This window comes from Pinus tabuliformis, chromosome 5_1, assembly GCF_031772625.1.
Source record: "Pinus tabuliformis cultivar Carrire ecotype Pingquan chromosome 5_1, CPIR1, whole genome shotgun sequence".
Taxonomy (NCBI): Eukaryota; Viridiplantae; Streptophyta; class Pinopsida; order Pinales; family Pinaceae; genus Pinus; species Pinus tabuliformis.
The window spans coordinates 169,561,774-169,705,952 of record NC_142305.1 but is presented as its reverse complement, the minus strand read 5'-3'; the positions used below and the strand labels follow the sequence as shown (position 1 = coordinate 169,705,952).

At 40.6% G+C, this 144,179-nt stretch overlaps 1 pseudogene; it reads left to right on the top strand.

Moving 5' to 3' along the window:
• Window positions 1-53,437: 53,437 nt before the first annotated feature.
• Window positions 53,438-140,123, top strand: LOC149163966 (sucrose synthase 4 pseudogene; annotated as a pseudogene).
• Window positions 140,124-144,179: the final 4,056 nt, after the last annotated feature.

Genomic DNA, 144,179 nt, shown 5'->3' with positions numbered 1-144,179 from the left:
ATGAAGCATTAATGGGCATTTAGTAAGAGATAATTGCATTTATGTGTGAAAAGCCATTTACCGTGATATGATATCTTCTTACGTGCATCCAAATAAAATTCCTTTTATCACCTTTACAAGTTATCATCATTATTTCATTTTACATCCATCTGATAGCTGTTGTTCTTCACTTTCAGGGAAAATCTACAGAGAAAATCATTAAAAACCATGGTGAAGAAAGGAAAGGCAGTTGTCTCTGAGAAGTCAGAAATGACTCCTCTGTTTACGGATACTACATGCAAAAGAGAGGGAGGAACCTCTACATGGGAGGTCATGTATAATATACTAGAGGAAGAGAAACCAAGGATTCTAGAAATGAAGATTGCAGCTGACCGACATGATTCCTCAGACGCTTCCATGTTAGATATGGCATGCTCATTTTTGCACCACATTGTCGCACGCCCGAAGATAATCCCTTATACCGACATGGTTAAATGGGTTATTGATGAAGCTAACATGTCAGACAGAGAATTCAAGACAAGAAGCCAAGAGGTTATGGGATCTTTTACCCTATAAAACCTACGGCTTATGTACCACCTACCAGAGCCATAAGTCATCTACAACGGGTAGTTCATTGAGAAGTTTTCCAAAGAGAACGACGACCCAGCAGACTGCACCTGGGCCTAGTCAAATAATGAGGACAAAATCATGAAACACAAAAACGATAACTACACTACATCGTCTATTTGTCCCCCTCATAGTTTTGCAGCAGCCATGCTATGTAAACTATTTGGCAAACCTGATAGTACTAAATTCTCCCTAGAGTGGTTGTCGTTAATAGATGTAGCCATTAACACAACTGTAATGAATTGGGCACAAATTTTTTCTGGATATTTAGCAAAAACAATAATCCAGTATAGAAGGAAAAGAAGTGTTGCTTTGAGGGTTTACCCTCCATTTTTTATGAGCGCCTATGTAATGGATGCAATTTGTTTTGGTTTGAAATTCCCTATCATGGAATGGAAGTGGATTGTTCAAAATCCACTTCTCATTCACATATACCATAAGGACATGTGGGAATCCAACTTTCAACGATATTTTTTCAAGATTTGTCATGGAGTTATGCTTCCTATTCACAAGCAGCTGAATAACTGAGATGCCCCCAGTTTTTCCCAAGAAGCTGAAGTAGATATCCTCCCAGTGGCCAGATGGTTTGGGGAGGAAACATTTACATATATCATGGTATTTGGCAGAATCACCTCCGCCCATGTCCTCCCATACTATGTTCTAGACAAATTGACGGCCGGAGAGGTAGCCTATCAAACAGCTAGTGAGGGAGGGATGAGTAAGACAATAAAGGAATAAAAAAGGCCATCTGGCCTACATTACAGTGTGGGGAATTTGCATTACACAACCTAGGGCATGCATTTAAAGAAGTAGAGAACATGTTATCTCTACAGTTACCTAAATTCCTTGGAAGGCAATATGACCTATTCGGTACTGCTGAAAATTTCACCACTTTAGTGAAAATAAAAGTATTCAGTAATGAGGAAGACGCCTTTGATGACATATTTTTGCAGAAAAACACCTTCACAGAAGTGAAGCATATGGTACAATTTCTTTTTGACTATGAAAATCTGGAAAATTTTTATAGCTACCGAGAAAGGAGGTTATCAAAGGCCCCATTAGACCAATTATTGATTGAACCAATAAGGGAGCCTACTGCCAGTGTAAGTATAGAAGGTGACTCCAAAGAAAATTCTAAAACTGATTCTGAAGTAGAATCCCAAGAGAAATCTACCATGGAATCATAGAAGTCATCAGAGAATGGGAAAAGCAGAAGCATGGAGTCAGTAAAGGATACAGCACAATCTACACAGAAGATAGCTGAAGAAACTTCTGTCAGCAAGCAGGTTAAAATCCATGCCACCTCCACACAGCCAATAAAACCCCTGGTAATTAATTTATAGGAAGAATGGGACAATTTTAATAAAAGGTTCAACATAGAGAAACAAACGCTAGAGTCACAAACTCCACAACAAAAAACAACTCAGGAAATTATAGCAGAAGAGACTGTAAATACTCAAGAGGTAGAACACATCCCTATTACCCCCACCTATGAAATAGTTTTGAGAATAGAAGAGATTCCGCCTCTAGATGTGTTTTATAGCCCACAACATAAGGCCATGGTTAAAAGACAAAGGGATAAAAGGAAGTTGGACTCTACAGCTATTACTACCCCTGAAAATGAACCAATGGATGTTCTCCAAAAAGACTCACCCATCGACCCGTCCGCCAATCTTACTAGACTCTCACAATTTGTAGGTGCGTGCACTACAGCCACCATGGACACAGAAATAGAGGTACAAGTGCTGCTTAGAGAAAAAGAAGATAAAATTATGTTGCTTGGGAAACAATTACAACAAGTAAAATCTGACCAACAGAGAGAGATACAATTATCTAAGCTACAACGGGAATTCAAGAAGATGCAAATAGAACATTGAACTAGCTTAGCCGAGAAGGAAGCACAAATATTGATAATAACTAATCTAATCAAAGATGATCCACAAATTGATCGATTTGTTACCAAAGAACTCGGTCTTAACTCCCAAATGATGCACTAGAAATGATTATTGTGCCAGAAGATTTCACAATGGAATTCTTATTTTGAAACAAGCAACAAATTGACAAGTCAATTCATGGAAATGAGACTTGAATATGATGAGATCTTTAAAAGGGTCTCCAATTTCATAACCTGGCAGAATACAGAAGATGGGAGAAAAGCTGACTTGCCTAAACTAGAAGAGTCACATAAATAAATCGTATTTGCGAGCTGATATTCTCGGCTTAAAGAAGCAGAAAAGGCAACAACAGATGTGGCAACAACAACAAATAGCGTCATATAAAATGTCAATGAAAATTTACATAGTGCCAACCTTGTGGCATAATCCATTCCAGGTTTTCTTCCTAATCAAAAACAACTTCAACTATAGTGGAAACATGCAACAGAATAAAAAGTAGAAGTAATAAGCCAAATGACCAGGTTAAACTGGGAAGCATATTGGCGACATTGGGTAAAACCTTACAGCGAATGGATGACCCTGCAGTGCCTAACCACTTCTACGAAGAAAATCGTGCCATCACTTACCAATGTTGTATTCACTGGATAGCTAAAATCTTAAGTCGGCTAACCAACACAGCTCAAGCCCATTATGGACATTTGTGATCTGAAGGATCAAATGCAAGATATCTAGTCACCATGTTTATTTCTATTCTGATTTTATTTTTGCATAATTTGAGGCAGGTTGTTTAAAACTCCTCAACTATTTTTATAATAAACTATTTTTAGTTTTATAGTTTAAGTATTTAAATCCCTCTCATGCATTTAGAGAGGGGTCTAGAAATTTTATCAGAAACAGTCTTCAAAACATGCACTTTTGTCCCTTTGAGGAAGCTCTGGTGAATTAATGGAACATGATTTATTTTTATCTTATTTAGCATCTTCTACTTAAATTGCACTTTTGAACTCTTAGATGGTGTTGAATGGACTGAAGATAGATCAATATTGCTGAAGCAGATGAGTAGGACGTATTATAAATGGTACTTTTATCTCGTAATCATTTTTACTTATGTATGAAGCCATGATTTCTTTTTGAATGGTTTATGTATGAAATTATTAATCTTGATTTCCATTATTGCACTTCTGTATGATGATGATCTATATTTTATGCTGAATACATGAATAATTCCTTATGTGATACATCTTTCACAATCGTTTCGGCTAACTTTTTATATGAAACGATTATTGTTAAAATGAATTCATTTCTCATTGCAATTGAATGATTTTTATTATCAATTGCTTTCAGAAATTATTGTAGATCACATACATCAAGTAGAAGCATGGAGTCGGTAAAGGATACAACCCAATCTACATAGAAGATAGCTGAAGAAACTTCAGTCAGCAAGCAGGTTAAAATCCATGCCACCTCCACACAGCCAATAAAACCCCTGGGAATTGATTTAGAGGAAGAATGGGACAATTTTAATAAAAGGTTCAACACAGAGGAACAAACGCCAGAGTTGCAAACTCCACAACTAAAAACAACTCAGGAAATTACAGCAGAAGAGATTGTAAATACTCAAGAGGTAGAACACATCCCTGTTACCCCCACCTCTGAAATAGTTTTGAGAATAGAATAGATTGCACCTATAGATTTGTTTTATAGCCCACAACATAAGGCCATCATTAAAATAAAAAGGAATAAAAGGAAGTTGGACTCTACAACTACTACCACCCCTGAAAATGAACCAATGGATGCTCTCTAGAAAGACTCACCCATCGACCCATCTGCCAATCTTACTAGACTCTCATAGTTCTTAGGTGCCTATGCTACAGCAACCAAGGAAAAAGCAACGAAGGTACACATGTTGCTTATAGACAAAGAAGATAAAATTATGTCGCTTGAGAAACAATTACAACAACAAAAATCTAACCAGCAGGAAGAGATACAGTTAGCTAAGCTACAATGAGAATTCATGCAGATGTAAATAGAACATCGAACTAGCTTAGCCGAGAAGGAAGCACAAATACAAGCAATAACTGATCTGCACAAAGATGATCCAAAAATTGATCAATTTGTTATCAATGCACTCGGTCTTAACTCCGAGCTGATGCACCAGAAAGAATTATTGTGCCAGAAGATTTTGCAATGGAATTCTTATTGCGAAACAAGCAATAAATTGACAAGTCAAGTCGTGAAAATGAGACTTGAATATGATGAGATCTTTAAAAGGGTCTCCGATTTAATCACCTGGCAGAATATAGAAGATGGGAGAAAAGCCGACTTGCCTAAACTAGAAGAGTTGCATAAAGAAATCTTATTTGCAAGGTGGAATTCTTGGCTTAAAGAAGCAGAAAAGGAAACAACAGACACGGAAACAACAACAAACAATGTCATAGAAAATTTCAATGAAAATTTATATAGTGCCAACCTTGTGGTAGAATCCATTCTAGGTTTTCTTCCTAATGCGAAACAGCTTGAACTATAGTGGAAACAGGTAACAGAAGAAAAAGTAGAAGTAATAAGGCAAATGAACAGGTTAAACTGGGAAGCATATTGGTGAAATTTTGTAAAAACTCATAGCTAATGGATGACCCTGCGATGCCTAACCACTTCTACGAAGAAAACGCTGCCAGCACTGACCGATGTTGTATTCTCTAGATAGTTGAAGGCTAAAGTTGGCCAAACAACACAGGTCAAGCCCATGATCGACATTTTCGATCTAAAAGATCAAATGCAGGATAGCTAGTCACCATGTTTATTTCTATTTTGATTTTATTTTTGCATAATTTGAGGTAGGTCGTTTAAACCTCCTCAAATATTTTTGTAATAATCTATTTTTAGTTTTGTAGTTGAAGTATTTAAAACACTCTCATGCATTTAGAGAGGGGTCCAAATTTTTTATTAGAAACAGTCTTCAAAACATGCACTTTTGTCCCTTTGAGGAAGTTCTGGTGAAATTAATGGAACGGGGTTTATTTTTATATGTTTTAGCATCTTCTACTGAAATTTCACTTTTGTACTCTTAAATGGTGTTGAATGGACTAAAGATAGATCAATATTGTTGAAGCACATGAGTAGGACGTATTATAAATGGTACTTTTATCTCGTAATCCTTTTTACTTATGTATTATGCCATGATTTCTTTTTGAATTGTTTATGTATGAAATTCTTAATCTTGATTTCCATTATTTCACTTCTGTATGATGATGATCTATATTTTATGCTGAATAAATGAATAATTCCTTATGCGATATATCTTTCACAATCATTTCAGCTAACCTTTTATATGAAATGATTATTGTTAAAACGAATTCATTTCTCATTGCAATTGAATGATCTTTATTATCAATTGCTTTCAAACATTATTGTAGATCGCATACATCAATTTAATCCAAGGTATAGTTGTAATTATATAGTGTTTAAATTAGGATGAAATGCATGTGATTTTTAGTTTAGATTAGATTACTTCTAGCTCAAACATTACTTCAAAACATCACATATCACCCCATTAGCACAATCATTAAATAGATTGGGAAACTGGTCCCATTATCCCCAGTTGGAGCCACTACTCCAAACAAAAAAGGAGTTGCCAACCAAGGTCCGAACCAGGTGGTTTTCGCCCATGTTGAAGCAATGATTTTCAAGGACTTCAACCTTTTGGCACTAGAAGGAGGGCCTGACTGTGAATGGCAAGTAAATCCAAATTAACAGACCATTCTAAGAGTAAAACTCCCTCACCATCACCTCCAACTTTTTGAAATCCTTCCGAATCCCTTGATCCTAAGCGAGAAGTTGCAAAAAAAATTATATAACCCGTTGTTGAAATCCCAAACAAGCGAGATCATTCTTCCTCTACTAAAGTCCCTGAAGTACAATCTTTGATTCATAAATTATAGGGGATTTTGTTATGTCAATAAGAATCTAAGTTATCCCAAGATAGTGCTACCTCTCAATTCATCCCATCTCATCGGTTAAGTAGAGCATAGAGCGAAAAGTTCAGAATTCCTTTGTTCGAATTTCCTCTAACAAGCCATAAGAAATCTAAGAAAATTCCATTTGAATCTCACAGTTAGATTCTATCATCATCTTCATTCACTCCATATATACCTTCACAAGATCAATCATCCACCTCGCCACTCAAGATTGTGATTCACACAGGTACAGGAGCTACATCTTCCTCTACCTAATCACCTTCAACCACTACTACACCTTCCCCTACCCACATACCCGCAATGGCACAAAATCCTCCAAGGCCATGGAAAAACCCAGGGGCTGTTAGGATGGATGGGCCTTTACATCAATTACCAACACACTCAGAGAAATGGTTGCCCAAATTCAATCCTAATAATGGCCTATTAGCTGAGGAACATATAAATAATTTCATGTTGTCCACTAACTTGAATGAAGCAGTGGAACAAGATGCAATTGTAAGATTATTCCCATATACTTTACAAGGAGCAGCAGGATCATGGTACTTTTCGTTACCATCAGGTTCTATTAATAGTTGGGATGCTTTTCAAGAGCAATTTTTAACTAAATTTAGAGATGATAGATCTACAACTACCCTAATCAATGATCTCTCCAACTTGAAAGCTGAACCGAAAGAGACCATTAAGGACTTCAACTCTCACTTCAATAAATTATTGAATAAGATACCAATGGAATCTAAGCCTAGCGATGAGGTCCAAAATGAGTGGTATATTTTTTCTCTACCATCAAACACTACTATCTTCATTGATAAAACTTCCAAACCAACTTTGGCTGAAAATATGAAAGAGGCAATAGCTGTGGAGAAACGCATTCTAGCTGTGGAAAAGAAAGACAAATTAGAAGAATAGAAATATAAGAAAGTAACCTTTAGGGATGACTCTAAGAAGAAACCACCAAAAGATCCTTTTGATCTTGAAGGGTTACAGAAAGTCCTCAAGACCATGTCTAATGAAATGGTTGATATTAAAAAACAGGTAGCAGAGACTTCCTCTAAGAAACCTTTTAGACCATTTAAAAGGAATTCCCCTACTGATCCTAAACCTCCAAATGCTATATCAAATGTTGAATCAGATGGAGAGGAGGATGAAGTTTCAACAAATGAAGAACAAACGAATGATGAAGAAGTGGAAGAATTACAAGGAATGTGGGATTTTATACTTCCCAATGAAGAAACTCAAGAAGCATTACCTGTCGCTACCTGAAGTAAAAACCCTATTGAATTGTCACAAACAAATCCAAAACAAAAGGCTTCAATGCCACCCCCTAGGGACAAAGCAATAGGTAAGAAATATGTACCAAAATCCACTCAAACTACACCTACTCAATTGCATCCTTCTCCTTCATCTAAAACTTTGATAGTTTCTAATGAAATGGAATATAATATTATTGATGATATGAAGAAAACTAGGGAAAACATCACGTTTAATGAGCTTAGTAAATGGAAGCATCAACAGAAGTTACTTCTTAAATAACTTAAAGCAGTACCTACTATGTTGCTTCATGCTGTCGTGATCTCACAAGTTGCCTAAGAAATGGGAAGACCCCCTAGCACTTCTTTGAATAGGATTGATCCAACCGATATCGCTCTAATTGGGGGAAGATCAAAATCCCACACTTCACCATTTCTCCTTACTTTTGAAGTATTTAATAAAAACTTACACAAATATTTAGTTGATTTGGAGCTTCATCTAACATCTTACCCATAACATTTTTTGCAAAGATGAATGTTCAACCTTAGAAATCACTCTCAAGTTGAGGTTGTTGGGGAACTTAACCAAGTAACCATCAGACTTTCATCAAACCCTAAATTTTGCCAAGTCATTGACATAACTGTAGCTGACATTCTCGAGTTCTATGGCTTAATCCTTAGTAGAGACTGGTCAAAAAAACTTCATGGTTATTTTGCAACTGACTGGTCTCACAGGTGGCTTCCCTATAATGGCAATCCAAATCAAATAAGGGTTGATTGCGAGAAATATCAAAATTACACATAACAGAATTAGAAGGAGAAAATGAACCAGTCGTGTATAGAAACAATATCGTCGATAACTATTCTGTAGAATCATTTCTAGGGAATTTCAATGCTCACACTTCACCTTTCTTAAAAAAATCTGTTGTATCTCAAGTTGAATTTTTTTCCCAAATGGACACTTCTAAATGTGTAAATTTTGTGGATAAACCTGTAGTTAGATATTTATTTTGGAAATTATTTTTTGATGGATCTAAATCCAATGATGGAGTAGGAGCAAGTTACATCTTAGTCAACCCAAAGGGGGAAAAACTATGTGAGCATGCAAACTTGAATTTGATTACACAAACAACACCACTGAATATCAAGCACTAGTTCAAGGTTTGTATAAGGCAATTGGCCTTAACGTTAAATACCTCCAAGTATTCGGAGATTCAAAGATTGTCATAAAACAGGTGAGAAATACTATACATTGCTTGTCAGGACATTTGAAACACTATCAGTTATTAGTCCAGGACCTAACTTTTCACTTTACAGCATTTAATATTTCCCCTATTCCAAGAATCCAGAATGCTAGTGTCTATCTTCTAGCCAATGTCTCTTCCAAGCTTATCCCACACAAGGATTATAGCCCAGATCGATTTTGCATTGAATTAATTTTTAGGCCTTCTAATCTTGATAATAACACCAACTGGATAGTCTTTAATAACGATCCAGATATCATAAGCTTCCTAACCTCAGAAGGCTCTTATGATGATAAAATAGTTGATGAAGACCAGCATGATAACCAACTTAAACAAGAAACAATCATTAATGTTATACCAAAATCTGTAGTTATGTTGGAATATTTATATGACCTCAAGGATAGATTTAAATGATCCACCAATTCAAAAATTCAGAGTTCAACTCTGAGGTTTGAATTGATCAATCTTGGGACTGATCTAAAACCTCAAAATATTAATTTAGGTCTCGGATTTACGTCAGATAAAAAAGCAGCTTTTATAGGTTTGTTGAAAAGATACAAGAATGTCTTTGCATGGAACTATGAATATCTTAAGACATACAATACCTCTATTATTCAACATACTATTCACATGATATATGACGAAAGACCTATTCAACAGAAATTGAGGATGATCCATCCTAATTTAGAAAGTCAAATTAAATCTGAGTTGAATAAATTGCTGAAAGCCAAAATTATTTTTCCTGTCGGACATTCCCGGTGGGTTTCCAACCTTGTCCCAATCAGAAAAAAGAACAACAATATTCATATATGTATAGATTTACGCAACCTCAATAAAGCTTTCCAAAAGGACAATTTCCCATTACCCCCTATGTCTTTCGTGGATGGATTCTCAGGTTATAATCAAATCTTAGTACATCCAGATGAACAACTAAAAACTACATTCAGAACAAAATGGGGCACTTATGCTTATCAGAAGATGCCATTTGGACTAATCAATGCCGGTTCCACTTTCCAGAGAGATATGGATATAGCCTTCAAAGGTTTAGTAAACAAATCATTAGTAATCTACCTGGATGATATAACGGTATACTCCAGAAAACACAGTAATCATCAAAGAGAATTAAAGTAGATCTTTGAATGTTGCCAAAGGTATGGAATTTCTCTTAACCCCAAGAAGTATTTTTTCACATTAAGTGAAGGAAATCTTCTTGGATTCATTATGTCAAAAGTAGGAATTCATATTGACCCTGATAGAATTAGAGAAATTTTGGAAATACCATTACTGCATAACAAAAAATCAATGCAATCTTTCCTAGGTCAAATAAATTTTGTTTAAATATTTGTCCCTGACTTCTCAAGAATTGTTTTACCTCTTCAATCCATGATGAAGAAAAATTCTTTGTTTAAATGGGAACATTTGGAACATAAAGCTTTTAGCTTGATAAAGCAAGCAATCATAAATGCCCCATCTTTAGCAACGTTGATTTTTTCGAATAATTTCATTTTATATACTTTCGCTTCTGAGAAATTATATGTAACCATATTGACACAAGTAAATCAAGAAAAATTTGAAGCCCCAATCTCTTTCTTTAGCTCCAATTTGCAGGGAGCTAAATTAAATTACTCAGATGTTGAAAAACAAGATTTTGTTGTTTTCACATCAATAAAACACTTCAGACATTTTCTCCTCAAAACCCACACTAAAGTAATAGTACCATTCTCAACAATGAGAAATATTTTAATACAAAGGGATGTAGGTGAAAAGAGAGCAAATTGGGTGACAACCCTGCAAGAATATGACATAAATTAAACCAGCGAAAATTGTAAAAGGTCAAGGTTTTTACAGGATGTTGGCAGGAACATCGAATCTATCAAAATTGCAGCGTTCAGGTGACGATGTACAAACCTATGAGGAAAGCCTTAACAACACAGAATAAAGGTATGTTGATATCATATTTTACTTGAAAAATGTATATGCCCCAACCCAATTAAAATTACACAAAGAAAAGCACCTTGGGATTAAAAGCTAGGCAATATCAAATTGTCAAAGATGTGCTGTTTAGAATAAATTATGATTATGTTTTACTTAGATGTCTTGAAGAATTTGAGGTAGATAAGGTGTTGCAAGAACTTCATGATGGACTAGCTAGTGGTCACTTTGGAGGAGATACTACAACACATAAAATCCTACATGTCGGCTATTATTGGCCAACGTTGTTCAAAGATGCACAAAGTTATGTAAGGAAATGTAAGATTTGTCAAACAACTACTAGAAGATAGAGGAAACTCGCGTTACCATTACTACTAGTCAACATTGACCAACAATTTGAACAATGGGTATTGGACGTAATAGGTGAGATTGTTCCTCATTCTTCTAAATAACATAGGTATATCCTTACAACCCCTAATTATTTCACCAAATGGGTAGAAGCAATTCCACTCAAGGTAGCCAATTCAGAAAACATTATTGAATTTATAGTTCAATTTATCATCACCAGGTTTTGCCTACCATCTGCTTTGATGTTTGATAATGCATCTTATTTTTCAGGGAATGCTATGACAGAGTTTTCTCTTAAAAGAGGTTTTACGCTTAATTATTATACCAATTACTATCCGCAAGGAAATGGGTTAGCTGAATCCACAAAAACAGGATTATTAAATGAACTGTTGACCAAAACCAAAAGAACTAGCATAAGTCTTTAGTGTTTTCCCTATGGGGAAATCGAATAACTCAGAAAGCCTCCATTGGCACTTCTCCTTTTAATTTGTTTTATGGGAAAGAAATAGTCTTGCCAACAAACGTAGCTATTCCCGACTTAGGATTAGTTAAATTCATTGAAGAAACTCCTTTCTCATCTATGCAGGTTAGACAATTACAAATTCTTAAGCTCGAAGAGGAAAGAGAAAAAGCTAGGACCACACATGCACATCATCACTAGTTAGTCAAAGCCTCCTTTGATTCAAATTCTGTAACTTCAAAGTCTTTTCAACTTGGAGAGCTAGTATTGAAATGGGATAAATCCCATGAAGAGAAAGGTAATCATACCAAGTTCCAACGAATCTGGCTTGGCCCATTTCAGATTGTGGAACAAATAGGCCTATCAACTTTTCTGTTACAAGATTTATCAGGTAAGAGAGAATCTCTGCCTATTAATGGGCAAGTTCTAAAGAAATACTTTCCATAGAAGATTATCTCTTTTGTTCACTGTATATTATTGCATTTAGATAAATTTTCTTTTAGAAAGAATAATACAAATTGAAAAGCATTTACTTTGGTTTTACAAAAGATAGTCTCTTTTTTATTTTTACTTTTTGCTTGTGTAAGTAAATATTGTTATGAAAGTAATCTTCACATATGAAATATATAGTTAAGTTTTATCACTCTTAAACTGCCTATTTTCTGCCTAAATTATCTGATTTTTTATGAAACTTAGCTTTAAGAAAGAAATTTTTCCTTTACATCAGTCAAGAAAAGTATCAATAACAAAGCAAAGTCCCTCTGCAGAAAAGCATCTTTAAAACTCTACAATTGTCATCCAGAAGCTCTTAAAGAGCCAATGATTCTCCCCAATTAATCAGCTTTCATTTTTAGAGTGTAATTCTAAAATATACTTAAACTTAAAGGATAGAGGTCTCATCAAGATTCGGCTTACCATGATCAGAAGATTATAACTAACTGACATTACAAATATTGCATATCAAAACAGGGTAATAGCTTAAGATTATATTAATCAAAAGACAAGGGGTCTCATCACGAGCCAAATTTTTCAGTTAAGTTACAAATCAAGTGAATGGCATTGTCAATGTTGGTCACCATACCAAGGCATTGTCCTTTAAGAGATAAAAGATGAAGAGTTGAAGGAATAATGAATTACTTCAGAAAATAAAGAAAGCAATAAGTATAATTACAAGCTTATCTTTAAGATTGCATTCTGATTTAAGTGGGATACTAAATCATTGATGGTTAAGAGGTAACCCTATCGAGGCTATGAACGCCTACTAGCAGCAGAGGCTCTACCTATGACAACTAAGTATACCAAAAACTGACCTGACGAGAGACTCCTTGCTTTTATCTTTAAAAACCAAGTAAAGATTGATGTAGACAAAGTGACTTTTTCTGAGAAAAGAATAATCGAAAGAATGGTAGTTAAGTAGATGTTGTTTTATTAATAAAGAGTAGTATTACTTACCTTATATTCCATGTAACTTATTTTATTTTCAAAACTATCTTTATTTTGAAAGTTTTAGAAATTTCAAAAAACTATCAAAGATAATTGGTTCTTCCAAGTGAATCGCCAATTTTTGTGATATTCAACAACCCCTCCATTTATTAGTGATAGTAGTTAATATTACCTTAATAAATGGGGACCCTTTAAAAATCCATCCAAAAAACAAAACTTAGCATTTAGGCAATTCTTTTATTTTTGGAATAAAGCAAGATATCAATCAACCCCCCCCCCCCCCCAACCCCTTTTTTCTAGATAAGTACTAAATGCTTACCTTCCCACATAAAACATGATTAAGCACCATCAAAAGACCTTTATAACCCTCCAAATCAGGTAAAATGATTGAAAAAGGACTCTATGCTCGAAACTATCATAATTCTGACATAAACTAGGTCCTTAAGCTTTTTCTTCAGAAATATTAGTCTCGCATGGCATGTCGCCACTCATAAAGGAACTTCCTTAAAAAGGTTATTTCGAAACATGCCAGATTTGAAATTGTGATGCCGTTATAACCTTTATCGCATTGCATTTCGGGCATTCAAGCTTACCACTAGCCAATATTGCGAGATGCGATCAAGACTTGGACACACTCCTTAAATATATCATAAGAAAATGTTTTAGGTCTGCCACTCATTAAAAAGGATCTTTTACATATAAAAACCTAGCAAGTAGATACTTCTTGAAATGATTAACGAGCGGCTCGCATCTTGCATCTCGCAGAAACACAACAGGAGGTAAGAAAGGCGAAAAGGAATAATGCGATATTGTCATCTATGATATTGCTTTGCAAATCACACAATCGCCATCATCGCAGTTCAAAGGCTCCCCACCCTAGAATATTTCTTCCTGTTTTATTATGCAGACATTTCTAAGCATTAAAGCTAAGTGATAATGAAGCATTAGTGGGCATTTACTAAGAGATAACTGCATTTATGTGTGAAAAGCCATTTAGCGTTTTATGATATCTTCTTACATGCATTCGAATAAAATTCCTTTTATCACCTTTACAAGTTATATGCATTATTTCATTTTACGTTCATCCGATAGCTATTGTTCTTCAATTTCAGGGAAAATCCGCAGAGAAAATTGTTGAAAACAATGGTGAAGAAAGGCAAGGCAGTCATCTCTGAGAAGTCAAAAATGACACCTTTGTTTACAAATACTACATGCAACGGAGAGGGAGGAATCTCTACATGGGAGGCCATGTATAATATACTAGAGGAAGAACAACCAAGGATTCTAGAAATGAATATTACAGTTGATGGATGTGATTCCTCAGACGCTTCCATGTTAGAGACGGCATGCTCATTTTTGCACTGCATAGCCACGCGCCTGAAGATAATCCCTTATACCGACATGGTTAAATGGGTTATTGATGAAGCTGACATCTCAGACAGAGAATTCAAGACAAGAAGCCAAGAGGTTATGGGATCTTTTACCCTAGAAAACCTACGGCCTATGTACCACCTACCAGAGCCACAAGTCATCTACAAGAGGAAGTTCGTTGAGAAGTTTGCCAAAGAGAATGACGACCCAGCAGATGTTATAGACATTTTTGTGCCTTACAGCATGAAGCATGAAATGTCCATAATCTAAGGGATCCAAAGTCCCTAAACATGTTGTTCCTACCCCTAGAGGAACAAGGTCAGCAAACCACAGCATTGAATATCAGTTCTCCACCTGAAAACACTAAAAAACAAGCAAATTCTGGATCATGTCAACTGCTCCACTGAGCATCTGCGCTGAATGTCAACTGCTCCACTCTGTACCTACGCTGAATGTCAACTGCAAAGAAGGCCACCTACGCTGAGCGTACTTGGACAAGTGGCACAGTCATTCCTCAAGGTGTCAATGCCCAGGAAGCTTCCAAAATGACACTTGGATCAAGGAATTTGCCTAGTGATGAGTAAGACGGTCTAGATCTCCAAGTGGAAGCAAGAACCTCCAAGTGGACTCAAGAACTGAAGAATAACTGAAGTGAGAGAGGACACTAGTCAGCTTCATGCCAGCCTCAAGCTGACTCATCCTTTCTCCAAAACTCCTATATATAGAGCTCTCTCATGAGGTCTAAGGGGGCTGGAATCTTGTGAATGTAAGGAAGTGCTGTTGGTTTGAGTTTAGAGCTATTGGGTGATTTTCTTTGAAGGAGGTGAAGAGGAGATTTCTTTCTGCTGGGAGGTGCTACCGGATTGGGCCTCTTATGGTTGTAACACTTTCTGAACTTTACTTCTTCCATTAATAAAGCATTTGAGGTTCTTCTATATGCATGTGTCTCAATGGTGTATTGTTATACTTGTGTATTTGATTTATTCTAATCCTTGAATCAATTATGAATGTATGCTTCTTGTAGTTTCCCTCTCTTGCCTTTTTGCAGGATCTTTGTGTAGCTGGGCCAGTGAAAGAGCAAGGAGCTGGGAGCAAGCAGCAAGGAGAGAAGATTGGATCAATCATTAGCGAAAGACATCGGTTAGTGGATCTCTTTCTCCCCTATTTTACTTTCATAAAGAAGAAATCTTAGATAGCTTTGCTTCAGTTGTTGCTGAGGTACTATCACCCTTAGAGTGGGATAGGGTCATTCAGTATTGGATACTTTTCCCAACAACAGCAGACTTCACCCAGGCTTGGTCAAATAATGAGGACAAAATCAAGAAAGAAAAAAATGATAACTACACTACGTCGTCTATTTGTCCCCCTCATAGTTTTGTAGCAGCCATGCTATGTAGACTATTTAGCAAACCTGATAGTACTAAATTCTCCCTAGAGTGGTTGTCGTTAATAGATGCAGCCGGTAATGCAACTGTAATGAGTTGGGCACAAATTTTTTCTGAAAATTTAGCAAAAACAATAATCGAGTATAGAAGGAAAAGAAGTGTTGCTTCGAAGGTTTAACCTCCATTTTTTATGAGCGCCTATGTAATGGGTGAAATTTGTCTTGGTTTGTAATTCCCTATCATGGGATGGGAGTGGACTGTTCAAAATCCACTTCCCATTCACATATAACATAAGGACATGTGGGAATCCAACTTTCAACCACATTTTTTCAAGATTTGTCATGGAGTTATGCTCCCTATTCACAAGCGACTATATAACCGAGATGCCCCCAATTTTTCCCAATAAGCTGAAGTAGATATCCTCCCGGTGGATAGATGGTTTGGGGAGGAGGCATTTACATATATCATGGTATTTCGTAGCCCCAACTCCCCCCATGTCCTCCCATACTATGTTCCAGACAAATTGATGGCTAAAGAGATAGTCTATCAAACAGCTAGTGAGGGAGGGATGAGCAAGACATTAAATGAATAAAAAAATGCCATATTTTCGGCCGGATAAATCATTCTTGTGGACAAGACCGATCTCCCTAGTATCAACTAATATCTAGCGACAAGCAGAATAAGCAAATCTACCTTTCTCTAAATATTGCGATTTATAAATAAAAACCAAGAGGTGTTTTAGACCCTACCTTAAGTCCAACGCTAGTTTGTGGTAGCCACACTTCGACCGTCCCAATGAGTTTCCTTTTAAGAATCTGCAAACACAAACAAGCACACATCAAATAACACCTGCATATCTAATATAATAAATCATATTCATCATGGTGATCAAGGAATCCATGAAATAAACCATAAAAGACAGCTTATTGAGAAAAATAAACTTGATTGTATTAACTTTGAACAAAGAAGAACTTTACAACTTTTGGTGCCTTGATCTTGTACAAGCTCCTCCCAGGGTCCAAGCAAGAATCTCCTCTACTTTGACAAGCCTCACACTCTTCCCAATGAGATCAAAAGGTATGTAATCTCTCCTCTCAAGCTCAATTAGGAAGTCTAAATTCCAACAAAATTTACCCTAAAAAATATTCAGCTTTCAACCTCCTCAGTAACCAGCCCAATGCCTCATTTTATAGTGCAAAGGAAGGAGGTTACAGGTCCACCTATGAAGGGATAGAGTCCTCCTTCAAAGGGATAAGCTCCTCACATCAAGGGGTTAGCTCCTTTAGGTATGGGATGCATGCACCTTAAAGGAGCGAACTTTCCACCTCAAGATTCCCTCTAGAAGCTTCCATAAATAACCCAAAGTGAGTTTTTAATAATGTACTTGCACCTTTTTTACTTTTACAGGGGTCTGCACCCATTACACAGAAACAGAGCGGTCAGGTACGCAGGGGACATGACCAGTGGGTGCGGGACCACAGGTAATGCTAAGAGAAAGTGTGGAACCAGAGTTTTAGAGTTTTTTAAGGGATTTCTCTTATCTTTCAAGGCTTGACATGAAGGTCTGAGGTTTAAGACTTGCAAAGGAGGAAAGTATGAGTGGTGATAGACTCACACTGATTGCAGAATGTCATGGTGACAATATTTTGTGCAACAGATTGCCCCCTAAAGTGCGAAGTCTATAATAGATGAGGATTTCATTTGTCATCTAAGAAGAGTGAAGTACTTTATCATTTCAAAGATCATCCTGTGGACAGCCTGGTTGGAACCTCTAAAAACATTCAATACAAAATATATATATGTAAACATATCATTGCTGAGGTAGGCATTCCCATACTCAGATCAAAACTGACTAGAAAACTAACTAAACTGCTCTGATATAGGAATGATCTTGTAATACATCACAAGTATAGACATATTTAGACACAGTATGGGCACAGCCATATGTTTATAAATAGTCCACTATATAATGAATAACAAAATTCCTCGTAGACTGGATGGTGGAAACTAGATCCAGGGTCTTGATTTCTACTTCTCGAAATAGTACGATTCTATCCATGAGAATGAATGTGTTGAAGTTGAACATGGTAGAAACCACTTGATTACCAGTCAATGATGTGAAATGTTAACAAGTGTGAGAGAAACCACCAGTAATGTCAATGGCTCTCAAAGTACTCAGTACAATCCATGAAATGTGAATAGATGAGCTGATGTCGAACATGTCATAGAATCCTTTGATCGAAGGTCAATGATGCAACCTGTCGTCGAAGGCGAGAAACCTGCCATTGAGGCATGCAGATTCCAAGGTACTGACAATTTCTAGATCATCTTTCTAGATAATGAGCTGAAGTCGATAGAAAGCGATCCGTCGTAGGTAGGCCCACAACACGATATCATAGATCAAGTTTGAAGAAATATATTTGGCAAGGACTAACTCAGGGATGGTCAAGATGGATGACATATATTTTGTAGATGAATGGTTTATTTGAATTGACCTCTTGAACACATAACGACACTGCAGATGGTTTGGTGACAATTGACCCAAAGCTAATACCCAGAGACCGGCTGAAGACTTTCAATATGGTTTGATTAACTATTAGGCAAAGGATTTCCCAACCTAGGTGAACAAAAAGTGTTGTGTTCAAGAGTGGTTGAATGCTTTTCTAAGACACAAAGTATAACAAACAAGTTCATTTTTCTCTCTTTTCCCCCACCCTTTCTGGCAAGTACCTCTTTATTTTTGACAAGCTTGAGGAGGATAACATTTGCTTGCTTATAAGCTCACCCTTTGGATGAGTCCAACTTATTTTAAAATTCGAACCCTAAGAAGGAGTGGTTTGTTCCTGTTTGAAATTGAACAGGTCCTTTAATGTTAAATTTAATGAGTCCAGTATAGGAGAAACTCGGCGTTTTTCAATTTTAGGGAGTCAGAAGAAAAACTTAAGAAAACTCCATGGTTGTCCTTTTTCATAAATTTGTGTCTCCCAAGCCCGAAAAAGTATAAAATAATACTTGAGAGAACCGCTTGACCATTATGATCAAGGAGTACTTTTCATAATTAGTGTCTCTGATCTGAAAAAGTAAAAAAGCAATCAATGACACGTCATTTTATAACCAATATCGAACTTGAAACAACAAAAGCCCGACAATATTTTCATGTTTATACAATCAGAAAAGAGCTGTAAGTGGACCATCCTTTTAATTCTGTTTTAACGAGCTTAAAAATAAAAACTCGACAATCTTTTCATATTTTACGAGTCAAAAATGAGCTTAAAGAGGACTCCAATGTTTTTTTTGAAAATGATCAATTTTCCCCGAAAAATCCGATATTCTTCACAAAAACTCAAACATTACTCATACCTGTTTAAAATAAATAAAAATGCATCAAAAAGTTACCTTTTTAAAGTGAAAAATAAACAAATTAAAAATTCATTTATTCAAAAAAGCTTATAAAAAGGGCTTTTGTAAATTCATTTTTACTGTTTGACTTCAAAGTGAGAAAAGAGAGCTTTTGGGTAAGAAACTTCCTGTGAAGATTGCGGAAAATCCGTCCGTTGGAAACGAAAACCGTCACCTCTAGGTAATCCACATCACTTTAATCTTGCATTTCAACCATTTGAATTCTGTTTTTAGGCTTTGATTTTGATTTTTTAGAGAAAAATTAGTTGAAAAGACCGCTCGCGGGGGTCTGCAGGTGCCACATGCGAAACCTGCGGACCCTGACTTTTTCCTACAAAGGAAAGAGCCAGGGGCCCGCACTTGCTGCTTGGGCAGAGTGCAGACCTACGCACTGTCCCTAACTAGCGGGTGCGGACCCAGCGAAATAGGTATTAAAACTTGCAAATTTTTCATTTCCGCCCAAAAATTCTTGAATTAAAATGCTCTAATCTGCCTTTTTTACAATGTAGGATATACATAATGCTCATTTGGTGGGAACAGGAGCACGAAGATGTGGACCTTGTCGCAATTAATCATCAACCCTCAATAGATGCATTGAGGGCATGCAAGCTATTTAAATTTTGGGCCATACCTGGCATGAGGGCCCAAGTAGACTTTTTGCAGTGGCTGGTGGACAGATGGAATATACAGGACCAGTGTTTCATTATTGGTGGCCACCGGCTCGAAATGGAGCTAGAGGAAATTTACTTCTTGACTGGTTTGCCCAAGAGAGGTGAATGATTATCTCTATTCGGGACTAGGCCAGGTGGCCAGTCTGTCGATAGTCTCTGACTAGAGTTTTGTAATGACCAAACAAAGGACAAAGGGATTGATATCAAAACCATCTCCCGTCCTGAACTCAAAGTGATTGCATTTACTGTCACCAGACTCTGCGGAAGCGCAACACTGCATGTAGCTACCAGATCCCAAATGCGAATGGCAGTAGACTGTTATCGAGGCACCATCTTCAACTGGTGCGAAGTTGTGTTGGCGAATGTAAAAGGCCAACTAACTAGAGCAAAGAACGGACAACTAAAAAACTTTGGATATGGTTTCCTAGTTGTGAGCTTTGGTCTAGAGAGGGTCCCGATGTTGGTCCCACAACATCTTTCCGTTGAAGTTGGACTTCCCCGAGAGCCTAAGCTGATGCGTTGGGTTACAGTTATGGCCCGTCATCCTGAGGAGGGTTCAGAGGTTGTTTGATTTCCTCCTGAGTATTTTCGTTGGTTGGAGAACCAACTTTTCGTGATTCAGGATTTCCCTTATGATGGGATGGATTATCATGGTGATCTAGACATGACTCTTCCACTAGGGGAGCAGTGGGATGACTCAGGTAAAATCATTCTCAACATTTTCTAAGTTTTTTTTTTTTTTTTTTTTTATTTATTTATTTATTTTTTTTTTTTTATTTATTTATTTTTTAAATCGTCCAAACCTGATAGTAAAAAGTTTCAAATGCAGATGTGGGTCCACGGTGACCTGCCACTCTTCGGCCCTATGAGAGGAGACACCCAGCTGCAGTAGTACTGGCCCCATGGGACAAATCTACAGAGACCCTGACCGAATTGGAAAATCATCTAGAGCGTTTGACAGTAGATATTCCAGAGACTAGCATAGATGACATTCCCCTTAGGTTACAGCGCTATGTGATTGGGGTCCCAGGACCTTTCAGGAGGTTGCTTTGTAGGGTGGCCCGAGCAGTGGTTTCTTATCGTGATCATCACCAGTGATAGGATGATCGCCTTTTGTAGACTCATATGACATTTTTGCTTTTTTGTGCTATCATTTTTGCCAATCATAAGGTGCTTTTCAACCTATGATCGAAGATGGTGTATATTTTCCACACTTCTATGCTATGCTATATCACTATTACTGGCTATCTTGTAAAACATGTTATGGAATGTTTTTAAATTTACTGTTTGATTATTGCAAATGTCTATTTAACATTCGAGAAGCAATTGCATCTACTAATGTATTTAAATATTTTGGAATACGCTGATATTCAATATAGTCAAATTCGCGTTCCAAGAGATGAACTCTCAAAAATAATCTTAATAGCACTGGATTTCTAATGGCATAAACTCTATTAAGCTGCAATACAATGAGTTCAGAATCTAACCTAACAATCAAACTACGAATCCCGAATGAGATGGATTCAGATAATAACTCAATCACTGCACTATACTCTACAATGTTGTTTGTTGTTTGATCGAGGCTTACCCCATGCATAGATATCAACTCATCAGAGGGTGAATAGATAACCCAAGTTGCGGAAGAAATGTTCCATGTATTACGACAAGCACCTTCAGCGAAACCAATGTATGTTTGAAGAGACGTCGACATCTGCAATATCAAGAGAAAAATCAAGATAAGCAAGAATAATGATAAAAATCACTCTCTAAACTAAGCACACTTTTCTAATCTAAAACACACTAGTTAGAAAGAAACTAATCTAACTAAAATCTCCACACCCAGATTTAAGCATAATATCTCTTCAGATAAAGACCATTTCTGGGTTTACCTAAAGAGACACCATCAAAATCTACCAATTCATAGGCCCCTTTTTCCAGCTTTCACTTAACAATAAAAGGACCATGCCACATAGGTACAAATTTTCCAGCGCCTAGCTTATCGTTTGCTTGATCGTATAGTAAGACTAGGTCTCCTTCCGGAAAATTACGAGGTGTAACATTTCAATCGTACTGAGCTTTAATTCGTTTGGCATGAGTTTCGATTGCTAATGCAGCATCACGGCGATTCTCATCTAGTTGAGCTAAGTACAACAAACGTTTCTCCTCGTCAGAAGTGGCTGGGAGTAACTCTATGGCTATTTTCAATGACGGGATTTTGTATTCAATGGGTAACACAACTTCCAAACCGTAAACCAGTTGAAAAGTAGTGAAACCAGTTGATGTTTTTACTAAGGTTTGATACGCCCAAAGCACTAAAAATAACATGTTATGCCAATTCGACCTATGAATACCAATGATTCGTCGGATCATAATGACTAGAACTTTGTTGATAGCTTCAACCAAACCATTAGCCTGTGGGTAATATGGAGTAGAACTATTGTGACGTAGGCCAAGTTGATCTATTAGTTCATTCATCATGATGTTTCAAAAATGACTCCTATGATCAGTGATAATCACTTGAGGAACATCGAATCTAGTAATTATATGATTGAAAATGAAAATTGCAGCAGTTTTTCCGTCTGCCGAAAATGTAGGCATCACCTCAACCCACATAGTAAAATGATCTACCGCAAGGATGAGATACGCATACCCCCCGGCCGAGTGAGGGTTACATGTAATAAAGTTGATACCCCACTTTGCAAAAGGGCCAACGACAATTATAGGGTGGAGAGGAGTAGGTGGAGCATGCATCTTTCGATCAAAAATTTGACAATTGTGGCATTTTCGGACCGCGCAAATACAATCTTTAAATAAAGACAGCCAGAAATAAACAGCGTGCAATATCTTTTGGGCTGTGGCATACTCAGACATATGACTTCCACATGCTCCAGAGTGACAGTCATTTAGAACCTTTTCAGCTTCCTCATGAGTTAAACAACGTCGGAAAACAGAATCCGCCTCACAACGATAGAGTGTATCTCCAATAATTTTGTATTGTTAGGATTGGAATCGTATTTCCCGTCGCTGAGATCGTGAAATTTCAGGCCGAAAAGATTGGGTTTGGAGATAAACTATGATATCTCCATACCATGGATCAAGAGTACTGATAAGAAACAAGGATTCGTCTGCAATGGGCTCTTGCGCCATAGTTTCAGTATCAGCACCCGGGAAGTCACACATTAGTTCCGCAAATACCAAAGATTTCTTTGACTTGGATTTTTCAAATTCCAAGTCAAATTCCTGTAGGATAACAATCCATTTTGAATACTTGCCCCCTAGCAACTGTTTGGTCAAAATATAGATCATAGGGTTACAGTCAGAAATTATGGTAGTTTTGCATAGTAAGATGTAATGACGAAACCAAGGCCAATTTCTCTACATGCGAATATTTAAGCTCAGTAAAATTCAAAGTTCGACTAAGATATTAAATCACATGTTCACTATTGAATTCATTTTCCTGAACTAAAACCATCCCAATGGTGGAATGAGAGGCGGCGAGGTACAAGAAGTAATCCTAGTTGTAGTTGGGAGGATGCAATAACAGTGCATGGGTCAACACGTGTTTAAGTACATCAAAATATTTGTCAGCTATCTCATCCCAAAAGAATGGAGTATTCTATTTCAACAACCTGGTAAAACCCTTTGTTATCTCGGCATAGTTAGGAATGAAACGATGTAAAATGTTTGCTTTCCCTTGCAAACTTTGGAGTTGGCAAAGAGTCGAAGGAGGAGGCAATTTGACAATACCTTCAACCTTCGAAGGATTGACACGAATGCTGGCTTTTGAAACAATGAATCCCAGTAAACGACCCGTTTCTATACAGAAAACACATTTGTGTGGGTTCAACCTAATTTGATAATGCCTACATCTCGTAAAGATTGCTCGTAAATGAATGAGATGATTGGCTCTACGTAATGAATGGGCAGGTAAATCATCGAGATAAGGTTGCACAATGTGCTTGATGTCATGAAACGCGTAAGACATAGCTCTTTTAAAAGTTGCACCGACATTCTTCAACCCAAAAGGTAATTTGCAATAAGCAAATGTGCCCCATGGGAAAATGAAATCCATTTTTGGTTGATCGACAGGGAGAATGTTAATTTGATTGTAACCGGAAAAACCATCCATAAAGGAGAATATTTCACTGCCGACACAATCATCAATGATTTGATTGATATAGGGAGTTGGGTAATTGTCTTTAGGACAAGCTCGATTAATATCCCTATAATCGATACATATTCTTATCGTTCCTCGCTTTTTGTTAATAGGAACAATATTCGATACCAAATCTATTAAGGGAATTGGATAAATGAAACCTACTTTAACTAATTTCTCAATTTCAACTTTAATTGCAGCAGTTTTCGCGGATGTATCTGACGCAAAAATTGCCGGACAGGTTTAGCATCCGGGTAAGTTTTGATTTCATGAACAACAATTGCCGAATCAATTCCTGGAATTTCTTCATATGACCAGGAAAACACATCACAGAATTCTTGAAAAAGGGCCTTATAAGTTTGGAGTTCATTTTTTGTACAGGAAGCACCTATATGAATGTTTTCAACAATTCCAGGTTTAACTGAAATGTCAATAGGAACCGTTTGAGAGATATTTCCCAAATTTAAGTTAGAATTAGGATGTCGCAATGGATTTTGTGGTTCTTTGACATAATCAGTAGTAAAAATAGATGAAAAATCATTTTCAAAATGATCAAGCTCAGGTAAAAACGAAGATCGATGATGAAGATCTTCCCATGGTAAATCATCAACAGAAAAAACTTCTCGAATCTGCTCATCAGTATGAACAAGCTCGGAAAATGTTGTTGAATATGAGGTTGATATTGAAAGTGATTCTCCATGGACCACATTCATTAGATCAATTTCGGTTGAAGAAGGGTCGGAAAACGACTGTACAGCCTGATACACAATTTCATAGGGACTCAAAGGCATCGCATCACCAAATGAATCCACCTCAAACTCGGAAGGTATGATCCAAGGATCATCATAAACAATGGTGTTTGATGAAATCATATGAATGGTTGTAGTAGAAGGCGATACGTTAGGAGGAGGAAAGGTAAAAGTTCCTAGTAAACCAAAATATTTAATCAATCCTACCCCAGCATCCTTATAAGGGATAGTTGTTTTACCGACATGCTAGATACTTTCAGAAGAGGTTGGGTCGGATGAAAAGTAAGTTAGCTGGTCTATAGTTACGATCTTTCCATTATGAGGAAACTTTATAAGCCAAAAGACCGATGAAACAACAGCAGTCATAGCGTAAGACCAACTACGACCCAAGAGAAGGTTGTAATCTAGAGGGGCATCAGCCACTTCCACATCTAGATTAACGGTTTTTCCTTCAACCCTTGTAGGTAAATCTTGTAGAATGCCAAAAGGATGGAACCCACGGCCGTCAAAAGCCTTTAGAATCGTCAGGGATTGATTGAGTGTAGGAGAACCAAGCAATCTCCAACACTGGATCGACATAATACACGTAGAAGCTCCCTCATCAATTACAGTCCTAAAGCAAGGTCTGTTTCTCACTAACACTGGAATCTGGAAAGCCATTTGATGAGGTAGGAAAGGTGTACTATTTTCTAAATCGAAGATTATAAGGTTCGATTCCTGAATATCAACAGCTCCTATAGCCAACAATAGCAATTTACGTTGTGTTGGGCATGATTGCAGCACCTCCAAAGCCGACATCGCTGAAGGGGAAATGGCTAAATCTTCAACAATGTTATAATTCTGAGCAGCTCTCGCATGCGGATTGAAAGATGACTTTCGAAGTATACCTTTAGCAGGTGGTTTTGATTACTAAGTCTGGATTAGGTTTTTCGATCTGTAGCGGATTGGAACCAGAAGGAGTTGAAGTTGATGGGTTTGAATTAGAAGATTTTGCTTCCTTACCACCAACAGGACTTTTACTGCCATAATCTTACGATCGCGTCGCAATCCTAACATGATACATCATCATTATGGGTTCTTCTGAGGCATTTGAGGAAGAACCGATCATCTTACTATCTTGACTAGGAAAAGGATCCTTCAAGATAGCAGGTGTTTGAGAACCTTTGATGATTTCCGTAACCTCAATGCGATGAGGGTAGTCTCTTGTAAAATGCTCTTCATCACAAATGAGACAAGGATAACGAGGTTTACATTTCTCATCAGTAGATTCAGTTTTATCTAATTTCTCTTTCGAATTTTGTTTATTTTTCTTCTTCCCTTTCTTTTTACCGCCAGATTTTGATTTGGCCGTAGATGATTCTACGACATGAATATCGGCAGGAATTTTAGCGGAAGAGTCTCCTGTCGAGGAATCTGGTAAAGTTATAATAGGAGAAGAATTCTTTGAAGATTTTTTCTTACTTTTGGTGTTAACTAAACCAATCATACCATCAGCGGCATGAGACCCTGAAGGAGCTGCAGTTATTTGATTTTGTTTCAGAAGGTCAGGGATTTTTTCGTGTAAAGTACCTAACTGCATATAAATGAGGTCAAGGTACTGAGCTTGAGAAATTACTTGCTATTCAGTAACAACTCTTGCCTTAGCTACATCCTCAGTGATTTTAGGTAATAATCATTTGAAAAACCATTCTGCTAAAATTTGATCCGGAATAAAAACTTTCACTAAACGTCGTCAACGTCGCCATTCATGAATATGATCTGAAATATATGTGGATGTTGATTGTTTTAATGAAGTTAATAATTCCATGCCATTGTCATATCTGACAGGCAACTAAAAATGAGTTAAGAACGAAGTGTCTAACTGACTAAAATTATAAAAAGAGGCTCGCGATAACTCGATGTACCACTTGGCCACAAGACCAATCAGAGTGCGTTGAAAAATACGTAAGCGAATTGAATCATCTATGATGGAATTAGATGCACACCAGAGGTGATAATTCATCACATGGTTTGACAGATCCTCTCCTGATTTACCTTCAAAATTTGGGATATCACTGGGCAACTTATTTGGCATTGGCGACCAAAATGAAAGATAATTAATCGGATCATTCGTAAGGTGCGACAAATCAGGCAAGCCCAAAGTTGCTATAAATGGTAACTGATGATTAGGGTCACGAAAACCCTGGGTCATAAGACCAGCCCCAGGAGGAGGATATCCAGGATAGCTTGCAATTGGAATTGCATTTGGGATATTATATCCTCCTGGAAAACCCGGATTAACCGGACCGTACTGGGGTTGTTGAGGTTGCTGATAAGTATATCTAGGGTATGGTTGATACTGGTAAACTGGGCTTTGCACAGTAGGACTAAATTGGTATTGTCCCTGGTACAGTTGATAAGTGAATTGCGGTTGACTTGTGACAACCGTACTTGGACCAGGTTGTCCTACAGGCATCTGAACTGAAGTATAAATTGTGGATCCAGAATGAGGTAAAGATGCTTGAGGAGTTGATGTAGGAACAGTAGAATCCAAAGCTGTCGATACTCCAGAAGTAGGTGGGGTAGATTGAACAGAGGCTGCAGTAGTTGCAGTAGTCATTTGAGGCGGAGTTCGAGGCGAACTAGGCCTAGACTGATGAGCTACACCAGGTGCAGAAGTTTGAAAAGTAGGCTGGACAGGTTGCTGGGTTGAACCAGAAACCAAAGGGTGTCCACATTGAGATGACAACTGCACATTAGGTTGTAAAATCTGTTGAAATTGAGATGGATCCCACACCATGTTCCTTCCGGGGTATGGACCCATAGAAGGTTGAGCATAGGGCTAATAATTCAAAGGTACATTTCGAGCTCCTTGAACAAATGATTGACCTGAAGGTGGTTGGAAACCTTGGGTTGGGTACTAACCTTGAGGTTGATAACCTTGAGGCACGTACTGAAACTGAGGTTGACCTTGAGGCATATATTGATACTGGGGTTGACCTTGAGGTATTTACTGAGTCTGAGGTTGACCTTGAGGAATGTACTGTCCCGAAGGAATGTACTGTCCTTGAGGTTGCCCCCCAGGCGGTAACTGACTACCTTGAGGTTGCCCCCCAGGTGATAATTGAGTACCTTGAGGTCGCCCCCCAGGCGGTAACCGACTACCTTGAGGTTGCAGATTTGGAATAGTACCAAACAGCATAAGAATTTCTTCTACACTCAACGGTTTAGTTCCATTATTACCAGGTGATATCCCATGTTCAATGGGTTGAGGAGATGCTCCTAAAAAAGTACCAGTGAGTGACTGGTACCCAGAAGGAACAGAAGGACCGCCATATAAAAATGTTTTCAGTGATTGGGAAAACATGGATGACTGTCTCGACATATTCAAAGGAGGATAATAACCTCTAGGTGTTGGGTGAAAAGGAATTCGAGGTGGTGAAAAACTAAGACCCGAACTTTCTAAAAAGTTGGTCAATGAAAGATACCAAGCATCCCTCCTAGGTGGACTGTAGAAAATTGATTCACGCTCCCTAAGTTCTAAAGTTGGTTGATTTTCAGGGATAGTTCAATAGAAATGAGTCCCGAAGGAAGATTTTGGGTAATGATCCTTCCTACCCTGGGTGAACCAAGACCACTGGAAGTTGGAGAAGCAAATCCTGACGATGGAGTAGCAACAGGTTCAGTTTCAGGCTCAGAAATTTCAGGTTCTTCAGCTAATTCACTAGTAGAAGATATACTACCAATAACTTCGGAAAATGAAATTGGTTCATAAATATACTTTGTTGCTTGAACTTGATAATCAGGGTGAACGACTAAAGAAGATTCTCTTTCTTCTGGTGACCCAACTCTACTGTCACTAGGAGTTACAAGAGCTTGTAGCCGTTCAAGCTGGCTTGGTGAATACTCGGGAGGTTGCCCCTGAAGTCTACAGGATTGTCTCGGTAATTCAGCCACAATTAAATATTTTAATTACTTCACACGCAAACAAAGAAAAATCTCAATAAAACCACCTAAAGTCTCTAAAGAACCAAACAATTTGAATCACATTCCTAAAAAATCTAGGAGTTCAAGCCACACACAAACAGTAACTTTCCGTACCAAAAACACTAGTTGGTGATGAAATCCAACATCTCAGAATTCAATACAGAAAGGGTGGTTGGAACAGTTACCCCGACAACCTGCTTAATGAAACAGACTGGCACAAGTTTCTTCACTAAACCGTCTCGAGTGAAGAGAACCCCCCAGAGAGTCCAAGTGAGTCTAGTCAATGTCTGCTCCAGGTACAGTGGGATCTTCCCTCCACCGTCACCTTAGGAAAGAATCCTATAGATTATGGTCACTATGGTTACCAATAGAAACAAATATACCTGGGAGAACAGTCTACGATCTGATACACACGCAAGGGTAGAGTAACAAAGCTCAATCCCCTTGAAGGCTCCTTGACATAATCCAAGGTTTACCAACAAGTGACCCCAGGCTCCTCGACAATGGTTAATCCGAGGTTTACCATTTTTAATACGTGTATATCTGCTATCATTCCCAATGAGGAAGGATTGATTACCCCACTAGTTCAGATATGATCTCGTGCTTGACTCCTTTAAGAGGAGCTTCCCAGAGCATAGATGTAACAATTGGAATTTATCTCCTACCATAAGATATATCTTCTTGTTTGTTTTAACTATCTTGGAGAGTTAATTACTCCCTACTCCAAGATACTAGCCTAAGCGATGTTGGTGATAAGAGCCCTAGAAATAAAAAGATTGCTAGATCAATTTTACTTTAAGCATTATTTTTATAGGTTGTTTCTTAAGTCAAAAGGTATGGAGATAAAACTTTATGGTATGGAGACTCGACTCCAAAACACTAAAAATGCACCTAAGATGATAAACAATTCTTTTTCTTCAATGAATTTCTAGCTAAAGAAAGAGTTGAGAATGCAATTATTTGAAAATCAAATATTTTCTTCAACATATAAATGAAAAGAAAATATTTTGTCTTTTTCAATAAACTCATAACAAGACTACTAATTATGCTCACGAAAATATCCTTTTCTTTTTCAACACTAAAAAACTACAGAAAACAATTTATTTCAAAAGAGATTCTAAAATTTCTAGAAACACTCAAAACTATGAAAAACTATGCTTGAGATCTAAAAATTTCTAAAAACCTAATTGAAGTAAAAGCTTTAAAAATTTCTTTTTGAGGACATTTTACTTAGTTATTCAGCAAACTAAGGACTAATTTGTTCATAATAACAAATTAATCAAGAAACACCCAGCTATGTTTTCTTTTTTAAAAAATAAATTCAAAACTTTCCAAACAAGTTCTTTCAAAGCTTTGCAAAGAGAAAACGAGATCTATTTCTCACCAAAGGTAGATTTCACAAATCAGTCAGACTCATCAAGAAGACCAAAAAGACCAAGGTAATATGAGGTTTCTTATGCTTCTAATCTATGAGTTACTACAAAGACCAAGCGAAAATCAAACCAGGCACACAAAACTTCTAGAAAATCACCTAAAATCAAAATGCCAATGGAACTCACTTACAAGAAGTTTCTGACAGGACACATGCAGATCTAGGCAGAGGCTAAAAAATGTAAACAAATCCTAAGCTTATCTGGATGAAAAGATTTTAGTTTTTTCAAAAATTTGACAAGGTCCGCAGGCCTCCGGTATAACCGGATGCGGTACCGCTCTGTGTAGTAAAGCAACAGTGTGGGGATGTCCGTACTGTGTTACAAATAGAACATGCAGTCCTCTTTCCAAAACGTGAAAAAAAAAACAATTCAGAATCTAAAAAACTACCCAATCCCACACACATCAAGAAAAAACCAGAAACAGAGAAAAAGTTTCTCAATTCAAAGTAAAAGTAAAGGCAAAAACCAAAATTCAAATCCCCAGTGGAGTCGCCATTTTGTCGGCCAGATAAATCATTCTTGTAGACAAGACCGATCTCCCTAGTATCAACAGATATCTAGTGACAAGTAGAACAAGCAAATCTACCTTTCTCTAAATATTGCGATTTATAAATAAAAACCAAGAGGTGTTTTAGACCCTACCTTAAGTCCAACGCTAGTTTGTGGCAGCCACGCTTCGACCATCCGAATGAGTTTCCTTTTAAGAACCTGCAAACAAAAACAAGCACACATCAAATAACACATGCATATCTAATATAATAAATCATATTCATCATGGTGATCAAGGAATCCATGAAATAAACCATAAAAGACAGCTTATTGAGAAAAATAAACTTGATTGTATTAACTTTGAACAAAGAAGAACTTTACAACCTTTGGTGCCTTGATGTTGTACAAGCTCCTCCCAGGGTCCAAGCAAGAATCTCCTCTACTTTGATAAGCCTCACACTCTTCCCAATGAGATTGAAAGGTATGTAATCTCTCCTCTCAAGCTCAATTAGGAAGTCTAAATTCCAACAGGATTTACCCTCAAAAATATTCAACTTTCAACCTCCTCAGTAACTAGCCCAATGCCTCATTTCATAGTGCAAAGGAAGGAGGTTATAGGTCCACCTATGAAGGGATAGAGTCCTCCTTCAAAGGGATAAGCTCCTCACATCAAGGGGTTAGCTCCTTTAGGTATGGGATGCATGCACCTTAAAGGAGCGAACTTGTCACCTCAAGATTCCCTCTAGAAGCTGTTATCACTCAGGTTGTCCTTAAGCTCCAGAAAGGATACGGCCAAGGTAACCACAAACCAACTTTGGACTGCAGGTTCTAGCCCACCTGCAGTCAGAGAGGGCTCTCTCTTTTTGATTTAGCTTCGTTGATGACGATTTTAGGCTAGCTATTAGTTTCAAGGGTTTGGTTTGTATTTTTGGTGGGAAGGATGGTGCCTTCAAGTAGAGAAGCAAGACATAGTCTGGTAAGTTTTCAAACCATTGGGCGTGGAGTCAAAGAACAGGACTGCTGATGTGTTTTCTTGGTCACAAGATAAACATGGAGCAAGGTAACTGCATATGAAACAATCTTTAAAGCTAAAGAATGGGGTGAAAACTGAGGCATGAGAGGCAATTAAGAATCTCTCAAACATGTTCAGCAGAGGGAAGTTGAATGAACCTTGACCAGGAGCAATTAAGAATTCCTAGCTAACAGTCGTTAATATGTGAAAAAGGTTAAACATGAGCCAAAAGGAATTCATATTCATCCCTAAATCAAGAGGAAAACATTAAGAAACCACAGAACTTGAGCATAGAGTGCGAGCATGCAAATTCTAAGCCAATCTTTCTTTCTGTGATTTGAGCATATATAAGATGAAAATAACAGAGATGAGGAACACTTATTGATTCATACAGCAGCGCAAGAATTCCACATTCACATCTTCAACCATCAAACACGGCGCAGACCATTGTCCTCCAGACCTTTGAGCAGTCTTTGATTATAGAAAAGTTTCAGATATACAGTGCGAGTCTCCTTTGAGGCACATTAGCCGACCAACCCTTTCAACAATGCAGAGGGCGGTATTTATACAAAAATTGGATACAAAAATATCTAGACAAGAAGTTAATAGCTAATAACTTTTCTGCCAACTCTCAAGGAGTGGTTGATGAAGAGTAAATGCTGAAATAAATACATATGTAACAGTTGTTCTTTTGTGCCAGGGAATATTGACTTTTGATTATGCTTAAGTCGGCTGCATTGTACTTTCAAAAATCCGCGCTCCTAGGCTTATCGTTCCATCATCATTTCTTTGCGACCGCTTCAGCCGGTTCATCTTGCTCTTTAACTGCTCTGTCGGTGCCCTCTTACTTTAACCTGTGCTTGATGATGACCTGTAGCTGACTGTGATGTAAAAATAAACAAAAGGGAACAACTGACGCTTACCTGGGCAAGACCGCCAACATTGCCCGCCACCAGTTCTCAGAAGGTAACTGATGCCTTTGTATTTTGACCAGTGTTTCATCGGCCTCTGTGTATTTGTAGTAGCTGGGCGGCATCTCAAACAGATGATTGATCTCATGTTCTAGGTAAAATAAGCTCTCCAGCTTGTCGTAAAGTGTCTGCCCTGTAGGTGGTCCTGTCTCTGTTGCAGAACTTGATGCAGCAGTAAGCTGATTAGTGACAAAAGTATTGAGTCTGGTAGTATATTGGTCACATGTCAATAATCTCCCAGCACTGGTCAGCAGGCTCGGCAATCCTCTAATTTGTAACGCAGCAATCTTCACGTCAAAATTGTCGAGATCCCTTTGTATATCCCGACACCTCGCCTCCAGAGTTTGCACAAAGCCTCTCAGTGTGAGCACACTCTTTGCTGTCAGTATGGCATCTGTTCTGTTCATGATACTGAGTGCTGCCAGCTCTTCCCTAGTCTGATGATTCAGAAAATTGATCATTTTGTTGGCCTGATCAGGCATATTACCTAATGCTGCCTTGGCTCTCTGGATTTCATGTTTAGCACGGCCAACAAGTTCTACCTGCTCATATATTGCCTGTATTGACCTCCATTGGCCAGCGATTGACTGATTTATTTTGGCCCACAGGAGTTTCTTTATTTCAGCAAAGGCCTTGTCTAATGACAGCTCTTTCTCCAATGATTTGATTCTATCCTTTAGGGCCTTGATTTCTCTTGATTGCTCACCCACTGTCATTTTGGACTTGTCATACTTTGTTTCTACTTCAGCCAATTTTTCTCTGGCTTGTCTGATCTCTATTGCCTGAAGCTCTACCTCCTTGATAGCTCTTTTCAATTCATCCATGCTCATGCTGGCCTCAGGCACTGTTGTTGTTGTTGCTGTGGCTTCTGTAGCTATTGTGGTTATTGAAATAATTGGAGGGGTGGCCATTGCTTGTGCTGAAGGAATGGCAACACCAGTTGGAAGTGTTTGAGGTGCCTGGGAGGCCGACCCTCCCTCCTTGCTTTGTAGTGCTCTTTCCAAATCTCCCTCTAACTCAATTACTTTCTGATTTAATTTCATTATTAAATCCCATTGATCCTCAGCTTCTTTTTCCTTTTGCAGTTCACCCGTTTGAGGATGCTCAGTAGGTAGCAGCCTCAACCTTTTCTTCAGTGCTGCAATGTCATCATCTTTCTTTTTCATTAGGGTCCTGACAGCCTTAGGATCTTTTGGGTCATGACCCAAGTCAATAATGATCTCCTCCAACGTTTTGATTCTATTATCCTTAGCTGTGGAGGACAATCTTTCAAAATCCAGCTGAGTATTGGTATTCTTCAAAGATTCACCTAACTCATGGGCCAATGTGGCCTTTTCTGCAAGGGTAGCATAAAGCATTTCAGTTGTCTGCTTGTGTAGCTCTATTTGGTCCATAGGGTGGATATCTTTGGACAGGACCTCTAGCCTTGTCTTAACAAAATCTGCAGCTGACTGTGGCTGCTGAATCTTGGGCTTGAAGTGGGTCAAAAACATCTTTTCTTGCTTTATATCATATGCTGCCATTAGCCTTTCCTGTTTGGCAGGTGTTGCCTTTAGGAATTGTTCATAAAGTTGTACTCTTAGTAGCTCATTTTGAGCTTTGATCTCTTTAAAGCTGGTCTTGGTGCTGACTGGCTTCTTGCCCCTTTGTGTGGAGGAAGATACCTCCATGCCACGTTGTACATCTTGCTCTTGTCGTGCCTGCTGCTCTTGCTGAAAAGAGGTTGTTGGTGTATGCAGGCTTTCTTCCCTTCTCGGGCTCTCTATAACTTCTTCACTGATGTCCTCCTCAACCGGGGAGCCAACCCTTTGCCTCTTAAATTCAGTCTGCTGTGTAGACCCACTAGCAGGTGTAGAGTCTTGCCGGTCTCACTTTCTGCCTCTTTCTTCATTTAGAGGAGTTTGCAAAGGTGGCACTTGTAGTGTTTCTGTTTGCTGTGGGGGGGCTTGCACTTGAGTCTCCCCTGTTGAGGTAATCGGCTGCTCCCTGACCGTTTGCTCTATCTCCATTGGTTCCTTCCCTTTGGCTGTACCTGTTGCTGAAGTAGATGGCCCTTGGGCCGCTTTTGAAGCTGCAGCTGTAGATGTGCCCTCTTCAATTTGGTAGGGTAGCTTGAAATTTACCTGGTCATCAGAATCTAAGTCAAGAGTCTTTTCAAGGTCTTTAGCAGTTTGTTCCAAAATTTCCTCTTGAGTTAATTCTTCAATTAAAGTTCCATGTGCCCATGCATCCTGATTGGCATATTTTTCAATTTCTGGCTTTTTGGAGTGGTCATAGGGTGTTAGCCTATATTTGACCCTTCTGGCATTAATAAAACCAAGCGGGTCATAAGGGGCCCACCAGAAACTCTTTTTTAACTTGAAATGATCACTGAGTACCAGGTCAGCCTCTTGCCAACCATCCTTCTTATTCATGATGAAGGGGCCTAGGCGGTCTCTGAATTTTAGTTGCGCCCTTTTCTTAGTGCTGTGGAAGTGAGTCAAATCTGAATTAATAAGCTGCCTGTAGTATTCTAATGCAAACAGCCTCATTGGCACATACCTTGGAAGCTTGTAAGGACACAGCTCACAGCCATACATTCTGATGACACTATGGTTTTCATATAGGTACCAATCACCTAATTTGAAATTCTTAGACAGCTGCAAGATCTTTTGCATTTCATAGGTTATTCTGGGAGGAGGAACTTTCATCAAGAGGCAAGACACAGGATAGACAAACTGGTCAATGAACTCACAGTATGAATAAGGGGAGTTTTGAACTTGGTGGAAAATTGCTGACCAGAAGATGACAAACCTCTTCTCTCCCTTAGCATCCAACTTCTTGATGGGGCATTGGAGGATTTCAGACTGATAGAACATGAATAGATGATAGATATAGGAGGAATATTTGAAGATTCCCTGCCTATCTAGTCTAGTGAGCTGGTCATGGATTCTATCTGATATGAACCTAGCATAATTATACTTGATAGCAAGAAGCTGTCCTTGGCTGAAAGAAGATAATATAACGAGCACTGTCTCATCTACAAGTTCAGTTGATGTGAAGCCCAACACATAGGTTATCATATCTATCAGTAACTTGCCCACCTCATTAAAATGGTCATAAGGGAATGGAGGTGGGTCCTTGGGTTGGCAATCTGCCTTCATAAATGTCTCAGCAATCATTTCCATCTTGGTACCCAGTAACCACGAGGCCTCTTGCAGTAAAGTATTTACGGAGAAGGGCAATAAAATGTGATTTGTTCCGAAATTCAGCATCTGGTTGATGGAGTCAGGAGTAGTGTAGAAAAGTATGCTTCCAGATGAAGACTTAACGGCCCTTTGGCTTGGTTCATAATTTGCAGCACAGAGATGAATAATCTCAGGAAAAACATTCACAGAAGGGAGGAAGTAATGAGGCAGATTGGACTCCCATATATGATACTTGTCAGATTTATCCAAGAAGTTGTTCCTCAGTTGGCAATAGGTGCGTAGATGATTTCTTTTGGCAACGAAGTCTTGGATGAGATAATCTGTATCGGCCAAGGGCATGGACTCCAATTCTTTACTTGGTGGGTTTACGGGAGTGACACTCGGAGTAGATGGAGCAGCCATTATGCAATTCTTTGAAGGTTTAAGCTGAAAAGGGCTCACACCACAACTGGCGAACGGATTTGCTATGCAGTAACCAGCAGGAGTAGGCAAACTACACTCAAATGCCATAGTGGCTGGATAGCTTAAAAGCTTATGCTGTAAGGGACCTACTTTGCAGAGTTTTTATGTCGATTTCCCTTTTTCAGCGAACTTCTCTGAAGTTAGAAGCTATGAAGAATCAATGCAGAGGAACAATGGGTAATTATGGTTTCAGTGGGGGCTATAAACAGCGAAAATAGGGTAAAGCGGGGCAACGTGGGACCGTTGTGGGATTTCTTGCTAGGGGCTGAGTTTAAACAAGATTTTGCCAGTAAAAATTGCAGATGGGCACCAGGTTTCTGAGATGTTTCTGGTGAAAAAGGGTTTACAGTGGGTTTAATGGAGTCTCAGGTGCAGCAAGGACACCAATTGGGTATTATACAAGTTTCACAGTTATGCGCAGTGGATAAACATGAAGAACAGGTGTGAAAAGAGGAGGATATGGCGAATACCTGGTTTAAAACAGTGCCAAAGAGGACGAACTGGTGCGCCGGTAGACTATAAACCCGAATTGGAGACCGCAGCAGCTGGCTTAGTCACTTTGAAGCTTTGAGAGTGAGCAGGTGAATGAAAGAGGGGAGCCGAGCATTCAAATGAGGCGATAAAATGAAAGGTAACGGTTGTTAGCATGCTCTTTTTATGCAAAAATATGACATTTGGGCGATTTGGCGCTCTTTGGGGATGACACGCTTTTCCCGGATGATGCCAGCATGACGTCATCGCTGGGTCCCGGTGTATAGATGGATGACGTGGCACTGACATCACGTAGGGGAGGGCGGTAAGCAGTTTCTAGGCGCACCCCTTATAAACACAAGTGGTTTTGGGAGGAGGGGCTCCGCCACACTCCAGAGCCTGACGCGTGGCGGGAGTACGGCGGCAAAACCACCGAACTCCCGGACGCTAAAGCTCTGGCATTTTGTGTACAGAAAAGCCCGCCCACCGTAGATCTGGGTCGAGCCAGATCTAACGGCTGGCGGGACTTTTAATGTGGCGGAGGGTTAGGGCGGAGACCCGCCCGTCATTAAATTTTAATTAAAATGAATGGCAGGGGGGGTTTAACATTAATGAAGGGTTTATGTGTTATATGCCGGCGGGAGGTTTAAAAACTTTGGGAAAGTGGGTTTTTGGGGCTCAGATTTATGAGGGTTAATACGCCAAGATGTTTAATAAACACATTTGAACATTTCAGAATGGGGTTTAACTGCGAGGGGTAAATGGTAAGGGTTCTTAGTCCTAACCAGAGGTTAGACTAATCCTGGGGAAAGAACGCAGAAGGGTTGACTATAGCCCCAGATGGGCTAATATCTCCCTTGACCATAATACTTAGCTATAGTGCTAAAAGGGGGGATATTCAATATATCTTTTTGGGAATTTGCATCAAATGTTATAATAGTAGGGGAAGGGGAACACTTAGGGAATTAAATAATAAGGTTAGAAGTCAATATGAAGTGGGGATGTGCAAGAGGAACAGAGAACTAAGTTTAAGGAGTAAACTCAGGTTTAGAAGCAGATGAAAGTGAGAGATGATTTTACACAAGAAATGTGGCTTCTTTCAAAGAAGAAGGTCAAAACCTGTCATGCCTTGCTTAAGGGAGAAAGGTAAGAAGGTTTGTTTAGGCAGATCCTAAAGCCTTCAAGGGGATATTAGTAAGAAAACTTTTGAAAGGAATGAGGGGAGTTAGACATGCTTCCCAATTTCTGCCATTGAACCACTGCTTTGCTACCTTTGCCACTGATGTGATGAGTCTGCTTTGTAAAGGCAGAGTTGAAGATGACCTTATTTCTGCAACCCCAAGCTACCTACCCTTTTACACTGCCTAGCATTTTTTGTTACTTCAGGAAGGGTGCACTTAGGCTTGCAAACTCTAATCTCTTTTTCTTTTGAACTGCCTTCCTATCTAGAAACTACCCTTATTTCTGCCAGGGGATCAGCTTAAACTGTTGAGCTCCCAAAATTCTCTACCTAGCCACACATCTGCCAAGTTTGAACTGTTTGGACAGATTTATTCTCTATATTCTAAAGCAAAAATTTAAACCTAGGGAAACCAAGCTTGGGCTGTTTGGCCTTCCCTTAATTGAGGAATCATTCAAAAATGGAACTTTTGCAGTTTGAAAAAGATGAACATTTTTGGCACTTCCACTGTCAATCATGAAATATGAAACCTGTTGCAAAAGGAGGCTAACAGAAGCTTCTAGAAATAACCCAAAGTGAGTTTTTAAGAATGTACTTGCGCCTTTTTGACTTTTACAGGGGTCCACACCCATTACATAGAAACAGAGCGGTCAAGTACGCAGGGGCCATGACCAGTGGGTGCGGGACCACAGGTAATGCTAAGAGAAAGTATGGAACCAAAGTTTTAGAGCTTTTTAAGGGCTTTCTCATATCGTTCAAGGCTTGACATGAAGAGCTGAGGTTTAAGACTTGCAAAGGAGGAAAGTATGAGTGGTGATAGACTCACACTGATTGCAGAATGTCATGGTGATAATATTTTGTGCCACACATCTTGCCTACATTCCATTTATAGTGTGGATAATTTTCATTACACAACATAGGGCATGCATTTAAAGAAGAAGAGGACATGTTATCTCTACAATTACCTAAATTCCCTGGAAGGCAATATGACCTATTTGGCACTGTCGAAAATTTCACCACTTTGGTGAAAATAAAAGTATTCAGTAATGAGTAAGATGCCTTTGATGACATATTTTTGTAGAAAAACACGTTCACATAGGTGAAGCATATGGCACAATTGCTTTTTGACTGTGAATATCTGGAAAAAGTTTACAGCTACAAAAAAAGGAGGTTATCAAAGGCCCCATTAGACCAATTATTGATTGAAGCAATAAGGGAGCCTAGTCCCAATGTAAGTATAGAAGGTGACTCCAAAGAAAATTCTAAAACTGATTCTGAAGCAGAATCCTAAGAGAAATCTACTAGGGAATCAGAGAATTCATCACAAAATGGGAAAATCAGAAGCATGGAGTCGGTAAAGGATACAACCCAATCTACACAAAAGATAGCTGGAGAGACTTCAGTCAGCAAGTAGCTTTATCCATGCCAATTCCACACAGCCAATAAAACCCCTGGTAATTTATTTAGAGGAAGAATGAGACAATTTTAATAAAAGGTTCAACACAGAGGAACAAATGCCAGAGTTGTAAACTATGCAACAGAAAACAACTCAAGAAATTACAACAAAAGAGACTGTAAATACTCAAGAGGTAGAAAACATCCCTGTTACCCCCACCTCTAAAATAGTTTTGAGAATAGAAGAGATTTCCCTCTAGATGTTTTTTATATCCCACAACATAAGGCCATGGTTAAAAGACAAAGAAATAAAATGAAGTTGGACTCTACAACTGCTACTACCCCTGAAAATGAACCAATGGATGTTCTGTGGAAAGACACATCCATCAACCCGTCTTCCAATCTTACTAGACTCTCACAGTTTGTAGGTGCTTGCGCTACAACGACCATTGACACAAAAATAGAGGTACAAGTGTTGCTTAGAGAAAAAGAAGATAAAATTATGTCGCTTGAGCAACAATTACAACAAGCAAAATCTGACCAATAGGAAGAGATACATTTAGCTAAGCTACAATGGGAATTCAAGAAGATGCAAATAGAACATCAAAATAGCTTAGCCGAGAAGGAAGCACAAATATAGATAATAACTAATCTACACAAAGATGATCCAAAAATTGATCAGTTTGTTACCGAAGCACTCGGTCTTAACTCCGAACTGATGCACCAGAAATAATTATTGTGCTAGAAGATTTCACAATGGAATTATTATTGTGAAGCAAGCGACAAATTGACAAGTCAAGTCATGGAAATGAGACTTGAATATGATGAGATCTTTAAAAAGGTCTCCGATTTCATCACCTGGCAGAATACAGAAGATGGGAGAAAAGTCGACTTGCCTAAACTAGAAGAGTCGCATAAAGAAATCTTATTTGCGAGCTAGGATTCTCGGCTTAAAGAAGCATAAAAGTCAACAGCAAATGTGGCAACAGCAACAAACAATGTCATATAAAATGTCAATGAAAATTTACATAGTGCCAACCTTGTGGCATAATCCATTCCAGGTTTTCTTCCTAATGCGAAACAGCTTGAACTATAGTGGAAACAGGCAACAGAAGAAAAAGTAGAAGTAATAAGGCAAATGACCAGGTTAAACTTGGAAGCATATTGGCAACATTTGGTAAAACCTTACAGCCAATGGATGACACTACAATGCCTAACCACTTCTACAAAGAAAATGGCACTAGCACTGACCAATGTTGTATTCACTGGATAGTTGAAATTGGAAGTCGGCCAACCAACACAGATCAAGCCCATGATGGACATTTGTGATCTGAAAGATCAAATGCAGGATAGCTAGTCACCATGTTTATTTCTATTTTGATTTTATTTTTTCATAATTTGAGGCAGGTCGTTTAAAACTCCTCAACTATTTTTGTAATAATCTATTTTTAGTTTTATAATTTAAGTGCTTAGACCCCTCTCATGGGTCTAGAAATTTTATTAGAAACAGTCTTCAAAACATGCACTTTTGTCCCTTTGAGGAAGCTCTGGTGAATTAATGTAACATGATTTATTTTTATCTAATTTAGCATCTTCTACTGAAATTGCACTTTTGTACTCTTAGATGGTGTTGAATGGACTAAATATAGATCAATATTGCTGAAGCAGATGAGTAGAACGTACTATAAATGGTACTTTTATCTCATAATCCTTTTTACTTATGTATTAAGCAATGATTTCTTTTCAAATTGTTTATGTATGAAAGTCTGAATCTTGATTTCCATTATTGCGCTTATGTATGATGATGATCTATATTTTATGCTGAATACATGAATAATTGCTTATGCGATATATCTTTCACAATTGTTTCGGCTAACTTTTTTATACGAAATAATTATTGTTAAAACGAATTCATTTCTCATCGCAATTGAATGATCTTTATTATCAATTGCTTTCAAACATTATTGTAGATCTCATACATCAATTTAATCCTGGGTATAGTTATAATTAGATAGTGTTTAAATTAAGATAAAATGCATGTGATTGTTAGTTTAGATTAGATTACTTCTAGCTCAAAAATTACTTCAAAACATCACATATCACCCCATTAGCACAATCATTAAATAGATTGGGAAACTAGTCGCATTATCCCCAGTCACAGCCACTACTCCAAACGGAAAAGGAGTTTCCAACCAAGGTCCAGACCGGGTGGTTTTCCCCCATGTTGAAGCAGTGATTTTCAAGGCCTTCAGATCCATAAACTTGGTAGGGAATAAGTCTTGGTATTCACGGAGCAATTTAGTGACCTTATCCACTGTCGCAACATACTAGTAGTCTTCAATCTTCATCAATTTGGGTTCTTCCTCCGTACCAATGTTCACTTGTTTCGTTTTCAATGGCGCGGTTACATCAGGGTTCTCAATCCGCGATGCTTGAACCTCATGGTAGCCTTCTATTTCTGGAATTTTAATCTTCCGTGGATCCTCGTCCTCTTCTTCAGTAGTTACATTATAACATTCTAGCATGCGACTCAGCTAAGTATCCAACTCAGGTTGAATCAGATCTAAAGGATCCTGCGGTATCCTAAAGATTGCTGCTTTTACTTCTTGTAGCACTTCATCAATACTCTCGAACCTATCCTCAAAACTGAATGTCATCATGAATCCTTCACGCAAGATATCCCATTCACCTATTCCATGGTGGAGCTCTATTTCTATATACCAATTCATTGGGATAACATCCAAGGTATGACAGAACAGGTGCACCCACTCAGGTTGGGGCTTTTCTCCATAAGCCTCCGTCCATTTGGCCAGATGCACACATGGATCGTTATGCCCATCATACTTATCTGTCAGTCGCACCTTAGGCTTCCTAATCGTGTTCTCATCATCCTCCTACATTCACGCCAATCATCAATTCTTCCCTTGTGCATACCCCACCATCTTGCTGGCATCGCGTGCAGTGCCCTGTCCAAGGCCTAGAAGCGGTACTTTTCTAGTACCTCCCTTTCAAATGCATCCAAAAATATATCTACCTCATTCAAACCATCATAAGTAGGTAGATTTATTACCTCTAACAACACACAGCACATCGACCGGGTCATCATGTTGCAATTCAGCATAGTTACCTCCTGTAACCGATTCTGCCAGCATTCTCTATTTTTGTCAGAATCCAAAGTACAGGAACTCTCACAATCCCACGTAATCCATCCATCTACAACAGGATTCACCCAATCTTGGTGTCACATTGTTATCTTATAGATACAGTCCAGGTCGTCATCACTCTCAAAATCATGGATAGGTTCAGTTTAGAGTGATCCTTCAGCAGGATCAAGGGGTACTATTACGTGCAGTGATTTCTTCTCAAATATCATCTTCTACTTCTTCAAATTGATTACCCTGTTCATATCAATAGCCCATTCAATTCTCAAGAGCACGAGATAGGGATTGTTTCCACCCACTATCTCTATTACTTCAAAATCAGCCAGCGTTCTTGCTCCCTCAATATCCACAGTCACCCCCCATAGCCGCCCCATGGGGATGATTTTCTACTGATTCGCCATCCTTAGCTAAACCAGAGACCATTGCAATGCAGGTCTCCCCATTTGCTCCCAAGTTTGTTTTGGTAGGAAATTCACATCTGACCCCATGTCCAAGATGACCTGATCCATTTCATATTCTCCTATTTATGCGGTCAGTCTCATCTCCCATCCCACCCTTGTTTTATGCTTGCCAATCTTTTGTATTACACGTGGCTCACTTTGCACGGTTACAATGCATTTATTGATGAGTTCTTGTAACCCTTTCATAGCCTTACTGTCGCATAGTAACTTCATACAAGTTTCCAAGAAAGTCATGAGCATAAAGGGGTCCATCTTCAGCTCAGGCTTATCCTTGCTTCCTAAGGTGGAGGCCTCAGTGAAGCTCTTCCTAGCTTCCATGAATGCTTCACGAGCATGCTCCAAATCGAACTCAGCCTCCTTTTTTGGGGCTTTGCAAACCCATGTACTGTCTTTTGGATGTTTCCCCTTGTCATATCCTATCGCGATTCCACTGCTAAGCACTATATTTATGTTTGGATCTTCCTCATGCGGCTTAGACCTCATCATCTGTAGGTTTTGAGTCGGTGGAGATGGTAGCACCCTTTTGTCATGTATCCTAGCTATCAGCGTAGGACATTCTTCCATTTCATGATCAAACATTGTGCAATACTTTCACGAGGAACTCGTTGAATTAGTGCAATCGTGGGCATAGTGTCCTTGTCCTCCATAATTGTAGCAAATCAAATGTCCTCGACCTCTACCAGGTCCTCCTCCACCTCAGCCTCTTCGGCACCCCTGAAATCCTGTCCGCGCCATTCCTGTGTTCTGGTGAAGGGGTCGTGTTTCGGCATGAACCCTATAGGCATGAGTTCTATCCATCATCAGTTCATAACTTCTTTAAGTATGCTCATCATGTCCTACTGACCTGCAAAAGTTGTAGAACAACTATTGTGGTGCTTGTACATACTTCTATAGCAAGTGATAGTTATCTGTGGCATGTTTTCTGGCTACCTAACAGATAGCGAGCCATAATCTAGGCCCCGCGCTAGGTCCTGCTTGAGCTTCTGGTCTTAAAGGCATCAATCCTCCTCCTACAATGTAATTTGTAAAGACCGAGCAATGGTCTTTGTCATGACCCTAACTCTTGCATTTCAAGCACCATATCTCCTCACATACCTTTGGTTGAATCATTCTATCCTACTTCAAACTTTGTATTTCAAGGCACAGATTCTTCAGCTCCTCATGGATTTGCTAAACTCCTAGATTAGGATCTTGCATCGGAGTTTCATATAGTCTCATGGAAATCTCCAAGGCCTCTACTTGAGTTGTTATCTTCTGCTGCGACAACACACTCCTTAAGTTTGGTAGTAGAGAAGCCACAAACCACTCATGATGCTATCCATCTGTCAAATTCATGTTGGCTTCACGGATGTTGAGAGGTAAAAAGGGTATTTTTAACCTCTATGTACCCTACATTAATTGTCAATGCAATTACAATTTTTTATCTCAAGAGTGTACTCAGTCTGAGGCGGTCACTTGTTCAAGAGTAATGTCTGCAGTATAGTGCTTACAAAAGTAACTGAATGTTGGAAACAAACTCTAATTGTAATGGCAAGAAACTTAAATGCTTTGTAACTTAAATCATTCACTCAAGAAACTACAGCAACCATCAGTCAACGATGTAGTAATGATAACTCTTTCCCCTGTAAACTGATGTAAATGTAAATCAATCACAGTCAATACCTCCAATCTGAGAACTTAGACAGCAGTAGTCAATGTTCGCTACAGTTGTAGATCTTTCTATTCACACCAAAGAAAATGTTGGAAATGACAATTCAATTTGCAGAAAAGGAACAAAAACTAATCTATTGAAAAGATTGAACAATAAAGCTTAATCTACAGAACTGATTTAAGCAGAAATCTTAACTGAAAGGAATTGAACAACACTCTTCAACTAATAAAGGAATTGAACAGCAATCTAAGAAAGGAACAAAAAACCGAAGTAAATCTACAGAAATTAAACAGCAAACTTAATTAAGTGTAAACACACAGCGGCTATAGAATCAGTAATCTTATTCTAGCATGCGGGACATTAACCATAGATATAAAGGAACGGCAACTGCAATTATAATGGAACAGCGATCAAATGAACAACAATTGCAATTGTAAGTGAACTGTGGTTAAATGAACAGCAATCGTAACTGTAAATGAACAACAATCGCAATTGTAAGTGAACCATGGTTAAATGAACAACAGTCATAACTGTAAATGAACAACAATATCAATCTGTAAATGAACAACATAATCCAAATTAGACAGTGCAAGGTTATATCAGAATGAACAGCATAACATTTTCGGTTGTAAATAACAATTTTGCTATCCAACTACGATTTCGATATAACAGAGCAAGTCAATGAAATGTTTCAAAGAAAAAAATTAATGAGTAAAGTGAATTAAAGAAATGCAAAATAAATCAAACCATACATGGTTGTAATCATAAAATAATGTTACAAGAAGCAAGTGATCCACTAGGTCCGAGCCCTTAGACACCAGGGAAGCACTGCTACGGTTACTCCAGGATCAGAGAATGGAATAGCAACTGAGTTATATATTAATCATAAATGGCAAAGTTACAACTATCGCTCTTTAAAGAGAGTCGATGATCAAAGTTAAGATTACAACAATAAATCTACAAATTGACAATAATATTCGCCCCCTGGGCTAGCAGCGTTGTCCCTTTTTATAATGACCAGGTGGAAGTATAAAAAATATAGATAAGTCTTGAAGCAGCGATACCTCAAGATCAAACGATCCTGAGGGATTTTCCATATCTTTGATCTCCAACTTATCATTTTGTCTTCCTGCGCTGATGTCGTGTTTCCTCTTCCTTTTCTTGGACCATGCACTCCAATCTTGATCTCCTCGTCTGGATACAGCTTCCTATCAAAGGGACAATAGTTGCTTCTACTTTGTCTTTTCCTCCTGAATAGTGATTTTCCATTTTCTTCACTTTCTGTATAGAAAAAGACAATAATTAGTCATTTTGCATCAATCACAAATCTTCTTAATTCTATCATAATTCTTCAACATATTACCATCTTAGAATGTAAAGAAGTTATGATTTAAAGGAAAAGATAAAGAAATAAATGGTAAATACATACCTTTTCCAATACTCAACAATGGATTGTACATTTCAGCCTTTGATCTAGTTCCCAAGGCATCTCTCCTGGTTGCATCGCGATCTCTTTGAATCCCACAATTGACTGTGCCTCAGATCTAGGCCTACTAAATTCCCTATTTAATGTTGGTTGGATGTCTGCAACTCCAGCATTCGGGTTATCGTTAGAGTACTTAATATACTAGGTTAGCGCGTGATCTGGCAGAGCATTAAAAGTGCCACCTTCTTTCTATGATCATTTGTAACACCTTGAGCTTCCCATACAGCTCTCACAACAAACCATAATTGCTCCGGGTCCTCATTTCCCAAGCCTTTGAACAAATGCAACTTCACTGTATTTTCCATATTGCACTTTGGTGGAGGTGGAGGTGGTACGGGTGAAGTTGGAGGTGAGGTGGTGAAGTTGGAGGGGGTGTGGGTAGAGTTGTTATTCGCGGGAATCCTTGTCTTATTAACTATATAGCACCTCATGGAGAAACAATTGTTATCCCTTCTTCATTACTTCGCAGAGGTGAAACCAAAGGGCTATATTCTGGACCCTTTTTTCCTTCGTTTCTGTTTTTCCGCTCCGTGTAGTCCCAAACATGAAGGTAGTTGCATGACCCATTTTTCACACAACAACATTTTAATCCAAGTATTCAAATATTTTATGTACTTACCTCATGGTCCTTTGAAAAAGCATTGCTCCGCTCGCTATACCTGACTGAGGTGTCAACCGCGAATTCAGTCACAAATCATCTTATGACATGAGTGAGCTAATGATTGAAAACATGGGCGATCTTATCCTCTGATGCTTCCAACCTTCGAACTAGCTCTGAGGTCCACACAATAGGACCATCAAGTCTCCACCTTCCTTGGTTATCTGCTAGCTTCACAATCCACTCGTATAGCTCAATAGGGAAGGAGTAGAAAAAGATATCGTCGATCTCTATATACATGTATCTGCCCAACCACTGTTCCTTTGTCAGTCGTGGGTTTCTATTCTCCTACGTCAAAAATTCATGGATCTTCCTATCCAACCAATCTATAATCTCCTTCTTAGTTGGATTCCACTGATACGACATCGCACATCTCTTACGCAGATTTCGGTCCCGACAATGGAACCATTTTTTGGCTTGAGGGGACCTGACTGATGAGCCCCAAAAATGGATAATTATTTGGGCTCATTCAACCTCCTAATTCAACTTAATCCACCATTCTCATTAGTTTATTGCATGTTTTTTATTATATTTATGCTAATAGAGTGAATTGGGTTAGTCATTATGCCAACAAGTCTAATGGGTGCTTTGTGTAGCCTCTTTGGTCAACTTGGAGACAAAATTGAAGGTTTTAATGAGCACTTGGCAGCCAAATTCGTGGGAGAACAAGGGAGAGGATTTGTAGGAAGGTGTCCCCTTCATTTATGGGCCCTTACCTCGAATTCTCCACCATCAGATCGAAGTTCAAGGGCCACCAAATCAATTAGCACAAGGGCAGCCAAGCAAGTCAAGTAGGACTGCTGTTAACTACAAGTTTTGGGCAGCCGAGTCCCTAAAGTTTAGGAGGACTGTTGGGTCCTCAATTTGTATAAATAAGAAGGCTTAGGGCCTCATTTTGGTTAGCTAGTGGTTAGTCATTTTGTAGCCAATGGTTAGTCATTTTGTAGGCAGAAGTTAGCTAGTTTGTAGTTTGATTTTTATGCAGTAGATTAGCTTTGCTTTCAGCACATTTTCAAGTTTCCATTGTGGACAGTTTTGATGTAACTCTTCTTTTCTAGCTCAATAAAGATGAATCCAACTTTGCACCAGCTCTAAATCTCTCTTAGGAGGTTTTAGCTCTTGGGGTTGGGCCCATCTCAAGTGCCTAGTACCTCCTTTGTTTACTTTCATGTGTCTTTGTTGCATTCTTAGAGTAAAATCTGCTATTTAGATTTAAAACTTGTTGTGTTACTTAGGTTGCTTTTGATGATTAAAGTAGATTTTCATGTTCAGATTGATTTGGATAGATTAATAACATAAAGGATCCTTGGAAAAAGGGGCTCAAGCACCTCTGATCTTACCTCTCCCTCAGTGGGATCGTGAGTTGGGACAAAGGTGACCTTGCTGCCCACAAAAACATTGTTTTGCTTCACCATGCAAGTATTAGTGTTGGATTCTTAGTTGTCAAACTTGATATCAGTTTTGACTGCATGCTTAGGGTTATGATTGCTTAGTTGCATAGTTAGTTCATCTGATTTTGTGCAAATAAACTTCTGTTCCATTTCTTTTGCTATTATCTAGGTCAGATTAGGTCAAGGTAATTAGGTTCTTGATTTTCCAAGTCTTCATTTGTTAAATTCGAAAAATAACTTGCAGAGCACCTGTTATCCTTCTCTATCTACCCATAATCCATCAGATAATCTGCTCCAACCCTTAGTCCATGATTCGTACCCTTCATTTGCCCTACTTTCCCCACCTTGCCCTAATTCCTACATTCTTGTGCATCATCGCTTCCTCCATCCTTGAACAAATCCAATCGCTCCTTAGCCTCATCCACCAAGTCCTAGACCTCTTCACACCCCTATTTCACCTCCATACTCATTCCTCCATCTTTTTCCCTCCATCCATGCTCCAAAATACCATTTCGAAACATCCTATAGAAGAATTACAGAACATCCTGTAGAAATCCTGAACATCCTGTAGAACCCCTGCAGACTTCCTGTAGAAGCTCATAAACACGGTTTCTTGGCAGCCAAACTTTGTGAGACTCTATGGAAGGGTGTTAGGGACTCCTTAGACCCTCTCTGAACCTTCTCGACCTCTTCCAAGCATTTCTCCTCCTTGATCCACCTCTGCACAGTAAAAAATAGTTAAAAGCACATGCATGATAATTCCAACAACTTAATCAAAAATACAAAAAGATGTTTTCTTCAAATAGAGGTAGTCTAGACACATGTATTTTACCTTCATAGAAGTAATGGCATCTCTTTCAGTAGTTTGCATGCTCTCCTTTGCGTTAGTAGGACTAGTTTGTAGAATTAGGGTTTGCTAGGGTTTGCGTTTCTTTTTGGCTTTCAGTTTCTTTTTGCAATTAGATTAGCTTCCTTCAAGTTAGCTTTCATCCATCAATTAAAAAGCTTCTTCTAAGAACTCATAGAAGTTGGCTTAAGCTCCTAGCGGACTTGTGCCAGCTGACCAAGTGACAGCTGCGGCAAGAGCTAGTACTTGTGCATACACCACCGTCGCTTCCAAGTTTGTTATGAACTACCAGGTTGATAAAATTAAAGAAGGGAGTTCCGGGAGTTGTAGCATTATTGCTACAATACTGGAGCCCACCATCTTTTTGGCGCCGTTGTCGAGGAAGCGTCAGAGTATTGGTGATTGCCGCTTTTCTTCTATTTTCCACTACAATCTTCTGCTAAGTAGTTCATTTCATTTCCATTATGCAATTTCGTTTATGCAAAAGTAGATTAGCCTTTCCCACTTTCATAGATTAGCATTTCAATTCTGCAATTTCATTTCTGCAAGCGTAGATTAGCATTTCAATTCCGCAAGCGTAGACTAGCATTTCATTCCTGCAATTTCATTTGAGCAAAATAGATTAGTCCTTTCCTGCTTTCATTTCAATTCCGCATTTTCATTTTAGCAAGATAGTTAGTTGCAGTTCAATCTATTTCAGTTTTGCAGGTAGAAGTATAAAAAAGCAAAAATCAACCAAAAAGATTTCATTTCATGCCTTGTAGGAGTAGAGATAAGTTAGAAAAATGATTGCACAACACCCCCACTGCTTCACACAGCCAACATTCTCTCTTCTTTGATGGTTTTGATTAAAGAACCCTTACGTGGACAACAAGACATATTTGAAGAACCTCAAGGGAATAAGAAGAAGAAACCATTCCTCTAGAGCAAATGGCTACAAGCAGAAATGTTGGGAGAAACACATTGTCCAAAGACGAATTTGAAGATCAGATGGAAGATTTCAAGAGTGATATGAGGCAGTTTCTTGCCATGCAATTGGGTACCCTGTGGATCCAAAAGAAGGAAGAGGAAGCCAAGAGGGCTTTGGTCATCTTTTGTCCCAGGTGCACTAGAAAGCATCCTAGGAACGAATGTCCATTGTACTCCATAGAAGTGTGTTTTGTCTGTGAAGAATACCATCCTACAGATCAGTGCCCTTCCTTGCCTAGAATTAAAGCTGCATATCAGAGAGCCAAAGGAGCCACTGAATCACTCTATTATATGAACCAAAGGAGGCCACATGAACCTAGATCTTATCAGCAGGAACTGCAAGGGACATCCAAGACCTATTATGACCCCTATCAAGCCACTTTCATGCCTTCTTGGGGTCCCCCTGCTCATCCTTCCTAGTTCACACCTCCTCCTTGTTCCTTCATGGATCCATATTCTGCCCAACCAACTGCTCATTCATTTCACTCTTATGCTCAGCCACAGCCTCAGTGGAATGCACCTCATCAGGGGTGGAGGCCCCAGTACAACACTCCTCCCACTTCTTTTCCTCCACCACCTGCTCAACCACAACCATCACCTCCTCCTCCACCAAGGCAACCCCAAATGCCTACCCAACCACAACCCCATCCGCATCCATCTCAAATCTACGCCCCCACTCAGCTACCCATACCACCATTTCCAAATCCACACATTGGAGTAGCTCAACTCCATTACAATGCTGAGGCACAACATGTCCAAACAACTCCTCTTGAGCTCCAAGATGTTCACCATAACTCAGGAAGAGTCTTGCAAAAAAGAGATTACCTTGAAAGCATTGAAGGACCACATCCAGCAAAAGAAGATTCAAAAGAGGAGATCAAAGAACCATGGGCTGCACTTGATGAAGAGAAGAGATCAGAATCAGAGATCGAGAAAGCTTCCTCATGGTTACCATCAAATCTTCCATGTATTCAAGAGAAAGATCAGCAAAAAGAGGAAGATGAGAAAGTCATGTTAGAAGGTGACATGAAACATGATCCAGATCAGCAAAAGGACCAAGGATATCAAAGCTATATTGAGATATGGTTTCAGAAGGTCACTAAGTTGCAGTGGTACTCTCTTCCTCAGCTATGTTTGATCCCTTCAAAGTCAGATCATTTGGTCTCTAAAATCCGGATAGCTATCCAAGCATGCATTTCGAGCCTCCACATCATTTTGTCTCTAATCTCGATGTGAACATGGCTCCATTGGAAGTATTCTTATACTTGAAAATGATTTTGTCTTTCAAGTAGGGTAGGGTAGAAAAAAAAAAAGGAAAAAAAAAGGAAAAAGAAAAAATGAAAATAAGATGAAAATAAAAATCTAAGGTGAAAACCTCCTCGGAGGTGCCTTAGATTGGCTCATTGATTGAAAACCTCCATGAGGCAGTCAATGGGTTGAAAAAAAAAAGAGAAAAGAGAATAAGATCTCTGGGTGAAAACCTCCCTTGGAGGCGCTTAGGGCAGGAAATTAGGGTGAAAACCTCCATGAGGCGACCTAGTTGTTTTTCAAAAAGAAAAAGAGAAAAAGAAAAAGAAAAATAAATCTAATTTCGATTGAATAATTTCAGGTTGCAGCAATGACATTACAGGTCAGGAGGATCACTCAAAACAAAGACAAAGGAGTTTTTGTGCCTTCTAGAGGAAGTTCTATATTTCTACAGGAAACATCCTGTAGAACCTTCAAGCGAGCCAGATTCGATTTTGGAAGGGGATCTAAAGCTTGGAATCCATTGGTTATGCTTGCAAGCATCCATGTTCCCATTCCTCACCCTTTTCCATCATCTTTTCCACCTCATTTTGCCTCTTCATTGTGCTTCTACAGGAAGTTCCTGTAGAAATTGTAGGAAGCTAGAAATGGATTGCAAAAAGGTGGTTTGGCGAACACGATAGCTTCCGCAAGGGTTCAGGAGTCCTCCTGCACTTTTCAAACTCCTCCTCCATCATCTCCATGCCTGCAACACAACCCAAGCTCAGTTTTTCTTACCATGCAACAAAACTGCCAAATGCCTTGAAGCAAAAATACCTAGAACAGAATTTGTTTCTTCCATAACTTGAAACCCATGCATCCATTTGAAAAACCGTTTTATGGGGAATTGTACAAGGGTGAGGGCAACATGCTCGAGCAGTTTCAGGCCAATATGGTGCACAGTTTCCAAGAAATCAGCCTCCATCACCATCAGCCATTTTTGCATTTTCTCCATATCCGTGCATCCGTTTCAAAACCTGTTTCATGGGGATATGCATATGGGTGATAGTAACCTACCCAAATAGTTTCAGCCGATTCCAATGCACGGTTTCCGAGAAATTGATCTCTGAAATCTTCAGCCATTTTCCATTTTTCTTGAAATCTATGCATCTTCTGATCAAAATTTTGCTATGGGAGGTGCATCATGATGATATGAACATGCTCAGCAATTTTTAGATTGATTCGATCTATCATTTGGGAGCAATGGAGAAAACAAGTTCTGGCCCGGTGAAAATTCAGCAGCAGCAGCTTGAAGGTGCAGATTTGAACGTGGAAACAAATGCCTGGAGCTTAGATCTAGCCAAAGGACACCTGCACAAGGAAAACAACCAAAAATCATCAGCCAAGCCCTCATGCAACCAAAGAAACTTGTGCATGCAGTAATGACTAGCCACAGCACCTCACAGCAGCCATTTGACTTCAGGTACGTGACTGAAACTCGTTCTTCTATTGCACAGATATAATTTAAAAACTGCATGAACAAATGGAATGGTGGAATTAAGGCACGAATATAGCAAGATTAAGCCGATAGTTCCTTTTCCAATTCTCTAGCAATCAGCGAGGAATCATGCAGCGTACGTGTTAGACAACTCACGTGAAAATTAAAAAAAAAACAGACAGTGGTAGAGGCTTTAACTCCATTGCAACTGATTAACAAGAAGAGGACATGCAGCTCATCATAGCACTACCATCTGCATGTGGCCACGTACACCTGGCCACCTCACTCCTTCACCACAAATCACGCAACAATTAATGAACGCTCAGCTAAAACTCACAGATTGTTGTTAACTTGCACTTGCAACATTTTCAACTGAAGTATGCATCCTCTGCTTCCACAAAATGATTAACCTATCGTCCTCCGCTGAGTTTTTCTACCTGTCTTCGATATTTTGTTGTGTATCAAGCTCACACAGAGGTGCAGGGGCACTGTACAGGTGTTTCTACAGGAAGACGTCCTACAGGAAAGTATAGAAAAGTCGTCCAGAGCAGAAAAGCCCGAGTTTTCTTCATTAAATTTGGAGCCTGAAGAGAGATATGTAGCACAAGGGAAGAAGATTTTGCAGCCTCATCATTTATTAGATGACTAACAGAGGTATTGGGAGAGAATGATGAACTTCAAACGCTCAAAGAAGGGCTATTTGGAGATGTGTTAAGACACAGGAGGACATCATTCTTCCACCATAGATTGTCCTTGCAGTACGGCCAAGGTCTGGTATATGGGATTATGTCCGTGTCAAATGTTGATGAACTTGCTGTTGAAGAACTTTCTGTGGCTGAATATTTGGAATTCAAGGAGCATCTTGTCGATGAAAGTGTCAAGGATAAATATGCATTGAAGCTAGATCTTGAGCCCTTCAATGAATCTTTTCCTCACCCAACACGGCCATCTTCCATTGGTAGTGGAGTTCAATTTCTCAATCAGCATTTGTCCTCAAGATTATTCCATGATAGAGAAAGCATGCAGCCCTTGCTGCATTTCCTTCGAGCACATAGCTACAGAGGCCAGAAGCTGATGCTGAATGAGAGAATACAAAGTTCCAAGCTACGCTCAGTCTTGGTAAAGGCAGTGGAATATCTTAAAAAGTTCCCCAAGAATACACCACATACAAAGTTTGAATACAAATTACAAGAAATGGGATTGGAAAAAGGATGGGGAGACAATGCAGAACATGTCTTGGATATGATTCATTTTCTCTTGGAGACTTTGCAGGCCCCTGATCCATCAACTTTAGAAACATTTCTAGGAAGGATTCCTATGGTCTTTAATGTTGTGATTCTTTCACCTCAGGGTTATTTTGGCCAAGCAATTGTTTTAGGAATGCCAGATACTGGTGGACAGGTTGTGTATATACTTGATCAAGTTTGTGCATTGGAGAATGAAATGTTGCTGAGAACAACACATCAAGGATTGGACATCAAACCTGAAATTATTGTGGTGGCGCAGTTGATTCATGAGGCCTATGGTACAACATGCAATAAACGAATTGAAAAAAGCCACAAGGAAAGCAAGAGGAAAAGCAAGAAAGAAAAAGAAGGAAGAAACAAAGAGGAAAAGGAGAAATGGACCAAATTGCTAAGCCTAAAACTGTGGGAGGAACAATGGCACAAACACCTTGGAAAAGGATTGCAGAAGAGAGTAGAGAAGATTGAAAAAGGCCAAACAAGTAGGGACACACCCAAGGCAACCACAACACAGGTCAAGGAGAAGGCACCCCAGCCAAGCAAGGCAAATCAGAGAAAACTGGTTCTACAGGAAGTTAGCAGACTGTTTCTACAGGAAGACAGAGAATTGTTTCTACAGGAAGCCAGAAAACGGCCTCCCAGCACAAGCAAAAGTGTCCCTACCAATTTTCCAGGCATCCTCACATCCACCCCCTCCATGAACACTCATTTTTTCCAGGGTTCAGGCACAATTTAGTCACGGTTCAACCTTCTACAGGAAGCTATAGGACTTTCTACAGGAAGTTCTGTATTTTTACCAAAAACATCCTGTAGAAGCCTTTGGGCAGGCCAGAATCAATTATGGAGAGGTATTTGAAGCTAGAAGTCTGTTGAGGAGGCATGCAACCACTCTTTTCTTCCATCCTCCACTGGTTTCATCTCCTTTCACCACCATTGCCACCATCAGATTGAATATACTTGCCAATCATACCAAGGTTGAGAATTCACTAGGAAAAGGAGCAGGCAGTGGGAAGAAGCAAAGAGAAAAGCATGATTTCATGACAGAGAAAAGGACATCACTTCAAAAGCTTGGCATGACAAGGAGGCCACCAAGGCCATCAAAAATGAGGAGATAGATTGGTTGCTCAGAGGATGAGCAACACTTTCAGTAGGGGGGTGATGATGAGCCCCAAAAATGGATAATTATTTGGGCTCATTCAACCTCCTAATTCAACTTAATCCACCATTCTCATTAGTTTATTGCATGTTTTTTATTATATTTATGCTAATAGAGTGAATTGGGTTAGTCATTATGCCAACAAGTCTAATGGGTGCTTTGTATAGCCTCTTTGGTCAACTTGGAGACAAAATTGAAGGTTTTAATGAGCACTTGGCAGCCAAATTCGTGGGAGAACAAGGGAGAGGATTTGTAGGAAGGTGTCCCCTTCATTTATGGGCCCTTACCTCGAATTCTCGACCATCAGCTCGGAGTTCAAGGGCCACCAAATCAATTAGCACAAGGGCATCCAAGCAAGTCAAGTAGGAATGTTGTTAACTACAAGTTTTGGGCAGCCAAGTCCCTAAAGTTTAGGAGGACTGTTGGGTCCTCAATTTGTATAAATAAGAAGGCTTAGGGCCTCATTTTGGTTAGCTAGTGGTTAGTCATTTTGTAGCCAATGGTTAGTCATTTTGTAGGCAGAAGTTAGCTAGTTTGTAGTTTGATTTTTATGCAGTAGATTAGCTTTGCTTTCAGCACATTTTCAAGTTTCCATTATGGACAGTTTTGATGTAACTCTTCTTTTCTTGCTCAATAAAGATGAATCCAGCTTTGCACCAGCTCTAAATCTCTCTTAGGAGGTTGTAGCTCTTAGGGTTGGGCCCATCTCAAGCACCCAGTACCTCCTTTGTTTACTTTCATGTGTCTTTGTTGCATTCTTAGAGTAAAATCTGCTATTTAGATTTAAAACTTGTTGTGTTACTTAGGTTGCTTTTGATGATTAAAGTAGATTTTCATGTTTAGATTGATTTGGATAGATTAATAACGTAAAGGATCCTTGGAAAAAGGGGCTCAAGCACCTCTGATCTTACCTTTCCCTCAGTGGGATCGTGAGTTGGGACAAAGGTGACCTTGCTGCCCACAAAAACGTTGTTTTGCTTCACCATGCAAGTATTAGTGTTGGATTCTTAGTTGTCAAACTTGATATCAGTTTTGACTGCATGCTTAGGGTTATGATTGCTTAGTTGCATAGTTAGTTCATCTGATTTTGTGCAAATAAACTTCTGTTCCATTTCTTTTGCTATTATCTAGGTCAGATTAGGTCAAGGTAATTAGGTTCTTGATTTTCCAAGTCTTCATTTGTTAAATTCGAAAAATAACTTGCAGAGCACCTGTTATCCTTCTCTATCTACCCATAATCCATCAGATAATCTGCTCCAACCCTTAGTCCATGATTCGTACCCTTCATTTGCCCTACTTTCCCCACCTTGCCCTAATTCCTACATTCTTGTGCATCATCGCTTCCTCCATCCTTGAACAAATCCAATCGCTCCTTAGCCTCATCCACCAAGTCCTAGACCTCTTCACACCCCTATTTCACCTCCATACTCATTCCTCCATCTTTTTCCCTCCATCCATGCTCCAAAATCCCATTTCGAAACATCCTGTAGAAGAATTACAGAACATCCTGTAGAAATCCTGAACATCCTGTAGAACCCCTGCAGACTTCCTGTAGAAGCTCATAAACACGGTTTCTTGGCAGCCAAACTTTGTGAGACTCTTTGGAAGGGTGTTAGGGACTCCTTAGACCCTCTTTGAACCTTCCCGACCTCTTCCAAGCATTTCTCCTCCTTGATCCACCTCTGCACAGTCAAAAATAGTTAAAAGCACATGCATGATAATTCCAACAACTTAATCAAAAATACAAAAGGATGTTTTCTTCAAATAGAGGTAGTCTAGACACATGTATTTTACCTTCATAGAAGTAATGGCATCTCTTTCAGTAGTTTGCATGCTCTCCTTTGCGTTAGTAGGACTAGCTGGTAGAATTAGGGTTTGCTAGGGTTTGCGTTTCTTTTTGGCTTTCAGTTTCTTTTTGCAATTAGATTAGCTTCCTTCAAGTTAGCTTTCATCTGTCAATTAAAAAGCTTCTTCTAAGAACTCATAGAAGTTGGCTTAAGCTCCTAGCGGACTTGTGCCAGCTGACCAAGTGACAGCTGCGGCAAGAGCTAGTACTTATGCATACAGCAACGTCGCTTCCAAGTTTGTTACGAACTACCGGGTTGATAAAATTAAAGAAGGGAGTTCCAGGAGTTGTAGCATTATTGCTACAATACTAGAGCCCACCACTGACCTAGGTTCAACTGTATTTAGCCAAACAAATCCCTACACTACTGGCCCTTTCGGCATCAGCCTGCAGAGCGCGGACCGAAGTCTGACTCAAAGAAGTATGGGGGGATGTTGGAACCAAGTTTCTTCACCCTGAGAAGGTTGTGATGTCGTTTGGTCTCTCCTATCCCTACCTTTGTGTGGGTGATCTCACTCTAAGGCTTGTGAGACAAACCCTCTATTCTAGCTTTCAGTACCTTCGTAAAAATATACGATCGACCTTCACGCAATCCTAACCTGTGGCCCAAGTACTTTTGCGCTGTTATGGCAACGGGCTGTGTAGATTCCTCAGTTACCCTAAGTGACTTTCTTATCTTGCCGAATACTTAAAGTTATGACCGCGTAATCAAATATTCGTAATTGGATTTAACCATTCAATGTAATTGTTTTCATTTGTGCATCATATAAGCATAATAAAGGAGATTCATACACAAAATATCCAAACCCATCAACAAAACAAATACACAAAAATGGCAAAATAACTCGTTTTATTAATATTTTCCAAGTGTTTACAGACTTTGTCCTCCCTATGCACACAACTGCAGGGGTCTGCGCACTCAGCTGCGGACTTCTACCCTAGGCCTCTACGCACTCATCTGCAGAGCCTCTACCTACGCTACAACCCAAGACTTAGACTTCTTGCTCTAAAGCTATGACTCTCTTACATGTTCGATGCCTCTAAGTACTTGGAGCATAGCTCCTTTTATATAATCCCATGGTCCGTGGACCATGGGTAGATCTCTTACATCCGAATTTACTTTACAAAACTAAGGGCGAACTACCCTTTGTATAACATAACACCTTCGCACTCCGCGACCACAAAATGCGGAGTCTTTACAATAATATTACAAAAAATTGACTTAAACATGGGCTTTTAGCCCCAAAACTACCCTTGGGGGATCTCGCTCCCAACACACACCCTTGCTACCAACAGGGACATCTTACTTGCCTTTGTGCGAAACCGCAGTCAAGCTATTACCATATGACCCACTGTTGGGACTCCTACACCAAATAGTTTGAGGTTTAATTGGGACTTCTTACTGGGGAGATCCGCTCACATGTTGGCGAGTCCAGCAGCGTCAACATTTCTAGCGCTGGAAGGAGGGCTGGATGACAAGCTGCGTCCTCTCATCCCGATTTGAACCTTTGCATATCTATCATGGAGTCTTGCACTCTGCTCCCTCCATGATGTTTTTCACATGCTGAATCTGTCACCATCACGAGGGAGTTCTTTGATATCTTCTGATCCATATTTTAAACGTGAAAACAACAAATTATAGAGATAACCATAAATACAAAGATTCAGCAGAAATAATACTTCATCTCATTATTGTAAAATACTGAAATATGCTTACAAATAGAAATGGAAATAAACTAGCTCGGGCGATGGTAACTTATCTCTGAGGAGAAATGTGGCGGCTACATGCCCCTGAACTGTGTTACAATGAGACTCAAAGGCCTATTTATTGTTGAGAAACAATGGAAAACCCTAAACATCCAAAAACCTAACCCTAGGAGATGAAACGCCAAACTGTGGGCCCCGTTTTGGGTAAATTGGTACATCAACCTCCTTAGATCGTAACTTTGGCATACGATCTTCGTTTGGCGTGCACAATACCTCATTAGAAAGATATATCTAAGGAATACAACTTTGGGATGAGAAACATCGGTCCATGGACCCATGCTACTCCCACATTTCCCAAAAAAAAAGTCATTTAGGGCCTCAAAACGGCTCTGAAAGTTGACGACCCTAAAAACTGCTAAAAATAGTAAATTGTGCTACAAATAAGGAAACTAAAAAACTGAAAGAGACAGTTGTGGGGATCCAAGTTGGATAGGTGGCTGGCCACCAACATCCACCTGGACCATTCCTCCCCCCTTAGGAAGCAATGGTCCCCATTGCGTTGAGTTCCTCCATGAGATGAGGAAACTTCTACTAAACTTTGTCCCTTTTGAGCTGTTTTGCAACCTCTACTGTGTCCAATAATGGTGGGAAGCATGGTCGAGGGCAGTCCACATTCAACACTTAGCGCAAGCGAAGGAATGGGGGAATGTTGTACTCCAAAGAATTGTTTCCCATAGCCTTGGTATTGGTGTAAGGACCATATCAGAGTGGTCAGAGCTTCTGATGGACTCTTGTAAGGCGTTCTTTCTGCAGGTGCAACCAAACTTTGTCGCCCACTTGAAACTTGTGTGGTACTTGATGTTGATCATGTCACTTCTTATACTTGGCATTTTCCATATTGGAGTGGTGATAGATCAGCCCATTCGGTAGAGGTGCTTCAGAAGTCAGATTAGACGAATGCTTGACCTGACAGTGCAACAGTACCCCCATGAGTGAGGAGAAGATGTCTATGTCTTCCTTCATGACCATATCCACCTGATTTTTCTACATGGAGGAACCCTTCTCAGGGGCCATGGATGTGGCTACGATCTCCCCCTTACTTTGAGAGTGAACCAGACAGAAAATAAATTTCCTATTCTAGGAGATGATCTTACTAGCTTTTTTGGCAGAGATCAAAGAAGTGGCGGTAGGTGGGGCTACCTCTGATATCCTGTATAATGTATTACACAAAGAAATAATAATAGTGCGAGGCCTTGATTCATACATAGCATGTTGCTTCCACAAGTATGGTTGGCCTAATAATACATCACAAACATCAAGCGACACAACATCACACAATACCTCACCTATGAAGGGCTTGATGCTGTAGGGAAGGCCGCACTACTAGCAGACTCGGAGATCTTGTCCTTGGTGAAGCCACTTGATGTTGTACGGTTGTGGGTGTGGTATGGTTGCTAGCCCTAGCCACTTCATGACCTATGCTGAAATGAGATTCTTTTGGCTACCACTGTCGACAATGAATTGCAGCGGCGAACCCTTCACCCACATTTGTGAGTGGAAAAGATGCTCCCCCTCCTCTGGATCTTCGGGCTCATTCTTCTGGACCTTGGCGGTCGCAACAATGGCACTAGGCTTTGCATCAATTATTTTCTTCCCTTTGTCATTCCCCTTATCGGGTTCTAACTCAGGGTCGGAACATGCATCTACTTCTGAGGCCTTCAACTTGACCACCAGCGACTGCTTGGTCTGACACTCACTTGTGTTATGAGTGGGGCTCTTCTGGAACTCACACCACTTTCTTGTGTCCTTCTTTGACTTCGTGGTGTTGTTCTATTCTGGTGACTTCGACGGGATGTCTTGGGTCACCCCGCTTTCACTTTGTCCTTTGTTCTTCGGATTTGCAAATCCAAAGTCTCGCTTCTTTTGTTTAAACTTTTGCTCGATCTTGACAGTGTATCGGTATGTTGTGTCGAGTGAGGATATGTTCAAGAACTCTATCTCGTCCTGTGTGTATGTATGTAGGCAGTCGCGACATTTGAGTACCAAATGCAGCTTAGAATCCTTGATACCCAACTTTGTGTTAAGGGTATGAAAAATGTTAGTGAACTCCAACATATCTTGCTCCCTTCCTTACAGCAGCGTGTTCCACTTTATGTATTTGTCCTCATAGTTCTTGACAGGGTAGTACTTCTCCTTGATGGCATCCCGAAATGAACTTCAAGTGGGTGCAACTAAAAACAGTGAGCCCGTACTTTCATCCTTCTGCTCACCGTAGGTTTCCCACCAGTACTTGACGTGGGGGGATGCTTTGAGAAGTGAAAAAGTGATCTTTTCACGGTTGGAAAAATCATGAACAGAAAAATAACCTTCTAGCTGATTTAACCATTTATCTATGGCATCTGCGTCTATCTGAACCTCGAATATGGGGATTTCAAAGTTAACTTGTACCTTAAAGGGTGCAGTGTTTCTAGAGTAGCTATTGGAAGCAGATGCGTCACCTCTGGATATCCACTGAAGGATTTGGGCAAAGTTTTCCATCATCACATTCTTTTATCGCTCGAGGGATTCTTCGAGCAAGATTTTGATAGGATCTCCTGCCCCCTCATATTTCTTTTCATCCGCCATGGGAGGCCATCAGGATTGGCGAGGTTGGTCTTGCAAAGGTTTAACTAGTTGAAGCCCTAACTCCTTATTTCCTGACCTCATTGGGGACATGCAAAGAAAAATAGAGAAAGAGAAGACCGCTCTGATACCACTGATCCAGATTTGAAACAGGAACACAAAAAATTACGAGATAACCATAAATATAGAGATGCTACAGAAATAATACTTCATTTCATTAATGTAAAATATTGAAATATGCGTACAAATAGAAATGGAAATAAACTAGCTAGGGTGATGGTAGCTTACCTCTGAGGAGAGATGTCGTTGCTACATGCCTCTAAACTGTGTTACAATGAGGCTTGAAGGCCTATTTATTGTTGAGAAATGATGGAAAACCATAAACATCCAAAAACCTAACCCTAGGAGATGAAACACGAAACTGTGGGCCCTATTTTGGATAAATCGGTACATCAACTTCCCAAGGTCGTAACTTTGGCATACGATCTCCATTTGACGCATACTATACCTCGTTAGAAAGATCTATTTGAGGATTACATCTTTTGGATGAGAAACATCGGTCCATGGACCCATGTTTCTTTTAGCTTTCCCAAAAAACGTCGTTTAGGGCCTCAAAATAACTCCAGAAGTTCAGGACCCAAAAAACTGCTAAAAATAGTAAACTGTGCTACAAATAAGGAAACTCAAAAATTGAAAGAGACAATTGTGGGGGTCCAAGCAGGATAGGTGGGTGGCCACCAACATCCACCTGGATCATCTTGTCCACATACACATATGATGGTGAAGATGAAATGGCCTAGCCTAAGTTCTTACATGAATTCCTTGCCTTGCCTCACGAGGATGATGGATAATCTGACAAACAGACCTGTTTGCTGCTTGCATACACACTTCGCGAATCTCCACATCAGTGGCTATGTAGCCTACTGGATGACAACTTTCACTCACTTTAGCACTTCTGTGATCGCATTGAAGACATTCTCTATCATTTTTATCCAGAGCATCTTGACCAAAAACTGTTACAACAACAGAAGGCTCCACATGAATCACCTATGGATTTTTGGCAGCACTTCCATGATTTGTAGTTTCAAGCTCCAAAGAGTCGGATGAAATTTCCTTATATTTGGGATAGATTCGACTACTTTATTAACAAGTCAATCCATCCCAAGAAGAAGTTCAAGCTCAAACCCTGCTCAGCATACTTCGATGATGGAGCTACGAAATCACAGACAGACACTGTTGCTATCACAAGTGACTATCCATCATCCCCTGATCAAACATCTCCACCATCAGAGAGTGATGTGGGAGAGCATGAACACATATTTGTTGAATTGTTAATTCCTCCCGACATCACTCCTTCTAATTTTCGCATGGACTTGATTCTGACTCCCATACCTTGTCATATGTATTGTGTACCTTAACCTCCATCTTTGTATTCTGATCATCCTCCATATGACATTGTCTTGTGTTCTTCCTTTCCAGACTCTACACTTGTTTTGAACGAGGATCGATGCATTGACAGATTTGGTATTTCACAACCAACATGCACTGGCATTCATGAAGAGCATGACAGGGAGCTTGAACATCCACTGACAACAAAGGACCATCCATGTCTATCCGTCCCCCCTCCGTTTTTTTCCTAACATCCTTGATGATCTTGTCATCCCTAATTTTTCATGTGTACCTCCATCCACAGATGCACCCATTGTTGATCGTTCGTAGGCCACACCATATGTCAACCCATCACTCGAGAATGGAGAGGACCAATCATTCATTGCAAATCCACTTGATGCTTCATCTGCTTTTTGCAAAAATGCATAGGCTGAACATCCTTTCTTCTCATCCACCCCTCTGTGTGATTCATCAAATCATGGGGATGCCGACTAACATCCTGAGTTTTCTGATGTTGGCTGTCATGATCTCTTTACCTCACCATACGATCACGATTGTTATAGACATTTTTGTGCCTTACAGCATTGAGCATGAAATGTCCATAATCTAAAGGATCCAAAGTCCTTAAACATGTTGTTCCTACCCCTAGAGGAACAAGGCTAACAAACCACAACAATTCACAGAAGTTCTCCACCAGAAACTGCTCAAAAACAAGTCAATTCAGGATCAATTCAGTGGCTCCACTAGCTGTCTGCGCTGAAATGCAAAGTCAACACTGGCTACCTGCACTGCAACGCAGGTAGAAGCACTACCAGGGTGCGCTGAGTGGGAAAGTGAAAAATGGCAAGTTCATTCAACAAGGTGGAAAGACCTTGGAAGCTTCCAGAATCTTCTCCAATGACACTTGCCTCAATGAATTCGACTAGTGATGAGTAAGAGGCTCTTAGTCTCCAAGTGGAAGCAAGAACCTCCAAGTGGAAGCAAGAACTGACAGAGGGAGAGGACACTAGTCAGATCTCAAGCTGACTCATCCTCTCTCCAAACATCTATATATGGATCTCTCCTCCATGAGATCTAGAGGCTGGAATTTTATTATTGCAAAGAATTTTTGTTGGTTTGAGACTGGAATCATTGGGTGCTTAATGCTTTGAAGGGAGGTGAAGATAGGAATTCCATTTGCTGGGAAGGAGATGCTGGATTGGAGCCTTCTTGGTTGTATCTCTTCCTGAACCTTGTTATTCATCAATAAAGCTATCTTGGTTTCTCCTATATACTGATGTATCTTTGATGTATGATTGCATTAGTATGTTTAGTTTATTTCTAATCTTGAACTAGTTATGAATATGAATCTATGTCTTTGTATAGTGTTCTCTTCTTGTGATCTTGCAGAGACCTGTTGAAGCTGGGCGAGCGAGAAGGAAAGTAGCTGGGAACTCTCAAAGAGAAGAGAAACCGGATTGAGGGACAAACGGAAGACACCAGTTAGTCCATCCACCTCTCTTCATTCTTAATTCATAAAGGAAGAATACTAGAATAGTTGTCTCTGTTTGTTGCTAAGGCACTGTCACACCTTAGGTGGATAGGATCGTCCTGCATAGGCATTTTTCCCCACAAAAAATTGGTGACTCCACTAGGGAGATCTGTTTAGTCATTTTATTTGTGTCTCTATCATTGTTTGTTTCATAGACTCAACAGCAACAATCGAACTGCATCTGCTCTTCTCAGATGCAAAGTAGACAGTTGCTGCTTTGATCTAATCACTGGATTTGTCTATGATCTGAACAATGGACTCACAAATGATTTGATGATCCTTTGTGATAGATCTTAGTACTCCCTCAAAGCATCCCTTTGATTGTACCTTGCTTGTTGCTTTTATTTGGCCTGAAACTGTAGATTAATCAGCAAACTGTGACCCAGAACCCAGTGAGAAACTCTCGTTTCTCCTTCAGCGCAGACCCTGGGAAGAGGTTCTGCATTTCAACGTAGGTCCCGTGAAGGCCACCTACGCTGAATGTCAAAACCCCTGTGTTGAGGTTGCGCTGATCCAGTTAGGCCTTGTGCAGCTGGGGTTCTCTGCTCTGTTTTGCCTTGTTTTGATCTCTGTTTTTGCAGCCTGTAACCAGCATAGGTACCAGTCTGATAACTCCTTTTCTCTGCTTAAATTCTTCCTCCTTTTGTACAAAATGACTGTGAGTGTTTTTATGTGTTTGTGGCGTCATTTACAGTTTTCCTTTGCAAGAGTGAAATAATCATCCTGTAGCCCTTGATTCAGATCTGTTGATTGTGATCTTAGGAGAGAGTTCACTGGCTGTTTACAGTTGATTATACATTTACTTTTGCTTTTGGTTTGAGTTTGTCTCTTTTAAGTGTCGAAACAAGTGTTCATTTTGAAAGTCGTAAAGTGTTGTATTCTCTTCTACTCTTTCTGATTTCAAAAAAGTAAACTTGTTTGTATTTGTCATTTAAAAGCAAATTCAAAGTTATACAAAAAGCTTTCTTTGTAGGCATCAATACTAAGAAAGCGGAAAACAAACACCTGCATTGTGCATTTGCATCTTGATAGTTTGCATGATTGATTTAGGAAAAGTGCATTAGAGTGTGCTGATCGCTCTTTGAGAAAAGATGGTGTCTTTCTTTTCCCTTAGTAGCTAGGATTTTCATAGTTGAAAAGATATAAAGCTTGCTTATCATCTTTAGACTGCATTTAGGAATTGTATCATACATCTTGTGGTGATCCAGAAAGGAAAACTTCTAAAAAGATCAACTTAAAATAAATTGAATGAACTTAACAACGCTTTGCAACATAACGCACAACATAGAGGTCTAGGCTAGAGACGTGTTTCGGCGTCGTAAAGCCTGGTGACTGTCGATCTCGTTGAAGGTGGGTGATTCCTCCTGAGGGACGATAGCGCCAGTATGGATTGTGCTCCCACATACCGTCGCGTATATATTGGGAGACCCCTATAGGAATATAACCTTTATCCTTAGGAAGCCGTGTCGGCCGCCCTACTGATCGCAATGCACTGAACACAGCATTCAGGAAGATCGACCGCCCGTACCCTAAAAAGTATTCTGCGATTTTGCGAAAAGTTTGGCACACCCTCTGCCTAGAACTCCAGAGCAGTTCCTTTTGGCCTTTTTCAGACTCTATAACGGAAAAAATCCATCCGAGCATTTGTCAGTTCGGGCTCGTTAAAACATCGAAGGAGACTAGAGTCATCTTTAGCTTTTTCTCGACTCTTTAAAATTGAAAAAGCAAGTTGTGTCTAAGCATCGTTAAAAATTTATTTTAAACGAAACAATCACCCTTTATTCCTGCGTTGATCTTTAGGTTGAAAAAATGGAGCCCACCAACCAAGGAATTCCCCTTGGTGGAAATCCTAGTCCCTTCTCCTCTTGGGGAGATGTTGGTGTGCCCCATATGGCCACATTGTCGCTTCCAGGACTGACAGTTGGCTTGTCGGTCTGGCTCTTTTCAACTAGTGTCGTTCAGAACACCACCATTCCTGAACAGTCGAATCAACAGTTAGACCAGACCAGAGTTACCCACCAGCCTTCTACTTCATCTTCCTCTCCTCCTTCCTCTTCGCTTGACGGAACTGGTAGAACAAAAAACCAAGTTCCTAAGGAGAAGAAGGAAAAGAAGAAGAAAGAGAAGAAGAAGAAGGAGCCAGAAGCGACTAGGGGCAAACAAGTGTCGTCTGACAAAAATCCACACACAGCACTGACCAGGCCTAAATCACCATGTGTCATATGCAAGGGAGACCACTTCCACAGAGATTGTCCTTGCATCCCTCGGATACTAAGGGACTGGTCTCCCCATTTGCACAATTCGGTGGCGTCAACCTCTGATAGCCATGTTGACAGCACACCGTCAACTAGTGAAAGTGAAGCCACAGGACAGAGAGGGAAAGCTAGATTTCCCTGCAAACTATGTGAAGGCAACCATGCCATCCAGCGTTGTCCCTTCTTAGACGAGGCTAAAAGAGTTTTGGAAGATCGCCCGATTTTACGAGCGCAACTTCCTCCTGGATATCAAAAACTCCTACCAAGTCCTTCACTAGTTGAGAACCCGGCTGGCCCGCTCAGGTGGTCAGCCGAAGCACCTATCATTGAAGATGAACCGTCTGAATCCATACCTGACGAAAGTCAAAAGGTTGAGGCGGCAGTTGACCCGATTTTGCCTTCAGAGGCTCTATCTTCGAATGATACCATCACAGAGGAGAATAAAGACGACACCGTCCAAATTCTCTGCATCAACACAGACTCCGACGAACAAGGGGGCAATTTGCCCATTCCTTTATCGCAGGAAGGAACTTCATCAGAGTCATACCCGGCCGTCTATTTGGTCCCACCACCAAGCAACCTGGTTGTGTCCTTCGACTGGAACCAACTAGGCAGACCCCGGTTGCCAGCAAGTATAGCATTCAGAATTATCGTCCAAATATACAGAGTGGTAATGGCTGGCACAATCATTGATGAGGGGGCATCTGTGAGTATCCTTTCCTCTATTGCTTGGAAAGCACTTGGTTCGCCAGCGCTTTTGCCTGAAATGAGAAATCTATCAGGCTTCGATAAAGGAACCAGTCGACCTTTAGGGATCCTCCCCAATGTGCCCATGACATTGAAAGGGAAGACCGTTCAAATGAACGTGATGGTCGTCTAAGGACCCTTGGATTATAACCTACTCCTTGGATGAGACTATATATATTGCATGGGAGCCATCGTCTCCTCACTCTTTAGAGTAATGTGTTTTCCGCACGAAGGAAGAGTGGTCAAGCTCGTGGACCAACTTTCATTTCCCGGATCACGCATCGCAAATAGTCATGTACCATCCCTAAATGGTCTCTTCATGCAAGAAATGTCTCAACCCACGGTCCGTCCTCCTGATGAGCGCGAGTAATCCAGGATGATATGACTGGAACCCAGGGGGCATGTGTCCTGGTCTGCTTCGGCAGGAAAACTTTGGGTATAGGGTAGGTTTCCGCGGGAGAATATGACTAGTCCGTACCCTGTCCGGCACGGAAGAGGGGTTGTTCTAGAATAAGATTCTTTTGTCAAAGTTATGTGAGTTGGCGGGCATCGTCGCTCACCTTTGTCTATTTCGGTAGACATTGCCGAGGAAGTGTTTTATTCGTGGCTGCGAATGGAGCAATCTTTGGGTGACCTGAAAGAGGTAAGCCTCTCTCGGTAAAACAATTGTTTTGGCGGAAGAGAAGTAGAGGTAACCTTGAAATCGTACTTTATGCCTGGGGGCATGCAAACTTTTTGGAGTGCAAACAAGGGGCGGCTATTTTTTTTTAAATTTTTAGGTCCTCCCTTTAAACCTGTATGTCTAACCCTTTAAACTCGTAGGATTAGTCGTTTCCAAACTTGCATAACGAAAGGATGCGGGGCATAGCTTTGGTAAGGCGCAATCTCCATAAAAAATGGAATCTTACATGAGACATTCTTATCATATGACTGGATAATCGAGCAGTTTTAGCACACAGTTCATGCTCGTTAAAAAATAAGCGCAAGATCCGAGCAGTTTTAGCACATAGTTCATGCTCGTTAAAAAATAAACATAAGATCGAGCAAGTGTTTCAATCCGCGTTTAAGCTCGTTAAAAAAATGAACTACCCGGTAAATAACAACTGTGAACGTAAATTATCAGCCGTTAAAGCCTTGGTCGTGTTTGCATCATCACCTCCACTTTTCATTGGCCGATCATTCACCTCCATTTGATTGTTTACCTATTTTGAGGAACAGCTGCGAAGAGTGATTTCACTAGCCATCCTTGTGACACTGCCGTGATTGGAAAATTCCAACCTATACCTGGAATTAGCTGCTAACCCATTTTATCACTCGTTCCTCAAAAGACGAGTCTTCTTTAAGCTCTTTTCATCTGACTCGTAAAATATGAAAATATTGCCGAGTCCTTGGCCTTCCAGCTTGTTAAAGGGACAGGAAGTGCTATCCCTCCTCTAGATTTTAATCTTTTTGGACCTGAGGGATTATTGCACAAAAAGATTGAGCGCTTGTTTTGTTCGGCTCGTTAAAACTAGCGAAAACTCATCCCTTCTGTATTGTTTTATACTTTTTCGAACTTAAGGGATTAGATGACGAAAAAGGACTTTTGGAGTTAACTTTATGTACCTTTTCAGACTCTCTAAAAATGAAAAGGACCGAGTTATCTTTGTCGTTAGACTCGTTAAAATCATTAAATAGCGACAAACTTGTCTTTAGACGAGAACGAGTTTCACTATCGCTAGGCTCGTTAAAACATAGCGATGGGCTTGCCCGAAGGGCAAGTTATAGAACAAGCATATGTTATCCTCCTCAAGCTTGACAAAAATAAAGAGGTACTGGTCAGCAATGACTGGGGAAAATTGGGAGAAACTCAAGAAAACTTTGATGGTAGCAAGTCGCTCTTGAACATGACACTTTTCCTCCGTACCACAATTGGGTTGGGTTGTTTCATTCACCGGTCACATCACCATGGTCTCGCCATACCATCCATATTTGGGGTAATGCTACCGATCCATCGCATCAGTGTCACCATATGTTCAAGAGAAGTCATTCAGAAAAGTCAACCGTGTCCCATCCACTGCTGTAAATTATCCTTCATCCTTTCATGACCGCCACCCTGAATCATATATCACAGATCGTTTTCACCTCCATCAAAATCATTAGCTCCATTCCATGTCATCGATGTGGGATTCATTAAGGCCATCCTTTGATGGATCGCTTCTTGTCGACATCAGCTCATTATCCAAGAAGTTGATCTAGGAACACCCCCTTCAGTATTTTGAAGCTTGCATGCCTCAATGGCAAGTTTCTCACTTCCGGCGACAGGTATACATCAATGACCTTCGACCGAAAGATTTTGCGTGGTGTTCAACGCCAAGTCCCTTATTCACACCACGTGAATTGTACTGCAGTACCTTGAGGGTCATTATCATTATCGGTGATTCCTCTCGCGCTTGTTAACGGTTTACCTCATTGACCGGTAATCAAGCGATGTCTTTCCATGTTCGACTTCAGAACATTTCTCACATGGATCGACTTGTACTTAGAGTGAAGATCGAATGAGTTTGAAGACCTGGATCTAGTTTCATCCATCCGGGCTGCGATATATATTCAAAAAAGATAAAGACATTGACATGTACATCATTGCAGCAGATAATCATCCTACCCAAAGGATGATAATTTCATCAAAATTATCAGTCTACCATCAGACGATTGTCTGTTCTATGTACAGAAAAATGAATTTATAAAGCTGAGCATGGGAATGCCCGCCTCAGCTAGATCATGAAAGCAGTATGAAAAATAATGTATTGTATTGTATCTTATTACAGGTCTCCTCCCAGCATTGGATGAACTTCGGATCCTCCTGATAAAGCATTTCACCCGATAAACAGCCTCATACTTTAGGGGGCAACTGTTATAGACATTTTTGTGCCTTACAACATTGAGCATGAAATGTCCATAATCTAAAGGATCCAAAGTCCCTAAACATGTTGTTCCTACCCCTAGAGGAATAAGGCTAACAAACCACAGCAATTCACAGAAGTTCTCCACCAGAAACTGCTCAAAAACAAGTCAATTCAGGATCAATTCAGTGGCTCCACTAGCTGTCTGCGGTGAAATGCAAAGTCAACACTGGCTACCTACACTGCAACGCAGGTAGAAGCACTACCAGGGTGCGCTGAGCAGGAAAGTGACAAATGGCAAGTTCATTCAACAAGGTGGAAAGACCCTGGAAGCTTCCAGAATCTTCTCCAATGACACTTGCCTCAATGAATTCGACTAGTGATGAGTAAGAGGCTCTTAGTCTCCAAGTGGAAGCAAGAACCTCCAAGTGGAAGAAAGAACTGACATAGGGAGAGGACACTAGTCAGATCTCAAGCTGACTCATCCTCTCTCCAAACATCTATATATGGATCTCTCCTCCATGAGATCTAGAGGCTGGAATTTTATTATTGCAAAGAATTGTTGTTGGTTTGAGACTGGAATCATTGGGTGCTTAATGCTTTGAAGGGAGGTGAAGATAGGAATTCCATTTGCTGGGAAGGAGATGCTGGATTGGAGCCTTCTTGGTTATATCTCTTCCTGAACCTTGTTATTCATCAATAAAGCTATCTTGGTTTCTCCTATATACTGATGTATCTTTGATGTATGATTGCATTAGTATGTTTAGTTTATTTCTAATCCTGAACTAGTTATGAATATGAATCTATGTCTTTGTATAGTGTTCTCTTCTTGTGATCTTGCAGAGACCTGTTGAAGCTGGGCGAGCGAGAAGGAAAGTAGCTGGGAACTCTCAAAGAGAAGAGAAACCGGATCGAGGGACAAACGGAAGACACCGGTTAGTCCATCCACCTCTCTTCATTCTTAATTCATAAAGGAAGAATACTAGAATAGCTGTCTCTGTTTGTTGCTAAGGCACTGTCACACCTTAGGTGGATAGGATCGTCCTACATAGGCATTTTTCCCCACAACAACAATGTTGATTCACTCGTTGTTGATCTGTCTAAGCCACTAGTCTATGATGATTTATCTATCGACGAAGTAAAATCCCCCCAGACTATCAAGGAACTTCAGCCTGAGCTAATGGTTATGTTAGGCCCTCACTCTCTTGAGGTCGGTCTCACTTCCGATCAGGAAATTTTTCAAACACCCGAGGCTCCTCATCACTCATCTGTATGCACTGACGAACAATCCAACACTCATATTTCACTTCCTCCACTCGAAATACATGATCTTGTCTAGCCCAAGCCTCAAAGATCACCTCTCAACATCCGCAAACGGATGTCATATAATGGAATATGAACATCCCTACAAGGAAACAAGGGTTTTCTATGAATTGGAGTGCAGGAGGAACAAGGAAAATCAGACTTAATGTAGGGAAAAAGGGACTATAATTTCGATGTCCTATCTCTTTCTATATTTTAGGCCTTCCCATGATGTGTATAAATACCAATATAAACCATTTGATTTAGTTAGGCCACGGGCTCCTGTAGGTGGGATTTCAGTGAAACCTGTAACCCCCCCGACAAATAAAAAATGTTTTATTTTTTTCATATTCTAAATTATGTATGTGGGTTCGCTATTATGGTACCCATGTGTAAATGCACTTTTTATAAGGGTAGGGTTGCGTATGGAGTTTTTTTTTTTTTAATAAGTGATCAAGTCTGAATGGGAAAGGACTGCCCAAGGCCATATAAGAGCATCATAACTACATGAGTGTTGAATGATGTTATAACAATGGGTACCGTTTTCTGATTGACATTTTGAGGGTTTTATTTTTGATTGGGCTACTATTCTCTTTGATAGCTTAGACAACCATATTTTAGGTTTTCAACATGCTAAGAGTTTTTTTGAGGATAAGCTTCCTCCCTTCTATATGTCTTCTTACATAATGGATTCCCTATGTTTTTCTATGGATTTTCCTACAATGGGATGGAAATGACCATCCAGGATCCTAAACCCATTCATATTTATCATGACATTTTATGGGAAACAAAATATTTCGACCACTTCTATCATACTTTCCATAGGGCCATGATTCATATATATGAAATTATGTTTTCATCCTAGTCACCAAGAATGTCACAAGAGGCCATGGATCATCTCGCCAGGGTTGGAAATTTGTTGAGGAAGGAGTTATTTACTTGTACTCGATTTTGGGACAATTTGGCACACCCCCATGTTTTTCCTTTATTTATTCCTGATAAATTAATATGTAGAGAAGTGGGCTATCATACCGTAGGCTACGAAATTACCGAAGTTCTAAGAGAATCGAATAATAAAGAACAACCTATTTTTCCCATTAAATTTGGCATACTTTCATTATCCAACTATCGCCATGCAAAGAAAGAAAGGCTAGCCATCCGAGCTCTCAAATTAGCAACCATACCCAATATACAATATGACCCAATTTCAATTGTTAAAAATTTCACTACCTCATAAGGGATTAAACAATTCGTTCATGAAGAAGCTAAATTTGATGACATGTTTTCTTGGGCTTGATATTATGTTACATTGTTAAATTGGGTAAATTAACAGTTGATAGTGGTGGAGAAAACCTAATTTACTTAGTTTAGAACTTCCAGGTTAGTAATTGTTCCTATAGATTTTCTATAGGTGTCTCCTTAGAAATTTCCATTTTCGAGAGAGCTTATTGAGGAAAATCAGTCTAAGATTTCCTCTCATTCAGTACTTCGTCCCTAGAGACAACAAAAAGGTGTTATAGGATCTTCTAATTCACAAGGAGAAGGATTTGTTAGTGATCCTAAATTGAATGAATCCTGGAACAAATTTGATATGATTATTAATTCACAGACTAAAGTGGAGTTCATAGGTGCTCAAATAAATACTTCTTAACATTAGGACAATATTCAAAGTACTCTTAGGAGTACTGGGCAAGATACAGGGATCATGAATATTACAGATCCCAAATATTTTATGCATGAGAAGAAATACATTGAATTCATTCTAGATTTTCCTACTTTCGAGGTCATCCTCAAGAATGAGGAAATCCCTACATTGGATATATTTTATAGTCCTCAAAATAAGGTTGTAGTTAAAAGAGGTAGAACAAAAATAACCCTTGATCAGTCGCAGGAACTATTACCTAGAAATTCTATCCCCTTTGGAGTTTTGTGAAAAGGTTATTCCTCTGCACCAGTAGATGAATTAAGTTAAGCTAATTGTTGGGACAGGGTCCCTAGGTCCAATTTTCACTATTTTTTTTAAAAGCCTTCACATTTTAAGGGGTGGAGCATGCAACACGCAAGTAATTAGGAGTCAAGGGGTTTAGAAAGGTCAAATCCCCTTAGTTTTAGTATTTTTTTGATCTCCACCCATGGTTTGCAGACCATGGAATTGTAATAGGAAAAAGTATATAAAGGTATGTCTTAGCTTGTGTAAGGAAAGAGAAGATAGTATGCTATGAGTGATACCTATCTTTAGATTCTATAATATTTTATATTTGGGTGAAGGGGAAGGCTCATGTTGCTATGTGTGTGGAGACTTGGTAAATCTGCAACTGTGTGTGTAGGGTAAAAAGACCATATTATTGAAGAACTGAAGTAATAAAAGAGACTTTTCAAGCATATTTGTGTTCTTCTATCTAATTTACAGTTTATGTATTTATGTATTCTTATGTTCGCTATAGCTTATCTCATCTATAATTTCATCGAGAAGATCTGAATGTGTTTCTTAAATTGAATAAGGCATGCTGAAGTAGTTAAGAACAATTTATAGATTTGGTAAAGTAAGGAAATTGTTACAATTGTGTTTATAAAAGTGACTGGTTCGCGAAGGTTGGATTGAGCCCTGGATAGGAAGGAACCCTACATCCAAACTCATACCACTCTAGGTGTAGAAACTTGGTTCTAGCATCCCCCCATATTACCTCGGGTGAGACTGCAATTTGCCCTGTGCAGGTCATTTCCGAAAGGGCCAGTAATATACAGTTTTCATTATTCGGGAAGCCTAACTTTGAACCTGGGTCTAAGCCCCTGAAGCCAACAAATTGTTTTGTTTCCAGGACCAGGATCTATTTGAGGGATGTGGATGTGCCATCCGACTAAGAAGGAAATTCATAATTGGGTTGTGCGAAAGGATCACGAGTTTTTAGTACAGGAAAATAGAAATCTGTGCTTGTCGATAGAAGCCTGGATAGAGACGTACCTTTACACAGAATAACACGATATATTTTTATGTTCTTTCATTGAAAAATTGTAGTAGTGGCTTACAAAATTATTTTATAGTCAGCCTCGCTAGAAGAATGAAAATAATCTTGTTTGGACCCCAGAATTAGGAAAGAAGATTAAAGAGATTGATATTGAGATCGCAAGAGTTGTATACTTCTGGATCGATAACATTCCTAGAGGATTCATCACAAAGATCGCAATTGACATGTCAATATCGTATAATGAATTTGAGTGAATATTCTTTAAATTTCCACGAGGTAAGTATTTTAACTCATTAAAGCTCTGGATTAAAATGTTATTGTGCGAAAAGGGTGTATGTGAGAGAATTTATGTTTAAGAAAAGCCAACTTGGGACTACATGAAGTGGGAAAATATACGGATCTAAAACCGGTTACAGTCCTCTATTAGGTGATTCAGATAGTGACGAAGAAAGGAGTAACCCTAGTACATCTGTAGGAGCGTCACAGTTAGGAAATCAGGGTACGTCTGGGATTCCCCATCTATCCACTCCACCTCCACCTCCACCTACGCAATTTAATATGGCCAATATAGTGAAAATTCCTATGTTCAAGGGTCTAGGATCACTTGCTCAACTACCTTTTGATCTTCATGACTTGGCTACTTGTACTCTGAGCTAGTGTGATTGATGGAGGAATATTTGAATGAGGGAGGAGTAAATGAGGATGATTTACCTCCTACAATCTCTCTTCCTTTCCCCATTCACGTTCCATCCTTTAATCTTGCCAAAATTCCCTATTTTCCTCTCACAAACCCGCATTCAATTCACATTAAACAAAATATAATCAAAACATGTAATAAATTGTGAGAAGAGTTGATTTGACTAAGTTAGGAGGTGAATTAAGGTCCATATAGTTACCCAATGATGAGGCTCATCATCACCCCCTACTGAAAGTGTTGTTCATCCTCTGAGCAACTCAATCAATATCCATATATTTCATAGCCCTAGTGTCCCCCCTGACATCCCAAGCTTCTGTTGTGGTTTCTTCTTCTTGTGCATAGAATCATGCCTTCCTTTCTATCTCCTCCCACTGCTTTCTTTCTTCCTCTTCCTTCTTGCCTTCTAACATCCCCAAGAGAAGTGGTGGACTGAGTCTCAAGCCAATCCAATTGACTTTGAGCCTTTGGATGGTTTTCTTGTACATGGGTGCCCTGTTTAGTGCTTCTCTTATTCTTTGAGGAGAATGGTACTCTCTAATTTTCAAAATGTATGGCAAAGTATTCCATCTCCTTTAGTAAGCTTACATGTTGTCATCCCATAATAGCTTGAACATATCCTCAAAATGTGTAATTTCTTTCTATTGGGAAACAATATACCTGGGTTCAAGTTGAGGATCATTTGCGATTAAATTATGTGTGTTGATGACAACCATTGGATTTGACTGCTCAAATCTTATCATGAGAGGATATGTTTGTTCCCTTGCCAATATCTTCCTCATTTTTGCAGCCCTTACTTCTTCATGGTTCATCCATGATGCTAAAGCCATTAACTGTAAATCCTCTAGTTTTTCATTAGGGCCCCATACATTCAGATCTGTCAAGGCCGTGTTCTGCAAGTAGAACTTAGGCATCTTAGCCCTATCCTCCAATGTGCTTTGATCACAAAGGTCAATGAACTGTCTATAATCCTGGAATGGCATATTTCCTATCTGTGCTAGGGTCTTGATTTGGAACTACAGCCACTATTCCTTAAGGTATAATGCATAGGACTTAGTTGGCATCCTACACTATATTGTCGCTAAAGATAGACTGGCCATGGTTGCCAATTGATTCTCTTTTTCTTGCAGTTGTCCTTTCAATCATGCATTTTCTGCCTCCAACTAAGTTTTCATTATGGCCTTTCTGTCCCTCAGGCCACTTAGTTCTTTGCCCATCTTTTTGATCTTTTCCTCCATGTGACCTATGTTCTCCACTCCTTTGGACTTGGAAATCTGCATCCATCTATGTGTTCTTTCTCTTTCTTTCTCAAGCTCAAAGAATAATGCGATGGAAATTTTTTGTGGAATGACCCTACCCCCTTCAATAAATCTATAGTAGGAGTCAAGGTTAGGTTGAGGACTAGGTTCCTTTAACTCTGGATCCTCCTTCTTTGTTTATTACTGCATACTGCCTTCCTTATCCAATTTTTGAGTTTCTTGTAGGTTTAGCATAGTTTCATGTAGGATTACCTCTGCTTCCTGTAGGTCCTACTATGTATCCTGTAGGATGTCTTTTCCATTGGATGAGGCAGATCTAGTCACAGGCCTTCTCAAATAAGTGATAGGAGACTTAGGGGAGGTTTATCTTGAGGATCCTTCTCCTCGAGTTTGTATAAGAGGAGCCATCTTCTCCTACTATTTAGGTGGGTCTTCAATAACAATGGGAACCTTGGTGGGAGTTTGAGGTTTTCCCTTCCTTATTCTTGTACTTTTTATTATTCTAAAGTACAAAGGAGTTTGTCTCTATCTTTTTCCTTTTTGTTTAATAGGGGTGCTAAGGAAAGTGAGGGCAGTTGCTGCCTCTTTCTCTGTGGGTTCTGGAGACACCCCGGGTGACTCCTCCTTGTCTTTTGCCTCCTCTTTTCCATTTCCCTTTTCATATTTGTCTTTCTCCTCTTCTTCTCCCTCTATTTCCTCACCTTGTTCATCAATTTCCTCCTTGGCATCTTCTTCTGTTTCTTCATCACTTTCCTTCTCCTTCTCTTCCTCTTCCTCCTCATCTATTTCCTCTTCATCCTTCTCTACTTCTTCTTAATCTGTTTCAATCTCTTCTTCATCCCTTTCACTGGAAGTAGGGCTCTTTTCATATTCGAGGGCTTTTATATCCTCCTCTTTTTGCATGTCTCTAAAAATATCCCATGTGATAGGAATTCTAAGGTTGTGGAGGGCATCTTATATGACGAGTCTAATTAACCTGTGATGGGCCAGCTGTTGGTAATTTCGTTCCTTCACTTTCATGCTCATATCTATCAGTGATTGAAGAAGGAAGTAGGGTATGCTAAGTCTGTGGTCAGGAGGTGTATCTGCTCCAAAACTCAATTCTTCAAGAATCCTAAACTGGTATCCATATACCACACTATACCTACCTTCACATGATATATATTTTATAAAGTGGTAGCTTATTTCATTCTAGGGGTATGGTAGGGATGATTTTCTTACTCCATATTTTCCTTCCATGGCCTCCTATCCCTCTAAAAGGAACTTCTTCTTTGCAGTTTGGCTATTTCCTTTGTCTTCCTTTCTCCAAGGCACTCCTAAGGGGAGTGTGGTAATTTTGCTTATTAGTTCAGGGGTGAGCTCTATGGAGAGGCATCTCACCACAATAGTGGCATGAGTCCTAGTTAGTGGAATAAGGGAGAGAGAAAAAATCTCTAGCTACTTCATCATCATACCCCCTTAATTTCTTAAAGAATCCCATCCAATTATGCCTTATGAATATTTCTAGCACAGGAGGGTGTTGGTGAATCCTCACAGTGTTGATGGTCTCCCTTCTATTAAACACCCCTATTATTTTGTCTGATGGATGGAGGAGTACATATGTCTGATACAAAATTTTAATGAAGGAGGAAATTGAACTTTATGTGGATACAATTCCCTTTTACTATAGTCAAGTTCAACAAACTAGAGGATTTTTTTTTCCCTTCACTTGGAAAAATAGGAGGAAATGTAGAGCCTACCTCCTTACAATGCTTGATGTAACCAACCCCTGTTTTTCTCCCTCTGAAATTTCTCACTGCCAATATTGTATATTTCCTAATTGTATCCTGTAGGATTCTTGTGGGATCCTATAGGATTCTTGTGGGATCCTGTAGGATTCCTTGTAGGATCCTCTAGGTGGTCCTGCGTAGGAAAAAAATGAAATTTACCTATCATGTAGATTGATGGAGGGTCGAGAGCGACTTTTCTTGTGTGAGCCTTCAGAATGTGAATACATCTATGCATGGGGATCAACATTCATTTCCTCTTATGGTTGTTTCGAGTGAGGTGGTGTGCTGGCAGCAGAGGTACGCATATCTATTTTTGGACCATTGGTCCCACTACCACATTATCATTCTCCTCACCTCGTAATCAACTCTTAATTTGGGAATTCATAGTCTTAACTGCTTTCGATCTCATCCTCCTTTTCTTTGACTTGACTGCTACCACATGTGTGAGGACTAATTGTTTTTTTCTCATTGACTGAACGAAGGTTGCAAACTTAACTGGCCACCTTTCCCTTATAAACCAACTAGTTCACAATTTTTACATCTTTTGATCACATTATACAAATGAGAGAGTGGAAGCGAGATACTTACTTGTGGTAACGATACCTTATTGCAGTTATTAAAGAAATGAGGTCTTTGTTGTGTGTTGGCTGCATGTGATTTATCCTCTTTTTTTATTGTCCTTTGATGATTTTCTTTGATGTGCAAGTACCTGGTGTTGATGATGATGATGTTGCTGCTAGGCTCTAGAGGAGCTTCTTCTACCTTTGGATTTCCATGTTTGAAACTTGTTGCAACCAATGATTTATGTTTTGTGGGATAGGCTGCTACATGATTTCCTACATGATGTCCTGTAGCTGCTTCTCCCTCAAAAAAATTAATCATATTCTACTACTAGGACCTAAGGATGATCAACATGGGTAGAGAGGAGGTCTAGAGGTTTGTGAATGGTAAAAAATGAAATTTAGGTGTTGTCCCCTTGCTCTCTGTCTTCATCTTTTTCTCTGTGTTTTTTCTTCACAACTGTAAATTTTTTGAAACTGATTTTTTTTTTAATGCAGGGGTGACCAAGGTGGAGAGAGGTATGGTAATGAGATGGTGATGTGGGAATTTATTTATTTGACATGGGCAAGTCATTTCCTTGCTCTAGGGTTACTTTCTTTAGGATTCCCTAGCCACTGTAATTCCTATAGGATCATCCTATAGGTTTTCAGGAGATCCTATAGGTTTACACAGAATCCTGTAGAAAACACAGAACCCTTGCAAACTGAAGAAAATGAGTGAAAAAATGAGAGGAATGGTGGAATGATGAAGGATAATGAATGGAGAAATAAAAATATGAGCTGAATAGGTCCCTTTTGATTCTCCATTGTTGCTCTGATTGTCCTCCTGCTAACCTGCAAACAATATTTTCATAATTTTTCTTTTCTCTTTATATCTATAGATATATATATATATATATATATATATATATATATATATATATATATATATATATGAAAAACAACTAGTGTGCCTCCAAGAGGTTTTCATCCTATTTTCTTGCCGTCAGCACCTCAAGAGAGGTTTTCACCCACGGATCTTTTTATTTCTATTTTTTTTTTTGACACCATTGGGCCGCCTCAAGAGGTTTTCAACCCAACAGTGGGACTCAGGGACCTCATGGAGGTTTTCACCTGAGTCTCCTTATTTTTCTTTTTTTTTCTTTTTCTTAGGGACTTGATGAGGTAGGTTTGATGCAAGAAAGTGTTCCCTCTGAGGACAGAGGCAACCCCTCTAGCCCTAGAGTGGATCTAGTCACAAACAAGGACAGATTAACAATAACTTTCCTTAAATAGTTCAAGTTGGAGGCCTACCTCAACTGGTGGTCGATGGAGTTCCGTTGCGATGCTGCAGCTTCCGCTTCCTTCTCCTAATGAGTAATCAACCTAAAACAATGCAAAGGAAATACAACAAAGCACGTAACCAGAACAACAATGATCTATTTACTCACAAAGTCAAGAAGTCACGAGCCATAAAGTACATTACATACATGACATAGAAAAACATCACTGATTGCATTAATTATGAAATAAGAGTAAGCTTACAACCAAAGTCTTGACGTCACAAGCCTTCTCAGAGGGATCCAGCCAACATGTTCTTCAAGCATTCACTCTTTGAAGATGGATCTCCCAACATACAAGTCTCTCTCACTCACAAGTTTTACACAAGATCAAAGGCACTTCAAAACCTTCCTCAAGCTATCAACAATCCCACACTTGTCACAGTCACACCAGCTATCTAACAAGCTCACAAGTACTAACAACACTATCAGCAACCACTCCAAAGACTAAGAATTCCAAACTAGCAACACATAGCAATGGTGAGAGTTTAAATAGGAGAAGGAGTCTCCATGAAAGGTGGGAAGATGAGCTTATCTCCAAGGAAGGTAGCACAAATGATGGAACAGCCACGCCAGAGAAAGGAGGGCGACATAAACTAGGCCAACAACCAGGTCTGGAGTCATCTAGAAGGCCGACTGTTGGAACAAATTCACCCAATCTGGATCATCGTGGGCACATAACTGGCCTGCCGCGCTGACATCGCTATTGAATAACATATCCAGTCATGTCATCGTGGAATATTACAAGCTACAGTTGTGCTGGCACATAAAATCCGACCATCACGGGAATCAGGTGTACTTCCGCGATGGAAGCATTTCTGGATTGTTTTGGAGTGCCCATCAGTGCATTTATTAAGCCAACAAACGCGATGAGGCAGAAACCTTTGGAAAAGTGGGTCATTTGGCAACATCAGAGAGCATTTGTCTAACATGAGCATGAACAACTTGGACACATGACACAGTAGGAAGACTGGAGTGAAGACAGTGACAAATTACTATGTAATAGTAGGAGCTGAGACTTGGTCCACCACCATTACTGTTTTGTTGATACCATCAATAAACTCTTTCTTTGACAATGGCCTTTTCTAAACGTTTAATCTGTACCCATTAACAAATAAAGGAATGGCCTCTGCATCTATGGTTCTAACCTGCACTGAACCATTATCATGACATTTCTCTATGACATAAGGCCCTAACCATATAGTCCTTAACTTTCCCTTAAAGTCTTTATATCTGGAATCATATAACAAAGTGTCGGATTTGTGGGCCCTAACCCAGGTTCAGCATTACTAAGCCAAACAAATCCCTACACTACTAGCCCTTTCGGCATCAGCCCGTGGAGCGTGGGCCCAAGTCTCACCCCAAGCAGTAAAGGGGGATGTTGGAACCAAATTTCCACACCCCGAGATGGTCATGATGTTGTTTTATACCCTCTACCCCTACTTTCGCGCAAGTCGCTAAGTCTTAGGGCTCTGTTAGTCTACCCTTTATTCTGCCCTTCAGTACCTCTGCGAAGGTGTATGATTAACCTTCACGCAGCCCTAACCTGTGGTCTAGGTACTTTCGAGCAGCTATGACAATGTATTGTGTAGGTTCCCAAGTTATCTCAAGTGTTTTACTTATCTTACTAATCAATCACAATTAGCGTTGTGTAAACTGATATCCTTGCATTCAATTAACCGATACAATCACATGCATTCGCGCATCAAATAAACATTGTAAATTAAAACCCAAAACACAATATAATCAGATGCATTAATAGGGACTAAATACACAGTACTTGTAGAATACTTCTCTTTATTGATATCTTCCACTTTAATACAAACTCTATCTGCCCTATGCACACAGCTGCAGGGGTCCACGCACTCAGCTGTGGACTTCCACCCTAGGCCTATGTGCACTCAGCTGCAGAGCCTCTACCTACGCTAAGACCTAAAACACTTAGACTTCTCTACCAAAACTCCAGTTCTTCTTTCTTCTCCCTCCTTCGCCTTTAGAGATTACTTACTTAGCTCTTTTTTATACAATCCCATGTTCCGCAGACCATGGGTAGATCTTTACAGCCGACTTGACATTTTCCAAAATAAGGGCAGACAACCCTTTATGAGTCTTGACACCTTCATTCTCTACGACCACAAAATGAGGAGACTTTACAATTTTATTACAAAATTGTCCCAAAATATGGGCATTTAGCCCCAAAACTGCTCTTGGGGAACCCGTTCCCAATAGGTCCCCAACATAAACATGGTGACTCGCCCTTGCGTCACTCTGCAGGCTCGGAGATCTTGGCATGAAGACCTGCCAACTCAACCTATATGATGACAACCTCAGCAGTGCACTTCGCGCTCTCGTGCTTCACTTCTTCAACTAACTGCTCCATCGCTGGTCCTGAACTGTCAGCCTAAATCTTCTACTGGGTTGCTTGCAGACTAGCGATATTTCCTTCAATGGATGTCATGACCGAATAAGTTTCATCCAACCAAGGCTTCAAGTGTGCCTTCAATACTGCCTCTTTGTTCTGCGCTACATCTACCTATTCCTTCAATATTTTGGCCTCCTATAGCTTCACCAGTCTCTGTGTGACAGCGATGGTGCGTATTGTACCTTTTACTTCGTCATAGCACTACTGCAGTTCTCGCACTTCTGTCTCCAGCCGATGTACAATAGGATCCTCTTGCAAACTCGTTAGGACCTTGAATGACTGTTAAATAGCTATGTGCAGTCTGCTACTACATTGTCTACTGCCGCTATCACCTCTGTGACAGTGATTATGCACTGCTCCTTTACTTTCGGCAGAGTTGAAGGTTGGGCCTTCAATTGAAAATCTGCAATCTATAGGTTCAACTCCAGTTCAACCTCAGCCAACTCTGTGCGAGCGTCACGCACCCCTGTAGCAAGATTTTAGACCTATTCATCTACCTCCGCATCCTTAGGAATGGCCAATTCAGGGACCATTCGGCAGGCTTCCCTCACGGCCTTAATCATGCACTGATTTGTGTTAGTAATTTCCACCATGGAAGTGATGGCGGTGTCTCGTTCTAGGGCCATCTGTACATTATTAATCTTCTACTCACTGATTACCTGCAAAGCGCATTGTTCGTGGGCCCTCAGCTCTGTTATCGCCCCATCCTATAGTAGGTGGAGCACCTCACCCAGAATCACTGCCAAGTTAAAGCCGAGTCCCTTGAGGGCACTAACAGCGAGTCTATTAGCTTTCTATTGTCATTGCTCCATCTGGTAGCACAATCACTCAGGAGTCCTTCGGATGCAGTATCTCGGCAACTTCTGAAGTACTAATGGTGAGGCTGGTGGACACCGCGCCAGCCTATGATGCGTGGATATGCAACTTTCTATAGGATAAAATGCATGGTCTATGGAGAATGGAGATACCCTCAAGGCTCTTCCCGAGACCCTTGGTAGACTGTAAGATTATCTATAGCTGTCACAAAGCTACATGCATGTCCATAAACAATAACTAACTATCAAAGCAAGATAGATTCATTACCTCAAGCCTCTGTGTAGGTTTGCTGGAGAGCACAATGCATCTAGGTGGAAGTCCCCTGAGCCAGCTCCAAATCAAGTCCTGCACATAGAAGAGACACACATAAACACAATATACAACCTTGTTAATTAATACATGAATATATAAAATACATCTAGTTACACATAGATAAGCTACTCATGCTAAAAGGTAGTGGACAAACAAATAAATGAATGATAGTACCAACACCACAGAGTAGACAGTACAACTGCAGTTCTATATTAATGTCAGAAGAGTGATTACAACCATATGTTGCACCAGCCTTCCCTTACCCCTCTAGCTCCTTTGTCTCTCTCCCTTCTTACCAAATTCTTATGCTTAGATTTGAGACTATGCTCAACAATCAAGTAAGCTATCCTTTCAAATGATCTGACCTTTATCTCCATAGCCCTAGATTTGCTTATGTAGCAATTGAGTTAGGGTTACCAAGTTCCTCCATGAGTCTCTTAAGGTAAAAGAAATGATGTTGCCATTATTTTGAGCTCTTTCCCATCTACCTCCTTTATTAGGATTATAAATCCCACAAATAGGTCGAACTTTAGATGTTTCCTTTCTTTTTTGAGTAGATTTAGGAGGGAATATAAAGATAATTATTAGTCAATTCGCTCCTTTGACCTCTATATGCTCATTAGGATCCATTAACATTGTCCCCGAACCAACAAGTAGAGTTAATAGGATCACTAACGCTCCCTTAGGCTTACAGAGAAGCTTTATAAAGCATGTTGTCAGTGTTTAGCCAACATTAGTGTGGAAACAAGGCTTGTGATCTTGGTCTTTACTTCAGCTATCATGTATTTCCCCTCTGATCTGATGAGGGGGTCATTTTGTTGTATAACAGATGCCCCCTAAAGTGTGAGATTATAGGTTGCGACAATGGCCAAAATACTTTACTTAACTATAATTTTCCTTCTTCGACAAAAAGAGAGGGAGGATCAGAGCTTCAGGTGGTATGGGAAAACTCATACAACACATATATATAAAACAACTAAAATCATGTCTTCAGTTGGGCATTCCCATGATCAGTAGCTATGTCAGAGTGATTTTCTCATAAAAGAGATATGACAATGTTGGCCACTGATAAGCACAATGCGGATCTGGTGTCATAATAGGATCATTCTGATGAGTTGTCTCCAAAAAACAATATACACAACTTGGGAGAGGAAACAAGGCTGAGTGATGCAAGCCTCTACCCAAGGTCTTGATTTCTGCTTCACCAAACATCATAGATCGATACATGTGATATATGCATTGATGTCAAAAATGCACGAAATCATCTGATTACCAGTCAATAATGGAGACCGTTAGTAGACGCAAGGAAGGCCACCAATAATGGTGATGGTCTCCAAGATGCACAGTACAATCTAGCGAGTGTGAAAAATGTTTTTGTCGTTGAAAATCTGTAGAATCACTTAACCAGGAGCGAATAATGAGAACCCATGATCAAACAGAAGGAAACCTACCACTAATGTCTATAATTACCAAGGAACTGAATGTGTCTTTGTGTTGTCTTCCTAGATAGAGTGTTGAAGTCGATAGGAAGATACCTGCTGAAAGGTAGGCAATAATGTGTCCTACATCAATCGACACGAAATGGGACAAGAATGATTTGTTTTTTGAGGACTCTTTGAGCGTTGGGTCTAAACAGCAGAGGTCATGATGAAAGGATATGCTTGATGGGTTGATGGAGGAAACAAAAGGTTAACCCTTGAATAAAAGAAGGCATGACAATGGTTCTAACCATGCAGCACTAGACTCATGAACACCAAAGAGTGTTAGGATACAGAGATGCAAGAACATTTGGGTATTTAGGCTAAACTTATAGGATGGTAGGATTCATATTGAGAGGTCATCACAAGGAAGGTTTATCTGAGGGAGTGCCATGTTCAAGGGAACAACTGCTGCCAAACCACAGTTTCTAATATTGAATGCAGTTGTATTGTCTACTTTCCTCGTCTGATTAGTTTAGTGAGTCCAGACGGGTAAACTCATCAATATTTTCATATTTTAAGAGTCTGAAAAGGACCCCAAAAAGAACAACTCTATGCCCTATCTGATTAGTTTAATGAGTCCATGCAGGCAAACTCGTCGATCTTTTCATGTTTTGAGAGGCTGAAAAGGATCATAAAAAGAGCAACTCTACACCTTGTCTATTTAATTTAATGAGTATAGACGAGAAAACTCGGTGGTCTTTTCATATTTAGAGAGTCTGAAAAGATCGTAAAGAATGACTCGAGGGTGGTCCCTTTGTCATAGTTCTTAATCGGATGCGACAAAAGGTTAATAGTATACTCAGATCGGTTACTTTTCTATAGTTAATCTATTGAATATAGATAAAGAGAAACCTATGTTCAATAGATGTTGACCTCATTTTGTTACAAGTACGAGGAGATGTACTAAACTCTATTTTTGTCGTGAATTTTTAATCAGTCACGCGACGACAAACTCAATACCTTCATCAAATTTTAACGAGTCAAATGAAGAAAAGTCAAGGTATCTTTTTTCATTTATTGAGCAAGGAAAAGGAGGTAAAAGAACTACTCATTCCTTCTTCGTAGATTTAACGAGCTCGAAGAAGTGGAAAAGCTCGGGGATTTTTTCAATTTAAGAGTGAGAAATGGTCCCAAAAAAGAAAGTGCTCTAGTTTCTACCATAGATTTTTAATGAGCTTGGTGAAAAAAAATCAAGATTTTTCAGTTTAACAAGCGAGAAAAGTACCTAAAAGAATTTTCGGATCATATTTATAAATTTTATTGAGCTTAAAGAAAAAACTTGCGATTTTTTTCAGTTTTATGAGCGAGAAAAAAAGCGCCTAAAAAGAATGCACTAATGATCTTTTTCAATTTAATGAGCTAGAAAAAGAGCGAAAAATAGTTTCTCAGACCGTCGTCGTATGTGTTTAACGAGTCCAACGATGAAAAACTTGGGGATTTTTTGATTTAAGAGCGAGAAAATATCCCATAAAAGAAAGTGCTCATATCTTCTTTGTAGTAGTTTAACGAGCCCAAAGAAGGAGACTCAAGGTTTTTTGGATTAATGAACAAGAGAAACACCATAAAAACAATGCTTGCTCTTCTTTGTGGTAATTTAATGAGCCTGAAGAAGGATACTCGAGGTTTTTTCGGATTAATGAGCAAGAAAAATACCATAAAAAGAATGCTCGAGACTTCTTGATCTCATGCTTGACAATAGAAGGGTCTATGCCATGCATTTCCTCATAAGACCAAGGGAAAACATCATAGAAGTCCTTAAAAGGGTAGGTGAAGCTCGTAATTTCCTCAAAATTGCGATTTTCTCCAATCTGTATGTTTCCCATGATGCCTGTCTTGACTGAAATATCGATGAGCAATGTCTTTGAATGATTGCCCATGTTTCCCTCCGAGTCTAAAGTTTGGATAGTTGTATATGGCGAGGAAACGATTTCAGGTGTGTCAGATGACAGGATTTGAAGAGGCATCATGTCTGAAGTAGATATCGAAACACGATGGTGTGAGTCCTCCCAAGGTCTCTCTTCTAAACTCATGATCTATCTAATAGCTTCGTCTGTAGGTAGGACCTGATTAAGGGGATCGAAAGAAGGAGCAGTTATGGGAGGGGTAGTGGTACCATTGTCTGTGACCAAAGTGACCGAAGACTCAAATGCAAATTGAATGGCATCGTAGGCCAATTCAGTTGGTGACAGCGACATTTGTTCTCCGTAAGTGTCAATGTTTGAAGGGGCTGGTAGGATCCAAGGATCGATCGGTTCGTGAAGAATGGACCAAACCATATTGACCACCTGTGGAACAAATGGCGACAGAAGAGGGAAACAACCCATCAGGGAAGAGCCCTTCAATAGACTAGTACTGATAATGATGTAAGATTTAGGTACACCACCCACTAAGGGTACAGAGCCACTAGGTAATGGGGAGTAATCTACAATGCAAAAGGATATCTGGTCCACTGTGACTATCATTCCATCTAAGGGAAATAGGATGATACGGAAGACCGAAGACAAAATGGCATTCATGGCGTAAGTCCAAGTGCAGACAAAAAGCAAATTATAGTTGATTTTATGATCCACGACTTCGATATACACCACTACTTTTTTCCCACTCAGAGTGATGTTGTAGTCGGCAAAGTAACCTTTTGGGATGAAAGTGTGGCTGTCGAAAGCTTTAACGGAATTCGACGGTGGGGATAGGGTTGGAGAACCCAAAGCGAGCCAACATGAAGCTGACATGACATAGGTAGAAGCACCTTCGTCGATGATAGTTCTATGTATACCTTTACCTTTCAAAAAGATTTGCACCTGAAATGAAAGTTGGTGGGAAAGGGGAGGTTTACATTTTTCCATGTCGAAAATTTCAAGGATGGAATCCTATGGGTCGATACCACCAATAGCTGAAACAAGATCTTTCCTTTGTGCTAGACATGTTTGTAATACTTTGAGCACCGACATAGCCAACCGGCATTCTACCATGTCTTCTACAATGCTGTAATTTTGGGCGGCATGTGCAGATGTATTGTGTGTTGTACGTCGAAGTGCCCCTTCAGGGGAGCGAATCACAAGGTTAGCCACATTCCTTTCGATATGCAAATAGTTGGGTAGTGATGGGTTTTGAATTGAGGAAGGTTCCTCTACATGAGTGACAGGAGCTCCATAGGATTTGGCTCTTGTTTGTAGATCTACTATTTCAAAGGAGTAAACGATAGAGGGCCCTTCACCAGCTGAAGGATGTTGCAAACCATCATTGCCCCCTTTTGGGGGTTGGGTTTGGTTTGCAATGATGTGTTTCTACTGATGAGCGGGGAAAGGATTATTAAGGACAGTGGGGGTCCTACCAGTATCCTTTTTAGCAATGAAATCTGTGCATTCCTAAAGATACAGGCAACAATAGGTCATGTGGTCTTCAGCACAGATTTTACAAGGGAATCTAGTGGGTTTATCCTTTCCATTGTTAGGAGGCGCAACAGCCTTCTGCTTTGGGTTTTACTTCTTTGTTGACTGTTCGTCAGAATGAACGGTCTGTTTCTTATTCTTCTTATTCTTACTACCAGGTTTTTTCATAGACTACACAAATTTTATCACGGTGGCAAGAAGAACAGTCGATTTGGTAGAGGGGTCCACTAACATCTGAGCAATGTGATCGCTGAGTTGTTTTACAGAAGCCCCGGAGGTTGCACCAATAATCCCATCAGCGTGCGCTCAAGGGTTCTGAGTAGCGGAAGCATTGGAGTTGCGAGGGGCATTGGGGATTACATCATAAAGAGTTCCAGACTATGAATATATCATATGTAAGTGTCGGGCACAATGTATGGATTGGTCTTCCGTGACTACACCACCTAATACGAAATCCTTAGTGATTTGGCAGAGTAGGGACTTGCAGAACCAGTCCGCCAAGAAATAATCTAGGAGGGAAGCTTTGACTAACCTCCACCTACATCTCCAATCATGTATATGATCATAGATGTGGGTGACGGTATCCTGACGTAATGAAGTGAGGAGTTCTATCCCATTGTCGTAGCGGATGGGTAACTGGAAGTGCTTTAAGAATTCCATCGCTAGAGTGTCAAAGGTATTGACTGACACATGTGGTAACTCGATGTACCACTTGGCTACGTTGCCAGTAAGGGTGTGGGAAAAAGGATGTAACCGGGTACTATCATCCACCATGGAGTTTGAAACACACCAAAGATGATAGGTGGGGATATGGGTACCTGGATCCTCCCCTTGTTTCCCTTCGAACTTGGGGATGTCTGTTGGTAATTTATGCGGGTTGGTAGCCATAGTAAGTTACGATAGATGGGGTCATTTATAAGTTTATACAAGTTGGGGATATCCAACGTTGCCAAGAAAGGCAAAGTGTGTGATGCCCCCGACGTGGACCAAGAAGATGACATATGACTTCACAATCCTTGTCGTCCTCCTATCATTTGAGTCCCAATATTATACATAGGATGCATGGTATAGTAGTTGCCTTGGGGTATCGCATTGTAATGTGGATTTCCATGGGGATTGTGATGCTAGGGTATAGCATTGCCCCTAGGATAAGCAGTGCCCCCTTGACTCATTTGAGGTTGTGAGTAGGGTGCCCCCATGGATTGGTTGGGACCTCCTTGAGGATTCCCACCCACCACAAAACTAACCATATGTCCTTGACTGACATAAGGAGTGCTCATGTCAATCAGTGACTGACCATGCCTACCTGAAAATGCAGGGGGAACTGTTACGTTCCCGACCGATATGTGCATATTGGGAGTGCCCCCATATACTTGCATTTGGGGATTAGAACTATACAATGGATGCCAACCATATTGTTGGTTGAAGGGACCCATGCTAATTGTGCTATATTGAGCGTTATAAGGAGCATTGTATGTAGCACTTGTTGAAGGTCTAGATTTTGACACTAAAGGGGTGGAACCCAGCATAGGCAGGGTTCCACTCGTGGAGGGTGTCATGTGAGGGTTTGTGCCCAGGACAAATTTGATAGCAGGGTTCAACATCAACGGTGTGGTAGTGACTGTCGACTGGGGAAGTGGTGGGGGCCCAAAAGTGTCCAAAAAGTTCCATGACCCATTAGTCATCGATGGGATAGATGGAAATGTTCCAAATGAAGACACAAGGGGTACAGGTGCAATGCTAACCAAGAGTGGGTCCAACGGATTCGTGATTGGAGGGTTATATGGAGGAAGAAATATTGTAGTAAAGAAATCCTCCCGTAAGCTTGAATCCTCAATTGTCCAAACAGATTTCATGTGAGATCTCAGAGACTGATTTCCTGAAGATGGGGAATCTGGTTCACCGGAGCTCGGTGAATCTTCCACAATTAGTGGAGGAAGTCTTAAAAATCGTCTAGATTGACGACGAGGGCCGGATGTAGCCACGGTGACTGATAATTTTTATCAATAAATTTTATCGTGATATTTATTAAAGTCTCAATGATAACACTCGGGTGCCTAAAAATAAAAAAAAATACACTAAGTGAATCAATCAGCAAACTGAGGGAAATGACCCTGTCCGATAAGCACCAATCATTGGAGATGAAACCCAGTATCACAATGAATAACAAAGAGGGTTGGCCAAATGTACAGTTACAGTTACTTTAGAGCTTCACCTGAACCTTAGATTGAGGGGCCAAGTACTCTCGTGAAGATGAGCACCCTCCCAAAAACTGAAGATAGAGTAGGTCCGTCTATGTTAGGTACCAGGGCAACCCGCCCCAGTCACCTTGTGTAAGTCCCTAAAAGTATGGCCACTAAGGATACCTCAGATCACAAACACTACCAGGGGGGACATAGTCACAGATAGTACACTGTGTGGGTAGGATACTTGAGTCCCTGACTCAGCTCTGAAATCCCCAAAGGGATCCCCAATACAAAGAATACCCAAAGGAGTTGTAAGCGGAGGCGGGCTACCTTCACTTACAGTCCGATGTTATCTCATATTTAGCTCCACTTTGACTGGAGTGGTCCCAGTAGTATGAGTGCAGAAGGAATTTTCTCTCTTTTAATGACACTAGTTTTGGTTTCTGATCTTGGGCAGTTTACTCATAGTGCCAATCCCAAGATCTTAGCTTGAACTAATGTTTGTTTGCTCTATAAAGAGTTACTGATTTATTTTAGGTAGATTTTATCTGTAATTTTTTAGTGTCTTTGGTAGGGGTGTTGATGTATGATATTTGGTGGGACTCTGACTCAAAATCATGCAAAAGATAGTGCTTGAAAATATTCAATTCGATGAAATAAGTTGTATTCTACAAGTGAGAGTATTTCATACATTCATATTTGTTCCATGCATCCTAGTCATTATAACACATGCATAACCAACATAAATCTTTCCAATGATTTCTAACAACTATTTGAAACCAAAATAAAGCAGATTTTAACCAACTAAGTAGAACAATGAATAAAAACAAATGTTGATTTTTCTTTTATAAAAACTTTTTAAGAAAGAAAAAAACTATTTCCTAAAAAAGATCTTGCTAACAAAGTACAACTGCAGATCCTTTTCCAGTCCATGAGCAGGTTTGCCATCCCTTTGAGTTTACAGACACTGTTGCATGTCAAACTTTGGGTGACTAACACTCTGTAGCAGAGGCCACAGAGATTTACTGGTCTACTAATGCATTGTTTGTGCAGACACAGAGCTTTATAAAGCTCTGTTTGCTCTGATAACCTACGTTAGTGTGGGAAAAGAGTTCAAAACAGGGCTTTGGGGATTAGATCTAGGGCTAAACATATGAGGGAAGAATGCAGCAAGGTCTTGATGGGCCAGAAAAGGAATGCAAAAGTATAGGGAGGTCTAGAAGGAGGAGGAAACTAGGAACTGTCTGGGTGAACCGGGAACTAATGTATAGTTCCCCTGTGGATTTGCCAATTATGCTATAAGATAAAATGCACGGTGTATGGAGAATGGAGATACCCTCAAGGGTCTTCCTGGGACCCTTGGCAGACTGTAATATTATCTGCAACTGTCACAAAGCTACATGCATGTCCATAAACAATAACTAACTATCAAAGAAAGACATATTCATTACCTCAAGCCTCCGTGTAGGTTTGCTAGAGAGCACAATGCCGGTAGGTGGAAGTCCCCTGAGCTGGCTCGAGATCAAGTCCTGCACATAGAAGAGACAAGCATAATCATAATATAAAACCTTGATAATTAATACACAAATATATAAAGGAAATCTAGTTACACATAACTAAGATACTCATGCTAAACGGTATTCGACGAAGAAATAAATGAATGATAGTACCAACACCACAGAGTAGAAAGTACAACTGCAGTTCTATATTAATGTCGAAAGAGTGATTACAACCATCCATTGCATCGGCCTTCCCTTACCCCTCCAGCTCCTCTCTCTCTCTCCCTTCTTTCCAACTTCTTATGCTTAGATTTGAGACTATGCTCGACAATCAAGTAAGCTATCCTTTCAAATGATCTAACCTTTATCACCATAGCCCTAGCTTTGCTTATGTAGCAATCGAGTTAGGGTTGCCAAGTTCCTCCATGAGTCTCTTAAGGTAAAAGCAATGATGTTGCCATGCTTTTGAGCTCTTTCCCATTTGCCTCCTTCATTAGGATTAGAAATCCCACAAATAGGTCGAACTTTATATGTTTCCTTGCTTTTCTAAGTAGATTTAGGAGGGAATATAGAGATATTTATGAGTCAATTCTCTCCTTTGACCTCTAGATGATCATTAGGATCCACTAACATTGTCCCCAAACCAACAAGTAGAGTTAGTAGGGTCACTAACGCTTCCTTAGGCTTACAGAGAAGCTTTATAAAGCATGTTGTCAGTGTTTAGCCAACGTTTGTGTGGAAACAAGGCTTGTGATCTTGGTCTTTGCTTTAGCTATCATGTCTTTCCCCTCTGAGCTGATGAGGGGGACATTTCACTGTATAGCACATCTCATGCAGACCCGTCTGGATGGCCACCAATAGTTGTTGTTTCTGCTGCTCAAACTACTGCAGTACCTCTGTGGTGACATCCTGCACTGTGTCTCCAATGTCATTCAAATATCCCTCTATTAGGTTGATTGGGTCCAATGACATTTTACTGTCCTTGGATTTTACTGTTCTCTTGGATGTTTGATGCAGCACGATGCCGTCTGCAGGTCTGCTCCATGCTGCTTTGTTTGCCCATTCGCTTCTTCCTCTGTTTCAAGTGAAGGAAACCTCGCCCCTTTGTTAGAGCCACACTCTGTTCCACCTGTCTGCTTTTCCGCCTCCTAGGTGGAATCGCGCTTTGCCTAGGCCTTTTCATCAACTTCCTTCTTCCTCTTCTTGTCTAGTTGCACCCTCTTGAGCTTGGACTCCTACCTTTTGCACTACGTGGTGGGCTTGCTCTACCCCATTGCCGAGTTTGAGGCAGTGAGCCACTCTACAACAAACGATCAAGAACTGCATCAATCGCATGATCTGTTGCCAAGTAAGGAAAGTCATGCCACTTTTGCTTAGGGTCTTTCTATACGCTAATCATGACGTGCTGAAATTCTACCTTGAACTCCACGTACTCCTGCAGTTTAGCAAACACAGTAGGTGACAATCACGGTTTTCGATTGATAGCCATGCGTATATTCATTTTCATCAAGATCTAGAAGATCTTTCTATCCTTGATGCGCTGAGCATCCTTGGTCACCCACAATGAAGCATATTTCACTGCTTCTGGCAGGTCCAACACGATCGAGGGGAAATGACTATCTTCCGGAAGCTCCCAAGCTACCAGCAAAATGGAAAGCAAGAGCCACGCATAGTGGAAGGTCATGTTGAGCTCTTGTGCCTCACAGTAGTTCACAAGGAACTTATCATAGAGATAGTGTGCCACATTAAACTGGACGCCTTTGGCACATTGGGATACTAGAGCAACGACCAGTGCCGACACTTCATATGCACGAAACTTTCGCATAACTTTTCCTACCAAGATCTATGTGGCCACCGTGACCGTAGGGTCGCAGATACTCGAGATGGCATATCCTCGTAGCTTCTTTACGAGCTTGAATTTCTCCTTCATGACCTCCATGAGGGCCTGCTCACCACCTTTTCTGCCAAACATCATGGTTAGACTTTCCCCTGTATAGGGTAGCTGCGTGATCCTATGGATCAACCTGTCGGTGATGGGTATCGACTCCTCTAGCCATAGACACCCATCGTGCACCCAGCATAGTAGCTGCTTGATAACCAATACAATAATGGGTGTGCGATTGTAGTGCAGCACCAATAGCAGGTTTAGCAGACTTGCCTTGTCTACACCCCTGAACCACTTCCGCGGTTCTAATGCAGTCATCTTGGTGGTTGTGTGAACAATGTGGTGCATTAGCCATTCTGTCGCAAAGTGTTGGAACTTATTAATGTCAGCTAAGTCCAATATTCCAGTTTCAACAGTGGAACCCACCCCAACCGCGGTCCTTCAAAGACAATCTCGTCCGAGAGCAGAGGTATGTGCCGGGAAACCTTGCTTTTGTCAATGTCCTTCAGCACGTTGGTCTTGCCTTTGCACGGAAGGATGTATTTGGGAAACTTAGTGATAGGTTCAGAACCCTCGACTTCAACATCCTCCACTTCCACCCCCAAATCCTCATCATCCATTCGGATGTCCTCAATTTCTTCTTCCTCCGGCTCCAAGTTAATGGTTTTTCCCTTTTCCTATGTGGTGGGCTTATCCTTTTGTGGGTTTCTTCTAGGTGACGCATACAATAATATTGCAACCTGCTTGTTCTTCTTATCCTTCGCACTCTCTTTGGTCGGGGTAGGCTTCGGTCTAGGCATCCATGGTGACTTGGGGACTTTAGCTTGTACCTCTGCAACCTCTGGAGAAGCTCCTTGTGCCTCCATAACAACCTATGGCACATCCCCCTCGGCTATCATTGCTTCAGCGTCAATAGTTTTGGATCCTAGGATAAAATCACATATGAAATTGTGGTTGGACTCTGGAAATCGATCAAACAATGGGTAGTCAAGCAATTCTTCGAAGACTGTGCAGATCATGCACGTTTGAGAGCTCACCAACTCAATGTTCAAAATACCAAGTGTTTTTCATTGGGCCTCCACTTGTAATTTATAGGACATTTTAAATTCAAATCCGACTATTCCCCCCACATTCAGTTCATTAATGCCGGATTGGCAGCATATTTCCAAGGATATTACCCATAATTTGTCTTAAATGTCGGTCGCCTACTCCATTTGGCCGCATTCTTATCATCAAATCATGAACAGTGACTTCGGTCACTTTCTGGCTAACCTGCGTGGTTTTTCCCTAGGTAGCATAGCTCTCTTCATGTTGTCATGAATCCTATGAAATCGCCTTGTTCTACACAATCCTCCAATCACGCAGTTCCCCAACCCGGGAAGTGTAGTTTATAGTCCCACGCATCCTTTCAGCTTCCTAGAGTGCTAAGACTCTGCTACCTCCATATAGTGAAAGGCCGAATCACCAGTGTATGGCTTCAATTAGCTGCCATTCACCTTGCCTGGGAAGGGATCTCTGTTCAATTTAACCAACTGAAATGCTCCACCTTCAGTAATCTCCTTAATGACATAAGGCCCTAGCCAGTGCATTCTAAATTTCCCTAGAAATTGATCAAACTTGCTGTCATATAACAAAACGATATCATTTACCTTAAAGGTGTTTAGTTTAATGTGCTGATCATGCCATGCTTTTTCGCGATGCTTTTGGACCTATTGGTGAAATCTAGCCAGAAATCTTTCTTCCACAAGCTCAGCAAGTTGCGTGAGCCTCTCTTCTAGGGCCCCGCAATCCATCATACCCATGAGTTCCGCTATGCACAGACTAGGCATAATGTATTCCATGGGCATCACTGCTTCAACACCATATACAAGCCTAAAGGCTTTAACACCATATACAAGCCTAAAGGGTGTCTATCCAGTCAACTTTTTACATGTTGTTTGATAGGCCCATAGTACTGCGGGTGTGCGCAAGTCCCAATCACTTCGCTGAGCATTGAAAAACTTGGCCAGCATGTTCTCTAGTACCTTATTGAATGCTTCCACTGTCCCATTAGCCTGTGGGTGATAAGGCATGCTTTTCTGCTGATACACCTGAAATTCCTCCGTCAATGCACTAATCATTTCGTTGAGAAAGTGCGTACTACAATCACTCATCAAAACCTTTGGACAGTCAAATTGTGTCATTACATACTCAAAGAGAAACTTTGCAGCAGTTGCACCTATGCAATCCTTCACAGGCTGTGCCTCCACCCATCGAGTTAAATACTAAGTCACGGTGATAATGTACCATGCTCCCTTCTTCTTTCCTTGGGGCTGAATGGGTCCCATAAAATCTATCGCCCATTTCTTGAAAGGTTGTAATGTCATCTATGGGTTTAGGGGAACCTCATCTCTCCACAATGGCCTGCCAATCCTTTAACACACATTGCATACCTTGCAGTAAGCTTTTTAATCCTGGTGGAGGGTTGGCCACCACAATCCTCTGCGTAGAATCCTCTGTGTGGTCACCCTTCCTGCATAATTCCTTCTCGCGGTGCCCATATGAGCATCAGCGAGGATACTGCCCCTTTCAAACTCTGATATATATCATCGTAATACTTCATCAAACCCCATTTTGTACAGATGTCCAACAATGACAGAAAACTCTATCTCGCGCACCACTAACCCCTTTTTCTGTTGGACGGTGTAGCCTTCCGAGGTAGTTCCTGTTGTTAGGAATTGTATTATGTCTTCAAAGTAGATATTCAAGACATGCACTACAAAGAGATGCATGTCTGGCATTCCCTCCTCCAAATTAGTGGGCTCTTCCCCTATTTCGATGCGATGATAGATGGTTTGGACCCGCGTTTAGTCATATAGGCTTCACAATAACTTCAAAATCATACTCATAGAATAATAAAAACCACCTACAGATTCTCCCCCCTAACACACACTTATTGACCAGGTACTTCAGTGCAGAATGATCCGTATACGTCTTAAAATGTCCACCCAGCAAGTAGTGTCTAAACTTCTGGAGTGTGTATACCATGGCTACTAGTCCTTTGCACTTGGTGGTGGAATAGTTCTTCTTAGCCTTGGATAACCTCCTACTTGCGAATGCTATAGGATGGTCCTATTCTCTTCCGTTGGCCTATGTTAGTACCGCTCCTAGTGCTATACATGATGCATCTACATGTACATGAAACTCCTTCTTCCAATTCGGGAAGACTAAAATCAGTGCGGTGACCATTTTTCCTTTCAGCACATCCAAGCTTTTCTGACAGTCCTCATTCCAACATAACGTGACATCCTTTTTCAATAGTTTCTCCATAGGTGAGGTGATCTGGGCATAGGCCTTGATAAATGTCTTGTAGTACCTAGTATGTCCCAAGGTTGCACACAGTTGTTTCACGCTCCTCGGCGCCTCCAAGTTATGTATAACTGCGATCTTCACGGGATCTACCATCAGTCCCTATCTACAAACCACATGACCCAGGGGAGTCCCAAAAGGAACACAAAATAGACATTTCTTCAGATTGAGCATAATCAGGTACCCTCAAAGTATCTAGCATTAAGCACAGACTGGTCACATGGCACTTTACCAACCTAAACATAGTCCAGTCATCAAATTACACCTCCAAAAACTTATGAATGAAGTCTTTGAATGCAGCAATGACTACACGTGAAAAAATCGCAGGCGCATTCTTTAATCAGAAAGGCATTACAGTGTACTGAAAACAACCCTATTCAGTCGTGAAGGTCATCTTGCTTCTATCTTCAGGCGCAATTTTCATCTGATGGTACACAGAAAACCCATCAATGAAGGAGTATGCTTCCTGGCCACCTACATTATCCAATACTTCATCAATGAATGGAGTCGGGGAAGAATCATGCACGCAAGCATCATTCAACTTCCTTAGATCTACGCATATCATTATTTCATCCTTCTGCTTCTTTTCCTGTACCATCATTAGGCTCACCCAATTAGATTCTTCTACGGGCTCAATGATGCCTACCGCAAGCATCTTATCTAACTCTAAGTGGACCTTCTCCTTATACTTCGGATTGAGATGGTAAGGTCTTTGCTTAACCGGCTTCGTGTCAGGTTTTAATGTGATCTTCATAATGCTCAGGCCCCCTATTATCCCCTTTAACTCTGTAAACTTGGTAGGGAACAAATCCTGGTATTCGCGGAGTGATTTGTCGACCTTATCTACCATCGCACCATCTCAGTAATCTCCAATCTTCATGAATTCAAGCTCCGCCTCTGTACCAATATTTACTTGTTTCATTTTCAGTGGTGCGGTTGTATCATGATTCTTGATTTGCGGCCTCTCAACCTCACGGTGACCCTCGGTTTCAGGGATATGAATCTTTCGTGGGTCCTTGTCTTCTTCTTCAACAACCACGTTATAGCATTATAGCGTGTGGCTCAGCTAAGTAGTACAATTGGGTTGAATCAGATCCAAAGGATCCTTTGGTATCCTAAAGATTGTTGCTTTAACTTCTTGTAGCGCTTCGTTAATACAGTCAAACCTGTCTTCGAAGCTGAACGTAATTATGAACCCTTCGCACAGAATATCCCATTCGTCTATTCCATGGCAGAGCTTTGTCTCCAAGTAATAGTTCATCGGGATGACATCCAAGGTATGACAAAATATGTGCACTCGTTCAATTTAACCAACTAAAATTTTGTATCATCGGTAATATCCTTAGTGACATAGGGCCCTAGCCAGTGCATTTTGAATTTCCCTGGAAATCTTATGAAACTTGCTGTCATATAACAAAACTAGATCATTTACCTTAAAGTTGCGCAGTTTAATGTGTCGATCATGCCATGCCTTTTCGTGCTTCTTTTGGACCTGTTGATGAAATCCAGCTAGAAATATATCTTCCTCAAGCTCAGCAAGTTGTGTGAGCCTCTCTTCCAGGGCCCCACAATCCATCATACCCATGAGTTCCACTATGTGCATACTAGGCACAATGTATTCCATGGGCATCACTGCTTCAACACCATATACAAGCCTAAAGGATGTCTGCCCAGTCAACTTTTTGCATGTCGTTCGATAGGCCCATAGTACTGCGGGTATGTGCAAGTCCCAATCACTTCGCTGAGCATTGCAAACCTTTCTCAGTGCATTCTCTAGTACCTTATTGAATTCTTCCAGTGTCCCATTACCTTGTGGGTGATAAGGCGTGATTTTTTAGTGATACACCTAAAATTCCTCCATCAGTGCACTAATCGTTTTGTTCAGAAAGTGTGTACCGCAGTCACTCATCAAAACCTTTGGACACCCAAATCATGTCAGTACATACTCAAAGAGAAACTTCACAGTAGTCATGCCTATGTAGTCCTTCACAGGCTGTGCCTCCACCTGTCTTGTCAAATACTCAGTCACAGTGATAATGTACCACACTCCCATCTTCTTTCCTTGGGCCTGAATGGGTCCCATAAAATATATCACCCATTTCTTGAAAGGTTGTAACGTCATCTATGGGTTTAGGTGAAGCTCATCTCTTCGCGATGCTTGCCAGTCCTTTGACACACATCACATGCCTTGCAGTAAGCTTTTGAATCTTGGTGGAGGGTTGGCCACCACAATCCTCCACGTAGAATCTTCTGTGTGGTCACCCTTCTTGTTTAATTCCCTCCTGCGACGCCCATATGAGCATCTGCGAGGATACTTCTCCTTTCAAACTCTGATACATATCTTTGTAATACTTCATCAGACCCCATTTTGTACAGATGTCTGGCAATGACAGAAAAGTCTATCGCGCGCACCACTAACTCCTTTTTCTATTGGATGATGTAGCCTTCCGGGGCAGTTCCTGTCATTAGGAAGTGTATTATGTCTTCAAAGTGACCATTCACGATGTACACTACAAAGAGCTGCGTTTCAGGCAATCCCTCCTCCAAATTAGTGGTCTCTTCCCCCATTTTTATGCGCGACAGATGGTCTGGACCCACGTTTAGTCATTCAGGATTCACAATAACGTCAAAATCATACTCCTGGAATAATAAAAACCACCTACAGATTCTCCCCCCTAACACAGACTTTTTGACCAGGTACTTAAATGAAGAATGATCCGTATACATCTTAAAATGTCCACCCAGCAAGTCGTGTCTAAACTTCTGGAGTGCGTATACCATGGCTAGTCCTTCGCACTCAGTGGTGGAATAGTTCTTCTCAACCTTGGATAACCTCCTGCTAGCGAATGCTATAGGATGGTCCAATTCTCCTCCATTGGCCTATGTCATTACTACTCCTAGTGCTATACATGATGCGTCTACATGTACATGAAACTCCTTCCAGTTCGGGAATATTATAGTCGGCACGCTGACCATTTTTCCTTTTAACACATCCGAGCTTTTCTAATAGTCCTCATTCAAACAGAACGTGACATCCTTTCTCAATAGCTTCTCCATATGTGCGGTGATCTGAGCATAGCCTTTGATAAACTTCCTGTAGTACCCAGTATGTCCCAAGGTTGCATGCAGCTGTTTCACACTCCTCAATGCCTCCAAGTTATGTATCACTGTGATCTTCATGGGATCTACCATCAGTCCCTGTCTACAAACCACATGACCTAGTAGATTCCTAAAAGGAACACAAAACAGACATTTCCTTAGATTGAGTGCAATCTGGTACCTTCGAAAAGTATCTAGCATTAAGCACAAACTGGCCACATGGCATTTTACCAACACAAACACAGTCCAATCATCAAAGTACACCTCCAAAAACTTATGAATGAAGTCTTTGAATACAACACTAACTATGCACGAATGAATCGCAGGCACATTCTTTAATCCAAAAGGCATTACAGTGTACTGAAAACATCCCCATTCAGTCGTGAAGGTCATATTGCTTCTATCTTTAGGTGTGATTTTCATCTGATGGTACCCAGAAAACCCATCAGTGAAGGAGTACACTTCCTGGTCACCTACATTATCCAATACCTCATCAGTGAACAGAGTTGGGAAAGGATCATGCACGCAAGCATCATTCAGCTTCCTCAAATCTACACATATCATTATTTCATCCTTCTGCTTCTTTTCCTGTACCATCATTAGGGTCACCCAATCAAATTCTTCTATGGGCTCAATGATGCTTGCCGCAAGCATCTTATCTAACTCTAAGCGGACCTTCTCCTTATACTTTGGATTGAGATGGTAAGGTATTTGCTTAACTGGCTTCGCATTAGGTTTTAACGTGATCTTCATAATGCCGAGGTCCCCTATCAATGCCAACGAGCGCAAGGTAGTGTTGGGTGTGGAGCCTGATTATCTTCTGTATTCAAAGGTTTCAGCCAGATGTATACCCCAGGAAGACTGTACACTCCTCCACGCGGGGGGGACTTGTCCCCCCTGTGGGGGTCCGGGGTGATAAATCCCCCCCTTGCTGGGGGAGTCTGGGGGCCAGTGGTCCCTCGGCGGGGGTTTGGTAGCAGCACCCCCGAAGCTAAAAATAGATGTAAAATTGCCTTGTAAAAGTCTAGTAATTTCTAGTCAATCTGGGTCGTTCATTAGGCATATGATCTGACGATAAAAGTTATGTTTAGTTAAAGGTTTTTTGCCCTAGAAGGAAACCCCTCACTATATATGAGGGAATTGTATTGTGTCTATGTAGATCTGGATTCTGAGTGAGGAAGAGAGAGGAGATTGAGAGCGAGGAGGGTGTTATAGCAGATCTGCTGTAGGTTGTATCTCTTTAGTTTGTTGGATAATATAAAAGGAAGGACTGGTTGTTTCTTCGTGGACGTAGCCCAAACTGGGTGAACCACATATATCTGTGTCTCTCTTGTTTTATGTGTTTTTTGTGTTTATATTTCTGCAATATTTTATGTGTTCCATTGCTCCGTAATATATAATTTTCTAACATGTATGGGTTGCTCTCATCCACAATTTCTATTACTTCAAAGTCAGCCAATGTGCTCACGCCTTCAATATCTACAGTTATGCCTTGTAGCTGTCCCATGGGGATGATTTTATGCTGATTTTCCATCCTGAACTGAATCGGAGACCACTACAGTGCGGGTCTCCCCATCCCCTCCCAAGTCTGCTTTGGAAAAACAGTTGTGTCTGACCCCAGATCTAGAATAACCTGATCCATTTCATAATCTCCTATCTACGTGGTGAGTCTCATCTCATGCCCTATCCTTGCCTTATGCTTACCAATCTTCTGTACCACCTACAGTTCACCCGAAGTGTTTGCGGCACATCTATTTATAAGTTCCTGTAACCTCTTCACAGCCTTGCTATCGTGCAACAGCTTCATGCAGGTCTCTAGAAAGGTCATAAGCATAGAAGGGTCCATTTCCTAAAAAGGCTTATCCCGACTCCCTGAGGTTGAGGCCTTAGCAAAGCTCTTCTTTGCTTCCATGAACATTTCACATGCGTGCTCCAAATCAAATTCAACCTTCTTCATCGGAGATTTGCAAACCCATGCACTATCTTCGGGTTGTTTCCCCTTATTATCACCCATTGCAATTCCAGTTCAAAGCACTATATTCACATTCAGATCCTCTTCGCAAGGCTCAACCCTCATCATCTACAGGCTCTGAGTTGGATGTGGTGGTAGCACCCCTTTGTCGCGCATCCTCGCTATGAGTGTAGAATAGTCCTCCATATCATGACCAAAATGAGTACAATATTTGCACGACGGATGCATTGGGTTAGTGCATTCACGGACATAGTGTTCTAGTCCTCCACAATTGTAACATATCAGCTGTCCCCAACCTCTTCCAAGTCCTCCTCTGCCTCAGCTTCATTCGTGCCCCTGAAAGCCTATTCGTGCCATCCCAGCACTCTGGTTAGGAGGCGACATTTTTGCCTCAACTCTATAGGCAGGTTTTCTATCCATCATCAATTCATAGCTTCGGCAGTTGTGCTCATCATGCCCTACCAACCTACAGAAGTTATAGAACAATTGTTGCAGTGTTTGTACAAACTTCTATAGCAAATTACAATTATCAGTCGCATGTTTCCCTACTATCTGACATATAGTGCACCACAACGCAGGCCCCGCACTTGTTCCTTCTTGGGCTTCCGGCCTCAAAGGCATTGGTCCTCCTCCTACAATATAGTTTGCAAAGACCAGGAAGTGGTCTTTGTCATGCCCCTGACCTTTACATTTTAGGTATGATATCTCTTCACGTGCCTCTGGTCGAACTGTTTTGTCCTGCTTCAGACTTTGCATTTTGAGGAAAATATTTTGCAACTGTGCATGGATCTGCTGAACCCCCAGATTTGAATCTTGCATCATTTTTTCATGCAGTCTTATTGCAATCTCCAAGGCCTCTTCTTGAGTCGTAATCTTCTATTGTGACAATTCAACCCTTAGGTGAGGTAGGAACGAAGCCACAAACCACTCGTGTGCTGTCCATCTATTAAGCTCATATTAGCTTCTTGGATTTTACACTTCAATCTCTGATCCAATACCATAGGTGTCTCACCTAGTTTCATCTCAATTTCCTTGAACCCCACAATCAATTGTGCCTCCGATTTATGCCTACTGAACTCTTTATTCAGTGCAGTCTCGATCTTTGTCAACCTAGCATTTGGGTTATCATTAGAGCACTTGATGTACCAAGTTAGTGCGCGATCCTATAAAGCACTAACCAATGTTGGCTTCTTCATGTGATCATCTTTGGCACCCTTAGCTTCCCATACAACATTTACGATGAACCAGAACTGGTCCAGGTCCCCATTTTTCAAGCCCTTAAACAAAGGTAGCTTCACTAAATTCACGATGTTGAACTATGGTGGAGGTGGTGGTGGTGTGAGCGAAGTCATAGGTGATGGTGGTGAAGGTAGAGGTGGTGTAGGTTGAGGTGGTAGTCACGGGAACCCTTGTTTTATCAACTGAACTGCACTTCACGGAGAAGCCTGCGCTACTCCCTCTTCGTCACTCAAAGGAGGTGAAATCAGTGGGATATATTCAAGACCATTTCTTCCTTTGTTCCTGTAAGTCTTTCCACTTCACATAGCTCTGAACATCAAGGTAGCTGTATAACCCATTTTTTGCACAACAACATCTTAATCCAAGTGTTTAAAGACTTCAAGTACTTACCTCGTGGACCTTTGAAAAAGCGCAGCTCCACCTCGTTATAACTGACTGAGGTATCGACCATGAATTCAATCACAAATCCTCCTATGATATGATCGAGCCAATGATCGAAAGCGCGGGTGAACTTATCCCCAGAGGCTTCCAGTCTCTGTACTAACTCTGGGCTCTAGACAATAGGACCATCAAGACTCCACCTTCCTTGGTTATCCGCTAGCTTCATGATCCACTCATATAACTCAACTGGAAAGGAACAGAAAAAGATCTCGTGGATTTCTATATACAGGTACCTGTCTATCCACTATTCCTTTGTTAGCAAAGATTGTTGTTCTCCTGCATTGTGAATTCGTGGATATTTCTATCCAACAGGTCTTCGATCTCTTTCTTAGTTGGATTCCAGTGATATGATATCACACATCTCTCATGCAGATTCTGGTCCCTGCAACAAAACCATTTGTTGGCTTTGTGGGCCTTGACCCAGGTTCAACATTAGTCAACCAAACAAATCCCTACACTACAGGCCCTTTCGGCATCAGCCTACTGAGCGCGAGCTGAAGTCTCACCCGAAGCAGTATGGGGGGATGATGGAACCAAGTTTCCATACCCTGAGATGGTCATGATATCGGTTTATACCCTCTTCCACTACTTTCACACAGGTCGCTAAGTCTTAGTGCTCTGTCAGTCTACCCTTTATTCCGCCCTTCGGTACCTCCGTGAAGGTGTATGATTGACCTTTGCGCAACCGTAACCCGTGGTCCAGGTATTTCCGTGCAACTATGACAATGTATTGTGTAGGTTCCCAAGTTATCTCAAGTTTTTTAGTTATCTTACTAATAAATCACAGTTAGTGTTGGGTAAACTGATATCATTACTTGCATTAAATTAACCGATACAATCACATACATTCGCGCATTAAATAAACATTGTAATTAAAACCCAAAACGCAATATAATCAAATGCATTAGCAGGGACTAAATACATAGTAATTAAAGAATACTTGTCTTCCTTTATATCTTCCACTTTAATACAGACTCTATCCTCCCTGCGCACACAGCTGTAGGGGTCCATGCACTCAACTATGGACTTCCACCCTAGGCCTCTGCGCACTCAGCTGTAGAGCCTCTACCTATGCTAAGACCTGAAACACTTAGACTTCTCTACCAAAACTCCAATGCTTCTTTCTTCTCCCTCCTTTGCCCTTAGAGCTTACTTACTTAGCTATTTTTTATAAAATCTGATCCTTACAGCAAACTTGACACTTTACAAAATAAGGACGGACAACCCATTATGACTCTTCACCCCTTTATGCTCCGCGACCACAAAATGTGAAGACTTTACAATTTTATTACAAAATTGTCCCAAAATATGGGCTTTTAGCCCCAAAACAACTCTTGGGGGAACCCGTTCCCAACACAAAGCCCAATCACCTCCTTGAACTTACTTGTCCTTGATGTTCTTGTCATGCCAGATCTTCCTCTGAATTTGAGTTACCTCTGTGTGTAGGAGGGACTGCATTCTGAACTCATCTAACCCATTCAACTATAGAAATCTTTCATTTTGTGAATAGCTGAGATCTAGATCTAGTTGGGTTACCATCCTTAATGTATTATACTCAAATTCAATGGACAACAGGGACTTTTTCCCATAGACTGACACATATGGTGTGAATTTAGTGGTGGTCTTCCAGGTGGTATTGTAGGCCCAAGCAACCTCAAATAGTCTATGCCCAATATTTTCTATTGTTGCTAACCACTTTGGTCAGAGTGCCATCCAGTGCTCTGTTGGTCAACTCCACTTGCCTACTAGATTGTTGGTGATAGGGAGTGGAGGTCCTATTCTTGATATTTTTTTGGCTTAACAAGTTTTCAATCATGGTGGATGTAAACTGGCTACCTTGATCAGTGACCAGTTCTCTAGGGTACCAAAACTTGTAAAATACATTTTCCATTAAGAACTCAACCACCTTCTCCTATGTTGTTGCCTTTATTGCCTTGGTTTCATCCCACTTAGTTAGATAGTTAGTACACACAATGATGTACTGCTTTTTCTTGGAAGGAGGGTCAATAGGTCTAATGAAATCCATGCCCCACTTGTTAAAGGGATCTAAATTCACTTGAGGTTGTAGAGGCATTTCATCCTTTGGAGTAGGCTTTCCCATACTTTGGCACCCATCACACTGACTAGTATATCTTTTCACATCCTGATAAAGAATGGGCCAATAATACCCAGCTTGTAACACCTTGAATTTTGTCCTCTTTGCTGCAAAGTGGCCTCCACAAGGCCCATTGTCACACAGAATAAGTCGATCTTGCGGACAAGATAGACCTTCCTAGAATCTAAAGAAGACCTAATGACAAGCAAACCAACCAGACACTATCTTTCTCTAAATATGCTTTTATAAACAATGGCAAACAAGTGTTTTTAGGGCCTACCTTAGGTCCAACGCAAGTTTGTGGATGCCCTCACTCCTTCGATCCAAATGAGCTCCTTTGTTGCGAATCTGCAAACACAAACAAGCCAAACAAATTAAATAGCACCTAAAAAGCCAATATCATAAAACATATTTAACAAGAAAGTCAAGGAGTCCATGAAACAAGTAACATGAGATACTTGTTGAGAAAAATGAGTTTGATTGTATTAATTCAAAAGAAGAAGAACTTTACAACCTATGCCTTGACGCTGTACAAGCTCCTCCCAGGGTCCAGCAAGAAGTCTCCTCTACTTTGACAAGTTTCACTCACTCCCCAATGAAGCCAAAAAGGTATGTGATCTCTCCTCTTAAGCTTCAACTAGGAAGTCTTGATTTCACCAGCATTTACTCTCAAAAATGTTCAGCTTCTAACCTCTCTAGCAACCAGCCCAATGCCTGAATTTATAGTGCAATGGAGGGAGGTTACTAGGTCCTCCTTCAAAGGGATAAAGCCCTCCTTCAAAGGGATAGCTCCTCTCATCAAGGGATTAGCTCCTTCTCTTTTGGGATGCATGAACCACCTCAGAGCGAACAATCCACGTCAAAATTCCTTCTAGAATCCTCTAGAATTAACCCAAAGTGAGTTTTTTAAGATAAAACTTGCGCCTTTTGACTTTCACAGGGGTTCGCACCCACACCTTTAGGGACAGAGCGGGTAGGTCCGCAGTTTTTGTAAACAGAGGGTGAAGGATCGCAAGTGACAGTGAGAGAAAGTGCGAAACCAGAGTTTCATTGATTTTTAATGTCTTTCTCCCATTTTCAAAGCTTGACTTGAAGAGCTAAGGTCTGAGACTTGCTTAGGAGGACAGTACAAGTGATGATAGACCCATACTGACTGCAAATAATCATGGTGATGATATTTTTGTGTAACAGATTGCCCCCTAAAGTGCGAAGTCTGTAGTAGATGAGGATTTCATTTATCATTTAGGAAGAGTGAAGTACTTTATCATTTCAAGGATCATCTTGTGGAGAGCCCGGTTGGAACCTGTAAAAACATTCAATTCAAGATATATATATGAGATCATATCATCGCTGAGGTAGGCATTCCCATACTCAGATCAAAACTGACTAGAAAACTAACTACTGCTCTGATACAGGAATGATCTTGTAAAACATCACAAGTCTAGACTCATGTGGACACAGTATGGACGCAACCATCTGTTTATGAATAATCCATTATATAATGAATACAAAATTCCTCGCAGCCTGGATTGTGGAAACTAGATCCAGGGTCTTCATCTCTACTTCCCGAAACAGTACGATTCTATCCATGCGAATGAATGTGTTGATGTCGAACTTGGTAGAAACCACTTGATTACCAGTCAATGGTGTAAATTGTTAACAAGTGTGAGAGAAACCACCAGTGATGTCAATGGCTCTCAAAGTACCCAGTACAATCCATGAGATGTGAATAAATGTGTTGATGTCAAACATGTCACAGAATCCTTTGATCGAAGGTCAATGATGCAACCTGTCGTCAAAGGTGAGAAACCTGCCATTGAGGCATGCAGATCTCAAGGTACTGATGATTTCTAGATCATCTTTCTAGATAATGAGTTGAAGTCGATAGAAAGCGATCCGTCATAGGCAAGCCCACAACACGAAATCATAGATCAAGTCGAAGAAATTTAGTTGCAAGGACTGACTCAGGGATGGTCAAGATGGATGACAGATATTTTTCAGATGAATGGCTTATTGGCAGTGACCTCTTGAACACATAATGACACGACAGATGGTTTGGTGACAATTGACCCAAAGTTAATACCCAGAAACTAGCTAAAGACTTTCAATGTGGTTTGATCAACTGTTAGGCAAAGGATTTCCCAACCCAGGTGATTAAAAGTGTCGTGTTCAAGAGTAGTTACAAAGTATGACAAACAGGCTAATTTTTCTCTCTTTTCCCCACCATTTCTAGCAAGTACCTCTTTATTTTTGACAAGCTTGAGGAGGATAAAATTTGCTTGATTATAAGCTCATCCTTCGGATGAGTCCAACTTAGTTTAAATTCGAACCCTAAGAAGGAGTGGTTCGTTCCTGTTTGTAATTGAACAGGTCCTTTACTGTGACATTTTAACGAGTTCAGTATAGGAGAAACTCGACGTTTTTCAATTTTAGAGAGTCTGAAAAAACTTAAGAAGACTCCAGGGTTGACCTTTTCCGTAAATTTGTGTCTCCCAAGCCCGAAAAAGTATAAAATAATACTTGAGATAACCGCTTGATCTTTTACAACCAAGGAGTACTTTTCGTAATTAGTGTCCCTGATCCGAAAAAGTAAAAAAGCGATCAACAACACGTCGTTTTATAACCAATAGCGAATTTGAAACGACAAAAATCCGGCAATCTTTTCATGTTTTTATGGTCGGAAAAGAGCTGTAAGTGGACCGCCTTTTAATTCCGTTTTAACAAGTTTAAAAGAAAAACTCGGCAATCTTTTCATGTTTTAGGAGTCATAAAAGAGCTTAAAGGTGACTCTAAATGTTTTTTCGTCGAAAACAATAGATTTCGCCTGAATAATCTGTTATCCTGCACAAAAACATAAACATTACTCATACCTATTTGAAATGGATAAAAATGTTGCAAAAATACCTTTCCAAAGTGAAACATAAACAAATTTGCAATTTATTTACTCAAAAAACTTATAAAAAGGGCCTTCGTCAATTCATTTTTACCATTTGAGTTTTGGGTGAGAAAATAGTGCTTTTGCTCAGAAAATGTCCTGTGAAGATTGCGGAAAATCCAACCGTCGGAATTGAACGCTGCCTTCTCCAAGTAATCCACATCATCCTACTCTTCATTTTTAACCATTTCATTTTTTGTTTTAGGCATTCATTTCATTTTTTGGAGAGTTTTTAGGCTTAAAACCCGTGCGCGGGGGCCCGCAGGTTTACCACTGCTGGCCTGCGGACCCCGACTTTTTCTCCATTGGGAAAAAGCCAGGGGTCCGCACCTTCCATGTAGACAAGGTGTGGTCCCACGCACTGTGTCTAACCTGGAGGGTGCGGTCCCCGTCGCAAGGGTTTTTAACCCAAAAATTCTCAAAAATGGACCAAACAAAATAATTTCTAGCAATTTAATTTATATTTATACTTGATGCAGACAGTACATCATGCTAGATTGGCGTGAACGAGAGCATGAGGACGTGGATGCTGCTGCATGGAATCATCAGCCTTCACTTGATGCTTTGAGGGCATGTGGCTTGTACAAATTCTGGGCCATTCCTAACATGAGGGCTCAGGTGGATTTCTTACAGTGGCTGGTTGACAGATGGAGCATACAGGACCAGTGCTTCTTCATTGGTGGCCACCAACTCGAAATCGAACCAGTGGACATATATTTCTTGACTGGTTTGCCTAAGAGAGGCGAAGACTTGACTCTGTTTGGGGCTAGGCTAGGTGGCCAGTCTGTCGATAGCCTCCGGCTAGAGTTCTGCAACAATCAGGCTAGAGAGAAAGGGATAGACATAAATACCATATCCCGTCCTGAACTCATGGTGATTGCGTTTACTATCACCAAACTTTGCAGGGTTGCTGCATTACATATTGCCACCAGATCCCAGATGCGTATGGCAGTTGATTGCTTTCGAGGCACCATCTTCAACTGGTGCGATGTTGTGTTGGCCAATCTAAAAGGCCAACTGACCAGGGCCAAAAATGGACAACTAAAGACCTTTGGTTATGGGGCTTTGGTTATGAGTTTTGGCCTAGAGAGGGTTCCCATGTTGATCCCACAGCACCTTACTGTTGGAGCTGGGCTTCCTCGAGAGCCCAAACTGATGCGAATGGTCGCAGTTATGGCCCGTCACCCGAACGAGAGGACAGAGGCTGCTCGATTCAAACCTGAGTACTTCCAATGGTTGGAAAACCAAGTCTTTTCTATTCAGGACTTCCCTTACGCAGGGGTAGATTTTCGTGGTGACCCAGACATGGCTCTTCCACCAGGAGAGCAGTGGGATGACTCAGGTAAAATCATTTTCAACATTTTTCCTATTTTAATTTTTATTATTATTTTTCCATCGTCTAAAAACTGATAGCAAAAGTTTCAAATGCAGATGTGGGTCCACAAGGACCAGCTACTCTCCGGCCTTACGAGAGGAAACAACCAGTTGCAGCCGCGCCAGCCCCACAAGATGAATCAGCAGAGGTTTTGGCCGAGTTGGAGGGTCACCTCGAGCGCTTAACAGGATATATTCCAGAGATCACTATAGATGACATTCCTCGTCGACTTCAGCGCTATGTGATTGGGGTCCCGAGACCTTTTAGGAGGTTCCTTTGCAAGGTGGCATGTGCAGTGGTTTCTTATCGAGATCATCACCAGTGATAGGATGATCGCCTATTGTGGGCACATATGACATTTTTGTTTTTTGTACTTATCATTTTTGCCGATCATAAGGTGTTTTTCAACCTATGATCGAGGACGATGTATTTTTTGACAAACTCCTATATATATATCACTATTACCGGCTTATCTTGTAAATCATGTTATGGAATGGTTTTAAATTTACATGTATGATTATTGCAAATGTCTATTTAACATTCGAGAAGCAATTGCATCTGCTAATGTATTTAAAGATCTTGGAATATGCTGATATTCAACATAATCAAATTCACGTTCCAAGAGACGCACTCTCAAAAATAATCTTAATAACACTGGATTTCTAATGGCATACACTCTATTAAGCTATAATACAACGAGTTCAGAATCTAACCTCACTATCAAACTCCGAATCCCAAATGAAATAGATTCAGATAATAACTCAATCACTGCACTATACTCGGCAATGTTGTTCGTTGTTTGATCGAGGCTTACCCCATGCATAGATACTAACTCGTCAGAGGGTGAATAGATAACCCAAGCTGCGGAAGAAATGTTCCATGTATTACGACAAGCACCATCAGCGAAACCAATGTATGTTTGGAGAGGCATCGACATCTGCAATATCAAGAGTAAAACCAAGATAAGCAGGAATAATGACGAAAAAAAACACTCTCTAAGCTAAGCACACTGTTTAAACTAAACACACCAGCTAGAAAAAAAAAAACTATCCTAACTAAAAATCTCCATACCCATTCTTTAAGCCTAATACCTCTTCAAGTAAAGACCATTTCTGGGTTTACCTAAAGAGTCCCCATCAAAGTCTACCAATTCATAGGCCCCTTTTGCTAGCTTTCGCTTGACAACATAGGGACCATGCCACATAGGAACGAATTTTCCAGCGCCTAATTTATCATTAGCTTGATCGTAAACTAAGACTAGATCTCCTTCCGAAAAAATTTGAGGGGTCACATTTCGATCATACTGAGCTTTCATGCGTTTTGCGTGAGTCTCAATCGCCAATGCAGCATCACGTCGATTCTCATCTAATTGAGCCAAGTATAACAAACGCTTTTCCTCTTCGGAAGCGGCTGGAAGTAACTCGATGGCCATTTGCAGTGACGGGATTTCGCATTCAATGGGTAACACAGCTTCCAAACCATATACTAGTTGGAAAGGAGTGAACCATGTTGATGTTTTTTCTGAATTTCTGTACGCCCAAAGTGCTGAAAATAGCATGTTATGCCAATTCGACCGATGAATCCCAATGATTCGTCAGATCATGATAACTAAAACTTTGTTGATGGATTCAACCAGACCATTAGCTTGTGGATAATAAGGGGTTGAACTATCGTGACGTAAACCAAGCTGGCCTGTAAGTTCGGTCATCATAACGTTTCGAAAATGACGCCCATGATCAGTGATTATCACTTGCGGGACACCAAACCTAGCAATTATATGATTGAACACAAAAATTGCAGTTGTCTTGCCGTCTGCCTCAAATGTAGGCATCGCCTTGGCCCACTTGGTAAAATGATCTACCGCAAGGATGATATACACATGCCCCCTGGCCAAGTGAGGGTTACATGTAATAAAATTGATACCCCATTTGGCAAAAGGACCAACAGCAATTATAGGGTGGAGAGGAGCAGGTGGAGCGCACATCTTTCGATCAAAAATTTGGCAGTTGTGGCATTTTCGGACCGCCATAATACAATCTTTAAATAAATACGGCCAGAAGTAGCCAGCACGCAATATCTTTTGGGCTGTGGCATACCCAGACATATGACCACCACACGCTCCAGAGTGATAGTCATTTAGAACCCTTCAGCTTCCTCGTGAGTTAAGCAACGTCGAAACATAGAGTCCGCCCCACGGCGATAAAGAGTATCTCCAATAATCCTGAATTGTTGGGACTGGAAACGACTTTTTCGACATTCCGACCTTGAAATTTCTGGCTGAAAGGATTGGGTCTGGAGATAAACGATGATATCCCCATACCACGGATCTAAAGTGCTGATCAGAAACAAGGATTCCTCTGCAATGGGCTCCTCCGCCACAGTTTCCGTGTCAGCACGCGGGAAGTCACACATTAACTCCGCAAAAACTAAAGATTTCTCAGACTTGGATTTCTCAAATTCCAAGTCGAACTCCTGCAAGATAACAATCCATTTAGAGTACTTTCCCCCTAGCAATTGCTTGGTCAAAATGTAGATCATAGGGTTGCAATCCAAAATTACTGTAGTTTTACGTAGTAAAATGTAGTGACGAAAACGTTGGACAGCTTGAACAGCTGCCAATGCCAATTTCTCCACATGTGAGTATTTTAGCTCAGTTAGATTTAAAGCTCGACTAAGGTAATATATCACATGTTCAGTTCCGAATTCATCTTCCTGAACTAAGACCATTCCAATGGTGGAATGAGAGGCGGTGAGATACAAGAAGTAATCCTGGTTGTAGTTGGGAGGATGCAATAATGGTGCATGGGTCAACGCGTGTTTAAGTGCATCAAAAGATTTCTGAGCTATCTCATCCCAATAGAATGGAGTATTTTGTTTCAACAACCGTGTAAAACCCTTTGTAACCTCGGCATAGTTAGGAATAAATCGTCGTAAAAAGTTTTCTTTCCCTTGCAAACTTTGGAGTTGGCGAAGACTCGAAGGAGGAGACAATTTGATGATAGCTTAGACCTTCGAGGGATCAACGCGAATGCTAGCTTTCGAAACTACAAACCCAGCAATCGACCCGTTTCTATACAGAAAACACATTTGTGTGGGTTCAACCGAATCCAATAATGCCTACACCTTATAAAGATCGCTCGTAAATGAACGAGGTGATCAGCTCGATGTAATGAATGAGCAGGCAAGTCATCGAGATATGGTTGCACAATGTGCTTGATGTCATGAAACACATAAGACATGGCCCTTTGAAAAGTTGCTCTGGCATTCTTGAGCCCAAAAGGTAACTTGCAATAAGAAAATTTCCCCCATGGACAAATGAAAGCCATTTTTGGTTGATCAACAAGTAGAATATTGATTTGATTGTATCCAGAAAAACCATCCATGAAGGAGAATATTTCGCTGCTGGCACAATCATCAATAATTTGATCGATATAGGGAGTTGGGTAATTGTCCTTTGGACAAGCTCGATTAATGTCCCTATAATCGATGCATATTCTTATTGTTCCATGCTTTTTGTTAACCGGAACAATATTTGATACCCAATCCGTTAACGGGATCGGATAAATGAAACCTGCTTTGAGTAATTTTTCAACTTCCGCTTTAATTGCAGTAGCTTTTCTTGGGTGAATCTGACGCAAACGTTGCTGAACGGGTTTAGCGTCCGGGTAAGTCTTGATCTCAGGAACAACAATCGCGGGATCAATTCCTGGCATTTCCTCATAGGACCAGGCAAACACGTCGTGGAATTCTTGAAATAGGGCCTTATATAGCTGAATTTCGTCATCTGTATACGAGGCACCTATATGAATGTTCTCAACAATTCCGGGCTTAACCAAAATCTCAATAGGAATAGTTTGAGAGATGTTTCCCAAATTTAACTCTGAATCAGGATGTTTCATTGGATTCTGAGGTTCCTTGACATATTCAGTCGTAAAAATTGATGAGAAATCATTTTCAAAATGATCATTCTCGGGTAAAAACGAAGATCTGTGATGGAGATCTTCCCATGGTAAATCATCTACACATAGGATTTCACGAATTTGCTCATCAGAGTGAACAAGTTCAGAAAATGTGATTAAATCCGAGCTTGATGTGAAAAGTGATTCCTCATGGACCACATTCATAAAGTCATTTTCGGTTGAAGATGGGTCGGTAAACGATTGCACGGCCTCATATGCAATTTCATATGGATTCAAAGGCATGACATCACCAAATGAGTCTATCTCAGATTCATAAGGAATGATCCAAGGATCATCATAAAAAATGGTGTCTGATGTAATCATATGAATGGTTGCAAATGAAGATAATGCATTGATCGAAGGAAAAGGAAAAGTTCCCAATAAACTAGCATCTTTAACTAGTCCTACTCCAACATCCTTATACGGGATAGTCGTTTTAATGACTTGCTGAATACTTTCAGAAGAGGCTGGGTCGGATGAAAAGTAAGCCAGCTGGTCTATTGTTACGATCTTTCCATTATGTGGAAACTTTATTACTGGAAACACCGATGAAACGACCGCTGTCATAGCGTAAGACCAACTTCGACCCAAGAGAAGGTTTTAATCTAGAGGGGCATCAACCACATCCACATCTAGACTAACGGTTTTTCCTTCAACCCCTATAGGCAAAACCTGTAGAATGCCAAAAGGATGAAACCCACGGCCATCAAAGGCCTTTAGAATCGTCAGGGATTGATTTAGCGAAGGAGAACAAGTGATCTCCAACACTGTATCGACATAATACACGTTGAGGCTCCCTCATCAATTACAGTCTGATGAATAGGCCCATTTTTTACTATCACTGGAATCTGGAAAGCCATTTGATGAGGCAAACGGGGTGTACTACTTTCTAGATCGAAAATTATTAGGTTCGAGTCCTGAACGTCAACAGCTCCTATAGTCGACAAAAGTAATTTACGTTGTGCTGGACATGATTGCAACACTTCCAAAGCCGACATTGCCAAGGGTGAAACAGCTAAATCCTCAACAATGTTATAGTTCTAAGCCGCTCTCGCATGTGGATTGAAAGCTGACTTTCGAAGTATACCCTTGGCGGGTGGTTTGATTACCAAGTCTGGATTAGGTTTCTCGATCTGTAGTGGATCGGAACTGGGAGCTGAGGTTGATGGATTAGAATGAGAAGATTCTTCTTCTTTACCATCAACAGGACTTTTACTACCATAATCTTGCGATCGACTCGCAATCCTAACATGGGACATCATTAGTATGGGTTCTTCATTGGCACTCGAGGACGAACCTATCATCTTACTGTCTTGAGCTGGAAAAGGATCCTTCAAAACAGCAGGAGTTTGGGAACCTTTGACAATCTTGGCAACCTCTGCACGATGAGGGCAGTCTCTTGTAAAATGTTCATCGTCACAAATGAGACAAGGATAATGAGGTTTGCACTTTTCATCATCGGATTCTGATTTTTTAGGTTTCTCCTTTGAATTTTTGTCCGTTTTATTCTTCTTCTTTCCTTTCTTCTTCCCACCGGATTTTCATTTAGCTGTAGATGACTCTACAACATGAATATCGGCGGAAATCTCTGCAGAAGAATCTCCTGTTGGGGAATCAGGCAAGGTTATAATAAGAGAAGAATTCTTGGAAGACTTCTTCTTACTTTTAGTGTTAACCATACCGATCATACCATCGGTGGCATGAGATCCCAAAGGAGCTGCAGCGATTTGATTTTTCTTGGGAAGATCGGGGATTTTCTCGTGTAACGTACCTGACTGAGTATAAACCAAGTCAAGGTACTGTGCTTGAGCAATTACTTGCTCCTCAGTAACAACTCCGGCTTTGGCTACATCTTCAGTGATCTTTGGCAACAAAGATTTTACAAACCACTCAGCCAAGATCTGATCCGGAATAAAAACCTTCACTAAACACCGTCAACGTCTCCACTCATGAATATGATCTGAAATGTAAGTGGATGTCGATTGTTTTAACGAAGTTAACAATTCTGTGCAATTGTCATATCGGACTGGCAACTGAAAATGAGTTAAAAACGAGGTAGCTAACTGACTAAAATTATAAAAAGTGCCTCGTGGTAACTCAATGTACCACTTAGCCGCGAGACCAATTAGAGTGCGCTGGAAAAGTCTAAGACGGATTGAATCATCTGAAATGGAGTTAGACGCACACCAGAGGTGGTAAGTCATCACATGGTTCGACGGGTCCTCTCCTGATTTACCTTCGAACTTAGGAATGTCATTGGGCAACTTATTCGGCATTGGCGGCCAAAACGGAAGATAATTAATGGGATCATTCGTTAGGCGCGACAAGTCAGGCAAGTCCAAAGTTGTGATAAATGATAACTGACGATTAGGGTCCCTAAAACTCTGTGTCATGAGACCAGCCCTAGGAGGAGGATATCCAGGATAACTAGGAATAGGAATTGTGTTTGGGATATTGTATCCTCCCGGAAAACCAGGATTAACCAGATCGTACTGGGGTTGTTGAGGTTGTTGATAAGTGTACCCAGGGCACAGCAGGACCGAATTGGTACTGTCTCTGGTACGGTTGATAAGTAAATTGTGGTTGACTTGTGACAACCGTACTTGAACCAGGTTGTCCTACAGGCATCTAAACCGAAGTTTGAATCGTAGATCCAGACGATGGTAAAGATGTATGAGGAGTAGATACAGGAACAGTAGAAACCAGAGCTGTCGATACTCCAGAAGTAGGTGGGGTAGATTGAACAGATGTTGCGGCAGTTGTAGCAGTCGTTTGAGGCGGAGTACGAGGCGTACTAGGCCCAGGCTGAGAAACTACCGAAGGTACAGAAGTTTGAATGTTAGACTAGACTGGTTGCTGGGGTGTACCAAAAACTAAGGGTTGTCCAGTTTGAGATGACAACTGTATATTTGGCTACAACACCTGTTGAATTTGCGATGGATCCCACACTATATTCATTCTGGGGTACTGACCCATAACAAGTTGAGAATATTGAGGACCATAACCGGGTTGAGGGTAGGATTGATAATTTAAAGGTACATTTCCCGTTCCTTGAACATACGTTTGACCGGAGGGTGTTTGGAAACCTTGGTTTGAGTACTGACCTTGGGGTTGATACCCTTGAGAAACGTACTGATACTGGGGTTGACCTTGAGGTATAAATTGATATTGGGGTTGACCTTGGGGTACATATTGAGTCTGGGGTTGACCTTGAGGAATGTACTGTCCTGTATGCATGTACTGTCCTTGAGGTTGCCCCCCAGATGCAAATTGTGTACCTTGAGGTTACCCCCCAGGTGATAATTGAGGCTGCCCCCCAGGCGGTAACTGGCCACCTTGAGGTTGAGGATTGGGAATAGAACCTGACATCATAAGAATGTCTTCTACGCTCAACGGCTTAGTACCATTGCTTCCAGTTAATAACCCTTGCTCAATGGGTTGAGGAGATGCTCCCTAAAAAGTACCAGAAAGGGACTGATACGCGGAGGGAACAGAAGGACCACTGTAAAAAAAGGATTCAGGCGATTGAGTAAACATGGACGACTGTGTTGACATATTTAACGAAGGATAATAACCTCTAGGTGTTGGGTGATAAGGAGCACGAGGTGGTGAAAAAATTAACCCTGGGTTGTCTAATAAATTAGTCAAAGAAAGATACCAAGTACTACTCCTAGGTGGATTGTAAAAAATTGATTCACGCTCCCTTAGCTCAATAACAGGTTGATTTTCAGGGATAGGGATGCCTACTTCTTCTTCCGGAGTAGCAAGTTCTTCAATAGCAATAAGTCCAGAAGGAAGATCTTAGGTGATTACTCTTTCTACCCTAGGTGAACCAGGACCACTAGAAGCTGGAGAAACAAACCCCGATGTCAGAGTAGCAGCAAATTCACTTTCAGGCTTGGATATTTCAGGCACCTCACATATATCACTAGTAGATGAAAAGCTACCAGTAACTTCGGAAATAGACACTGACTGTGGATTATAATCTGCCACTAATGGTTGAAAATGAGGATGTACTATCAAAGAAGATTCTCCTTCTTCAGGAGTTACGAGGACTTTCAAGCCTTCAAGCAAGCTCGGGACTTCCTCAGGAGGTTGGCCCCGAAGTCTACGAGACTTCCTCAGTAACCCAGCCACGTTTACAAACTCAGGAGGTTGGCCTCGAAGTCTACGGGACTGCCTTGGTAATTCAGCCACAGTTAAAAAACTTTTAACTACTTCACACGCAAACAAAGTAAAATATCAATGAAAACCACCTAAAGCCTCTAAAGAACCAAACAGATTTGAATCACATGCCTAAAGAATCTAGGAGATCAAACACACACAAACAGTAACTTTCCGTACTCAAAACACTAGTTGGTGATGAAATCCAACGTCGCAGAGTTCAATACAGAAATGGCAGTTGGAACAGTTACCCCGGCAACTTGTTTAATAAATAGACTGGCACAAGTTCCTCCACTTAACCATCTCGAGTGAAGAGAACCCCCCAGAAAATCCAAGTGAGTCTAGCTGACGTCTGTTCCAGGTACAGTGGGATCTTCCCACCAATGTCACCTCAGGAAGAATCCTAAAGAATATGGCCACTAAGGTTACCAACTGAAACAAATATACCTGGGGGAACAATCTATGATCTGATACGCACACAAGGGCAGAGTAGCAAGCTCAATCCCCTTTAAGGCTCCTTGACATAATCCAAGGTTTACCAACAAGTGACCCCAAGCTCCTCGACAATGGTTAATCCGAGGTTTACCATTTTTAATACGTGAATATCTGGCGTCATTCCCAATGAGGAAGGATTGATTCCCACACTGGTTCGAACACGATCTCATGCTTCTCCTTTAAGAGGAGCTTTCCCAGAGCATAAATGCAACAATTGGATTTCTTCCCTTCCACAAGATACATCTACTTGTTTGTTTTTACTGTCTTGGAGAGTTAATTACTCTCCTACTCCAAGACACTAGCCTAAGCTAAGTTGGTGTATCAGAGCCCTAGAAATAAAAATGTTACTAGATGAATTTTACTTTAAGCATTATTTTTTATTGGTTTTTGTTTAAGTCAAAAGGTGCACAGATGAAACTCGTGGTATGAAGACTCGACTCAAAATCACTAAAAATGCACCTAAGATGATTTAAACAATCTTTTTCTCTTCGATGAACTTATAAAATAAGAAAGAGTTTGAGAATGCAAATATTTTGTAAACACAAATCTTTCTTAATCAAACAAATTAAAAGAAGATCTTTTGCCTTTTCTAATGCACTCAAAACGAGACAACTAGTTATTTCACAAAAATTTCCCTTTTTCGTTTCAAAGAACTCAACCACTACAAAAACAAACTTTTTCCAAAAGAGATTTTTTTTTTATTTTTTATAAAACACTCAAAACTATGAAAATTACTAACTTTGAGATCTATAAATTATAAAAACCTATTTGAAGTCAAAGCCTACTAGATGTCTTTTTTAAGGATGTTTTACTTAGCTAGATTTAAGCTAAGGACCAATTTATGCAGAATCACAAAGCAGTCAAGAACAAACAATTTTGTTTTCTTTTTGAAAATGAAAATCCAAACTTTTAAACACAAGCTTTTCAAAGTTTTGTAAAGAGAAAAATCAAAGTGGATTCCTCAACAAGGGGAGATTTCATAAATGGTCAAAATCATAAGAAGGTTGGTAGACACTAAGGTGATCTGAATTCCCTACAGCTTCTAAGCTTAGAGCCACTACACAACCAAAATGAAAAACAAACCCAACAAGCAAAACTCCTACGAATTTCACCTAAAACCCTAACACTAATGAAATCAACCTAAGGAAAGCTTCTGACAAGTTATATGCAGGTCTAGGCAGTGGATAAAAATTTCTAAACAAAAACTAAGCTGACTAACAGAGGAAATCTTAGGTTTTTCAAAACTTTGACAGGGTCTACAGGGCCACAGTCGACACAGGTGCGGTCTCGCTCTGTGCTAAAAGCAAAGGTGCGGATAGGTACGCACTGTCTCAAAGGGTTAGGGTGCGGTCCTCTCCCAAAGCTATGAAAAACAAAAAATAACCCTGGATCTACAAACTCTACCCAATTTTACACACAACAAGCCAAAAGCAGAAACAAAAACACAGTTTCTCAGGTCAAAGTAAAAACAAGGAAAACAATCAAGTCCCCAGCGGAGTCGCCATTTTGTCACACGGAATAAGTTGATCTTGCGGACAAGATAGACCTTCCTAGAATCTAGAGAAGACCTAATGACAAGCAAACCAAGCAGACACTATCTTTCTCTAAATATGCTTTTATAAACAATGGAAAACAAGTGTTTTCAGGGCCTACCTTAGGTCCAACGCAAGTTTGTGGATGCCCTCACTCCTTCGATCCAAATGAGCTCCTTTGTCACGAATCTGCAAACACAAACAAGCCAAACAAATTAAATAGCACCTAAAAAGCCAATATCATAAAACATATTTAACTTGAAAGTCATGAGTCCATGAAACAAATAACATGAGATACTTGTTGAGAAAAATGAGTTTGATTGTATTAATTCAAAAGAAGAAGAACTTTACAACCTATGCCTTGATGTTGTACAAGCTCCTCCCAGGGTCCAGCAAGAAGTCTCCTCTACTTTGACAAGTTTCACTTACTCCCCAATGAAGCCAAAAAGGTATGTGATCTCTCCTCTTAAGCTTCAACTAGGAAGTCTTGATTTCACCAGCATTTACCCTCAAAAATGTTCAGCTTCTAACCTCTCTAGCAACCAGCCCAATGCCTGAATTTATAGTGCAATGGAGGGAGGTTACTAGGTCCTCCTTCAAAGGGATAAAGCCCTCCTTCAAAGGGATAGCTCCTCTCATCAAGGGATTAGCTCCTTCTCTTTTGGGATGCATGAACCACCTCAGAGCGAACAATCCACGTCAAAATTCCTTCTAGAATCCTCTAGAATTAACGCAAAGTGAGTTTTTTAAGATAAAACTTGCGCCTTTTGACTTTCACAGGGGTCCGCACCCACACCTTTAGGGACAGAGCGGGCAGGTCCGCAGTTTTTGTAAACAGAGGGTGCGGGACCGCAGGTGACAGTGAGAGAAAGTGTGGAACCAGAGTTTCATTGATTTTTAATGTCTTTCTCCCATTTCCAAAGCTTGACTTGAAGAGCCGAGGTCTAAGACTTGCTTAGGAGGACAGTACAAGTGATGATAGACCCATACTAACTGCAAATAATCATGGTGACGATATTTTTGTGTAACACCCATCATGAAAGGTCAGATGTATGTCAAAGACTTCCTCCTCCCAAACACATCTTCTAGGAATTTGATCCAGACCTAGTTTGAAGAGGTTTCCCCCAATCAGAGTGAATGGGGTGATCTTTCTCACAATATTTCTTTTCTCTTTGGAGGACAAATTTGGTGGGAACTGTGCAAATACCAAATAGTTTTCTAACTCAGAAAACCATAGAGAGAGAACTGTAATGGCGAATAAGTGTTGATCCAGTAACTGATCATCAACCATTCCTTCCTCACCTACAGGAAAAGTTAATCTGGACAAAAAATATGAAACAACATTTTCCTTGCCAAGCTTATCAACAATGGTTAGATCAAACTACTGTAATAAAAGTAACCATCTAATAATCTGGGAATTCACATCAGTTTTATTCATTAAATATTTGATTGCAACATGTTCAGTATGTATAAATGTTTCATAAACTGTAATGTAATGCCTAAATTTGTTCAATGAATGCACAATAACTAGGAGCTCCTTTTCAGTCACTGTGTAGTTCAATTCGGCCTTTGACAGATTCTTAATGATAGAGTAAATGGCATAAGGAAAATTTTTCATCTATCTAGCCTAGAGATGCTCCTATGGCTTTGTGTGAGGCATCAACATTTATATGAAAAGGAAGGGCCAAATTTGGGCCTCAAAGAATCAGTGCAGTGGTTAACTTCTCCTCATGGTTTCCAAGGCCCCTTGACAAATTTTTTACCATACAAACTCGGAGTCTTTGGCCAACAACCCAAATAAATGGGAAGCTAACTTCCTGAAGTATTTTATAAACCTTCAATAGTATCCAACTAACCCTAGGAAACTTCTGACATCTCTCTGCTTTTGTGGAGGTGGGACCCTTTGGATGATAGCTATTTTGTTTGGATCCAATTGCAGTCCTTGCTAGGATATTGAATGACCTAGCACAGTCCCTGCAATCATCAAGAACTCACATTTTTTCGGGACTAAGAGACAGACTCATTTCAATGCATTTGTTTAGCACCTTACCTAAGTTGGAAAGAGTCTCCTGGAAATCACATCCATAAGGTGTAATATCATCGATATAAATCTTTACTGCATCATTGACTAACTTGAAAAAGATACTTAAGACTACTCTCTGGAACATGGCAAGAGCATTAAATAGGCCAAAAGGAAGGACCCTATAGGCGAAAGTACCCCAAGGACAAGTGAAGGTGGTTTTATCCTGGTCTTCCAGGCTGATCTGGATTTGATTGTACCCGTTAAATCCATCTAGGAAAGAGAAAAAAATTTCCTTGCCAGGCCATCTAGCACTTGGTCAATGAAAGGTAGAGGGAAATGGTCCTTCTTTGTGGATTTGTTTAACTCTCTTTAATCGACACAACTCCTCCACTTACCATTTTTCTTTGGAACCAACACCAAAGGAGAGGTCCACTCACTGTCGGGGAGAGGGTAAATGAATCCTGCATATAATAGCTTTTGCAGTTCTTCTTTGACTATATCTTTGAGAGTTGGATTCATGCTCCTTTGGGGTTGCCAGACTGGTTTGCAACAGAAGGAGAAAATGAAGAGGAAATAGAGGAGGAAAAAGAGGAGGAACAAGAGGAGGAGAATGAAGAGATATAATAAGACCAAAGGAATCTCAGAAAATGGACCAAGAAGGTATCACTTAGCAATAAAAAAAAGAAAGAAGGCACAGAAATGAGAGAACCTAGTTCACAATCCAACCTCAAGTCTTACTATAGGTTCATTCAAGGGGGTAGGGTAATCCCACAGAGGTTTTCCATCCCCTTATTCATTGAACTTGAAAAAGAGAGGGCAAAGACACACAGGTGGATGAAAATTTCCAAATCAAAAGGAGTGGAGGATGTAGGCCACATGGAGGATAAATTGAAGGAGATGGGTAGAGAACTGAGTAGCATAAGGGACAAAGAGGTAATGATGAAAGCTCAGTTAGAAGCAGAGAATGCATGGATAAGGGGATAGTTACAAGAAAGGGAAATCCAACTAGCAACTATGGCCAGTTTATCCTTAGAGGTAATCCAGTGTAGGATGCCAGCAAAGTCTTATGCCTTGTATCTCAAGGAACAATGGCTACAATTCCAAATTAAGACTTTAGCACAGAGAGGCACTATTCCCTTCCAAGACTATAGACAATTCATTGATCTCTGTGATCAAAGCACTTTGGAAGATAGAGCAAAAATGTTTGAGTTTTACCTACACAACTTGGCGTTGACATGTTTGAATGTGCAATACCCAAATTCAAAACTAGGAGACTTGAAATTGATGGCCTTAGCATCATGGATGAATCATGAGGAGGAAAGAGCTACAGAGATGAAAAAGGTAATGGCAAGAGAAGAGACAGAAGCCCTTATGATCATAGCTGAACAATATAATCCAATGGATGTCATCAACAACCACAACCTGATTGCAAATGATCCTAAGATTGCACCTATGTACCTTGCTACACAAGAACAAGCAGTCACACACTTTGAAGACATGTTCAGATTTCTAGGAGATGACAGCATGCAAGCTTTCTAAAGGAAGTGGAATACCTTGCCTTGCATCCTGAAAATCATAGAATACCATTCTCCTCAGAGAATGAGAGAGGCACTAAATATAACACCCATGTATAAGTAGGCTCTGCAAGGACTCAAAGTCAATTGGATTGGCTTGAGACTCAATCCACCACTGCTTTTAGGAATGTTGGAAGGAAGGAAAGAACAAGAAGAAAAAAAGTAGTGGGTGATGGGCATGGAATCCCCCCACAGCATAGTTTGGGGCTCAAAGCCCAAGATTTGAGTAATATTGTTGTAAAGACTCCACGAATTGCGGGCGCGGAGCGCGAATTGTATGGTAGAGTCATAGGGTTGTCCACCCTAAGTTTTGAATGTAGTGTCTGCCTTCCCATGGTCCGTAGACCATGGTATTGTATAAATAGAGCAAGGCTCTAAGTTGTAAAGTAACGAATGAATTAGTGGAATCTGATGAGTATAATAAGATAGTGAGCATAGAGCAACAGTCTACGTATCTTGGGTCGTAGTAGTAGGAAGAGGCTCTGTAGCTGAGTGTGCAGAGGACTAGTAGAGTCTGCAGGTGAGTGCGCGGACCCCTATAGTTGAGTGCACAGGGCAGAGTCGAGTCTGTAACCAAGGAAGAAGAATAATAAAGAGAAGTTTTATCTGAATTCCATGTATCTGTTCTTGTGTTATTACCTGTTTGATATCATTTGCAATTATATTGTTTATTTACTACGCACATTTGTATGAATGGTGAATATTGTTAAGTATAACTGAAAGCATACAGATAAGCTACGTTAATCAACTATTACTGGGTCACTAGTAAGGATTTGGGTTATAACATTGTTCAGCCCCCAAGTAGGGCTGCACGAAGGTAGCATCTCAGGCTACGAGGTACAGGTAAGCGCGCGTAGCAACGTGCGTGCAGGGTCGAACCACAAACCACTTGAAACCATCAAACATCCCCAGGGTGTGGAAACCTGGTTCTAGCACCCTCCCATACTACTTCGAGTGAGACCTTAGTCCATGCTCCACGGACTGTTGCCAAAAGGGTCAATAGTGCCGGGATTTGTTTGGCTAGATCACCTCCGAACCTGGGTCAGGGGCCAACAAGCCAACAAATGGTTCCGTTGTCAGGACCGGGATCTGCATAAGGGATGTCTGATGTCGTGTAACTGGAATCCTACGGAGAAAGAAATTGAAGGCTGGTTAGATGGAAAAATTCATGAGTTCACAGCGTAGGAAAACAGGAATCCGCGAGTATCAAAGGAACAGTGGTTGGAGCACTACTTATATATGGAAATCCATGAAATTTTCTTTGCATCCTTTGCCTCTGAGTTGTATGAATGGATTGTGAAGCTAGCAGATAGTCAGGGAAGGTGTAGGCTCAACAAACCGATTATGTGGACCCCAGAATTGGTGTGCAGACTATAAGCATCAAAAGATAAGATTATGCACGCTGTGGACCATTGGCTCGATCAAATTATAGGGGGGTTTATTACTGAGTTCGCAGTAGACACGACAGTCAGCTACAGTGAGGTGGAATGACGCTTCCTAAAAGGACCGCGAGGTAAGTACATTAAATCTTTGAACACTTGGATTAAGATGTTATTGTGTGAAAAGCAGGTTATGTGAATAAATTGATGTTTGGGGCTACGTGAAGTGGGAGGATCTATAGAAACAAAGGTAGTACAGAGATAGAAAATAACCCCTTGATTTCACCTCGGCAGGAAAGTGAGGAAGATCTCGCGAAGGTTTCTCCGAGGAGCGCGGTCAGTCTGATAAGGCAGCAAATTCCATGCCTACTAGCCCCACCTATGCCACCTCCAGTCTCACCTTCTTCACCTCCATCTCCACCCACACCACCTCCGCCACCACCATAGTTCAATATGGCAAGCGCGATAAAATTGTCGGTATTCAAAGGAGTAGGGAACAAAGATCTGGACCAATTTTGGTTCATGGTAAGGGCCGTATGGGAAGAAAAAGGAGTCGTGGATGACAATATAAAGAAGGAAATGTTGGTGAGCGCATTGCAGGATCATGCACTAACATGGTATATTAAGCATTCTAATGACTATCCAAATGCGGGGATCGCAGATATCCAAGCTGCGCTGAATAGGTAATTTAGCAGGCCAAAGCCAGAGACATAATTGATTATTGGGTTAAAAGAGATCACGATGCTTCCAGGCGAGACCCCATGGGATCTAGACTATAGACTAAAGAGTATGATTCGCGAAGCCAACATGACTTTGGCGGATGGATAACATTGCGCATGGTTTGTAGCGTCACTAACACTACATGTAAGGACGAAACTATCGTAGCAGAAGTTATCCACTCAAGCCAAAGCTTTGGAGATTACAATGAGACTACATGAGGCCCCAATACAAGATCCTGGCTTGGGATTCCAACAAATTCATGCAAAACTGCAAAATTTGTGTTTGGAAACACAGAGTTTGAAATAGGACAGGACAACTTGACCAGAGGCGCACGAGGAGGTATGGTGCATAAAATGCAAAGGCAAGGGGCATGACAAGGACCATTGTCCAGTCTTCGCGAACTACTTGGTGGGAGGAGGACCCATGCCATTAAGACCAGAGGCACAAGTAGGACTGAGCGTGGTGCCTGCATTATGGTGCACGATTTTTCAGATAGGAGGAAAACATGCTACAGATAATTGTCATCTATTACATAAGTATACGTAGACGTCCCAACAATTGTTTTGTAATTTCTACAGGTTGGTAGGCCATGATGAGCGCACCTGCAGAAGTTACGAGCTGATGATGGATCATACTCCTACCTATAGAGTACAAACCAAAACACGAGCCCTCGATCCAAATGCAGGGATGCCACGCACTGGATTTTAGGGGCGCGTACGAGGTCGAGGTGGAATGGGACCAAGAAGGGGTCAAGGACAACTAATTTTTTACAATTGCGAAGGACCAGGGCATTATGCCCATAGTTGTACAAATCAAACGAGAGCATCATGTTTATATTGTACTTAGTTTGATCATGAGACAGAAGACTGCCCTATGTTGATAGTGAGGTTGCGTGATAAAGTGATACTCTAGCCTCCCTTGACTTAGAAATTGCAAATGATGAGGTCTGAGCCGCGCGAAGAGGACCTGAATGTAAACATAGTGCTCAGAAGTGGTATCGTGACAAGAGATGACAAAGATAAGCAGCTTGAAGAGAGTGCATGGGTTCGCAAGGCTCCTACAAAGGAACCTGAATTTGATTTGGAGCGCGCGAAGGAGACATTCGTGGAAGCTAAGAAAAGCTTCACGGAGGCCTCCACTTCAGGTAGTAAGGATCAACTAGAGTCGAAGATGGATCCTTCAATGATCACTACCTTTCTAGAGAGATGTATGAAGCTGCTGCCTGACAGCAAGGCTGTGAAAGGACTATAGGAACTTATCACTAGGTGTGTTGGGTCAAGAGAACCTCGCGTAGTCCAGAAGCTCAGGAAACATACATCACGAACAAGAAGGGAAATGCAATTGACTACATAAATCGAGGAGTATAAAATGGATCAAGTAATTCTGGATCTCAGATCGGATGCGAATGTGTTGCCAAAGCAAACATGGGAGCGCATGGGTAGGCCTGCGTTGTAATGGTCTCCCATTCAATTGCGAATGGCGAACCAGTAGAAGATCCTATGGATGGGAAGATTACAGGGGATAATAGTAGACATTGAAGGTGCAAGCGCGCTTGCATATTTCTAGGTGATAGAGATTGTTGATGACAAGAATCCCTATACCGTGCTACTAGGAATAGATTGGGCCACTAATATGAACAGAGTGATAAATCTAAAGAAGTGCAAAATGATCTTTGAGAAAAAGTCACTATGCGTAGTGGTGCATTTATACCCTAGAGAAGGAGTGTGCTACACAGAGCCAGTGTGCAATGATGAAAGTGATGACAAGCTAGACTATATCTACAAGATAACTACTTGGGAACAAGATTGGGCGAATCCTACAGTGGATGGCAGAATTTCATGGGAGCGTCAAAGCTCCTGCACATCCGATTCGGATGAGGAAACAGAATGATGGCAGAAATGGTTACACAAGGTAACCATGCTAAATTGCAACATGATGGTAAGATCACTTTACTGCGTGACAACAGAGGTAAGGGATCTGCCTATGTATGATGGGTTGACAGCTATGGTCCAGATCACAAGGTCATGGGGTAGGCACCAGCAGAGTTTCGGGGACTGGCGCGAATGCAGAAAGATGATGCACTTATGATTTGGGAGGCCTCAGATGCGGGTGGAAGCCGGGCATGATGGATGAAATAGTCTACGCGCTCACCTTTCCAGATGGGTACATGCATATGGTATGCTACCTGCACAAATGCACACTGCTATCACGATAGGAAATAAGAACAACAAGCAGAAGCAGGCAGGGCAAGTGTGCAAACGACAAAGTATGATAAGACCTAGCGCACTGAAAGTCATACACGGGGAAGCCTTTGAGAAGGTGTGTGAAGTGTTGAATAGGTTCCACCATGTGAAATGCACTGACTGGGACCTATGCGTGCCAGCGGTTGTGTGGGCTTATAGGACCATGTGCAAAAATATAACCGCACAAGTGCTTCCGAAGTTGAAGTATGAAGTAGGGGTTGTAGTCCCTGTGGAGCATGTGACGATGAGTCTGCACATAACAACACCCATAGATACAATGGTCCACGCAAACTGAAATGAAGAAATCACACAGTTGCGCGAAAGAGAACATATAAGACTTGAGGAAGAAAACCAAAGGGGAAACTTTAGACCTTGCGAACATGAAAAAGGTTGGGTACAACTAAGTGAGAAAAGTGCTTTAGTAGACATAGAGGTCAAGAAGATGGAAAAAAAATAAAGGAAGCATTTCTCATCGAAAAAATGAGGATGGTAAGGCAAGGTGCGTACAGTCATACTGACAAATTGGAAAACTATCATCAGGAACTGGTTAGTCTACTGCCGTGGATGAGACCACATCTCACCAAATGTAGTGAGTAGGGTAGCGCAATGCAAATAGTAGAGTGTGTGATGCCGATCACCACAATGGAAGATGGGGATTCTCTGTGAACCATGGTGGAGGACAAGATGAAGCCCCACATGGGTGGTGCGACCACCTAACTATCCGTAGGAAGAAAAGTCTTAGCGCTCCAGCTAGTTGAAAGGGAGTGCGGGACTATAAATTATTCTGCCTGGGAGCTGCATGCTCTGAGAGGTGCGCATAGGAGCAGAATGTCACAGGGTTTGCGACTGTGCATGGAGGGCTACACTATCGTGTGGGTTGGCTGAGAAGTGACCATTGGTGTCACTATTCATGAAGGAATGTTCGATTTGGGGCCAAATGGAACAGGCGGCGGGCATTTAAGACGCAAGTTATGGGCAAGATTTGGGAGAATCTGTTGCTAAGAAAGCATTAATGACCCGAAATTTGGGGGAAGGGTCAGCTTTGAATTCAAAAGGCGCTATAAAAATCACAAGGCTAGCCAACGAACAACACTTGGTTATTTGAGAATTGAGTGTTTGAGAAGAGAAAAGAGTGTTGAGAGTCGAGCAATAGTTGAGCCCCTAAGTTTTCCAGAGACAGAATATAGTGTAGAGATGATGACGGCTGCTAAAGATGGGTTTGGAATTGAAGAGGGAACCGTCAACCAGGCTTCGTAGACCCCCATGGTGCAGGATGTTTCCAAGGGCACTGGGGTGGTCACAAAAATCTCCAAATCACCGCGGACACTGCGACCGAAGAAGGATAAACAAGCAATGGGTCCAGTACGCATGTCCTAGATGAATCCGTGACACAACAAATTATAAGTGGAAGAAAAGGGGAAGGCAGTCACAATTGAAACAGATGAGGAAGAAGAAGACTTACAGGCCCTGATCATCGCTGCTGAAGAAGAAGAAGACATGGAGGAGGATATCCAACCATTGCACTCTACAGCAAAACGGCCCACGTATGTCACTCCATGGAAAGGGAAGACCAAAGTATCGAAGGATCTAGATGCAATAAAGAGTTCACTCCAGACCCCGCTCCTCCCCGATGGCATTGTATTTGAGGGCACACACCTAGAAATTTGAAGAGTGGACCTTGTTGATAGCGAAAATTTCCCACACCTAGAGACGACGAATCTGATGAAGCAGAATAATGAGGGGGCGATGATAACGTTAGAGCCGCGAAAATAGATGCGCGGTGTGGAAAAGGGTAGGTTGTTGCACTTGCTATGGATTCCACATTTCCACCACGCACCCATCACCATTTTTGTCACCAGGCAGCTACTCTGCCTGGTGCATGATGGGTATCTATGGCTGGAGGATCCTATTACCATCATGAAAAACCTCATCCACCGTATTTCTCGGCTTCCCTGTAAGGGAAAGGACCCCGGCGATTATAGCCGGAAAAAGTAGCGATTTGTCTCTTGCAGAAGCCATGAAAGCATAATATAGGCTGGAGAAAGAGAAGAGGGACTACGCCATCTCCAGCATTAAGGACAAGGGGGTGCACGTAGCAACTCAACTCCTGGCTGGTAAAGTGATGCGAAAATGTCACACTAATGAGGTACCAACGCCAGTGGTCGCATTGACCTAGCAGTGTGTGGAGGGGGTCCAGTTCAACTGGGCTGAATTCCTTTGTGACGAATTTTTGTTAAACTGTCATGAAGCATAGGAGCAGGGTAAGACCTTCCACTACGCGTGGTTTCTCTTATCCATCTTGCTGGTAGTGGGGCAACTGCTGGAGGATAGTCAGTTTCCCAACATTGACCGAGACTTACAAGAGGCCACGAAGTACGCTTCACTCTGGGCCACCAAGGATGTGAAATGGATTCGCAATACAAAAATTTTATGGGTGCTCATGGAGGTGAGCATCTGAATGTGGATCAACAGGAGGTCGCGTCTGTCACCTATGGTGTAAAATAGTTTGTAGAGTTTTGCAGACTTCAAGGCGGATATGTACAACATTTATATTAGGGCGTGAAAGGACCCGATGAAGCAGTAGACAAAGCTACCATTTGTAACCATTGACAGCGCAATCTTCACTGTATTGGAGACATGGCCTCTTGAGTGGTGCGCCCCAAATTTGGTGGAATTGGAGAAAGTGGCAGCACAAAAAAAGAAGGATGATGCCAAACTGCGCGTCACCCAACTGGCCATGAGAAGGCAGAAATAAAAAGCGGCAACTGAGGTAAGGGTAGTAGGCGAAGTGGTACAAGAAGCCGTGGAGCAGAAGAAGGCCACGGAACCAGCAGCAACAGTGCAGACAACAGAGGCAACAATGGTACAGGTAGAGGAGGGCCAGGAACCGTCAACAGGGCAGGAGGAAGAGGACACAGAAATAGTAGAAGGGAGTGCAGATCTAGGGACCACGTCCACATAGCTCAAACGGCTGTGCATCATAGAGAGATCAAGCCCAAGGAAGAAGGTCAAGGCATCGAAGCTGGCCATTAACCCGATCACCTTAACCGAAGGTGGTCTTGATGACATCGGCGAGATGGTTCCAATGTCACTAGTGAAGCACTTAAAGAGTTTATGACAGAGCACCAAACTATGTTGGGGGCCCTCAGGGCGCAGCAACAGGAGTTATAGGTGTGGAACCCTCAGGAAGGTACCTTGTCTACCCACGTCGCAGCAGGCACTCCAACAACAAAATAGATGTTTTGCGCAAGAATGGCAAACACAATAGTGTTTCCAGAGGGAGCTCTAGTGTCGCCAAATGCGATGGATCGGATGTTGCTTGACTTGATGAAAGACATCGGCCTTAACCTAGCTACCCTTCCCTGGGAAATGCTATATCAGTTACAGGACGAGATAACGGCAAAGCTGCGAGCTAGGGAGAGCTGTGCAATCTAGGTTCTCAGTGAGCAAAAAGCTAACATAGAACAGCTCAGCGTACAACGCGATGATTTGGTGTCACAGAATCAACAGTTGGTGAATGTAGTAGACGACGCTTGTCGACGCGTCCCAGAGCTAGCCTTCGCGGCAGATCTACCAATAGAAGCTCGGATCTACAATTTGGCAATTGGAGTCCGTGATGCGAGAGAAGAGATGGCAAGGGTGTAACTGGAGCTGAATCTCCAGATTGTCGAGCTGTGGTTGAAGGCGCAACCTTCCACTCCCCCAGAAATGAGAGAACAACGCACCAACGCTATTTTAGCATGGTTGGAAGATATTGGAGGTGCAGTGTGCGACTATACGAATATGTTGGAACAAGCACTGGAGGTCCTCACAACTTTGCAAGAGGATCCCAACATGCAGCAGCTAGAAACAGAGGCTCGAGAACTCCATCAGCAGTATGACAACATCAAAGAGATTGCGCAGGCAGTAGTCCTCACTCAGTGGCTTGTGAGGATGTAGTAAGCCAAGGCATTAAAGGAGCAGGTGGATGTGGTGTGCCACAAGGAAGAAGTTCTCAAAGTGCATGTCCAACCATGGATTGACAAAGCCTTCACAATCACAGCAGATATTGAAGGAAAGCTCATGTAGATTCAGGGGATGAATGCATAGATACAGGGCAGCACATTAGAAACAGAGGTCTCAGAAGAGAGAATGCAGCAGGTTCAGCAAGCAGCAGCTCAGTGCACTGTAGACATCAGCACCGTACAGGAACAGTTGGAGGGACTCTGTGCCAAGATCGTTGCGGCTGACAGAGTGACTCGAGGGCAAGTCACGATGTTTCTATTGGGGGCCTATTGGGCATGGAATCCCCCCATAGCATGGTTTGGGGCTCAAAGCCCAAGATTTGAGTAATATTGTTGTAAAGACTCTGCTAATTGCGGGTGCGGAGCATGGATTATATGTTAGAGTCATAGGGTTGTCTGCCCTAAGTTTTGAATGTAGTGTCAACCTACCCATGGTCTGCGGACCATTGGATTGTATAAACAAAGCGAGGCTCTAAGTTGTAAAGTAACGAATGAATTAATGGAATCTGATGAATAGAATAAGATAGCAAGCATAGAGCAAGAGTCTAAGTATCTTGGGCTGTAGTAGTAGGAAGAGGCTCTGCAGCTAAGTGTGCAGACCCCTGCAGCTGAGTGCACAGGGCGGAGTTGAGTCTGTAACCGAGGAAAAATAATAATAAAGAGAAGTTTTATATGAATTCCACTTATCTGTACTTGTGTTATTACCTGTTTGATACCATTTGCAATTATACTATTTATTTACTACGCGCATTTGTACGAATGGTGAATATTGTTAAGTATAACTGAAAGCATACAGATAAGCTAGGTTAATCAACTAATACCAGGTTACTAGTAAGGATTTGGGTAATAACACTATTCGGCCCCCGAGTAGGGTTGCGCGAAGGCAGCATCCCAGGTTGCGAGGTACATGTAAGCGCGCGTAATGATGTGTACACAGGGTCAAACTGCAGACCACTTGAAACCATCAGATATCCCCAGGGTGCGAAAATCTGGTTCTAGCACCCTCCCATACTACTTCGGGTGAGACCTCAATCTGAGCTCCGCATACTATTGCCGAAATGCCTTGTAGTACCGAGATTTTTTGGACTCCCAGGCTAGGATCTTGTATTGGGGTCTCATGTAGTCTCATTGCAATCTCCAAAGCTTCAGCCTAGGTGGATAACTTTTGTTACCACAGCGTTGTCCTTAGATGCAATGTTAGCGATGCTACAAACCATGCGTGGTGTTGTCCATCTGTCAAGGTCATGTTGGGTTCATGAATCATACTCTTTAGTCTCTACTCCAGATCCCTTAGGGTCTCACCTAGAAGCATCGCGATCTCCTTAAACCTAGTAATCAATTATGTCTCTGACTTTGGCCTGCTAAATTCCCTGTTCAATGCAACCTAGATATCTGTGATCCCTGCATTTGGATGGTCATTAGAATGCTTAATGTACCATGTTAGTGCGTGATCCTGCAACACGCTCACCATCATTGCCTTCTTTATATTGTCATCCATGACTCCTTGTGCTTCCCATATGGCCCTTACCACGAACCAAAATTGGTCTAGATCTTTGTTCCCTACTCCTCTGAATACCGACAATTTTATCGCACTCACCATATTGAAATCTGGTGGTGGCGAAGGTGGTGTGGGTGGAGATGAAGGTGAATAAGGTGAGACTGGTGGTGGCATAGGTTGGGGTGGTAGGCACAGAATTTGTTGCCTTATCAGACTGACCGCGCTCCTTGGAGAAACTTTCGCTAGCTCTTCCTCACTTTCCCGCTGAGGTGAAATCAGGGGGCTATTTTCTATCTCTGCGCTACCTTTGTTTCTATAGATCCTCCCACTTCGCGTAGCCCCAAACATCAATTTATTCGAATAACCCGCTTTTCACACAATAACATCTTAATGCAAGTGTTTAAAGATTTAATGTACTTCCCTCACAGTCCTTTGAGGAAGCGTTGTTCTACCTTGCTATAGCTGACTATCTTGTCTACCACGAACTCAGTATTTTATTCACAGCAAGATGAAACTACAGCAGAAGCATGGGATGTCAGGGAGGCCACCAAAACAATGAAGGACATGGATATAGATTAAATTGCTTAGAGGTTGAGCAACACTTTCAATAGGGGGTGATGATGAGCCTCATCATTGGGTAACTATATGGACATTAATACACCTCCAATCTTACTAAAATAAACTCTTCTCATAATTCCTTACATGTTTTAATTATTATTTTCTTGATGAGTGAGTAAATGTAAGATGTTATGTCTAGTGGTCTAATGTGCATTGATTGCAGGTTTTTGGGAGCAAATCATGGCAATTTTGGCTAATGAAGGTGCAAGAACGCGAATGAGACAAGGAGGAGATATTATAGGAGATAGATCCTCCTCATTAAATCCTCACTCATTCGAATATCCCTCAAGAAAATCACACTAGCTCGGAGTTGCAAGCAACCGAGTCATGGAGATTATTGGCAGTCAAGCTAGTGATACTTAAGAACCAATTCATCTTGATTTTTGGAACCAAGCCTCCCTAGATTTAAGGAAGTTGTTGGAGATTTCAGTTGTATAAATAAGGAGGCCTAGAGCCTCATCAGGATTCAGATTTTTTAAGTAAGAGCACTAAGTATTTTCGAGTTGAAGTTTTGTGGCAAAACAATGTTATGTACTTATTTTTATATGATAATGAGAATGAGTATTTCCCTGATCCAGCACTGAGTTGACTCAGATGGATGAATCTCTTCAGTTAGGGCCCAACCCTAGTGTAATAGGTTCCTCTTATTGTACTTGTATGATTAAGTTATTTCATAGGTTAATTGTTGAATTGATTTTAGCATTGTTTCATTGCAAATAGTGGTAAATATGATTAGTTTGCTTCCATTTGTACATAGATCTAGCAGTAGCTTTAGAGAGATAAAGGAATACCAAAAATGTTTATAGCAGGTGGATTTTTCCTCACTCCTCCCTTCAGGGACCATGGTTTGAGGAAAAAACTTCTATTCAGCCCAAAAGATACAGAATTTCGATTTCTTATGGAATTTAGGGGTTTCTACTACTTAGGACATCATCTTTTCAGTTTTCAAGAATAGGTTTCAGTTGTTATCTCTGCTATCTCCAGCTTTGTATTAGATCTCATGGTGTTTCACAACATTCTGCAAATAGTTCCATGCATGAACTAGGCAATTAAATAATGGAATTTTTTTCTTATGTTGATTGGAAATCTTTCTTGTTTGACATGATTCATGGGTAAATGACAATGATGTGTGTGTTGCAGGAATGTCAATAGTGCAAGAAGATCTCATGTTAGTAGCCCTAGCCTAACCTCATCCATCCATGATCACCAAGAGCCATTAATTCCATCAACCAATTTATCCTTCCATAAGAACAAATTTCCATGGTTGTTGAGCAAATCCAACCATCTTACAAACCTTGGTTTGATTTATGAGGAAGTCCTAGCTACTCCCTTGCCTTGTTTCTTCCATAATTCACCTTCCCTAAGCCCTATACAACCTTTCCAATCACTCCTATTTCTTTTGTCCAGATCCTATAGGAATACAGGGGATCCTATAGAAGCATTACGACATCATGTAGGTGCATGAGGACATCTTGTAGGAAGACCTGTAGTGGCCTATTTTGAGGCCGATTTGTGGAAAAAGCATCTAGAAATATAGGAGAAGACCCCTACTTGCTTCTCAAGCCATATGAACTTTCACAACCATCCCTAACCGACCTGACATACCACCAAGACAATTTAGCTTTCACAATTTCACAAAAAAAGGACAAAAGGAAAAAAGGCTTATTGTGTTCATTCATATGCACAACAGTAAAGTGTTTGATTATCTCAGATTGCATGCCTATGATAGCTAGGATTACGCATGTTAGCTTAGAATTATTATGAAGCAAGATATCTTAGTAAATAGTTAGATGAGTGGTGTGTTTAAGGCATTTATTTTAGTCTTTCATTACTGCAGTAGACAATATTTCAATTCTATCAATTAGGGTAAAATTTCCCTTTCTTCATTGGTAATCAAACTTCTTCTAAATCAATATAAGGTTGGTTTGAGAAGCCATAGTGGTCTATCACCATCTCAGTAGTGACAAAGAGTGGAACCATTGCGTTTTCTTGTGTATATAACATTGTAACCTCCAAGTTTGTATGAACCCCAGGTTGATAAAGTAAAGTTGGTAGCCCTAAGAGTTGCAACATTCTTGCTGCAATACTTGTTACAGGTCAATTTGGGCACATCAACCCCAACTTCTAGATCCGTAATATTAGGGTTCATCAATCCCTAATTCAGTTGTTTTCATTCCCTAATGAGGTCAACCTACATCATGCTTGCCTCCCAAGAGTTTCCATGTTGCCATTCATCTAAAAAATGCCCCTAAGGAGACCAACACAGTTGGCCCTTTATCAAGCTGCATTACAATGCAGGAGCTGCATATTTAGCCTTTGCTTCACCTGCGCTGAGCGAGATTCATCGAATTTTTTAAAATGAATCCATTGGATTCCTCATCCAATGGATGCTTCTGGAAGTTTCCATATGGATTGAGATTGCTTTTGGATGAGGAAGAGGATGAATGAACATTAATCCATTATCCCTTCCTCCCTAGAAGCACCTCCCAATTTTGGCAGAGCATTCATGAGGGCCATTAATGGCTTAACCTCCTCCATTCAGCTATAAATTGACCAAGCATTCAAAGGCTGGTCTAGGTTGGAATTTCTTGAGCTAAGGAAATTTTGTTTGAATGAGATTAGTAAGAGTATTGTAATGATGTCGAATTGTTGCTTCATGAGGAGAGAAGGGTTTGAAACTGGAAGGAAGACACTAAATCAAGCATGAACATTCATGGGTTGTAATCTTTCCTTTTATCAATAAAGAATTCTAAGTTTTTTCCATTCATGTGTTCATATGATGTATATCGTATTCTGGATTCTATGATATTTTTAGTTAACAGATTGTTATTATATGCTTTGATGGGTTTTTGTCTCGGCTTGTGTGCAGGTACTTTCAAAGTGAGTTAAGTACGAAAAGGAGCGGCGAAATTGGTTAAAGGAGAGAGGAATCGACTGAAAGTTACAGGTTGGTTCCTTTTCTTCCTTCTCTTATCTGTTAATTATAGGAAAAGCAGCAAATTACTTTGTCCGTTGTTTCTAGACTAGCTACTAGGTATAGAGGGTTAGGCGTTTGTAGAAACACTAAATTTTCCCAAAACAAAATGGTGACTCCATTGCAGAGCGATCCTATCCCTTGTAGTAGCTTATTAATCTCTTAAAACACTTTGACATACTGTACTTTCTGTCATTTATTGATTTCAAGTCCAAATTCACTGAAAATTGAGTCAAATTTGAGCAAAAAATTGTCTTGTTGTAATTAGTGCACCTCTATGACTGGCACAGTGTGCTGTAGTGCACCTTCTGTATAGACTCAGTTCGATTTAGCACACTGTCTCTAATTGTGGCTTGCACTGATCCATTTAGGGTCAGTTTTCACATTTAGGAATTGAAAACTTTTGTCAATTTTCAGGATCTTGAATTGCTTGTTAGATGTAAATGAGGTCTTGTCTCTGAAAGAAATTATTGTTTCCTTAATTCTACACAATTTAGACTGGATTGTTGGATGTTTTTTATGTATTTGTTTTATCATTTGTAGTCCATTATCGAAAGGTAGTTTCGATCGATTGTTTTTCAAAAATGAAGTGTCGTAAAATCTTCCTTCATAAATAATCGATTGATCTATTTGTGCATTTGATTCATATTTTCATTTAAAAGTGTCGAAAATCTTCGTTTCATTGAAGTTGAAAGTGTCATACAGTCTTCCCTTCCATTTAAGAGAAATTGTCATAAATTGACATTTTTTTTTAAAAGAGTTTATGAGTCGTTTGTGCATTAGTTTTTCTTATTGCATCATTCACATTAAGAGAAGCTGAAAAGAAAAATAAATACATGCAATTGCATTTTAGAGTTTGAGTTTGTGTGGTCAAAGGGAATGGTTTAGGAAATTGCATTAGTTTGTGCTCTTTTTTGTTTGTTCAAAAATTACTAGAATGCTCTATCCCTCATAGCTAGGATTTTCATTGTTGAAAACAAATGGAAAGAGTGCTTCTCATTCTAGTTGCATTCTTAGGAATTTCAAAAAACATCTCATGGTGAACCCTCAAAGGCAAATTTTAAGCAAGATCAACCTAAAATTTACATCAATTAACCTAATAACACATTGGAACTTAACGAAAACATCTAGAGGTCTAGGCTAGAGACGTGTTCTGGCGTCTTAAAACCTAGTGGCCGTTGTTTTCATTGAGGTTGGGTGATTCCTCCTCTCTGATTCGATAAGTACTAGTACAGACTTGTGCTCCTTCTACCGTCGAGTATATAGTGGGAAACTCCAATAGGTTGAAATCCTTTATCCCTAGGAAGCCAAGTCTGTCATCTTACCGGTCGAAATGCACCGAACACAGCATTCAGGAAGACTAACTGCCATATGTTAAATCCACGGTAATTTCTCTTTCATTTACCACCAAGTTGTATATTGGAGTTACTAGATTAGTTTGGTAAACCCTCTTGTCTAGAATCTCCAAAGAAGTCACTTTCATTCCTTTTCGACTCCTTAAAAGAAAAGGTTCATCTGAGCACTTGTCCTTTCAGACTCATTAAACATCGAAAGCAACTAGAGTCATCTTTTGTTTATTCTCGATCCTTTAAAAATTAAAAAGTAAAGTTATGTTCTAGTGCCATAAAAGTTAATTGACCATGAATAACATCCTTATTCCTTAGTTGAGTTTAGGTTTATAGAAACAATCAGCAATTCTGGAGGAAGATCAACCTCCACTCCGTCGTTCGAGGAGAGTTACGAGCAAACAGCCCTTGCCACCGGAAGCGACACCTATCCAGTCAAGGTGGACTCGTCAAACTGAGTTTCGTACATCAAGAGTTTTTGGTACTTCATCTAAATTACCAGAGCCACCTATCACGGCTAGTATTGAGCCTCCAATTACTCCAACTATTTCTGGTACATCTACTACACAAGAAGAAGTTACTCAACTACCTGAGGCCACTATAATGGAAACAATTGAAAAAGTCACTGAACTTGATCCACAACTTGAAGTTAGTCAACCAGAAATTACTTCAGAACTTGAACCTGTTCAATTGGAATTTGATCTAGATCCTATATCAGTTGAAACCGAACACATTTCTGAACCTAAAGTTGTTCACGAACCTTCCCTTGAACCTAAAGTTCTTTTACCAAAACATCTGTACTTTGACCTTGAACATTCCGAAGTTGTTACTGAAATACCTCAGTCATCTGTAGTTCGTGAAACTCCATCTTTAACACCAGAAGTCTTTTTCGGACCTGACGCTGAAATCCTTCCACTTGGATTAATTGTTGTAGAGGAAGAAGTTGAGGAAGATTCTACCCCCGGGACTCCACATCATTTTGACCTGGATTGTATCTTTATTCTCAATCTCTTCCTCCTTTTGTTGTTGCCTTTGAGATACCACTTTATTCATTAGGTCAACTTTTAGGTCAATTAACCATGGCAGAGCAACTGCAAACATCCCAGATTGCTTGATCTGATGCAACTACGACAGAATCCGTTGATGCTACTTCTTTGATGTTTTCTACCACACCTGAGTCACATTTATATGGACAACCATCCGTCCCAGCTAGATACTAGTCTATGTCTGGAATCCACTCAGGGGTTTCTTCTTTGCCATGGTCATCACTCGTGTGATCATCGGGAATTTTACCTGGTTCTTCTTATCAAGGACAACAGTTTGATCTTGCTTACCAGTATCAAACTAGGAAATTTGGTGAACAAATAGCCATATATCCTCTTAACATTAGACTGCCACCATATGGTCAACAATATTCCTATTCACCGCATCCTCCCTATCAAGGAGGACAACCCTATGGTTATGTTCCATCGTATTCAGGTCAGCCTGAAATGAGAGTCTATCAGTGGCAGCCAACAATGCCACTATAACCAAGGCTTGTGTATCCAACACAAACTATGCAAATTGAGCTGATTATTTCGACCCAACCTGTCATAACTATGGAAGCACAAATACAAGCTCAGCCTGTTGTATCTCAACCTATACAAGTTAGTTCTGCTACCTCGCAACCACAAGTTTCGAGTCAGCAAACCCAAACTTCTTAGGCTGTTGTGCAACAACCGCTTGTTTCTAGGGTACAATTACCTCAGGTTAGTGTGCCATTATCTAGAACGACTCAATTTGCTACTAGTTTAGTTTATCCTCATCCTGGTCAAATTGGTGTTGGGGGCAATATCAAACTTCACAACTGACACCCCAACAACCTTGGCAGTTGTAGTATCAACAGCCTCCTTTTCAGAATGTCCAACCTCAGTATGGGCCTGCTTTTCAAGCATAACCTAGGCAAGGACAATATCAAGCATATTAGGGTCCTGTGTATCAAGCCCAACCCAGTTACGGAAAATTTCAAGGTCAACCTGGTTTTAATCCATCTACCGGATATGTCCCACCACTCTATAAAGGATATCCACCTTTTGCGGGTATGCAAAGGCCTATGGCACAGTCAATTCCATCTTATCCTGGATATGTTCAACCTGATTTGAATCGGCAATTTCCATTTGTGGCATCTTTAGAATTACCAGATTTGAACCGGCTTACCAATGATCTAATTTTGTATGCACCTTGGTGGCCGGTAATTCCTCATAAGTTGCCTTCCAATATTCCAAAGTTTAATGGAAATCCTAGAGAAGACCCGTCAAATCACGTCATGACTTTTCATTTATGGTGTTCTTCGAACTCCTTGAATGATGATTCGGTAAGACTCTGTATTTTCCAAAGAACGCTCATTGGTTCGACTGCTAAGTGGTACATTGAATTGTCGAGAGCTTCTTTTAATAATTTCACCAATTTAGCCACTACCTTTTTGACCCACTTCCAGTTACCCATCAGATATGAAACTGGAACAGAAATTTTGACCAACTTTAAAAAAACAACTTCTACTCACATATTAGATCATATTCATAAGTGGCGTCATCATCGTCGAATGGTTAAAACCTATGTTCCTAATCAAATTTTAGCTGAGTGGTTCATTAAGTCCTTATTGCCATCTATAAATGAGGATGTGGCTAAAGGTGGAGTTGTTACAGAAGAATAAGTGATTGCTCGTGCCCAATACTTGGATTTAATTTACACACAATCTGGCACACTCTATGACAAAATTCCACATGCACCACACCTAAATAAATCCATTCTACCTCCACCATCGAGTAGGGACTCTCATGCCGACGATAGTGTGATCGGTTCCTCGAGCACACAAACGGCAAGTAAACCATCTGGTCAATCGCTTGCCATTTTGAATCAAACTGTAAATTCATCTGAGGTTCCTGCTTCTGAGATTAATGTCATGTCATCTGACAAAGGTAAGAATCAAAAGCAACCAGGAAGCAAGAAGAAAGGGAAAAATAAAAAGAAAACTGAAAACCCTCCTAAAGAGAAATCATCTGATTCCTATAATCCAGGAAAGAAACCTCGTTATCCATGTATGATATGTAATGACGAGGACTTTACAAGAGACTATCCTCATCGCTCAGAAGTTTCCGAACCCGGATACCAATATGGTTGCAACTAAAAATGCTTCCACATCCCAGGTATTAATTTTATCCATATCAAAACCTAAAGATGAGATTTTGGTTCAGACACGTAGTAAAGATTACGGTAATCTGCCATCGTCATCAAATAATTAGGCCACTGATCAACCTGGTTCTTCGACTTCGACCACATCGGAAAGTATTCCACTACCCATTGCACCAGAGTTAACAATAAAGCCACCTAAGGGAGTTGTGCACAAATAAATGTTTAACCCTCGAGCTCTAGCTACTCAAAATTATAACATAGTAGAAGATCTCACTCAGTCTCCTTCTACTATGTCGACGCTTGAGGTATTACAAAATTGCCCCTCCTAGAAGCAGGCTTTACTATCGGCAATAGGTGGAGTAGATCCAGCGGATTCTAATCTTGTGGTTTTTAATCATTGAGGATATACACCATAGTTACTAGCTCAATTAGCTTTTCTAATTCAGGTTAAGGTTCTCAACAAAAATATTCATCGAACTATCATAGATGAGGGAGCTTCTACGTGTATTATGTCAATGAGTTGCTGGAAAACACTTGGGTCACCTACGTTGTCAAGATCACCAACCACATTGAAGGCTTTTGATGGAAGGACTTATACTTCATGTGGGATTTTGAATAATTTTCAAGTAGAACTAGGGGGCAAAGCAATAACTGTTGAGGTTGAGGTGGTTGATGGACCCCTTGACTACAACATTTTACTTGGATGACCATAGTTTTATTCTATGTTTGTTGTTATTTCCACATACTTTTGTATGATTGAATTTCCTCATAAAGGTGGAATAACAGTTATCAACCAAACCTCATTTTTTGCCTCTAGTTCTCAAGTTATGGGAAGAATTCCGTTTGTTAATAGACCACCGCTTTCACTTCAATCTGTTGGTGTAGGTCTTTTCAAATATCCCTCCCTAATGGGTACTTTCACACTTCCTCCACCATCTGGAATTTTGGAAGTCGCGAGAGTCGAGACATGTAATATGTTATCTTCTACTTCATATGATTTAAAGAGGATCACCAATAGCATTGAAGATGAAAGTTTTACTGAGGTTATGTTGCTAAGTCCCATTGAACTTGCATAGCAATCAATTTTTCTTTCTTGTGTGGCATTTCCAAATCCACATTCGCCGATTGTATGGGTAGATCGTTCACTTGAATATGGTACTTCTTCCAATCCTTTTGCTTGTATATATTCTACAGACGAGGAAATCATCGAATCAATGATGATAGGAGAAGAACCATGGGAAGATAATCATCATCATTCCCATCTTCCAGATTCCAGTGAAGATTATTTAGATGAGCTAGTACACCCTTCAATTGTAGATTTCTTTTCGAATTTTGTTAGAATAGATTCAGTAGATTCTGAGTGTAAATTGTCTAACATAGAAGAAACCATTTATATAGACATTTCAACCAAGCCTAACATTGTAGAAAACATTCATGTTGGCAAATCTTGTTCTCCTTTGGAACTCGATATTTACCGTGCTTTCTTTCGTGAATTTAGAGATATATTTGCATGGTCTTATGAGGAGATGCCAGGCATTGATTCAAGCATTGTTGAACATCAAATCAAAATGTACCTTGATGTCAAATAAGTACGACAGCGACTTCGACCTGTACATCCAAAGAAAGCTATTGCCATTAAGACAGAGGTTGAAAAATTTTTGTGTCTTGGCTTCATTTACCCTGTATCTCTTACTGATTGGATATCAAATATTGTTCTTGTGATGAGAAAACAAGGAACAATCCAAGTGTGTGTTCATTAGCAGGATGTAAATAAAGCATGTCCAAAAGACAATTATCCTACACCCTTCATCGACCAGATTATTGACGAATGTGCCGGATGTGAAATATTTTCATTCATGGATGGATTTTCTGGCTACAATCAAATCAATATCCGCCCAGAGGATCAGTCAAAAACTGCATTTATTTGTCCCTGGGGCACAT